This window comes from Salmo trutta, chromosome 32 (assembly GCF_901001165.1).
Source record: "Salmo trutta chromosome 32, fSalTru1.1, whole genome shotgun sequence".
Classification (NCBI taxonomy): domain Eukaryota; kingdom Metazoa; phylum Chordata; class Actinopteri; order Salmoniformes; family Salmonidae; genus Salmo; species Salmo trutta.
Genome location: NC_042988.1, coordinates 1,697,189 through 1,840,762, shown reverse-complemented (window position 1 = coordinate 1,840,762; position 143,574 = coordinate 1,697,189). Strand labels below are relative to the sequence as shown.

Here is a 143,574-nt window from a genome sequence, read left to right as displayed (position 1 = left end):
CCATGTGCTCGCCAGAGGTAGCCTGACTGCCATTAGGTACCGAGATGAGATCCTCAGACCCCTTGTGAGACCATATGCTGGTGCGGTTGGCCCTGGGTTCCTCCTAATGCAAGACAATGCTAGACCTCATGTGGCTGGAGTGTGTCAGCAGTTCCTGCAAGAGGAAGGCATTGATGCTATGGACTGGCCCGCCTGTTCCCCAGACCTGAATCCAATTGAGCCCATCTGGGACATCATGTCTCGCTCCATCCACCAACGCCACGTTGCACCACAGACTGTCCAGGAGTTGGCGGATGCTTTAGTCCAGGTCTCATCAGGAGCATGCCCAGGCGTTGTAGGGAGGTCATACAGGCACGTGGAGGCCACACACACTACTGAGCCTCCTTTTGACTTGTTTTAAGGACATTACATCAAAGTTGGATCAGCCTGTAGTGTGGTTTTCCACTTTAATTTTGAGTGTGACTCCAAATCCAGACCTCCATGGGTTGATAAATTGGATTTCCATTGATTATTTTTGTGTGATTTTGTTGTCAGCACATTCAACTATGTAAAGAAAAAAGTATTTAATAAGATTTCATTCATTCAGATCTAGGATGTGTTATTTTAGTGTTCCCTTAATTTTTTTGAGCAGTGTATTTTTTGCTCCTTTGCACCACAGTATCTCTACTTGCACATTCATCTTCTGCAAATTTCACTCCAGTGTTTATTTGCGAAATTGTAATTATTTCGCCACTATGGCCTATTTATTGCCTTACCTCCCTAATCTTACTTCATTTGCACACACTGTATATAGACTTTTTTTTGTGTTATTGACGGTACGTTTGTTTATTCCATGTGTAACTCTGTGTTGTTGTTTGTGTCACACTGCTTTGCTTTATCTTGGCCAGGTCGCAGTTGTAAATGAGAACTTGTTCTCAACTGGCTTACCTGGTTGAATAAAGGTGAAATAAAAAAAATGTAAAAATACTGTATGTGGGAATGTCTTATGTCCGTCCTACATGTAGTGTTGGTATATGGAATATTCCTCAACTGCATATATCATAAATTGCTATTGCAAATAGATGTATTATGTTCAACAACTGACATTTTCAGATATTATTTTGACATACACACTTTGGTGCTTACAATTCATTCTCTTTTGTCATAGATTTGGTGGGCACTGTCATCTGTGATCTTTGTGACATGATTTTACTCACAAAAGACGTAGGAATTTATTTTCCCAGTTAGAAATAGTAGGCCATGCATCAAATAACTATTTTCATCAGAAAAACAAACCCTTAAATGCAATATTGCATTGTGTAAGTTGTCTGCAGGAGGCTTGTTGTGAATGCACTCAAATATCAAGTCATTATCAGGTTATGTAAACTGCGTTCTAATACGCAACGTAGAAGGATTTGTCTAAATGTACAGTATATGAAAGTGATGCTATGAAAAGGATTCTTTCACTTTATCAAGCTCACTGTGACTGACAAATCACTGCCTATTACTGGTCTTCCTGTCTGGGTTGGCGCCCCCCCTTGGGTTGTGCCATGGCGGAGATTTTTGTGGGCTATACTCGGCCTTGTCTTCGGACGGTAAGTTGGTGGTTGTAGACATCCCTCTAGTGGTGTGGGGGCTGTGCTTTGGCAAAGTGGGTGGGGTTATATCCTGCCTGTTTGGCCCTGTCCGGGGGTATCATCGGATGGGGCCACAGTGTCTTCTGATCCCTCCTGTCTCAGCCTTCAGTATTTATGCTGCAGTAGTTTATGTGTCGGGGGGCTAGGGTCAGTCTGTTACATCTGGAGTATTCTCTTGTCTTATCCGGTGTCCTGTGTGAATTTAAATATGCTCTCTCTAATTCTCTCTTTCTTTCTCTCTTTCTTTCTTTCTTTCTCTCGGAGGACCTGAGCCCTAGGACCATGCCTCGGGACTACCTGGCATGATGACTCCTTGCTGTCCCCAGTCCACCTGGCCATGCTGCTGCTCCAGTTTCAACTGTTCTGCCTGCGGCTACGGAACCCTGACCTGTTCACCGGACGTGCTTGTTGCACCCTCGACAACTACTATGATTATTATTATTTGACCATGCTGGTCATTTATGAACATTTTAACATCTTGACCATGTTCTGTTATAATATCCACCCGGCACAGCCAGAAGAGGACTGGCCACCCCTCATAGCCTGGTTCCTCTCTACGTTTCTTCCTAGGTTTTTGGCCTTTCTAGGGAGTTTTTCCTAGGGAGTTTTTCCTAGCCACCGTGCTTCTTTCACATGCATTGCTTGCTGTTTGGGGTTTTAGGCTGGGTTTCTGTACAGCACTTTGAGATTTCAGCTGATATACGAAGGGCTATATAAATACATTTGATTTGATTAAAAAGAGCATATGAAACATTGTTTTTCATGAGGCCTACCTGTGCGCCTTCCTTTAAGCACCTCTGTTTGAACACCTCTCCTGTCCTTGATCCATACAACATACAGCCATTTGCGGATCTTTTCAGTGTCCATGTGAAAGATAGTTTTGGCGAGGATGGAACATTGTCAGTGGACATTCTGAACCTTGTTTGAGGTCAGTAGGTCACATGACCAAGGAGCTATTGAAATTCTACATTTTGAAAAATTCATGTAAAACCATGTGAGATAAAAATGGACAAACTAAAGGGTGTGCAATGTGTAGGCCCACTGAGTGGACATTCTGAACCTTGTTTGAAGTCACTAGGTCACATGACCAAGGAGCTATTGAAATTCTACATTTTGAAAAATTCATGTAAAACCATGAGATAAAAATGGACAAACTAAAGGGCGTGCAATGTGTAGGCCCACTCAGTGGACATTCTGAACCTTGTTTGAAGTCACTAGGTCACATGACCAAGGAGCTATTGAAATTCTACATTTAGAAAAATTCATTTTAAAACCATGTGAGATCAAAATGGACACACTAAAGGGTGTGCAATGGGTAGGGCCACTGAGGGGACATTCTGAACCTTGTTTGAAGTCACATGACCAAGAAGCTATTGAAATTATACATTTTGAAAAATTAATGTAAAACCATGTGAGATGAAAATGGACATCTAAAGGGTGTGCAATGTGTAGGCCCACTGAATGGACAAACTAAAGGGTGTGCAATATAGAAGGGTTGTCAGTGGACATACTGAACTTTGTTTGAAGTCATTAGGTCACATGACCAAGGAGCTATTGAAATTCTACATTTTGAAAATTCATGTAAAAACGTGAGATGAAAATGGACAAACTGAAGGGTGTGCAATATGTAGGCCCACTCATTGGACATTCTGAACCTTGTTTGAAGTCACTAGGTCACACGACCAAGGAGCTATTGAAACTTTACATTTTGAAAAATTCATGTAAAATCTTGTGAGATGAAAATGGACAAATTAAAGGGTGTGCAATATAGAAGGCTTGTCAGTGGACATTCTGAACCTTGTTTGAAGTCACTAGGTCACATGACCAAGGAGCTATTGAAATTTGAATGTAAAAAAAAAATTGTACTTTGTTTACGCTCCCTAACTAATTCAACTTGGAATACAAAATGCTGCTCACATTTCCACATGTTTATTAGCTTTGGAAAGCGAATTAATGTCCAAATCGTGAAAATAAGACCTGTGCAATGTTGTGCGCAATTCTTCCAACATCATGACACTTATTTGGAGTCTGTGGCTCAAGTGGTTTGAAAGCTATTGAGTTTTGAAAGCGCGAATACCCGTCGAATATCCAACTTGAAACTGACTTTACCTCGGTTCTACATCGATTGTAAAGCGGCTTAATGTGCTTAATTTTAAAAGTTATTTCGACACTTTAGTTGTGATACAAACTTTATCAAAACATACAGGCCTTAGGGCTAGACTACATGAGATGTGCAACTATGATTTCAAAAAGACATGTGCTGTTTCTTGCATTACTGCACACGCTGGGCATCATTCACAAGTGATAGGCTAATATTCTCACCCGTCAGACTATTCTTCATTTAATCTTGTCTTTACATATAATAAATGAGTGAAATTAGTTTTTAATTAGAATGGCCCATTATCATGCACTTGTCTCGGGGCAGTGGGGGAAAAAAATACATGTCATATATGCACTTAATTAGCGAATGGAGGACGCTTTTCAGGTCGCCCAAAAAGTTACATATTGCAGCTTTAATTTAAAATAGAACTTCTAGAAACGTTACATGGTTACATTGCAAGAACATTCTGAGAAAATCGCTGGACTGACACTCATCATATGCTCCAGAAGATGTTTACATTTCTTGTTGGATTTTTTGAAGATGCTTTTATTTTATCATTATTTTATCAGTTAAGTTGACTGAGAACACATTCTCATTTACAGCAACGACCTGGGGAATAGTTTCAGGGGAGAGGAGGGGGATGAATGAGCCAATTGATCACAATGTTCACTCAAATTGTTCTGTATTAATGTAAATTTAAATTCTCAGTCAGCATGTGTTACCATGTAGTACATTATACTGTATTAGGCTTCTGTACACGTTTTCACCCTGTCCTGTTTTTAATTGTAATGTGCTTGTATACCTGAAGCCACAAATAAATATTGTTTGAGAGAAATAAGGTTATTAAAAACAATCCCTGAATGCAATACCTTTTTGTTAACCTGAAAGTCTATACTATATCTGCACCGTCGACAGATTTGTTCAAAAACAATAACCATCACCTAATACAGTATTCACTAATGAAAAACTCACAGATGACAGAGCAACTGAGTTTTCTAACAGGTCAATGAGCTAAGCCAGTAATGGTGGTATAGCTCAGGGGTACACAGAGACATCAAATGAATCATCTGTTATTTGTTTAATTCACAAACTATCATGAAAACAAACTCCAAAGCTAATCATTTCAACAAATGAAATGTACTCAACAATGTTCAGGTTGTTATGAAATTTTATTACACGTCAATATCATAATTGTTAATGTGATCTACCCTGAACACTTCGCAAGATGTTAACCTTGAAGTTGAAACAGCAGTTTGTAAGATTTCCAGTTATTTCATCTAATGAAACACTACACATCGTGGCTTTAAAACAAAACAACTTTTCCATTTGCAAGTTAGTGTGCATTAATTAATTTATCCATTCCCATAGTTTTGCCACATCCCCTCTCCAACTTCACTCATCTTTGGATTTCTGCTCCTTGCGGGCCCGAGAGGCCATGACTTTGAAGAAGAGAGCGGGACACAGGGTGCGAATGTAGACGGCCAGAGTGGGCAGGGGCCCAGCCAATAGGACCTCTTTACTCCTGTGACGGACAGCCTTCAGGACCTCTTGGGCCACATCTTTCGGTTCCCGCCCCAAAGCTGTCGTCTTATCCAGGACTTCACCAGAGTAGAAAGGAGAGAAATAAATAGATGACTAATGTAATTACAGAGAGGGGAAAGGCAGAGAACGAGAGAGAGTGGCCAGTTAATTCCTCTCCATTACCTCCATATTTGGAGCCATCCCACGTGACAGCGTTAAGAGACAGATTGGTTCTGATGTAGCCAGGGCTGACAACTGTCACCTGGATATTGTAGCGCTCCATCTCAGCCCTCAGACAGTCAAAGTAGGCCTGGGTGGCGTGTTTGGAGGCTGCATCTGCTCAAAACACATTGTTTTTATTCCTTTACGAGTACAGATATCACTGACAGAGCTATTTGCAGGTGGAAATAATACCCGTTTCACCTTCCTTTGGAAATGTGCTGTATTACGGTTTGTAGATTTCTGTTGTGTTATACATTTTCCAAAAGATCAAAATATGTTGTGATTTCATGGATAATTATTTAACCTCAGTTATAGGGTTGGCATCACTATCGCTACATTACTCACAAGCTGATCTGTAGGGGATAGCAATCTTCCCCTGGATACTGCTGATGACCACTACGTGTCCACTGCGCCGGCGAACCATGGAGGGCAGTAGGGCTACAGTTGGAGAGAGAGGGATGGAGAGAAAGGGAGAAAACAAAAAAAGTTGAGAGTGTAGAGAAAAATCAAGAGACTACATGAGCTCAAGACATGAATAGCATTTGTCATTTGACCACAGAGAGAGTACATTCGGAAATCGGATGATCATAACCTTTACCTTGAGTTAGAGCTATGGGCCCAAAGTAGTTGGTGTCCATGACGTCCCTCTGTACGGAGATGTGCGTCTCCAGGATGTTGCCGCGGTGACTGATGCCGGCGTTGTTGATGAGGACGTCCACGTGGCCGTAGCAACTCAGGATCTCCTTTGCGGCCATGGCAACCATCTCCGCTGTGTCGGACAGGTCAAAGATCACCATACACGGGGTGTACATCTGCTGGTGATGACATCACAGACATGTCATAAGAATTCAAGGGGTGCATCTCAATAGTCAAATGTTCCTCTCTCCCCCATCTCCTTTCCTTCATCTGACATGATGTAAAAAAGCTGAACTGGTGAAGGCAAATTTCTAGTATCCAACTAATCGCTCTCCCTTATCTTATGTTTTCAGATCAGCCCAGTGGAGGAAGAGGAGATGAGAAGTGAGTAAGTGTGTGTCTCTATACCTGCCGCTGGCTGTCTGCTGCGGTGAGCTCCTGAACTATGTCCTGTAGCCTGGCTCTGTCCCGGCCACACAGAACCAGCCTTGCTTTGGCAGCATGGAACACCCGAGCACACTCTGCAACACAACACACACACTATTTTAAAGGTATAGTTCACTTTGAACTAGTACCTAGAACCTTTGAGTATGTTTATTTTATTTTTGTGATTCTGTCTATGTAGCCTACATTGTGTATGCTGCCAAATTGCCTCATTGAGGACATTAAGTTTTCTAATCCAAAATAACACTCACCTCTCCCCAGGCCAGAGCTGGCTCCAGTAATAACCACTACAGTGTCCTGGATGGTAGCCCCCTGTTGGAGCCTCTGGAGCAGCCGGTAGAGCAGCACCAGCCCCAGCCCACCCAGGACCAGCGGCACCACTCCCCCCATTACACGCTCCATGGCTGGGATGATGTGGTCCGGTCCAAATCAGTTAACCCTGCCTGGACAACACACAACCACTTCTCTTCAGGATTTCCAAGCTGCTTCCCAAATGGCACCCTATTTTCTATATAGTGCACTACTTTTGATAGGAATCTGGTCAAAAGTAGTGAACTGTGTAGAAAATAGCATCATTTCAGAGGCAAGTTAGAGGCTGCCAACTTGTGAGGATCAGCAGAAATCATTGCCCACCAAATTAAAATATCGTAAAAGTTCTCTTTAATAGCGTAGGCGTTTATTTGCTTAAATCACTGAACACAACAGGCGCTAATTTGAGACCGACTTCTATTTGAGCCAGGTGTCTATTTCCTTAATGAACACATCTTTTGCATTGTTTAATTCCAGCATTCACTTCCAGCATTTTAATCAATTTCTAAATGTCCTGCACTAATGTGTTATATACACACTGTGTCATGTTTCTTTTGTCTTGGTACGCTTTAGTTAAAAAAAAAAAAAAAGAAAAAAAAAAAAAATGTTCCTTGACAGAATAATGAAACGCTGTGATAAGGCCGTGACCTCAGAGATTCCCTTCAAAATAAAAGTCCTGCAATGAAGTTGGTAAAGAATTATACAAATGGTCGAAATTCGTAACATTTTATGAGGAAATGAAAGCGGACTTAGAATTTTGTTTAACAATATGAAAAAAGGAATGAAGTTAATCGCCTTTATAGCGCAAATAATATAGCATTGACATTGTTAATAGCATTAAAAGTAATGATTACTTGATAGTTATGGTAACAGTAATAAATGTTATTTTTTATAATACTTCTATTAATAATAATAATAACAATATTAATATTATAATAATCAAATTTAGAAAACACTTGTTAATTATCCCATTGGTATTGCACGATGTTCAGCACATTTTTCATATTGGACATACATATTGTGTCACAGTAAAGGGGGGGGGGGGGTCCCATTGTACTCAGGAGCACCTCTATTTACTAAGAGAGTTTTCATGTGAATTTTTCATAGTGTATTTACCATCACAAACCAATGCTGGCACTAAGACCACACTCAACGAGCTGTATAGGGCCATAAACAAACAAGAAAACGCTCATCCAGGGGTGGTGCTCCTAGTGGCCAGTGATTTTAATTCAGGAAAATTGAAATCTCATTTCTACCAGCATGTCACCTGTGCAACTAGAGGGATAAAAACTCTAGATCACCTTTACTACACACACAGAGACTCATACAAAGCTCTCCATTTGGCAAATCAGACCATAACTCTATCCTCCTGATTCCTGCTTACAAGCAAAAACAAGAAACAAGAAATATCAGTAACGCGCTCAATATGGAAGTGGTCCGATGAAGCGGATGCTAAGCTACAGGACTGTTTTGCGAGCACAGACTGGAATATGTTCCGGGATTAATTCGATTGCATTAAGGAGTTTACCACATCAGTCATCGGCTTCATTGATAAGTGCATCGACAACGTTGTCCCCACAGTGACCATACGTACATATCCCAACAAAAATCCACAGATTACAGACAACATCCATACTGAGCTAAAGGCTAGAATTGCTGCTTTCAAGGAGCAGGACACTAATCCGGACGCTTAAAAGAAATCCCGCTACGCCCTCCGACGAACCACCAAACAGGCAAAGCGTCAATATAGGACTAAGATGTGGCAGGGAGTGCAAACTATCATAGATTACAAAGGGAAACCCAGCCGAGAACTGCCCAGTGTCACAAACCTACCAGACGAGCTAAATTCCTTCTGTGTTCGCTTCAAGGCAAGCAACACTGAACCACACGTGAGAGCACCAGCTGTTCCAGATGACTGTATTATCACGCTCTCCGTAGCTGATGTGAGTAAGACCTTAACATTCACAAGGCCGCAAGGCCAGATGGATTACCAGGACGCGGATTCAGAGCATGGGCTGATCAGCTGGATAGTGTCTTCACTTACATTTTCAACCTCTCTCTGACCCAGTCTGTAATACATACATTACTAGTCAAAAGTTTGGACACACCTACTCATTCCAGGGTTTTTCTTTATTTTTACATTGTAGAATAACCGTGAAGGCAACCATGAAATAACACACATGGAATCATGTAATAACCAAAAAAGTGTTTTATATTTGAGATTCTTCAAAAACAATGCAATGGTGGAATTGCTGCAAATAAACGACTACTGAAGGACACCAATAATAAGAAGAGCCTAGCTTGAGCCAAGAAACACGAGCAATGGATATTAGACTGGTGGAAAACTGTCCTTTGAGATTTTTGGTTCCAACCACTGTGTCTTCGTGAGACGCAGAGTAGGTGAACAGATGATCTCTGCATGTGTGGTTCCTACCGTGAAGCATGGAGGTGGTGGTGTAGGGGTGCTTTGCTGGTGACGCTGTCATTGATTTATTTAAAATGCAAGGCACACTTAACCGGCATGGCTACCACAGCATTCTGCAGCGATACGCCATCCCATATGGTTTGCGCTTAGTGGGACTATCTTTTTTTTTTTCAACAGAATAATGACCCAACACACCTCCAGGCTTTGTAAGGGCTATTTGACCAAGGAGAGTGATGGAGGGCTGTATTAGATGACCTGGCCTCTACAATCCCCCGACCTCAACCCAATTGAGATGGTTTGGGATGAGTTGGCCTGCAGAGTGAATAAAAAGCAATCACAACATTCTTATTGGCAGACTCAACAGCCTTGGTTTCTCAAATGATTGCCTCGCTTGGTTTACCAACTACTTCTCCAATAGAGTTCAGTATGTGAAATCGGAAGGCCTGTTGTCCGGACCTCTGGCAGTCTCTATGGGGGTGCCACAGGGTTCAATTCTCGGGCTGACTCTTCTCTGTATACATCAATGATGTCACTGCTGGTGATTCTTTGATCCACCTCTACGCAGACGACACCATTCTGTATACCTCTGGCCCTTTGTTGGACACTGTGCAAACTAACCTCCAGATGAGCTTCAATGCCATAAAACTCTCCTTCCGTGGCCTCCAACTGCTCTTAAATGCAAGTAAAACTAAATGCATGCTCTTCATCCGATCACTGCCCACACCTGCCTGCCCGTCCAGCATCACCACTCTGGACGGTTCTGACTTAGAATATGTGGACAACTACAAATACCTAGGTGTCTGGTTAGACTGTAAACTATCCTTCCAGACTCACATTAAACATCTCCAATCCAAAATTAAATCTAGAATCGGCTTCCTATTTCGCAACAAAGCATCCTTCACTCATGCTGTCAAACATACCCTCGTAAAACTGACCATCCTACCCAGGGGCGGAAATCCCGGGGGGGGGGGGGGCGCGACCCCCCCATCCCGGGAAAAATATGATTTGTCCCCCCCAATATATCACTGAAACATAACTATGTAATTTAAATAATATTAATAATACGCAATGAAAGCAATTGTGCTGATTATAGACACTTAATAGTGCATTTTTAAGTTTCAAAAGATTGCGACCCCCCCACCCTTTTCCTCACAATGGTTTGATCCACTGGCAAGGTAACAGAGGGATCGTGTCTACTGTCTATATTTAATGGTCTCGTTGCAAAAGCTAAATTGTCGCAAGGGAACTTTTATTTATTTATTTTATTTAACCCGGGTAGCAAAGATTATAGCAAACACCACTGAAACTGAATTGGTGCTCGCTTGCTTTGCAAATTCAGCTATTGTTGGAAGCCAGCCAATATGAAACAAACTATTAAAATTACAAAAGGTTGCAGCATATGTTGTGTAAATGGTGAACTCATACAGCTGTCAACTCTTGTCATTTTAATCCGTTTCACATTTGCTAGCTACCTTTTAGATCGAAGCCCAAATAGAATGATAAAAGATAAGATGATAGAAGCCCATCTCCTACTGTAAATAACCTACACACTGTGTGTGTGTGTAGCCAGCCAGCCAGGTAGAAAAATGGCAGAAAAATAAAAGACGGACATCAGAGTATTTTTCAGTACACCAAAACGCAAAGTACGAACCCTAGTAGCCTAATATCTCAAAGACTAGTTGATAAAATGTTCATAAGAAAGAAATTAAATTCTAATGGAAATGTTTCACAATGATGTCATTAGGCAGAGCAGGCAACAGATGGCACACAGACAGCAGAGTTGGGGACAGATATGCAGGGACAGACTGGCAGAGACGGAGTCTCAGGTAAGTTTGTTGAGTCTTTGTTTGGCAACATTATGAAAGGTTCTCAATTTTTTTGACTTGTAAAATAGGAACATAATTGGAAAATGCCATGGATACCCCCACTCTCAACTTTAACAAATCTTAGTTCAGTCACCAGTTTAAGGCAATGGTATTGCTGTTGTGAGTAGTTGTGTAGTTTTGGGTACCGGTAGTTAGGAGTACGGCAAACACCTTATTTCTTTGGTTCCTCAATATATTTTTACCATATTACAATGTAGGCTATGTGTTACAGCACTACTTTTGGTGTCCCCCTCAGGAATTGCTCTTGAGAAAATGTCATGTAATTGTCCCCTCCAAAGTTGATATCAGATTTTCGCCCCTGATCCTACCGATTCTCGACGATGTAATTTACAAAATAGCCTCCAACACACTACTCAACAAATTGGATGCAGTCTATCACAGTGCCATCCATTTTGTCACCAAAGCCCCATATACTACCCACCACTGCAACCTGTATGATCTCGTTGGCTGGCCCTCGCTTCATACTCATCGCCAAACCCACTGGCTCCAGGTCATCTACAAGTCTCTGCTAGGTAAAGCCCCGCCTTATCTCAGCTCACTGGTCACCATAGCAGCACCCACCCGTAGCACGCGCTCCAGCAGGTATATCTCACTGGTCACCCCCAAAGCCAATTTTTCCTTTGGCCACCTCTCCTTCCAGTTCTCTGCTGCCAATGACTGGAATGAACTGCAAAATTCTCTGAAGCTGGAGACTCTTACCTCCCTCACTAGCTTTAAGCACCAGCTGTCAGAGCAACTCACAGATCACTGCACCTGTACATAACGCATCTGTAAATAGCCCATCCAATCTACCTCAACCCCATACTGTATTTATTTATCTTGCTCCTTTGCACCCCACTATCTCAACTTGCACATTCTTCTTCTGCACATCCTACCATTCCAGTGTTTAATTGCTATATTGTAATTACTTTGCCACCATGGCCTATTTATTGCCTTACCTCTCTTATCCTACCTCATTTGCACATGCTGTATATAGACTTTTTTTACTGTATTATTGATTGCATGTTTGTTTATTCCATGTGTAACTCTGTGTTGTTGTATGTGTCGAACTGCTTTGCTTTATCTTGGCCAGGTCGCAGTTGCAAATGAGAACTTGTACTCAACTAGCCTACCTGGTTAAATAAAGGTGAAATACAAATAAAATGCCAAGGTAACCTGTCTAAATTACTTCCACCCTGTAGCCCTCACATCTGTAGCCATGAAATACTTTGAAAGGCTGGTCATGGCTCACATTAAAACCATCACCCCAAAAACCCTGGACCCACTCTAATTCACATACCGCCTTAACAGATCCACAGATGACACAATCTTCATTGCACTCCAAACTGCCCTTTTCCACCTAGACAAAAGGAACACCTACGTGAGAATGCTGTTCATTGACTACAGCTCAGCGTTCAACACCATAGTGCCCTCCATGCTTATCACTAAGCTAAAGACCCAGGGACTGAACACCTCCCAATGTAATTGAATCCTAGACTTCCTGATGAAGCACCCCCAGGTGGTGAGGGTAGGCAACAACACATTCCCCACGCTGACCCTCAACGGTTTTATTTTTTATTGAACCTTTATTTAACTAGGCAAGTCAGTTAAGAACAAATTCTTATTTACAATGACGGCCTACCCCGGCCAAACCCTAACCCGGGCGATGCTGAGCCAATTGTCTGCCACTCTATGGGACTCTGAATCATGGCCGGTTGTGATACAGCCTGGAATCGAACCAGGGTCTGTAATGACGCCTCTAGCACTGAGATGCAGTGGCTTAGACCGCTGCCCCACTTGGGTGCATGCTCAGTCCCCTCCTGCACTCCCTGTTAACCCATGAGTTTGCGACACGACGATGAGACAGCCTATAGGGGGAGGTCAGAGACTTGGCATTGTGGTGCCAGGACAACAACCTCAACGTGGGCAAGACAAAGGAGATTATTGAGGACTACAGGAAATGGAGGGCCGAACACACCCCCATTCACATTGACGGGGCTGTAGTAGAGCGGGTCGAGAGCGTCAAGTTCCTTGATGTCCACATCACTCAGGAACAATCATGGCCCACACACACCAACACAGTCGTGAAGAGGGCACAACAATGCCTCTTCCCCTCAGCAGGCTGAAACGATTTGGCATTGACCCTCAGAAAATTAAAATGTTATACAGCTGCACCATTGAGAGCATCTTGACAGGCTCCATCACCGCCTGGTATGGCAACTGCACGGCATCCATACGCAAGGTGCTACAGAGGTTAGTGAGTACGGCCCATTACATCATTGGGGCCGAACTTCCTGCCATCCAGGACTTCTATACCAGGTGGTGTCAGAGGAAGGCCCTGAAAATTGTCAGACTCCAGCCACCCAAGTTATAGACTTTTCTCTCTGCTACTGCACGGCAAGCGGTACCGGAGCACCAAGTCTGTGACCAAAAGGCACCTGAACAGCTTCTACCCCCAAGCCATAAGACTTCTGAAAAGTTAATCAAATGGCTACCCGGACAATTTACACTGACTCCCTTGCACTGGCTCTGTTCACACTCACTAGACTCTACCCTCACACACACACTACACTGTCACTCCAACACACACACACACACACACACATTTTACATACGCTGCTGCTACCCTCTTTATTTTCCTGATTGCCTTGTCACTTTTACCCCTACTCACATGTACATACCTCAACTACCCCGTGCTCCTGCACATTGACTCGGTACTGGTACTCCTTGCATATAGCCTTGTTATGGTTTTTATTGTGTTACTATTTCCTTTTTATTTAGAAAATATTTGTCCTACTTTTTAACTCTGCACTGTTGGGAATGAGCTTGTAAATAAGCATTTCACTGTAAAGTCTACAACTTTTGTATTTGGCACATGTGACCAATACAATTTGATTGATTTCCAAATACACACAGAGTTTACACCCCAAGGAGCATCATTGCTCATCTGCAGCCCTTAAAGAGGGGCCAATCAGCTTAAATCCAATAGTTTTTTCATATTGGGGGGGGACAACATTTTCTGTAAAAAGGGGGTCCATTCTATTCAGATGTGCTAATGGGACAATTTGGAGCAGTGGCAGTGAGTGCAGTTTAAGATTAGTTTATTTTTACAGGGACAGCGCACTTCGGTAAAAGTGCTCAGTTTCAACTGCAGTCCCTGGGCAGGTTATTAAAAACAATAACAATACAGACAAATAATGAGCAGTGAGCACCCGCAGAGCAACATAGGACAAGCAAGACGTTGCATGCAGACAGAGCAACGTAGCACAAAAAGCAACAAGACAAAATCCATAAAAGCAACAAAGTGTCATCATGTTTTTTGTGAAAGTGTGATAGGTGATGCAGTTGTGTGTGTCTGATGGCAGTGTATTCCAGACATGGGAAGCTCTCACAGAGAAAGCAGATTGACTAAAGGTGCTTTTCCTTAAGGGAACTATACAGTCACCTCTCATGGCAGACCTTGTGGATCTGCTGCCATATGTTTGGGTTTTCTGTTTAACAAAAGTACTGAGTGGAGGGGGAGCAAGGCCATTTAGGATTTTGAATACAAGACATGCGTCGGTGTATTGCACAAGATTTTTCCAACTCAGGAGCTCATGCTTTCTGAGGATGTAACAGTGATGATGGCTATTGGGCTTCCTATCAAGCCTTTGAGAGCCTGTTTGCAGACATACTGAATGTGTTTTAATGTTGTACAGCAAGCTTGGGCCCAACTAGTCAAGCAGTATGTTAAGTGGGGGAGTATCATCGATTTGAAGTAGTTTTGCTACTTCTGTAGTCAAACAATTTCGTATAAATCGTAAATTAGCTAGGCTGAATATGGTTATTTGAGGGAGGACACTTTTTTTTTTAAAACGAGCATGGCCTTATTTCTATTACAGCATATTGGATGACTGTCATTCATATTCCATTCCCTCAGCTCAATGTAACATTGATAGGTTTAGGCTACTACATGATTGTAAAATTGTCCCTATACCCACCATGAGGTTGCTACAACCTAGCCTATGAATGAAAGTGTACAACGTAGGTTCACAGGTCGAGAGAAATTTAAGTAATCAAGGTGACAGACAGTGACACGTTCAATACCGCCTTGCACTCTTGCCTGCATCTAGCTGATCTAGGGTGTAATCATTAGTCCCAACAGTTGCAAACAAAAGTTTATTGGACAAATTCAGGTATGTTTATCCCCGTTTAAGAAACATTTCAAGCACTACACACAGCCTACATCGTTGTCACCATATTAGCGAACGTCATAGTCAACATAGCTACTAGAACTAACGCGTTAGTAAATCCGCTACAATCATGCAGTACAGTGTACAGTCAGCAAGCAGTTACACCCGTGGGCCCCCTGTGGCAATAAATTAATAAAACCAAAAGATTACCTTGACATTGAAGAGTTCCAGTGTTGGATAGATATAGCCAGCTAGCTAGCTAACATAGCATCCCTCTCTGTTTGAGTTAGCTAAACTAGGTAGCTGCACAAGTGAAAGTGCAATTAATTCAACAAATAGCTAGTTCTCTCTCTTGCTTCTTCATTTTTAAGAAATGAATTTGTTCAACTATTGTCTTTCGCTCTCTTTGCGTCAACTACTCACCACATTGTATGCACTGTAGTGCTAGCTAGCTGTAGCTTGTGTGTTCAGTACTAGATGAATGATCTTATCCTTTGATTGGGTGGACAACATGCCAGTTATGCTGCAAGAGCTCTGATAACTTCTGGAGGACGTCCTCATTCCTGTGTATGTCCATGGAAGGGGGTGAGAACCATTAGCTTCCTATGTTTTGTATTGAAGTCAATGTACCCAGAGGACAGAAACGAGCTGTCCTCCGGCTACACCATGGTGCTACACTAGAGTGCTGTTGAGGCTACTGTAGAACTTCATTGTAAACAGTGCGTTTTAATCAATTATTTGGTTAAATATATTTATTATAGTTTTATCTGAAGATGATAACTTTATTGTTTCACTATTTTTATGAAATTCACTGAGGATGGTCCTCAGAAAATAATTCGGAGTACAATGCATTTCTCATCCCAGGGTTGAGGTTCGTTTTCCGCCGGCTCCGCAATGTCTTATGGCGTTAGGTCCAACATTCGTTCCTGCCTGGGTTCGTATGCGTTACACACATGCTTTATAGCGCGGATCGACACTAATGCAGCTGTAAGTAAGCGGATCTGCTGGCTAAATAAAAAGAAGAACACAACAGTAACAGCTGCTGTTATGTTCTGACCGTATACAACGACACACAGTTTGGTCTTCCAGCTAGTTTACTTTGCTACAAGGCAGAACCCTCACATTAAATACAGAAGAATCAGTCACTAGCTACACTAGTTGCTAAATGATTTTAAATATTCCAAAACCAAGTATTCTTACTAAAATATGAGCCTAGCTAGTACTGCAGCTACTGACAGATGACTAACCAAAGTGCCGCAAATATCTTATGTTGCTATGCCGAATGACTTTACACACCTGTCCGTCTGAATCGTCGTCAACATAAAGGTTTGATGATAATATTTGATAGTAATCTTTGTTTAAATCTTAACACCGACAATAAAGTAACCCGGAAGCAGCCAGGAAAGTTTAATTCCAGCCAATCAGTTGTATGTGACGTTGGAAGGATTTCTGCCAATCACGTGTAGGCTGTCAATCAGTGCGCATTATTGCTAACCCGGGGTATTCCGTTTTTTAACCAGTGGAAACAGGTTGTATTCCTTTAGTTTACAATAGTTTCAACTCAACACATTATATTTATATCTGTCACACCCACGCGTCATCAAAGATTATGGATATACTGACAAGATACATGTCCCTCCGCCTTAACAATGGTAGTCGTTGTCCACGATGCAGAACAGCTAAAGAACACAGCGGGCTGTCTTGCAACCTTCTATCCTTTCTTTGGATTGGTGGATACATCTCATTATTGTAATCCTGTTTTGAATATTCGATTAGGGTTGTTGACGTCAACTGCCTGTATGCTATAGCCTCATGTCATGAATATGCGTAGCCATCTCAGACAACTCTTGAGAAAAACACTTTATATCGGAGTTGCCGGGAAGTCACGTTTCCTACTTATATCTGTACACTCGTAACAACTTAAGCATTACGAAACTTCTATTTCATCAAATAAACGTCACGTAGGAAATAAGCATTTTATTTGCTGACCAAATTCGACACTCATTGACCTCCATAGAAAAACTCATTGCTTGGTATGCAAAACGACGAAAATACGCCACCTGCTGGAGGGAGACAGATTTTCCACCGAATTGGGACTCTTCTCTGGTATCACACTCTCAACTGTCGACTCTCAAATGCATATCAAGATGATCCAAAGATAGAGCTTCAGGTAATAAGCTAGCACAATTACTAGAAAAAAACATTGTACATTTTCTAAGTATTTTAACTGCAGTCCCAACAAAGACTTTCCAGGTTGTTCATGGATGGGCATTGTTTAGTTTGTATAATATATTGCAAAGCAGCAATGTGAAAGAAAACACAGGCAAACAGGGTAAGTTGCCCTGTATTGATGATAGCCAAATACTTGTTTGGCAATCAGGCCACCATCAAGCTGCAAAGCCTTACAATTTCAAATAATACTCCAAATAAAACTAAATACAATTGAAAACCATAATGGTTAAAAACAACACATGAACATTGCTCTCTTTAGTGAGATTTTTTTCTAATATTTTTTAAATGTAACTATGAATGATCATTTTCTTGTAACCTGGCCAAGTCGTGTGTACACGAGGTTGTCATGTTCTATTTTACATAGCAAACAACCTGATTTTTAAAATGAAAAAACACCACAAAAAGACTACTGGCAACATTTGGGACTCAAACTCAGATCCATATACACTGTGTATTCCAAACATTAGGAACACCTTTCTAATACATGCTGACTCCAATGCTTCCCAGTTGGCTGGATGTCCTTTAGGTGGTGGACCATTCTTGATACACGTGGGAAACCCCACCAGCATTGCAGTCTTGATACAAACAGGTGTGCCAGGATCCTACTACCATATCCCATTCAAAGGCACTTAAATATTCTGTCTTGCCCATTCACCAATCAATAGCTCACAATCCATAAATCAATTGTAACAAGGCTAAAACAACATCCTTTAACCTGTCTCCTCCCCTTCATCTACACTGATTGAAGTGGATTTAACAAGTGACAACAATAAGGGATTATAGCTTTCACCTGGTTAGTCTGTCATGGAACGAGCACGAGTTCTTAATGTTTGGTACACTCAGTGTATATGTCCCTTACATACACAACCCACTCCTACACCCAGAAAGTCCCCATTAAGTGTCTAACAATCCCACAAAGAGCTCCATCTGGACAGTTTTTCTACCCATAACTGCATGTGTGTAAAGGACAAAGACAGACCAACACAATGTTGGCGATTCAACATGTAGAATAGTTGGGAAACGAACAGAAAGGCAATAGGACTTGCTGCGCATGGCCGACATTCGTGTTGATCTGTTTTGTCCTTAACTGACTGGTGAGGGATGACCAAACAAGTATGTTTAAAGGTCTTGACTTTGTTCCAATAACTGAGTAAACCTAGAAAGACAAATCTGAAGACAAAGGTAATGCTATTGCCTTTGTGATTCAAGACATGGTGTAAAATTTGTTTAATGAAAAAGAAAATACAGAAAGGAGAGTTTGAAATATCCTAATGTTTAATGAAAGGGTGACATACTGATCAGCAAGAAAGGGGTACAGTAAAACTACAAGGAATAGACATGTTGGTAATACTTAAGCCTGTCCGTTTCAACTGCAACACAATTCAGTCTATTTCTTTTTACTTAGCTACCCTTGTGCCCTAACTTAGTGTATTGAGAGGGGTACAGGGATGGGGAAGAGGCGCAAGGGTACCATATGGATAAGTGCACTGGTGATGTCACTTACAAGAAAATAAGGGAAAAATAATTCCTTCTAGTTTGAACTATATCCCTCTGATCCAGCAAACAGCCCAAAAGTAAGCGCCCGCGCAAGTGGGGTGGGGGGGGGGGGGTTAGGGGCAAACCCTCGACTCGGCGCATGGCTTCCACTTGGCTTACTACTGGGTGGATTCTTTCTTTTCCCGTTATATTTTTTATTTATTTTTTATTTATAATTTTTTTTAACCCTCTTCAGAGTACGCTCATACCACGTAGAGTTCGTAGATCTTCTTGGCGCAGTAGGCCAGGGCGGCCAGCGCTATCGTGTTGTGGAGTCTCTTTCTGTGGATGTCGTCCCTGCGCACCAGCACCACTGGCGTGGAGGAGGTGAGTGTGTGCAGGGGCAGCCGCGAGAGTTTTTGGCTGTCGTACTCCACCTGGTACTTGCAGCAGGGATCGAACTGCCAGGAGATTCCGTAGAGGGCGGAGCAGGCCACGCTGAGGGCACCAGCGGGCAGTGCCACGTAGCGCGAGTACTCAGGTGGCAGCGAGAGCGGCGTCAGGAGGCAGGCGGTGCCCGACAGGACGGCCGTCTTGTGCAGGCAGTTTCCCACGGCGATCCAGCGGGCCGTCTCGTCGCCAATGCGCGTGGGCTCGATCACAATGTACTTGTACTGGGCCTCCAGTGCCTGTTCCAGCTCGTACTCAAACTGGTCCTGTGCATTCTCCCCATTGTAGATCTCGTGAACGATGTAGCAGTCCGTTGCCGCCATCACTCCCCTGTGTACAGAGAGATGAGATAATGAGGGAGAGAGAGGGGATTAGAAATAGTAAGTAGATGGAAAAGGAAGAGAATCACAATATTAAATTACAATTATTTTCCAAGCTTCATAGCAATTGTGCAGCTTCGGGGCCTAAGGCAAGTGGTTGCAGTTTTTAATGATGATGTACAGATGAATACCACTTGTGAAGAAATAAGGGGAACAACTACTTAAAAAAAAGTGTACATATAGTCCATGACCTTGATATCAGATTAGTGCACAACACCTGTTTTTTCAGCCCACTGTATGGTAAAAACAAGACACTTTTGTGGAACTTTGACATGTGTTGCCTGTGCATGTTTGACATAAATAAGAGCTGTTGAATCAAAGGGAAAGTAGGGTATTTTCTCATGATTAGAATTCTCAGAGTTCACCATCTAGTCGTCAGTCACTGTCAAGTTGCCTGTTAGTAATATGCTATGGTGATAACTTTCTTTTATTTAACTCGGCAAGTCAGTTAAGAACAAATTCTTATTTACAATGATGGCCTACCCTGGCGAATTGTGCGCAGCCCTATGGGACTCTCAATCACGGCCGGATGTGATAGTCCCTGGTTCGTATCCAGGCTCTGTTGTGAAACCTGGGAACGTTAACGTAGCTATGGACAATATGCAGGATAAAAAAAATGTAGCTATATCAAGTGGAAATAACTCACGTGTAAAACTCGAATCTCTCACTTTGCAAACATTATGCCCCACGCAAGAGTGCTAGCTAGCTCCCCATCAAGATTAACACGGCATGCTAAATAAGACTGCGTTCGTAAATTCACCCTGGCTGAGCGCACTCTGAGTCAGAAACTCCAGAGCGAATTTACGAACGCACCCGTCAAGTAGCTAACTGTTAGCTAGCTAACGTAAATAAAACTCTGGGTTAGCGAGCATGTTGATCATTCACAACTGTTTCAACAATTCCAGTAACACCTATATTAGCTACGTATAACATGGGAGCTGCTGTGCTGTATTGGACGCAGCTTTGCATAACGTCAGGTCATAACGTTACATTGGTCAGCTCCACGGCTGTTTGGAAGCTAGTTGCTCTGAAAACTAGCTAGTACATCAATTACAAGCGGCGAGTAAAACGTTAGTATTGTGTTATACAACGGATATGTTTGATATGTGCTAGTATATCTACTTTGTAACACTATTTTAGTTGGGATGGCTAACCTATCCAGAACTTGACTTTGAAGCTTTGATGAACAGGCTAGCGAAGTTAGCGGCGATAGCAAACATGCTAATCAAAACATCACATGAGCAATTATGGAGGAAGGAATTCGGGAGTGACAGCTGCATTTTGCTTTTAAAGGCCATATATTGGAATAGTGAACGTGTAGGTATCATAAAATAGACCTTGTACACAAAAATAGTCGTGATATGGCAATGATTGAGTCTAACTGACCTCTCCCTGTTGACTGGGACACCGCGCCTCCTTCCCAACGACGCCATCTTGGAGAACCAATACACGACTGCTGTAGACGCAGTGCAACCTAGGCTGTGTAGTGTATGTTATACTTGCAATACACTGCGAGGACGACTTAATGTACTTTGTCGTACTACATTTCCCATAATTAATTGAATGCATCTAGGAAGTACCACTCACTATTTATACCATGTAAATGTAGAGGTCAGTTTAATTTACTACACTAGTACATTTTGACGTAAACTGTAATCCAAAATGTGCTCAACACAAATGCGGAAAATGCTGCCTACACAAATCATGTTTATGTTTTGTAACAGTTGAGAAATGACCAATCACAAGCAAGGACAACACTATGTGACTTAAGAGTAGGACAAACCATTCTTTAGCCAGGTTGCGCAGCAGGTAAATTGTTCCACTTGCTATTATGGGCTACATTCACACTTCAATGCAACGTACTGTCACACTGAAGTGGGGGTGATATTTACCTGCCTCTGGTTGCTATACTTACCCAGATTGTGTCCTGTCCTATCCAAGCTTCTCTAGTGAGTTGATATCTGGCTTATCGCACACACGGTGTAGAACACTACACTGGGAAGTGTGTTGTAACCCTGTACCAAGCCAGTGCAAACCACGGTAAAGTGCAATTCATTAGCTTGCTCCCTGCCTCCCTCACCAATAGATTAATTGCATAAAGTGCACCTTTAAAATGTTATCACCTTGGTATTCTGCAGCTCAGAGATGAAGTATACTAGGAAACTACTTTAAAATGTATAAGGCACTTCTATATGATTGTAAATCAATGTTTCAATGGTTAGTAAATTAGTCAAATAAGGTATTTAATTTAAAACAAGAGAGACATGGAAAATAATCAGACTGTCTGCAGACCTTATACCCATCCCTGTCAGACAGTAGGCCTACAGAGCCATCCCCTGAAGACTCAGTGTCCTCAGTTTTACTGCCTTCCTGACCAGTATGCATTCAGGCACCTAGCAAATAGTACATCTCACCTAGGTCAAAGCCAGAGAGAATCTCTACTGTAGTTTTAGATGCTCAGCAAATAAAAAAATACAACCTGTTACTTGATATTGGAATTTTGTTTTCTTAAGCCATGCTTGTAAACTGTAGAGAAAATGTCACAAGATTTAAAGTGTAGAACAGCCCGGAATTAGTGCTTTTACAGACAGTAGAAGATTACACCGACTGTCGATGACAGTTCTATGGCAATATCTCATGTCAGATAGCACAGCAGCTTACTGTACAGTAACATTTAAGGTGAAGGGTAGGCCTACTGAAGAGTGGTTGTCCTGATGAACATGGGGACAGATAGTCTTGGGCAGCATAGTAGGAAGCGCCTCACTAGCCCACGACAGGCTGACTGCATGTAGGGGATATAGCTCACAAGTTGATGGTCTAAAGTAAACCAGGTGTGGTCCACCCTCCTGGAGAGCTATTGAATGTGCACACTATTGCTCTAACACACCTGATTCAGCTAATCAAGGTCCTGATGAACAGCTGTTTGTCTTGATGGTTTTGACGAGAAGACAATCATCCTGAAGGATCAGGATTGCATTACACTCCAGAAAGCTGTTCCTTTCCTCCTGCTGTTGTTCACTCATCTTCAAAGGACCAGCCAAGACTGGATAGGTGAAAGCAATACCGGCCGAAGTGTGATGAGACATTGCTTCTTACAGTACAAAAAACAGGAATCCTGCATATAGTCTTGCCACTGTATACACAATAAGACAGCAAGACTCTACAACATTCCTTTTTTTTTTTTACACACACAAACACACGGATGTCCATGCCCATGGAGGACAGGCTACGAGTAGTCAATGGCACTCGGACAGTTCCTTTACCACTGCTCTCCAACAGGGAGTCTTTATGTCCGTAGAGATAGGGATAGCTATAGTATGGTTTCCCTCTCCCTTACCACCCACCCCAAAAAACAGAGCAAAGTCCTCCAAACAGAAAGCATGAGGCCATGCTTTCTAACTCAGTCTCTCTCCCTCTCCACTCCTCTCTGTCATGGGGTCACATGGGGTGGATGTGCTCCAGGTATTGAGGTTGGGGATTCTCTTTGACGTATTTCTGGATGTACCAGCAGGTCAGGTGAGCCTTCAGATCCTCTTCCACCACAAAATCCATGGCTGCCTGCAATCAACAGAACATTGCCATTTAATTTAGGAGTTGTTTTGTAGCTTGAGTTTACAAAGTAATTGTCTTTGTCACTCTGGTTTTATTTTAATACATGCAGTAATCAGGGACTGCAGATGAAAGGTGAGACACTTGCTCTGTTATATTTTATATAAAGATTTTAAAATAGTAACGTTCCGGTCTACACAGATCTTCAAACAAACCATGTTTTAATTTCCTTCTTCCTCTTATCGCTACCATAACTGTTCCCTTGATATTTCTGAGCTGAGCTCATCTGGCAAAGCACTGCCTAGACTGAATAAACAGGCCAATGCTTGGATTTCCAGAATTACAAGCAACATTCATATTGCCATGCAGCTGTTATAAAGAGAACTAGATGGGAAAGAGAGTCCAAACTGTCCAATAAAAGCAGTTCATCGGCTGCCAGCTTAGGAAACTATATTTACTATTTCTTACTACGTTAAAGAGGTACAAAGACTTCTCTCCATACACAGAGTGAGCTGCACAGGTCCAGATTGCAAGAAGGTTCTCCTGCAGAATTGTTGTGATATAGCAAATGATGGGTAACATTATGAGTTGTTTTTGGACAAGGCTATGGGCTCAAATGCCTAACTACTAATACTGAGACCAATGGACTCCCATTGCTTATCTGAAAGGCACAGATAAATGTTAAAAAGATCTAGGGACATAATAGGAGTGAGAGTGTAGTGTCTATTTTGGCATTGGGCAATGGTTCCATTCCATATTGTCACAGTCGAACCTTGGCCAGGTGCTTGGCAATGCCTCTCCCTCTGTAGGCGTCTGGAACCTCTGTATGCTGCAGGTCCACAGTCTTCTTCCCGACATACTCGTACAAGAGGACCGCACGGTCATGAGAGCCTGGAACCAGAGAAAAGGGTTTACTTTTTTTTTTAAGTAAAAAAAATTAGAATCTAACCTTTATTTAACTAGGCAAGTCAGTTAAGAACAAATTCTTATTCACAATGACACCCTACCAGGAAACAGTGGGTTCATAACAACTGCCATGTTCAGGGGCAGACCGAGAGCTTGGAGATTCGATACAGCAACCTTTCGGTTACTGGCCCAACGCTCTAACCACTAGGCTACCTGCCGCTCCGAATTTAAAAGGGTGCAATTATATGCTAAATAAGTAGGGCTACCATGCGCGACTATTAAAAAGGTCTGTACACATCAGTCTGATTCTCCATCAGACCTCAATTAAAGATCTATCAAAGATATGAATGCGGGCAGATAAATGAGGAATTGGGTTTTTAGAGAAAGTTAAGCAGATTCTCTCAAATCAGAAGTATTTTTTTAAGCGAATGTGCATGCAAACTAGCAAACTAACTGAGAAGAACAACATTTTAGATGCGTGACAGCAAGAGCATTCAATTCAACCGCTCAATGCCAGGAAGCTAACAATTATCCCAGTTGGCTAACGCTAAAAAATCTTTGGCTATGCCACTTGAGTTCTATCTAGTAGCTTTTTGTCCGTTTGTTTACAACAACGACCATTAGGAAAAAGTAAGTTCCTTATCTAAATTACAGTTTGACTACGAAGACTCTTTTGCGCTATGAAAAAGTTGGTTAGCTAACTAGCTTAACCGCACTCTTTGGTAAACAGTTGATAAAAGGGAAAACACGTACGATTTCGCGTAGCTAACGTTACATTACCATTTAGTCGTATATTAAACTGTCGCTTCTTTTTATCGTGTTCTACTGTTATCGGAGTGTTGATTTCGGGGACATTCATCTGTGTAGCCTGGGCCATGGTCTTTCGTCGTCCTTTCGCCAAAACGTATTTGATTGAGGTGAAATGGATCTCAAAGCGATTAAATCATAGCCACCTCAAACTCAGAAGACTCAATATCCAGCAAAACACTCCATCATCCTCATAGGAAGTCTACTGTAGATCACATGGTCTGAGCGGACCAATGATTGCTGCGATTCTTGATTTGAGAATGGCCGTGTTCCAGGCCGCCTACATTGTAGTTGAGTTGCGCATAATCAGTTTATCTTGTCATCAATTATCAGTTAATGTATCACATATTCATGGGGTTCATTCGATCAAGGTTAAACACTTGACTTACTTCAACATTTGCAGAGATCCGACAAACACACATGAGAAGCGCTTACCAAGAAAAACTTCAGTAAGGACTAATTCGAGGCTGAAAGGAATTGGAGCAGATATGAAACAGACAATCATAATATAAGTCATAAATATCAAATTCTCTGTTTGTTTCAAAACCAACTTTATAAGAGTTTTTATAAATAGGTTATATTTGACTCCAAATTCCATGATGTACATTAAGGCATTGTTGGCAGAAGAGATGGATGCAGTTCAATGCATTTCTTGCTAGTCCCAAAATATTGCTATCAGGTTGTAAATCACAGCTGGCCTGGTACATTGTTTACTGCCACCACCCATTCGGGATGCACTGTTTCAGTTTCAATGACTCAATATTTTGAACAAAAACGGACAACTGTAACTAAGGCTGGGAGTGTCAATTACAATCAAACTAGCAAGGGCAACGATCACAAGTCAGTCATAATGTGGCTAATAGGCTAGCATACGTGTCAAACACAAGGCCCACCGTCCAAATTAGGCACACATAAGCGAGTATAAATGAGTCAACAGTTGAGTCATCTACTTTATGAAATTACAGCCTTATGCACTTGTATAGTTAATTCAACTTCAACTGCGCTGCTTTCGTGTGTCCTGTTTACAGCGCTGCAGTGGAGGGAAAGTGTACAGACGCATGCCACAGTCCTAGCTAGGCTACTAAAATGTTGCAGCCTGGCTTTGGTTTTTAAAGCTTGACAATGAATAACCAAAAAACAAAACCTGCAACAAAACACCATTCAAAAGAGAAACATGTAGGCCTGTTACAGCAACATTTGAGCAGTAGCCTAGGTTGGCTACTCAACTACAATACATTTTGAGTGCACCATACAGCAACGATGCATTCAACCGCACCAATGATCCATGCAGTGCAAAAAAATGAAAAACATGTTTTAAGTTGAAATGTTACAACAACCTATAGCTACTTTTTAGTTATTTGGAGTTATTAAATACTTTTTATTTGGGTCACAGCACATCATGCACATCTGCAAGCATAGCAGCAAAGGCTGGGCAAATATTATTTATCTATTTTGTTTTAATATGTCAAATTGCTATATACAGCATCCTACATAAGTGGACATTATAAAGGGTCATATTTTTTCTGATAAAACAATGGCCAGTTTGGGTCGCAGTTGCACTCCCTGCTGGGAGGATGTCATGTCATTGGAGGAGTGGATGAGTGGCCGACTTTTCCCCCTCATATCGTTTTTTTGTTGGGTAACAGTTAGAGATGCTGCAGGTGTTATTTGGTTAGCTTGCAAGAAATGTGAATCGCTTTGCTAGCTAGCTATGCTGAACTTAAACGACCGTTATCCACAGTTAACATATCTCTTAGTTGTCAATCAAATGTGGCAATAATTCTAACCAAAAGGAAAGACTATTATTCAAAACAACTTTATTATAAGATTAGCAAAAATGAAGCAATCAACCATCACTAAGAATAGTCAGAGTTCAAAAGCTCAATGAACTGAGCTAACTTTCGCCTTTTATAGAAAGTACATCCTTTTTTCTTTGTGACAGTTAGCAGATGTGCAGAAACAGGCCCTGGGAACAGAGTTGTAAAAAGTAATTTAGCTCATCTGTGTAGACCAAGAAAGCTGATATCGCCACCACTCTCTGTTCCTACCTGCACGTCCCACATAGCTAAATTCCTGCCGATCGAAAACACAGGACTGTAGTCGCACCCAAGCAGGTCATAAATCTGAACGCTCAGATTTATGACTAAGTCTTAAAAGACAAGCCTATATCAGTAAATATACTAACATATAACAATAGACAATTCTCTAAGTAAAAACAGCATAGTATGTCCAATTATACACTATAGAATTGTCATGAATTTCCCTCTCGGGTGAGGATCATAGGCGCCAGATCGGCCAGCCCCCCCTCTTCCACTAGAGTTTTGTGACTTAACAACCGGGTCGTAAATACCTTGCAGGAACTCTCTCTCCCACTCTGCAGAAATGGAAGTTAAAAATCCCTTTGTTACCACAGAGACTTTGCAGTACTGTGACATAAAAACGTTGGACATTTCTAACGTAAATAATGTGGTAAATGGTTCGTGGGGCTCAAAACAATCATGTCAAATAAGTTGTTGTTGTGTGATATCATTAAGGACGGTATAACCAAATAACAGTAACTCTACAAATGTATACATTCCAGTTATCAGATTTACATCTAAATGTTGTGGAACTGATATGATTAAATATTAAACTATTTGTGAGAAAATGAAATGTGACCGTAGCCTTCTAAATGAGAGAACTGTCTTTCATGTAAAGTTTTACCCAGTCAGTAACCACGCACACATGAGCACAGACATTATGACAAAAGGAGGGAATGCTCTTTTTCTCCAAGTGTTTAAAATGACTCGCTGAAGAATTTACATTAGACCAAGTAGGCGGACGGTAAGCCGGACGTCACAAATCGTTAGACAATAGAGACCAGAAAAATGTGGAGCGGTGGCTGCACGTTGAAATGATAGGAATTTAAATCTCTAGAGATCAGACAGCATGAAGCGTTGGCTACACGGCTGAGAAATGATTTAAAACTAAAGACCAGTGTGACCGACAGTGTGAGCTGAAAGGTACGAAATGTTTAGAAACTCTCTCTTGAAGAATACTACATAGGAACATTGTCTACAGCTGTTTAAGTACTTTAGTCTAGTAAACTCGACCGAGGACCACCGTGTGATACTTTGAAGGATCCATTCTAACAAACACTTCCAGAATAAAGATCTGTTCTAACAGATACTCCGAGACTAAGAAGCTACAACTACAAAGCACATGGTGACATCTGGTTGACAACCAGAGACTTTCTGATGAACTACTCTCCACAGACTGATCGAGTGATTTCAACAGAGTGAGACGACAGACATACAAGCGTAAATATGTACATTGCACTTCTAAATCCAAATGAGCGGTTGTTAGGGTGCTAAATATCCATATTTACAATGGTGTATGTACGATAGTTTAATTCCTTTGTCTCTCCTCATCCTGCCCCCCCCCCCCTTCATTGTGTAGCAAGCCGTCATATCGGGTTAGTCCACTAGGGTCTTTTCATTGCATCATGTTAGTAACCAATGTATAATCGATCCTGTGTGTGTGTTTATGTAGTTCTGTGTGATTATTTAGTTAGTAAATAAATAAACCAATTTGTGTATCACTGAGTCATCATGGAGACTAGGGTTCGTGCAGATTTGAAGTCAACAACGTTCAGAATGAGAATGATGAGGTAATAATGATAATTAATGGATGACAGGTATAAATATATATATCTTTAGAGTTAAATCGGGAAACGATAACTCATTAAACAAACTTTTTCCGTTGTGCCCCAAGATTGCCAATGAGTTAATTGTTACATGAGTAATTTAATCGTAATAATTAAACATAGTTAATTGATTTGATAAAATAATCACCATCGCATTAATGGTACCAACGTCACAACATATTGATCTAAGATAGAATAAGGCCTTCATGTTACATTCAGCCTATATGAAATTGAAAAGCAGATTACATTATACACCCAGATTAATATAGACCATTGGAGTTGTAGACAGGACTTGTTGGTTGTGTGTGATGCCATTTGAACAATACATAGAGAGGTTGCCTCCGTGTTGTTTCTCTGACATAGTCAGTGTAGAGTTAAGTACTGAATGCTATGAGCCACTTATTGTAATGGCTGTTGTAGAGAGGGGACCAAAGCGCAGCGTGTTGAGTGCTCATATTTATTAACACAAAAAACACTAAAGGCAAAATAACAAACGGCAAACGATCAGAATACAGTTCTGTCAGGTACAGAGACTAAACAGAAAATAACTGCCCACAAACACAGGAAGAAAAACCCCTACTTAAATATGATCTCCAATTAGAGACAACGAGGACCAGCTGCCTCCAATTGGAGATCAACCCCAAAAAAACAACATAGAAATAGAAACCTAGAATTTAAACATAGAAATAGAAAACCACCTGACCTACTCTACTATAGAAAATGACATCTTACAAGGTTTAGGACGTGACAGTACCCCCCCCCCCCAAAGGTGCAGACTCCGAATGCAACTAAAAAAACAACAAAAGAAACCACAAAACAAAAAGGCAGGGTAGGGAGGGTGACAATTGTCTATGGCGGTTCTAGTGCAGTACCCAGAACCTTACCCTCCAGCAGCGGAGGTGGCTCCGGTTCGGGGCGTAACCCCCGCTCCGCCCAGAGATCCCTCTGCTTCTGTACCACCAGACTGTAGATCGCCGCCGGAGGCTCTGGGCTGCAGGGCGCCGCCGGAGGCTCTGGGCTGCAGGGCGCCGCCGGAGGCTCTGGGCTGCAGGGCGCCGCCGGAGGCTCTGGGCTGCAGGGCGCCGCCGGAGGCTTTGGGCTGCAGGGCGCCGCCGGAGGCTCTGGGCTTCAGGCCGCCGCCGGAGGCTCTGGGCTGCAGGGCGCCTCCGGAGGCTCTGGGCTGCAGGGCGCCGCCGGAGGCTCTGGGCTGCAGGGCGCCGCCGGAGGCTCTGGGCTGCAGGGCGCCGCCGGAGGCTCTGGGCTTCAGGCCGCCGCCGGAGGCTCTGGGCTTCAGGCCGCCGCCGGAGGCTCTAGGCTGCAGGCCATCTCAGGAGGTTCCGTACTAGGGAGCGTCGCTGGAGGCTCCGGACTGGGTATGCGCACTGGAGGTCTGATGCGTGGGACTGGCATAGGTGGCGCCAGACTGGTAACACGCACCTCAGGTCGAGTGCGGAGAGGAGGCACAGGACGTACTGGGCTGTGGGAGCGCACTGGAGGGAGAGTGCGAGGAGCAGGCACAGGACGTACTGGGCTGTGGAGGCGCACCGGAGGTCTGATGCGTGGGACCGGTACAGGTGGCACCGGGCTGATGACACGCACCTCAGGGCGAGTGCGGAGAGGAGGCACAGGACGTACTGGGCTGTGGAGGCGTACCGGAGGTCTGATGCGTGGGACTGGTACAGATGGCACCAGGCTGATGACACGCACCTCAGGGCGAGTGCGAAGAGGAGGCACAGGACGTACCGGGCTGTTGAGACGTACTGGAGGCCTGGTGTGTATAGCCGGTATCACTTGTTCCGGAACTTCCACACACTTCTCAGGACGAGTACGGGGAGCTGACTCAGGTGGCACCAAACTGACGACACGTTCCTTTGGGGAAAAACTTGTGCGTCCTCCACCAACTCAATAACTCTCCCATTTCCCTCTTCTTCCGGATTGGTTCTGGTTTGCTCCTCGGCTCCGCCGACTGCACCATGTGCCCCCCCCCCCCACAAAATTTTCTTTGGGTTTCTGTAGCCTCCCTGGCAGGCTTCTATATCTGTGTATTACTTGGCCCCAAGTCCAGTTTACCCTCTCTAGCCTCTCCTTCAGAGACCAGGTATCCATCTCCTCCCGAGCATGCTGCTTGATCCAGTTGTGGTGGGCAGTTCTGTAACGGCTGTCGAAAGGAGCAGACCAAAGCGCAGCGTGTTGAGTGCTCATATTGATTAACTCAAAAAACACTAAAGACAAAATGGCAAACGATCAGAATACAGTTCTGTCAGGTACAGAGACTAAACAGAAAATAACTGCCCACAAACACAGGAAGAAAAACCCCTACTTAAATATGATCTCCAATTAGAGACAACGAGGACCAGCTGCCTCCAATTGGAGATCAACCCAAAAAACAACATAGAAATAGAAACCTAGAATTTAAACATAGCTATTGAAAACATAGAAAACCACCCAAAACACGCCCTGACCTACATCATACAAGGTTCAGGACGTGACACTTATCATTAACATTGATTAATCAATTAAATTTGCTTTTGCAAGCTCATTGAGTCCAACTCCCACGTCACTGATCCAGTATTGACGGAAGTCCCGCCTTCACGGGAATCCCATGTTTCCCCACAGGATGAAGCCAACCCTCTCCGCCCGCATTGCACAGAACGCCTTAAAAGAACTTGTCAAAACCTTCTGCACCTTTGACCCCGTTCCAGGTCAGCCAAACGACACGGAGAAGTTCCTAGCAAGACATAGAGGACGCCTTGGATGGCTACCCGAACGCTACGTGTTCTGACAGGCTTTACCTGTTGAAGTGAACGTTGAATAGACACGTGACGAGGTTAATTCGTCTACCACAGCAACACGTGCAAAACGACTATGCTAAACTTGCCACAGCTTTGAGGTTAGAATTCAGTGGTTCTGCGACTCGCAAACATAATAGCTCTCTGGCTAACACTGTCAAACAAGCTCGGAATGAACATCCACAAGCTTACTATCATAGGCTTCGTTCAGTTTACTTTGGTCTACTCACTGAAACAGGAATGGAAGAGCTGTTACCATTTAAACAAATGTTTCTGTCGAACATGTATCCCACCTTCATTACCAACTTGGGCCCTACAGCCCACGTTGGCTTGCCTATCTTACAACTCAGAGAGCTTGCAAGCACAGCTTTTGGGGTACCAAAAGCACGCAACGCTAAGAGCCCTGACATCTCTGTTTTGAAGTTTGACCAGGAGCACTCACTCCAGTTAGGGGGTGCATTATAAGGTATTGGAGCGTTGAGAGATGACTTAAAACAACGGTTTATACCACGAAACAAATACCCACCGCAAAATAACTGTAAAGTACGTTGCCATCGAAACAACTACCACTACAATTGACCTGACCGCTACGTTCCTGCACCCAACTCACACAAAGTGTCAGAGCACAAGGGTAACAACGGGTTCAAGGACAATCAAAACGTAGACCAATGTTCTCTAGAAGTTCTACTAAACTCAGCAAAAAAAGAAACGTCCCTTTTTCAGTGCCCTGTCTTTCAGAGATAATTCGTAAAAATCCAAATAACGTCACAGATCTTCATTGTAAAGGGTTTAAACACTGTTTCCCATGCTTGTTCAATGAACCATAAACAATTAATGAACATGCACCTGTGGAACAGTCGTTAAGACACTAACAGCTTACAGACCAGGTCGCAATTGTAAATGAGAACTTGTTCTCAACTTGCCTACCTGGTTAAATAAAGGTGAAATAAATAAAATAAAGACGGTAGGCAATTAAGGTCACAGTTATTAAAACTGAGGACACTAAAGAGACCTTTCTACTGACTCTGCAAAACACCAAAAGAAAGATGCCCAGGGTCCCTGCTCATCTGCGTGAACGTGCCTTAGGCATGCTGCAATGAGGCATGAGGACTGCAGATGTGGCCAGGGAAATAAATAGCAATGTCCGTACTGTGAGACGCCTAAGACAGCGCTACAGGGAGACAGGACGGACAGCTGATCATCCTCACAGTGGCAGACCACGTGTAACACCTGCACAGGATCGGTACATCCGAAAATCACACCTGCGGGACAGGTACAGGATGGCAACAACAACTGCCCGAGTTACACCAGGACCGCACAATCCCTCCATCAGTGCTCAGACTGTCCACAATAGACAGAGAGGCTGGACTGAGGGCTTGTAGGCTTTACAGGAATGTGGACAAACATGCACAGGAAGCCTACTTTTTGAAGTGATTTGTTTGAAAATCAGATTCATTTTTGCGGTAAAGATGTCACGTGGAGCGAAACAGGTGAACCCAAGAGCTGATGAGGTAACCAAGGTATTTATTGAAACACGGGGGGAAGATTAGGCGGGTTGCCAGAAACCAGGTGTGGAGGCTGAGGTGAGAAGTGTTGGGACAGGGTAAGCAGGTCCGGAGGGGAATCCAAGGGAGCATAGAGTGGGGAATCCAGGACAGAGTAGCAGGACTGACGAGAAGTCGGACTGGAGACAGGAACCAGAGTCAGAGCGGGCAGAACTGTAGCGGAGAGGAAAACAGCGTCAGGCAAGGGAAACCAGGAACAACCGGCTAGAAACATGGACTGACTGAGCAGAGATTACGATCTGGCAGTGTGGAAGTGGCAGGACTGAGTATTTGTAGAGGTTTGATTATGGAACAGGTTGCAGTTGGTGGGGATCTGCTCTGACTCCAGCACATCTGTCTCCGCCCACACAATCACAGAGAGAGAGAGAGAGAGAGAGAGAGGGAGAGGGAGAGAGCACTGGGGGGAGTGGCGGCAGGTCAAGGAGACACAGGATGAGCACTAGAGGGCGTGGCAGGAGAAGATGTGACAAAAGAAAAGGCCCCAAAAAAAAAGTGTGCACACGTGCACCCAATAGACAACCCCCGAATGTCAGTGTAATTCACACTCTTGTTATCGTCTAAACACATCACATTTTGGAGTGTAGGCTATAGGCCTATCACCCGTTTGCAAATTTTTCCATGCCTCTGACATGCGGTAATGATAAAAAGTGGTGTAATAGCCTAATGTTTTCTTGACATTTTGTTTTAATTATTACGATAGGCTTTTTTTTAATGGTATGGTGTATCCCCACTATTTCTTTAGCCGTGACGCCGTACCAGACCATAGCGCCTTACTTTACCCCCTGGTATTAAAATATCATGATCATATATTGTTGTGCAGGGGTAGGCAACCCTGGACATCAGAAATAGAGGAAGGACTAAAAACAAACAAAATATAACTATTGTAAAATAGATTGTGTCTGTAAAATGTGTATAAGATGTATAAACTGAAGGTAGAAGCCTAAGTGTTATTGTTTATTAGTTTACTCCAATTGTGGGAAGGGTGGTAGGGTTTGCGGGGAATAATAAAGGTATATTAAAAAAAAAAGTATGTATATCGACAGTGGGGGAAAAAAGTATTTGATCCCCTGCTGATTTTGTACGTTTGCCCACTTACAAAGAAATGATCAGTCTATAATTTTAGTGGTAGGTTTATATGAACAGTGAAAGACAGAATAACAACAAAAAAATCCAGAAAAACGCATGTCAAAAATGTTATAAAATGATTTGCATTTTAATGAGGGAAATAAGTATTTGACCCCTCTGCAAAACATGACTTAGTACTTGGTGGAAAAACCCTTGTTGGCAATCACAGAGGTCAGACGTTTCTTGTAGTTGGCCACCAGGTTTGCACACATCTCAGGAGGGATTTTGTCCCACTCCTCTTTGCAGATCTTCTCCAAGTCGTTAAGGTTTCGAGGCTGACGTTTGGAAACTCGAACCTTGAGCTACCTCCACAGATTTTCTATGGGATTAAGGTCTGGAGACTGGCTAGGCCACTCCAGGACCTTAATGTGCTTCTTCTTGAGCTACTGCTTTGTTGCCTTGGCCATGTGTTTTGGGTCATTGTCATGCTGGAATACCCATCCACGACCCATTTCCAATGCCCTGGCTGAGGGAAGGAGGTTCTCACCCAAGATTTGACAGTACATGGCCCCGTCAAATGATGCGGTGAAGTTGTCCTGTCCCCTTAGCAGAAAAACACCCCCAAAGCATAATGTTTCCACCTCCATGTTTGACGGTGGAGAGGGTGTTCTTGGGGTCATAGGCAGCATTCCTCCTCCTCCAAACACGGCGAGTTGAGTTGATGCCAAAGAGCTCCATTTTGGTCTCATCTAACCATAACACTTTCACCAGTTGTCCTCTGAATCATTCAGATGTTCATTGGCAAACTTCAGACGGGCATGTATATGTATTCTTGAGCAGGGGGACCTTGCAGGCGCTGCAGGATTTCAGTCCTTCACGGCGTAGTGTGTTACCAATTGTTTTCTTGGTGACTATGGTCCCAGCTGCCTTGAGATCATTGACAAGTGTAGTTCTGGGCTGATTCCTCACCGTTCTCATGATCATTGCAACCCCACGAGGTGAGATCTTGCATGGAGCCCCAGGCCGAGGGATATTGACAGTTCTTTTGTGTTTCTTCCATTTGCGAATAATCGCACCAAATGTTGTCACCTTCTCACCAAGCTGCTTGGCGATGGTCTTGTAGCCCATTCCAGCTTTGTGTAGGTCTACAATCTTGTCCCTGACATCCTTGGAGAGCTCTTTGGTCTTGGCCATGGTGGAGAGTTTGGAATCTGATTGATTGATTGCTTCTGTGGACAGGTGTCTTTTATACAGGTAACAAACTGAGATTAGGAGCACTCTCTTTAAGAGTGTGCTCCTAATCTCAGCTCGTTACCTGTATAAAAGACACCTGGGAGCCAGAAATCTTCCTGATTGAGAGGGGGTCAAATACTTATTTCCCTCATTAAAATGCAAATCAATTTACAACATTTTAGACATGCGTTTTTCTGGATTTTATTGTTGTTATTCTCTCACTGTTCAAATAAACCTACCATTAAAATGATAGACTGATCCTTTCTTCATCAGTGGGCAAATGTACAAAATCAGCAGGGGATCAAATACTTTTTCCCCCCACTGTATATAGGTATGTGTATGTATATATGTGTATCTGTATGCATATGTGTATGTATATGGATATATATATATATTTACCCCACAAAAAATATGGGGGATTCGAAATTATGCAGACAATTACATTGATCGAAGCAACAATCTTTCCGCAATATTAAGCTAATCCACCCCTTAAAAAAGTATTAAAAAACCTGTTCCTGTCCCTGGAGTGCTGCAGGTACTGCAGGATTTTGTTCCAAATAGGCCCTAAATAAAATGCACATTTTCTTTGGAAACTTTTTGCAGCAACCATTGCTGGCAACATCACTGCAATACTGCCCCCCCAAATCCAGCCTTAACTCTGAGCCGGATGCTGGATGTAACTCTATGTGAAAAAGTAATTTCCCCCTAAACCTAATAACTGGTTGTGCCACCCTCAGCAGCAACAACTACAATCAAGCATTTGCGATAACTGGCAATGAGTCTTTCACATCGCTGTGGAGGAATTTTGGCCCACTCTTCTTTGCAGAAGGGTGTTCGAGCATGAACCGCCTTTAAGGTCACGCGACAACATCTCAATCGGACTCAAGTCCAGACTTTGACTAGGCCACTCCAAAACCTCCATTTAGTTTTTTTTAAGCCATTCAGAGGTGGACTTGCTGGTGTGTTTTGGATCATTGTCCTGCTGCAGAACCCAAGTGCGCTTCAGCTTGAGGTCACGAACAGATGGCCGGACATTCCCCTTCAGGAGTTTTTGGTAGATAGCAGAATTCATGGTTCCATCAATCACAGCAAGTTGTCCAGGTCCTGAAGCAGCAAAGCAGCCCCAGACCATCACACTACCATCACCATATTTGACTGTTGGTATGATGTTCTTTTTCTGAAATGCTGTGTTACTTTTACACCAGATGTAACGGGACGCACACCTTCCAAAAAGTTCAACTTTTGTTTCGTCAGTCCACAGAATATTTTCCCAAGAGTCTTGGGGATCATCAAGATGTTTTTTTGCCAAAAGTGAGACAAGCCTTTATGTTCTTTTTGGTCAGCGGTGGTTTTCGCCTTGGAACTCTGCCATGGATGCCATTTTTGCCCAGTCTCTTTCTTATGGTTGAGTCATGAACACTGACTTTAACTGAGGCAAGTGAGGCCTGCAGTTCTTTAGATGTTGTTGTGGGTTCTTTTGTGACCTCTTGGATGAGTCGTCGCTGTGCTCTTGGGGTAATTTTGGTAGGCCGGCCACTCCTGGGAAGGTTCACCACTGTTCCAAATTTTCTCAATTTGTGGATAATGGCTCTCACCGTGGTTCGCTGGAGTCCCAAAGCTTTAGAAATTATTTTGTAACCCTTTCCAGACTGATAGATGTCAATTACTTTGTTTCTCATCTGTTCCTGAATTTCATTGGATGTCTTGCTTTTTGAGATCTTTTGGCCTACTTCACTTTGTCAGACCAGACAGGTTCTATTTAAGTGATTTCTTGATTCAACAGGTCTGGCAGTAATCAGGTAAATTCATGATTTAACAAGGGGGGGGGGGGCAATTACTTTGTCACATAGGTCCATGAAGGTTCGGATAATTGTATTTATTAAGGGAAAAAAGCTATCACTTAAACTGCATTTTGTGTTTACTTGGGTTATCTTTGTGTAATATTAAAATGTGTTTGATGATCTGAAACATTTAAGTGTGACAAATGTGCAAAAAAATAAGAAATCAGGAAGGGGGCAAAATACTTTTTTACAGCACTGTAGATGACATCCTACTGGTATGGAACGGTACTGACGCTCTCCTCTCATGTGACCCCAATCTCAAATCCGCAGTAGAGAGAAGTCGAGAAAGTTTTTATCTTACAATCCACAAATATAAAGAAAACAAGTTGGTCTACCATCTTCCAAAAGCCGCAGAGTAGGAATACACTTTTACTCACAGACATTAACCACCTGGTGGGTCAATTCCTAAGACTCTGACGTAACTGTAGTCCAGACAGAGTTTGGAACTCTATTCCACATCAAGTGGAATGTAAACTGTAAAATCAGATATAAAAACAGATAAAACTACATCTTATGGAACAATGTGGACTGTGAAGAAAAGACACCATACACGTAGGTATGATGTATTGTAGCTATGTAGTGGTGTAATAATGTTATGTACGGTTTAATTACATTTTAGTTTTTATCTTAATTTGTTTGGACCCCAGGATGAGTAGCAGTGTCACGTTCGTCGTAAGGATGGGACCAAGGCGCAGCGGGAATGTGAATACTCATCTTCTTTATTTTGAAGAAAACCAAAATAAACACTTAAACAAAACAATGACGAGAAAACAGTCCTGTGAGGCACACAGCTACACTTGGAACAACTACCCACAAAAACCCATAGAAAAACACACCTACTAAATAGGACCTTCAATTAGAGGCAACGAGGAACAGCTGCCTCCAATTGAAGGTCAACCCAATAAACTAAACATAGAAATATACCAACATTAACCCCCAAAAAAACAAAACACATAAAACAAACACCCCCTGCCACGCCCTGACCAAACTACAATAACAAAAAACCCCTTTTACTGGTCAGGACGTGACAATCAGCTAATGGGGATCTTTAACCTTAACAGCCTATTAACTCACCTGTGCGTCAATCGTGGTAACAAAATACAAAAGCTCCATCAAAATCTGTCAGTTTAAGCTAGATATATCAGTAGATTTGCATGGGCCAATTCTCAATCCACCGCATCCACCTATGTCGGCCTTCCGCATCTGCGGTGGGAGGTGACGGAGCTACAGCGGTGTTTGTCAGACCATGAGACATCCCGAAAATCGGTCATCTCACAAACAAGTTTGTAGCATCCTAATGGACCCCACTGTGGAAAGGGGAGACTCTAACTCAATGGTCTTCTTCATTTTGCTCGTCTTAAGGTAACCCATACAAATTAATGGCTCACCTTGGCTCACATTCTTCCCTGCGCTTTGCAGCCTTAGAACATGTAAACTAAAACAAAGAGATGCTTTCTGGCAGTAGTCCTTAGACACTGTGGATCCTCAGGGCTAAACTATGATTTTTCACTGTCCTCGTCTCTATAATGTTGCCTTGATTTTTTGGATCTCTGTGTCTCCGGATTCACAGACACCCAAATATCACCTATGTATATTTTGACATGGCCTATTGATTAACGAGACACATTATCTTATTATTAGTATTATTAGGTGCTACAATTGTCCATTTACCTTGAAACATATTGTCATTATTTTATTACATTGTTGTGTCTCAATGGGCCACTCGGCTATAAATAGGAGTTAAGTGCAACGGTCAGGTCACTGTGAAGAAGACGTCCACTTGACGTCGAAACTTCAGTCGCCTGTTCTCCTCCTGTACAGCAGTGGAGGCTGCTGAGGGGAGGAAGGCTCATAATAATGGCTGAAATGGAGTGTAATGGCGTGAATGGAACAATATCAAACACAAGCCCTCCTCATGATTTTTGTCATTGTTATTGAGCACCCCTCCTTTCCTTTGCTGATGCGCGAAGGCCCACCTGAACTCTTGCATATATATACAAATGTAGATTAGATCATATTAAGTATGTAGACATTGAGTGGATTTGAATGTCAAACCGCTTTTGCATGGAAGCATTGTCTTCATCTGAACAGAAAGTATATAGACTTTCCAACTTCACAAAGTTTGCTGTTGCTAGCTGTTGGGTGGAGGAACATGTCATTAACTAGAATAGCGTGAAAACTGACAGACAGTCTGGTTAAAACTCAAATCATGTTTTAATTCTTGATGTACTTGGTGGCAGTATCAAAATGTAAGCAGTTACAGTATTGTTTAGCACAATAAGGCACATTCTGCAGTCTAAAATTATTTATGACCTGCATACTCACCCATTGAGCATGTTTGGGATGCTCTGGATCGACGTGTACAACAAGGTGTTCCAGTTCCTGACAATATCCAGCAACTTCGCACAGCCATTGAAGAGGAGTGGGACAACATTCCACAGGCCACAATCAACAGCCTGATCAACTCTATGCGAAGGAGATGTGTCGCGCTGCATGAGGTGGTCGCACCAGATACTGACTGGTTTTCTGATCCATCCCCCTACTTATTTTTTAAAGGTATCTGTGACCAACAGATGCATATCTGTATTCCCAGTCATGTGAAATCCACAGATTCAGGCCTAATTAATTTATTTCAATTGACTGATTTCCATATATGAACTTTAACTCAGTCAAATCTTTGAAATTGTTGCATGTTGCATTTATATTTTTATTCAATATACATGCAAAACCACTTAAATTCATAACATACTCATTCAAACTGCAATAACATTTAGTTGGCTATAAACTGAAGCTTAGTGCTATTACCGAGGCAGAAACTAAACCATGGCAAATCAAAAAACAATATACAGTACATGTGATGCAAATATGTCCGAATTTCATAAATTGGTGTATCAAATCCAATTTTCCTGCATAGACTATAGAGTAGACAATCACTGAATGAAATGAAGATCCATATCGCTCTTTTAAAACAAAATTACTTCATAGGACTTCATTGTTATCCAAACTAATGGGTTGACGTTTTTTGTTGTTGCAGATGATCAGATATTCAGGTAGGGCCTAGTGACCATTGAAAATGACACAGGTGTCTATGTCCCCTTTCATACTGTCACACAGGGTGAGGGGGTCTCCACCGAGGGTCTCCGGTGGCCCAATAAGACCTGGTGAGGCAATAGTAGACTTCCCTGTCAGCACATGCTCCTCAGTGAAGTACAGGTACTCTTCATCAGCCAAGCCCCTCCACAGCTTCTCTGTCCCATGCACACTGGACTTTTTTCACATTTTGTTACGTTACAGCCTTATTTTAAAATGGATTAAAAAAAGAAAAATCCTCACAATACACAATACCCCATAATGACAAAGCAAAAATAGGTATTTAGACATTTTAGAATATGTATTTTTTTTTAATACTGAAATATCACATTTACATAAGTATTCAGAACCTTTACTCAGCACTTTGTTGAAGCACCTTTAGCAGCGATTACAGCATCGAGTCTTCTTGGGTATGACGCTACACGCTTGGCACATCTGTATTTGGGGAGTTTTTCCCATTCTTCTCTGCAGATTAAACTACCAACGGGACATTCAAAACTGTAATATCTTATGCTTCATGGGGACGTGGCTGAATGACGACACTATCAACATACAGCTGTCTGGTTATACACTGCACCGGCAGGATAGAACAGCAGCGTCTGGTAAGACAAGGGGAGGCGAACATGTATTTTTGTAAATAACAGCTGGTGCACGACATCTAAGGAAGTCTCGAGCTATTGCTCGCCTGAGGTAGAGTATCTCATGATAAACTGTAGACCACACTACCTACCTAGAGAGTTTTCATTTGTATTTTTCGTAGCTGTTTACATACCACCACAGTCAGAGGCTGGCACTAAGACAGCATTGAATGAGCTGTATTCCGCCATAAGCAAACAAGGAAACACTCACCCAGAGGTAGCGCTCCTAATAGCCGGGGACTTTAATGTAGGGAAATTTAAATATGTTTTTTCAAATCTGGTCTAAATATCCCAATGCAATGCCCACAGGGCACCCGACACCCTTCTTTCAGATGGGGTGTTTTGACCCTCTGTGGTCACTAAAGATCCCATGGCACTTATAGTAGGGGTGTTAACCCTGGAGTCCTGGCTAAATTCCCAATCTGGCCCTCATACCATCGTGGCCACCTAATCCTCCCCAGCTTCCAATTGGCTCATTCTTCCCCCTCCTCTCCCCTGTAACTATTCCCCAGGTCGTTGCTGTAAATGAGAATGTGTTCTCAGTCAAGTTACCTGGTAAAATAAGGGTTAATAAATAAATAATAAAGCCTTGGCACCCATGTTTTGAATCCCATTGTCAAGAACTCCCTTAAAATCTGGTCCCAAATCACTTTAGCCTTAAGCAAGCAAGCGGCTTCGCTCCATTAACATCTAATCATCTCTTCCCAGAGTCACAGATTGACATGGCATTCCAGTTCTGGCATAGGAACGGTCTGGTGTTTTTTTGTGACCTATTTGTTGACAACACATTCGTATCATTCAATACTCTGAGCGTTGACCATAATATTCCCAATACCCACATTTTTAGATATCTACAAACACGCAGCTTTGCTAAAAAACATTTCCCTTCATTTCCACTCGAGACCACGAAGTGTCCAGTCACTCTAATGTACTTGTCCTCTTGCTCAGTTGTGCACCGGGCCTCCCATTCCTCTTTCTATTCTGGTTAGAGCCAGTTTGCACTGTTCTGTAAAGGGAATAGTACACAGCGTTGTACGAGATCTTCAGTTTCTTGGCAATTCTCACATGGTATAGCCTTAATTTCTCAGAACAAGAATAGACTGACAAGTTTCAGAAGAAAGTTCTTTGTTTCTAGCCATTTTGAGCCTGTAATCGAACCCACATGCTGATGCTCCAGATACTGAACTAATTTAAAGAAGGCCAGTTTTATTGCTTCTTTAATCAGAACAACAGTTTTCAGCTGTGCTAACATAAATGCAAAAGGGTTTTCTAATGATCAATTAGCCCTTTAAAATGATAAACTTGGATTAGCTAACACAACGTGACATTGGAACACAGGAGTGATGTTTGCTGATAATGGGCCTCCTTTCCTGAACTTAAAGCAGGAGAATTGGGGTCCATCATCTGAGATTACCATATCTGGCTAACCATAGCGGGCAAACTGAGCCTTGCAGCGTTTGATCATTGTCTCTTCTGAGCGGTCGGGGATGAGGTCAATCTCCCAGAAGTTGGAGTAATGATCGACTAACAGAAGAAAGTCGTTGCCACTGTGCTGGAAGAGATCTAGACTAACTATCTGCCAAACCTGATATAGATATCTAGAACAATGTTTGCTGAAAGGGAAATATTTCTCCCTGTATTTTCTCTGCTGTGTCTGTGTGGGTAGATTAGATGGGTAGACAGAAGTTGACAATGTTTGTTGCGAAATTTCCCTGTATTTGCTCTGCTATAGTATGTCACATAGTATGTTTGTGTGTTTGTGTACATTTACAACGCCTTACAAAAAAGATTGCAGTTTTGAAACTGCAGTAAAAGTGTGTGACAAAGTGAAAAAGTAGAGTTTCCACCAACCTCGCGCACAATGTAGATATCAAAGATCGCGGCAGTTCATGGGTAGAGTAGTGGGTGAAACCATTCACTGCAGGAAAAGGTGTGATATAAATAAAGTTTCCTTTCATTATGTGTTGTTGAATTCATAATAATATTTGCTGCCATTGTAGTAAGGTTGGCAATACGAGAGGTCTTCAGACTTATTTTCTTTGAAAGAACAACTAGTGGGTTTTGAGTGTTTCTCCCCTATTTGCGAAGTTGGTCTGCCTTCTCCTCAGTCAGAGTTATTCTGAGAGCAGGTTTGTGTCTCTTTCCTCTGTATATAAAAAACAGATTAAAACTGTATAACACAATAGTGTCTTTGGAAAACGGGTTCATATGTCCAAAAGTCAATAGTGAATGTGCCGTTAATGTATTTAAGGCCTATTTCGGCAAGTTAACCAAGTTTTGCTGGCTTAGCTAGCCATGTTAATGACGAGCTAACTAGCATCGTCGGTCAGTGCACTACAATGTCACGCTAGCTATTGCTAGCTATTGCTAGCAGGTGATTTATTAATATATTAAGTGAATGTTTATTTTCTTACTACCTTAAAAGGTTCATATAAAAAGGTATTTATTTGTGCTCTGTATTTATGGATTAATATCACTTCACATTGAGGGCATGTCATCATTACTGTTGCTCCTGTTGGATTCTGGATTAAACTTGGAACATTGCTATCCTAGAGACTGGTTTTAAAATCAGAAGTTAATGGTTATCTGTAGGAGCCAGATGGCTTTGGAATGTGCTGAGTGGACGGGAGGAAATCACAGGATTGCTATAGGGGATACGGATGGACATCTGTGGATTAGGCAAATGAGGGGTTAAGGTTAGGTCAGATCGCCTTAAAGGAGGAATTATGGTTTATTACCCTATTACTTTGTCTTCCTGTCAAACCATAATAGATGTAAGGGTTGGAGGGAAGGAGGAGTGCCTAAATTGGAATATATATATATATATATATATATATATATACTTGTGGTGGTGCAAACATGTTTTGTCTAATGCAGCTGTATTGATCCTCTGGGAAGAATTAAACTTGGTTAAGCTTTCATAGTGTACGTTGAGTTATTTACTCTGAAAATTAGAACCTAACAATATATCCCAAAGTCAATAGCGAATGTGACTATGCGTAATACAAAACTGGCAGATGTATACCCCTGTATAGCATTGGAAGACCTGGAGTTAAACAGCAGCTGCTGTGGTCAATGTGATGACAAACAAGATGTTGCACAGAATGTCATTGGAACCACGACTGAACAGGCAGAAAAACGCACATATCCTGATGTGTTGAAAGAAATGGGTCTGACTGATGTTGACATTGCTTCCTGTGAAGTATCAGATGAATGGAAAAACAAGATGGCAGACCTGGATGTGAAATATGACAGCATATTTTCCAGAGGGAAATTGGACTGTGGCAAAGCAAGAGACTCTGTACATAGAATAAGACTGAAAGATGAGAGGCCTTTCAGACTTCCTTACCGCAGAGTGCCACCATGTGACTTCCAAAAACTGAAACAAACCTTGGAGGAAATAGAAGAACGTGACATCCTCAGGAAATTGAAGTGAGTGGGCATCCCCTCTCGTTCTTGTCTGGAAACCAAATGGTGAACTCAGAATCTGTACAGATTTCTGATGGCTCAACACGAGAACTGAGAAGGATGCGTATCCCTTACCAAATCAAGCCGATGCACTGGTGTCATTGGGCGGGAAATGCCTTTTCAGCACAATGGATCTAACATCGGGATTTTACAATATTCCCATACACGAAAAAGATTGTAAATACACAGCCGTTACCACACAAGTTGGCCTTTTCGAATATAACAGAATGGCTCAGGGCCTCTGCAACATCCCAGCTACATTTGCCAGGATGATGATGTCAATCTTTGGGGATCAGAACTCTCTCTCCCTTTTGTGCTATCTAGATGACTTACTAGTCTTTGGTAAAAGTGAACAAGATGCACTTGAATGGTTGGCATTGGTTTTCAGTAGACAACAACTTGAAGCTTGCCCCAAAGAAGTGCCACTTCCTTAGGCATTCTGTGAAATTCTTGGGCCATGTGATATCTCAAAAAGGGATCCAGACTGACAAGGGAAAAGTGACGACCATCAGTGAGATGACATCCACTGATCTCATGGAGATGGATGGGAAAACCCCTGGACTAAAGAGGGTCCAGTCATTTCTCGGAATTATGAACTATTATTCCCACTTTATCGAAGGGTTTTCAAAAATCGCCAAGCCACCGTACTGTTTAACAACGGGACAGAAAACCAAACAAAAATATAAAAATGGCAAGACTCAGAGTAGGCCGTCCCGGAGGCTGACACCTGAAAACTGAATCAGTGAGTGTCAACTTTCCTTTGATGAGTTAAAGCAGCTGTGATAAATGCTGTAGTTTTAGCGCGCCCAGACTTTAGTAAACCCTTCATACTTTCGACTGATGCTTCAATTGATGGCCTAGGCGCTATTCTGAGCCAGATCCCAGAGGACGAGAGTAAAAGTAGACCCATTGCGTTTGTTAGTAAATCCCAAGCAAGATATCCAGCTCATCGTCTAGAGTTTCTTGCATTGAAATGGGCCGTATGTGAACATTTTTGTCACTGGCTAAAAGGTGCCCAGTTTACTGTCCTGACAGATAATAACCCACTCACTCACATACTGACAAAGCTCGATACCTGTGAGCAGAGGTGGGTGGCGGAGCTAGCCCCGTATGACTTTGATCTGAAATACATACCTGGGCCACAGAACGTACCCGCCGACTTACTCAGCCGTGTACCATTCGTCAGGGATGGTACCACGCAACACGTCACAGCAGAGAACGTACAAGAGACGCTCCGGCTGTCTGTGAAAGGCACAGAAAAAACAGGCAAGAGAATATGACAAGAAGGTGAGAGGATGCACTTTGGAGGTTGGTGACCAAGTTCTCTTAGTCAACAAGAAAGAACGTGGCAAACGGAAATAGGCAGAGGTGTGGGAATCTACCGTCTATGTCATCAGCTGGGGCAACCCAGATCTGCACATCTACAGAGTAGTCAACCCTTCCACAGACAAGAACAAGGTTGTACACCGCAACTTCTTACTTCCTGTGAACTTTCTTCCGATTGGAGAGGCTGAAGAGGATACAACCGTTCCCTCCATCCTTTCTGAGGAGAGTTTTGCAGATGCCAGAACTATGAAACCACACCCACTACCGGATGTGGATGGTGGCAGTGATGACCAGAGAACTGCAGTCTGGATCCTCCGCAGTCTAAGTCCAAAAGTAGTTTATGAGGCTATGGACGCCTCCGGGTCCTCGTTGATAGGACAAGAGTGTAATGGAGAAACCAAGTCAATGGGGGATTCTGAAAGCGAGCAGGAATCTAGAACTAGTGAATCTGGTCGCATTGAGCATTCCTAATTTCCGAGCAATAGTGACAGAGACCCAGAAGGAGACCCTTGCCACTCTGAGGATGATAGCTTGCAACCTTTGGCTGATGAGATAGAAAAGTCCTCCAAAAGCAGTATAAGGGTCAGTGACTTTGCCCCAAGTGATCAAATGCAAATCGCCCACCCGGAATAGTACATTTACATTTACATTTGTCATTTAGCAGACGCTTTTATCCAGACCTGATACTATATAGTATCAGGGTCAGTGAAGTTGGCCCAAGTGAGCAGGCCCGAAGCAGCAGACTATCTCCCCTAAAAGACAGCGTTAAGGACAAGTCCCACGATACAGTCAATTCACAAAGCTCTAAGAATCCTTTAGGGGAGGGTAGTGTGACACGTACAAGGTATGGACGGGTTGTTAGATCAGTAAAGAGACTCATTGAAGCCATGAAAATGCTTGTCAGAGAGCCTGACATGTCAGAGACCATAGCAACACTCCTAAATGTCCTTTTGAAAGTCATGTATATCAGTGATACAGAGTATTAAGTAGACTATGTGTATTCAGTGTTGAGTGCAAGTGACAGTTTAGGTTACGGGACAGAAAGGGTGAAGGTGATGTGCAAAGACACGTTATTACTTTGTACGGTCCTATGGATAAGGTTTAGCCTTCAGGTATTTCTTTAACAGGTTTAAAGTGCCCGCCCTTGTAATGTGTCTTTAAGGTCTGTATGGATTGATGGAATTCTGCAGGGGTGAGTGTGACAAAGTGAAAAAGTAGTTTCCCCATCAACTTTGCGCGCAATATAGATATCAAAGAACACCGCAGTTCGTGGATAGAGTAGTGGGTGAAACCATTCACTGCAGGAAAGGTGTGATATAAATAAAGTTTCCTTTCATTATGTGTTGTTTAATTCAGAATATTTGCTGCCATTGTAGTAAGGTTGGCAATACGAGATGTGTGTTGGGTCATTGTCCTGTTGAAAAACAAATGATAGCCCCACTAAGCCCAAACCAGATGGATGGCGTATCGCTGCAATGATAACTACACTGAGCAGCTAGTTGCAGATCTTAGATTCTCAAGTTGGCACTTTGTTTGACTAAAAGCACACATTACAAATAAAAACAAACAAGCCATGTAAAATAGATATTGTAGAGATGCGGTCAGATATTCAGCAGGAGGCAGAAGGTGTGGGTTACCCTGCTGCTACCTTTGCTTTAGCCTGGTACACCCCAACCTGTCTAGCTGTCCCCCCCAGTCAATTTTCCAAAACAAAACTGAATTGCCACCGAAAACAGGGCCATCCTGGTACGTACCATAAATCATCATAACACACAAAACTGGATAATACACACAAATGTAATTATGTAAAAGTACCACATGACATAATATTCAAACATTCAAATATACAAACATTTCATAGCGATCAATCTACGAGACTTCTATACTGTGTATCTTTGGATTTGGACTTGAAAAGCATGCATACATTCTCCATTTTCTGAACCCCAGGAGGGTCTGCTGGGATTACAGAAATCATTTTTGGTAATTTCATAACAGCCAGCAGATGAACATCCATACTGTTGAACACTGGGCTATGTGCATACTACATCACATGTGATGGCTGTTTAATGATATTGTGTAGACTTTGTAACACTTCCACTTTTTATGTTTGTCGGTCATTGAGATACATAACAGATCCTTTTTAAAAAGAAATAAAACCAAATTCATTCCTATATTGTGTTCAGGGGGTCCTGAGCTTACTATAAAATCTATGACAGTACCTCTGACTTCCCGATGGCAAACAGCTGTTTCCTCACACCTTTGGCAATGTACCACTGCTCATACTCATTCCAGATATGAGGATAGGAGTCCCTCAAGAGCACCCTCACACTTGGATACCTTGTTGGTGGCCAGGGTTTCGACGACACATCCATGGGCCTGTGAAGATAATAATAAAGGCTTTATTACTAAAAGTACCTATGTCGGCCTACACATTGCATAACAGTATTAAATGCCTTTAACAAAGAAAAAGTCGGTTATAGTTTACCTCAATGTGTTGCAGGCATCTCTCTTATCCCTCTGTCTCCAACCAGTAGCTGTTCTTCACCTCGGTCACATGCACACTCCTGGGCGAGGATCAAATAAAATACAATTGTATTTGTCACATTCGCCGAATACAACAGGTGTAAGTAGACCTTACTGTGAAATGCTTACTTACAAGCCCTTAACAAACAACGCAGTTTTAATAAAATAGAGTTAAGAAAATATTTACTAAATAAACTAAAGTTTAAAAAAGTAAGCCAATAAAAGAACAATAACGAGCCTATATACAGGGGGTACCGGTACCGACTCAATGTGGTGGGGGTACAGGTTATTTAAGGTAATTGAGGTAATTTGTACATCTGGGTAGGGGTAAAGTGGCTATGCCTACATAATAAACATCAAGTAGCAGCAGTGTAAAAACAAAGGGGAGGGGGGGTCAATGCAAATAGTCTGGGTGGCCATTTGATGAATTGTTCAGAAGTCTTATGGCTTGGGGGTTGAAGCTGTTAATAAGGAGTCTTTTGGACCCAGACTTGGCGCTCCAGTACCGCTTGCTGTGGGGTTGCAGAGAGAACAGTCTATGACTTGGGTAACGGGAGTCTTTAGGTGGGGGGGTGTAGGTCAAACTATGGGTGGAAGGGGAGAGAGGGGCAGAGCTGTTAATTTAAAAGGGGTGGGGTGAGTGAGTGTATCCATCCCACAAATGTACCAGCCATTGCTATGGGTAACATTCCTTCATGGAGGTACTTATATTATTACACGTATTATTCATCAATTGTGGGAATAAATGAATATATGCAAGATTTACATATATATATATATATATATATATATATAGTTGAAGTCGGACGTTTACATACACTTATGTTGAAGTTATTAAAACTCGTTTTTCAACCACTCCACAAATGTCTTGTTAACAAACTATAGTTTTGACAAGTCGGTTAGGACATCTACTTTGTGCATGACACAAGTCATTTTTCCAACAATTGTTTACAGACAGATAATTTCACTTATAATTCACTGTATCACAATTCCAGTGGGTTAGAAGTTTACATACACTAAGTTGACTGTGCCTTTAAACAGCTTGGAAAATTCGAGAAATTATGTCATGGCTTTAGAAGCTTCTGATTGGCTAATTTACATCATTTGAGTCAATTAGAGATGTACCTGTGGATGTACACTGCTCAAAAAAATAAAGGGAACACTTAAACAACACAATGTAACTCCAAGTCAATCACACTTCTGTGAAATCAAACTGTCCACTTAGGAAGCAACACTGATTGACAATAAATTTCACATGATGTTGTGCAAATGGAATAGACAACAGGTGGAAATTATAGGCAATTAGCAAGACACCCCCAATAAAGGAGTGGTTCTGCAGGTGGTGACCACAGACCAATTCTCAGTTCCTATGCTTCCTGGCTGATGTTTTGGTCACTTTTGAATGCTGGCGGTGCTTTCACTCTAGTGGTAGCATGAGACGGAGTCTACAACCCACACAAGTGGCTCAGGTAGTGCAGCTTATCCAGGATGGCACATCAATGCGAGCTGTGGCAAGAAGGTTTGCTGTGTCTGTCAGCGTAGTGTCCAGAGCATGGAGGCGCTACCAGGAGACAGGCCAGTACATCAGGAGACGTGGAGGAGGCCGTAGGAGGGCAACAACCCAGCAGCAGGACCGCTACCTCCGCCTTTGTGCAAGGAGGAGCACTGCCAGAGCCCTGCAAAATGACCTCCAGCAGGCCACAAATGTGCATGTGTCTGCTCAAACGGTCAGAAACAGACTCCATGAGGGTGGTATGAGGGCCCGACGTCCACAGGTGGGGGTTGTGCTTACAGCCCAACACCGTGCATGACGTTTGGCATTTGCCAGAGAACACCAAGATTGGCAAATTCGCCACTGGCGCCCTGTGCTCTTCAAATATGAAAGCAGGTTCACACTGAGCACATGTGACAGCCGTGACAGAGTCTGGAGACGCCGTGGAGAACGTTCTGCTGCCTGCAACATCCTCCAGCATGACCGGTTTGGCGGTGGGTCAGTCATGGTGTGGGGTGGCATTTCTTTGGGGGGCCGCACAGCCCTCCATGTGCTCGCCAGAGGTAGCCTGACTGCCATTAGGTACCGAGATGAGATCCTCAGACCCCTTGTGAGACCATATGCTGGTGCGGTTGGCCCTGGGTTCCTCCTAATGCAAGACAATGCTAGGCCTCATGTGGCTGGAGTGTGTCAGCAGTTCCTGCAAGAGGAAGGCATTGATGCTATGGACTGGCCCGTCCGTTCCCCAGACCTGAATCCAATTGAGCACATCTGGGACATCATGTCTCGCTCCATCCACCAACGCCACGTTGCACCACAGACTGTCCAGGAGTTGGCGGATGCTTTAGTCCAGGTCTGGGAGGAGATCCCTCAAGAGACCATCCGCCACCTCATCAGGAGCATGCCCAGGCGTTGTAGGGAAGTCATACAGGCACGTGGACGCCACACACACTACTGAGCCTCATTTTGACTTGTTTTAAGGACATTACATCAAAGTTGGATCAGCCTGTAGTGTGGTTTTCCACTTCAATTTTGAGTGTGACTCCAAATCCAGGCCTCCATGGGTTGAAAAATTGGATTTCCATTGATTATTTTTGTGTGATTTTGTTGTCAGCACATTCAACTATATAAAGAAAAAAGTATTTAATAAGATTATTTCATTCATTCAGATCTAAGATGAGTTATTTTAGTGTTCCCTTTATTTTTTTGAGCAGTGTATTTCAAGGCCTACCTTCAAATTCAGTGCCTTTTTGCTTGACATCATGGGAAAATCAAAAGAACTCAGACAAGACCTCAGAAAAAAATTGTAGACCTCCACAAGTCTGGTTCATCCTTGGGAGCAATTTCCAAACACCTTAAGGTACCACGTTCATCTGTACAAACAATAGCACGCAAGTATAAACACCGTGGGACCACGCAGTCATCATACTGCTCAGGAAGGAGACGCGTTCTGTCTCCTAGAGATGAACGTACTTCGGTGCGAAAAGTGCAAATCAATCCCAGAACAACAGCAAAGGACCTTGTGAAGATGCTGGAGGAAACAGGTACAAAGGTATCTATATCCACAGTAAACAGAGTCCTATATCGACATAACCTGAAAGGCCTCAGCAAGGAAGAAGCAACTGCTACAAAACCACCATAAAAAAGCCAGACTACGGTTTGCAGCTGCACATGGGGACAAAGATCGTACTTTTTGGAGAAATGTCCTCTGGTCTAATGAAACAAAAATATAACTATTTGGCCATAATGACCATCGTTATGTTTGGAGGAAAAATGGGGAGGCTTGTAAGCCGAAGAACACCATCCCAACCGTGAAGCATGGGGGTGGCAGAATCATGTTGTGGGGGTGCTTTGCTGCAGGAGGGACTGGTGCACTTCACAAAATAGATGGCATCATGAGGTAGGAAAATGATGTCGATATATTGAAGCAACATCTCAAGACATCAGTCAGGAAGTTAAAGCTTGGTCGCAAATGGATCTTCCAAATGAACAATGACCCCAAGCATACTTACAAAGTTGTGATAAAATGGCTTAAGGACAACAAAGTCAAGGTATTGGAGTGGCCATCACAAAGCCCTGACCTCAATCCCATAGAAAATTTGTGGGCAGAACTGAAAAAACATGTGCAAGCAAGGAGGCCTACAAACCGGACTCAGTTACACCAGCTCTGTCAGGAGGAATAAACCAAAATTCACCCAACTTATTGTGGGAAGCTTGTGGAAGGCTAACCGACACATTTCACCAAAGTTAAACAATTTAAAGGCAATGCTACCAAATACTAATTGAGTGTATGTAAACTTCTGAGCCACTGGGAATGTGATGACAGAAATAAAAGCTGAAATAAATAATTCTCTCAACTATTATTCTGACATTTCACATTCTTAAAATAAAAGTGGTGGTCCTAACTGACCTAAGACAGGGAATTTTACTCGGATTAAATGTCAGGAATTGTGAAAAACTGAGTTTAAATGTATTTGGCTAAGGTGTATGTAAACTTCCGACTTCAACTGTAGCCTCGCTATTGTTATCTTACTTCTGCTCTTCAATTATTTGTTACTTTTACTTTCAAATTTTTACTTAACACTTTTTTTTTCTTCTTATAACTGCATTGGTGGTTAAGGGCTTGTAAGTAAGCATTTCACTGTAAGGTTGTATTCGGCGCATGTGACAAATATTATTTGATTTGAATTCCGCAAGGCCGCTGTCTAGGCCCCTTACTTTTTTCAATATTTACTAATGACATGCCACTGGCTTTGAGTAAAGACAGTTTGTCTATATATGCAGATGACTCAACACTATACATGTCAGTTACTACAGCGAGTGAAATCACTGCAACACTTAACAAACAGCTGCAGTTAGTTTCAGAACGGGTGGCAAGGAATAAGTTAGTCCTAAATATTTGAAAAACTAAAAGCATTGTATTTGGGACAAATCATTCACTAAACCCGAAACCTCCTCTAAGCCTTGTAATAAATGTGGAAATTGAGCAAGTTCAGGTGACTAAACTGCTTGGAGTAACCCTGGATCGTAAACTGTCATGGTCAAAACATGTTGATACAACAGTAACTAAGATGGGGAGATGTCTGTCCATAATATAGCGCTGCTCTGTGTTTTTAACAACACTATGAACAAGGCAGGTCCTACAGGCCCTAGTTTTGTCGCACCTGGACTACTGCTCAGTCGTGTGGTTAGGTTCCACAAAGAGGGACCTCGGAAAATTGCAATTGGCTCAGAACAGGGCAGCATGGCTGGCCCATAAATGTACACGGAGCGCTAACATAATAATATGCATGTAAATCTCTCATGGCTCAGAGTGGAGGAGAGATTGACTTCATCACTACTTGTTTTTGTAAGAAGTGTTGACATACTGAATGCACCGAGGTGTCTGTTAAAACTACACTGTTCAAAAAATAAAGGGAACACTAAAATAACACATCCTACATCTGAATGAATGAAAAAATCTTATTAAATACTTTTTTCTTTACATAGATGAATGTGCTGACAACAAAATCACACAAAAATAATCAATGGAAATCCAATTTATCAACCCATGGAGGTCTGGATTTGGAGTCACACTCAAAATTAAAGTGGAAAACCACACTACAGGCTGATCCAACTTTGATGTAATGTCCTTAAAACAAGTCAAAATGAGGCTCAGTAGTGTGTGTGGCCTCCACGTGCCTGTATGACTTCCCTACAACGCCTGGGCATGCTCCTGATGAGGTGGCGGGTGGTCTCCTGAGGGATCTCCTCCCAGACCTGGACTAAAGCATCCACCAACTCCTGGACAGTCTGTGGTGCAACGTGGCGTTGGTGGATGGAGCGAGACATGATGTCCCAGATGTGCTCAATTGGATTCAGGTCTGGGGAACGGGCGGGCCAGTCCATAGCATCAATGCCTTCCTCTTGTAGGAACTGCTGACACACTCCAGCCACATGAGGCCTAGCATTGTCTTGCATTAGGAGGAACCCAGGGCCAACCGCACCAGCATATGGTCTCACAAGGGGTCTGAGGATCTCATCTCGGTACCTAATGGCAGTCAGGCTACCTCTGGGGAGCACATGGAGGGCTGTGCGGCCCCCCAAAGAAATGCCACCCCACACCATGACTGACCCACCACCAAACCGGTCATGCTGGAGGATGTTGCAGGCAGCAGAACGTTCTCCACGGCGTCTCCAGACTCTGTCACGTCTGTCACATGTGCTCAGTGTGAACCTGGTTTCATCTGTGAAGAGCACAGGGCGCCAGTGGCGAATTTGCTAATCTTGGTGTTCTCTGGCAAATGCCAAACGTCCTGCACGGTGTTGGGCTGTAAGCACAACCCCCACCTGTGGACGTCGGGCCCTCATACCACCCTCATGGAGTCTGTTTCTGACCGTTTGAGCAGACACATGCACATTTGTGGCCTGCTGGAGGTCATTTTGCAGGGCTCTGGCAGTGCTCCTCCTGCTCCTCCTTGCACAAAGGCGGAGGTAGCGGTCCTGCTGCTGGGTTGTTGCCCTCCTACGGCCTCCTCCACGTCTCCTGATGTACTGGCCTGTCTCCTGGTAGCGCCTCCATGCTCTGGACACTACGCTGACAGACACAGCAAACCTTCTTGCCACAGCTCGCATTGATGTGCCATCCTGGATAAGCTGCACTACCTGAGCCACTTGTGTGGGTTGTAGACTCCGTCTCATGCTACCACTAGAGTGAAAGCACCGCCAGCATTCAAAAGTGACCAAAACATCAGCCAGGAAGCATAGGAACTGAGAATTGGTCTGTGGTCACCACCTGCAGAACCACTCCTTTATTGGGGGTGTCTTGCTAATTGCCTATAATTTCCACCTGTTGTCTATTCCATTTGCACAACAGCATGTGAAATTTATTGTCAATCAGTGTTGCTTCCTAAGTGGACAGTTTGATTTCACAGAAGTGTGATTGACTTGGAGTTACATTGTGTTGTTTAAGTGTTCCCTTTATTTTTTTTCAGCAGTGTATAAAAAATATAAATAAAATAAATAACAATATGGGGATAAGGTAGTTGGATGGGCTATTTACAGATGGGCTACGTACAGGTGCAATGATCTGTAAGCTGCTCTGATAGCTGATGCTTAAAGATAGTGAGGGAGATATGAGTCTCCAGCTTCAGTGATTTTTGCAATTCGTTCCAGTCATTGGCAGCAGAGAACTGGAAGGAAAGGCGGCCAAAGCAGGAATTGGCTTTGGGAGTGACCAGTGAAATATACCTGCTGGAGCACGTGCTACGGGTGGGTGCTGCTATGGTGACCAGTGAGCTGAGATAAGGCGGGGCTTTACCTAGCAACGACTTATAGATGACCTGGAGCCAGTGGGTTTGGCGACGAATATGAAGCGAGGGCCAGCCAACGAGAGCATACAGGTCGCAGTGGTGGGTAGTATATGGGGCTTTGGTGACGAAGGGCCTAATTGCTTTTAGATTTGATGCGAGTGGTATTAATTTTGGATCTATCACATCCCGCAACTGTCCCAGAGTTTGTTCTTGCACAGAAGGACAAGTTGATCAATGGAATAAGTCAACTTTTGTACTACGGGGGATAGTAGATTGACATAGGCTAGTGCTTTTGCTGTTATGCCTACTCATCTTATGTGGACAGTTCTAACATCTTCAAAATGCTCCTCGGAATTCGATGAAGGACGCACGCTGTTGCATCCCCAATGTGTCTGTATTCACTTGTAGCCTACTTCAGAATCGAGATGCCTGTGAGAAGGAACCGATCACATGAAGGGCATTGGCTAATAAGAATTGAGATATTTGAGAGAGCAATGTGAGTGAGAGGTGCTTCTGAGCAAGGCTGCTGGGAGAAGGGAATTCTAATTATTATATTCAGCCCATGGGCACAACAGCCACTTTGGCTGCAAAAGCCATGGGTTTTATAGGGGGCATTATGGCCACACAAGGGGGTAGCCTCAAGGGAATTCAAGGCCTGTTGAGAATAGTATCAAGTGCTTGTCAAATCATGAATGTTTTTTTCATCATTAGAGGTACATCATGCAGCCTTAGAATGTATTAAATTATGTATCAATATATAGCTCAATGTTTGTATCACAACTAAGTTGCATAAATAATGGTTTCTTATAGCCGGATGTGTGCACTCCTTCGGAATTAATTTGGAGAAAATATACAGTCGTGGCCAAAAGTTGAGAATGACACAAAAATACATTTTCACAGTCTGCTGCCTCAGTTTGTGTGATGGCAATTTGCATATACTCCAGAATGTTATTAAGAGTGATCAGATGAATCGCAATTAATTGCAAAGTCCCTCTTTGCCATGCAAATGAACTAAATCCCCCCAAAAACATTTCCACTGCCTTTCAGCCCTGCCACAAAAGGACCAGCTGATATCATGTCAGTGATTCTCTCGTTAACACAGGTGTGAGTGTTGACGAGGACAAGGCTGGAGATCACTCAGTCATGCTGATTGAGCTCGAATAACAGCTGGGAAGCTTCAAAAGGAGGGTGGTGCTTGGAATCATTGTTCTTCCTCTGTCAATCATGGTTAACTGCAAGGAAACACATGCTGTCATCATTGCTTTGCACAAAAAGTGCTTCACAGGCAAGGATATTGCTGCTAGTAAGATTGCACCTAAATCAACCATTTATCGGATCATCAAGAACTTCAAGGAGAGCGGTTCAATTGTTGTGAAGAAGGCTTCAAGGGCGCCCAAGAAAGTCCAGCAAGCGCCAGGACTGTCTCCTAAAGTTGATTCAGCTGCGGGATCGGGGCACCACCAGTTCAGATCTTGCCCAGGAATGGCAGGAGGCAGATGTGAGTGCATCTGCACGCACAGTGAGGCGAAGACTTTTGGAGGATGGCCTGGTGTCAAGAAAGGCAGCAAAGAAGCCACTTCTCTCCAGGAAAAACATCAGGGACAGACTGATATTCTGCAAAAGGTACAGGGATTGGACTGCTGAGGACTGGGGTAAAGTCATTTTCTCTGATGAATCCCCTTTCCGATTGTTTGAGGCATCCGGAAAAAAGCTTGTCCGGAGAAGACAAGGTGAGCGTTACCATCAGTCCTGTGTCATGCCAACAGTAAAGCATCCTGAGACCATTCATGTGTGGGGTTGCTTCTCAGCCAAGGGAGTGGGCTCACTCACAATTTTGCCTAAGAACACAGTCATGAATAAAGAATGGTACCAACACATGCTCCGAGAGCAACTTCTCCCAACCATCCAGGAACAGTTTGGTGACGAACAATGCCTTTTCCAGCATGATGGATGCTCCTTGCCATAAGGCAAAAGGGATAACTAAGTGGCTCGGGGAACAGAACATTGATATTTTTGGGTCCATGGCCAGGAAACTCCCCAGACCTTAATCCCATTGAGAACTTGTGGTCAATCCTCAAGAGGCGGGTGGACAAACAAAACCCCTCAAATTCTGACAAACTCCAAGCATTGATTATGCAAGAATAGGCTGCCATCAGTCAGGATGTGGCCCAGAAGTTAATTGACAGCATGCCATGGCGGATTGCAGAGGTCTTGAAAAAGAATGGTCAACACTGCAAATATTGACTCTTTGCATCAACTTCATGTAATTGTCAATAAAAGCCTTTGACACTTATGAAATGCTTGTAATTATACTTCAGTATTCCATAGTAACATCTGACAAAAATATCTAAAGACACTGAAGCAGCAAACTTTGTGGAAATTAATATTTGTGTCAATCTCAAAACTTTTGGCCACGACTGTACACCCCAACCCTGAGCACTCCGTTCTGCCACCTCTGGTCTCTTCGTCCTCCCACCCCTACGGGAGGACAGCTCCCACTCAGCCCAGTCCAAGCCCATCTTCCGCAAACATCTGAAACCCTACCTCTTCAAAGAGTATCTTAAATAATCCTACAGGAGCCCCCCTTCTCACCCCCCCAAAAATAATGCCCTTCATGAACACTCACACTTTACTTTTTTCCCCCCTTACTAGCTCTGACTTTGCTGATAGCTACTTTATGGAAAAATGTACTTACCATGACTGTGATGTGGCTGTCCCACAGCTATCTTAAGATGAATGTACTAAGTCGCTCTGGATAAGAGCGTCTGCTAAATGACTAAAATGTAGATGTATTTTATTAATCACGGCATTCAGTTCAATGGTATTCTGCCATGTGAATGAGTTAAATAAACTTGTTTAGGTGAACATTTGAGTCTTGGTGATCTGTCCTGTACAAGAAGTTACTTGGTGCTGGACTGACAGGTCTACTTACGACTACAGCAACTGTAGGCTTTATATTTATATTATATAGCACACAAAAGGTGTTCATGTTTGAGATGTTTTCTGACCACTATGTTCACGTGTACACGCTGTCGTACACATCAATTCAGAGCATCCCAAACATGCTCAACGGGTGACATGCCTGTTGAGTATACAGGCCATGGAAGAACTGGGACATTTTCAGCTTCCAAGAATTGTGTACAGATCCTTTCGACATAGGGCCGTGCATTATCAGGCTGAAACATGAGGTGATGGCAGTGGATGAATGGCACGACAATGGGCCTCAGGATCCAGTCACGGTATCTCTGTGCATTGAAATTGCCATCGATAAAATGCAATTGTGTTCGTTGTCCGTAGTTTATGCCTGCCCATGCCATAACCCCACCATGGGGCACTCTGTTCACATCGTTGGCTTCAGCAAACCACTCGCCCACACGACGCCATACTATCTGCCCGGTACAGTTGAAACCGGGATTTATCCATGAAGAGCACACTTTTCCAGCGTGCCAATGGCCATTGAAGGTGAACATTTACCCACTGAATTTGGTTACGACGCCAAACTGCAGTCGGGTTAAGACCCTGGTGAGGAGGACGAGTGACAAGGGCCATCGAAGGTGAACATTTACCCACTGAATTCGGGTTACGACGCCGAACTGCAGTCAGGTTAAGACCCTGGTGAGGATGACGAGCACACAGATTAGCTTCCCTGAGGCGGTTTCTGACAGTTCATGCAGAAATTCTTGGGTTGTGCAAACCTACAGTTTCATCAGCTGTCCGAGTGGCTGGTCTCAGACTATCCCACAGGTGAAGAACCTGGATGTGGAGGTCCTGGGCTGGCATGGTTACACATGGTCTGTGGTTGTGAGGACGGTTGGACGTACTGCCAAATTCTCTTAAACGAGGTTGGAGGCAGCTTATGATAGAAACATTTACATTAAATTCTCTAGCAACAGCTCTGGTGGGCATTCCTGCAGTCAGCATGACAATTGCACATTTTGGGTGCTCCCGCTTCTCCAGGTCTGACGAAGTTGATGTGGTGGCCTTTGTTGGTGGAAGTTCTCTTTTTGCTCTGATCCTTCGAGGATGTCGCCCAGTTCCCTCAAAACTTGACATCTGTGGCATTGCGTTGTGTGACAAAACTGCACATTTTAGAGTGGCCTTTTATTGCCCCCAGCACAAGGTGCACCTGTGTAATGATCGTGCTACTTGATATGCCACACCTGTCAGGTGGATGGATTATATTGGCAAATTAGAAATTCTCATTAACAGGAGACAATGCTCACAAAATTTAAGAGAAATAAGCTTTTTGTGCATATGGAACATTTCTGTGAACTTTTATTTCAGCTCATGAAACATGGGACCAACACTTTACATGTTGCATTTATATTTTTGTTCAGTATAAATAAGACCTAAGTCAGTGTGTCAAGTCAATGGTCAAAAATCTTTGCCTACTACTCAAACTGCATACTAGTCGTACTATATACTATTTAGAACATTATGTTTAGTAAAAACGAATGCAGTAAGCAACAAAAATCAGCATACTAGGCTCATCTTTTTGGTACAGCGCGTCCCCTCAGCTGATTATCAGCTGTTGTCAAACGCACATGGGTCTCGAAAGACAATTCTCTTCCTCATTAGTGTGCAGCAATTCTACTAGATGAAAAGCCGAAATTAGTATGACATCCTAGCATTTAAAACAAATGTCACATACTTTAGTTGTCCTGAGTTTGCACAGAACTCAGACCAATGAAGACACTCAAGTTTTTTAATCCTGTATCTCTTGACACATTCACAAAATAGTTCTGGCCTCTAAACCTTCCAGCTGTCTACTGGACACTATTCCAACTAAACTACTGAAAGAGCTACTTCCTGTGCTTGGCCAATAATAAATGTTTCCCTATCCTCCGGATGTGTAAAAATCGAAATAGCTGTTTCTCAGCAACTCACTACCTTCCTGACAACAAATAATGTATACAAAGCACTCTAGTCTGGTTATGTACGCCATCATAGTACTGAGACCGCACTCATGAAGGTGGTAAATTACCTTTTAATGACGTCAGACCAAGGCTCTGCATCTGTCCTCCTGCTCCTAGACCTTAGTGCCACTTGACGCCATCGATCGCCATTCTTTTGGAGATGGCAAACCCTAAATTGTTCTAGTTGTTGCCTGGTTTAGATCTGTCAGAAAGATATCAGTTCATCTCTGTGGAGGGTTTATCCACTGACAAATCATTGGTAAGTTTGTGTTTCTCACAGTTTTGTTCTAGGACCACTGTTGTTTTCAATATACAGTATATCCTACCTCTTGGTTATGTCATTCGGAAACACAATGTCAACTTTTACTGCTATTCAGACGACACACAGCTGTACATTTCTATGAAACATGGTGAAGCCCCAAAATTGCCTATCCTGGAAGCCTATGTTCTTCTTTTAAACTCGGACAAAACAGAGATGCTAGCTCTAGGTCCCAAAAAACAAAGATCTGCTGTTAGATCTGACAATTAATCTCGACGATAATACACTTGTCTCAAATAAAAGTGAAGGACCTTGGCATTACTCTGGACCCTGAACTCTTTTGACGACCACATCAAAAATATTTAAAGAGCAGTTTTTTTCCCCATCTTTGTAACATTGTAAATATCAGAAACTGTTTGTCAAAAAAATATGCAGAAAAGCTTTTGTCACTTCAAGATTAGACTACTGCAATGCTCTACTCTTCGGGTTAACCAGATAAGGCACTAAATAAAACTTAAACTAGTGCTAAATAGGGCTGCTAGAATCTTTACTGAAACCTACAAATTTGAACATATTACTCCAGTGCTGGCCTCTCTCCACTGGCTTCCTGTTAAGGGTAGGGCTGATTTCAAGGTTTTACTGCTAACCTACAAAGCATTACATGGCTCCTACCAACAGTATATCTCCGATTTGGTTCTGCCGTACATACCTACACCTACGCTCATGACGCAGTCCTCTTTATTGTTCTTAGAATTTCTAAGCAAACAGCTGGAGGCAGAGCTTTCTACTATGGAGCTCAATTTTTATGGAATGGTCTGCCGATCCATATGAGAGACGCAGACTGTCTCAACCTTTTAAGTCTTTACTGAAGACTCATCTCTTCAGTAGAACCTATGATTGAGTGTAGTCTGGGGTGCGAAGGTGAACAGCAAGGCACTGCAGTGACGAACCACCCTTGCTGTCTCTGCCTGGCCCGCTCCCCTCTCTCCATTGGGATTCTCTGCCTCTGATCCTATTACGAAGGCTGAGTCACTGGCTCGCTCGTGCTCTCCCATGCCGTCTCTAGAAGGGGTGCATCACATCATGCCAGGCTTTTTTCACTATACTCGACTTGAATGGGTTGAGTCACTGGCGTGAACTTCTTGTCCAGTTTTGGGGCTCGTGCGGTGAGGGGAGATCTTCATGGCCTATACTTGGCCATGTCACAGGGTAGTAAGTTAGTGGTCTGTTGATATCCCTTTGGTGGTGTGTGTGCATTGGCAAAGTGGGTGGGGTTATATCCTGCCTGGTTTTCCCTGTCCGGAGGTAATTTCAGACTGGGCCAGTGTCCCCCGACCCCCCCTCTTAGTCTCCAGTAGACCTGTTGCACTCTCTATAACAACTGACCCTGGTGGTCATTTATGAACATCTTGAAGAAAAATCTGGGCTTAAAGTTCATGTACTCTTATAATCTCCAACCAGCATAGCCAGAAGAGGACTGGCAACCCTTCAGAGCCAGATTTCTCTCTAGGTTTCATCCTTTCTATGGAGGTTATCCTAGGCACTGTGCTTCTACTACTGCATTGCTTGCTCTAAGGGTTTTAGGCTGGTTTTCTGTATAAGCACTGACAACTACTGATGTAAAAAGGGCTTTATAAATACATTTGATTTGCTGATTGCTAATATACAACTTTTTTTACATACCCAAAATGCCTACTATTTAGAACGCAAGTACAGGTATTCGGACACAGCGGCAGCCGACTTCAACTGGGTAAACGCAGACACCCTTTCCTCGCACCTCATTTGCCATGATTGCATACTTTTCCATCTTGCGCTGGTATACCTCTTCGCACTTCTACTCGCAGCTTTTTCGCCTTCACTGCCGATATCATGATGTGTGGACGGAGAGTAGTGACAATGTCAGGGGGAAGCTTAGCCGTCTGTCCAGGTCAGCACGCATCTCCCACGTCCTGGCTTGTTCTAGGATGCCATCTTTCTTGGCTCTGCCTGCTCCCAGTTCTCCAAGCCTGACAAAGTTGATGTGGTGGCCTTTGTTGGTGGGAGTCATCTTTTTCCTCCTCTCCTTCGAGGATATCGGCCAGTTACCTCAACTTGGTCATGCCTCAATCTGTTTTTAACCTTTATTTAAGTCAGTTAAGAACAAATTCTTATTTACAATGACGGCCTTCACCGGCCAAACTCAGACGACGCTGGGCCAATTGTGCGCTGCCCTATGGGACTACCAATCACGGCCGGTTGTGATACAGTCTGGATTTGAACCAGGTTGTCTGTAGTGACGCCTCTAGCTGAAATGCAGTGCCTTAGACCACTGCGCCACTTGGGAGCCCTGTAGCGGCCTTGGGAGAGGGTGACAGTACAGGATGTTAATACATGTGCCAGGTTTGTTACAGAGAGGCCTCACTAAAAACCCTATGTATGTTAGTTAGTGGAGGGTGGGAGCATGTCATAGACGGATCTTAACTGGAAGTGGATTCTGGCAGGCTTCATCCTCCACAGCTCACCCCAAGAAAGACTCCTCTCTGTTGTCTCCTACCTTGTCCAGGCTCACTGTGCTCCCAACCATACTGCTTTAGCCCTTTTCTGTTCCTCCCCCATTTTCCTGACTTCCTGCTGCACCAGGTGCCTCCTTTCGGTGATGTTGGCTTTGGCCCAGTATGTGGTTTGTGCTGTTCCAAGGCCCTCTCTTCCTTCGCAGATGTTCCCCACTATGTCACTGTGCTGCAGCCTGCTCTCGGACTGGTTGACGGCACTGGTGGCAGACCATTTCCTTCCTATCATGGCACCTTGTATCTTCAGGTCTTTGGAGTCCCGGAGGGTCATCACAAGCCTGGCCTTTGCTACTTTGAATTTTTCTGCCAGTGATGAGATTGGTAGTTGTAGCTCTCTTGAGAAGCTGGGGCACGCCAAGCCATCTGCCAGGGTGTCGGTGTGCAGCTCTCTCTAGTGTCTCTGCTGTTGATAAGGTGAACTCATACAGGTTATTCAGGAGAGAACAGAGTACTGGTACATCCAGGGTTTGGATTTACCAGGGAGGCTTTCTTTCAACCGGGTCTGTAGGCACTTGATGTTATAGCTGTCCTTCAGGGTCTTGGCGTACCACTTTCCCAGGCACTTGATAGGGTTATTGATGATTGATGGAATTACCTTTTTCTGCATTGTCATGGTGAACCTGTCGGTCACCTTGCCTTTTCTTATTACCAGGCTTCTTGTTTTGCGAGGTTTGAATGTCATCCTGGCCCATCCTGCCGTTTCCTCCAGAGCTGACAAGACTCATCGTGCCTGCACATGGGCGGCGGTAGTGATGGTGAGGTCATCAATAAACCCTATTCTGTGGTTGTCGGATTCTTCCCGGGTCTCGTGACTTTGACAGCATATTTGATGATCAAGTTAATTCCCATCACGAATAGTGTCACTGTGATGGTACATTCTGTGACTATTCTCCTTTCCAGCGCTTGCCATGATGTGACGTTATTGTCTGAGAACCTGAGGTTGATGTTGCTGTAGTAGCTGCTGATCAGCCTTTGGGTGTTTTTGGGAATGTGGTAGAGCTTCAGGTCTTCGAAGATCAGGGAGTGGGGAAGGAAGCCATATGTGTTGGCTAAGTCCAGCCAGATAACCGTGACATCACTGCCATTGATCTTGGCCTCCCTTATCAAATGTTTGATGGCTCTTGCGTGATCAATACACCCATGGAATCCTGGTATGTCTCCCTTCTGGACAGATGAGTCAGTGTAGTTGTTTCTCATTTAGGTGGTGTCTTCTTGCAAGGATGGATAAGATTGTTCTTCCATGCTGAGTATGAATATGGTGTGGAACTGGGTCATGTTGGAAGAGTTATTTTCTTTGGGGACAAAAATTCCTTCAGCCCTCTGCCAGCATGTTGGTATCTCTCCCTTCCTCCAAACATTCTGGTCAGCTTCGATAGCCTGCATAGGAGTTTAGGGCACATTTTGTAGACCTTGTATGGAAATCCATTTGGACCAGGTACCGATCTTGCTCTGGCCTTCTTCACCACGACATCCCTCCATGTTGGAACTCAGGTTGGTTGATTGGTGAAATTCTCAAGCACGGTCCAAAAAGGTTAGTTCCTTCCCTGGTCGGAGTGTGTTTCTTTGAGGTAGGTACCCTTCTATCTCCACCTTAGTTGCCTGAAGATTGCCAGATCTCTCCCCTTCCAGTGTAAATTAAATTGAGTGGAAGGGGTTGGAGATAAACTTGGCCCTCTCCTTTGCTGTCTCCCGTCTCCTTGTTCTTGCCCTTTCCGCATTCTGGAGTGACTTCAGGGTTACTCTGTGTCCTGCAGTTCCTGTAGCGCTTTGAAGCACTTCATGAGTGACTGCAGTTCTTTGCGAAGCCTTAAAACCACGTTCTGTCTGTTGGGTTGATTGTTGCCTGTTGCTCTCTTGGCCTCTTCATTGTCAAATATTTCACTGCTCACCGCGGGCACAAGCTTTTTTCTTTTCCACATTTCCCACCAGTGTTGTTTCTAGGATGTTGTCCATGTCATCATCCAGCTGTTGCCAGGCTGCTTTGTTGTTAATCTGTGGCCACTTGACATTCCTTGCTCTGGGTTCCACATCCTCTGGGGGTCTCTGACTTTCTCCTCCTTTAAAGGCGTGGCAGCCTCCAAGTTTTTCAGTTGCGGAGAGGCCTTCAGCACAGTGGTGCGTTTCCTGGCTGGAAACCTCCTGCGTCTCACCAGATACCAAGTCTGTACGCTGCTGCTTTGTTGGCTCAGGTCGGCACTTCGCCTTCGTTTGGTGGATTTGTAGTCTTAATGTTCCTACAGTTTTATGCAGTGGCATCTTGTTCCACTTTCTGCAAGCCTTGTCGTTAGTGTTACCCGTCCAAGTAAACACCTCTCGGAAGGCCCTGGGGGTATGGTTCCTTTTGGTTTGCTTGGGGTTGCCCCCTTGCAGAGGACTGTGGTGGGGTGCTAGTCCAACTCACCCCGCACTAGACTTTCCTATTACTCATCGGTCTCTCCAGCATCACCATTCTCCTCTAAAATTGATTGAATTGTTTTTTTCCTCTCTCAATCTACACACAACACCCCATAACAACAAGGAAAAAACAGGTTTTTAGAAATATTTGCACATTTTTTACAAATAAACTGAAATATCACATTTACTTAAGTATTCAGACCCTTTACGCAGCACTTTGTTGAATCAATTTTGGCAGCGATTACAGCCTTGAGTCTTCTTGGGTATGACACTACAAGCATGGCACACCTGTATTTGGGGAGTTTCTCCCATTCTTCTCTGCAGATCCTCTCAAACTCTGTCAAGTTGGATGGGGAGCGTCGCTGCACAGCTATTTTCAGGTCTCTCCAGAGATGTTCGATTGGGTTCAAGTCCGGGCCACTCAAGGACATACAGACATTTGACCTGTTGGAAGGTGAACCTTCTCCCCAGTCTGAGGTCCTGAGCGCTCTGGAGCAGGTTTTCATCAAGGATCTCTGTTCTTTGCTCCGTTCATCTATCCCTCGATTCTGACTAGTCTCCCAGTCCCTGCTGCTGAAAAACATCCCCACAGCATGATGCTGCCACCACCATGATTCACCGTAGGGATGGTGCAAGGTTTCCTCCAGAACGTGACGCTTGGCATTCAGGCCAAAGAGTTCAATCTTGGTTTCACAGACCAGAGAATTTTGTTTCTCATGGACTGAGAGTCCTTTTGGAAGGTTCTCCCATCTCCACAGAGGAACTCTGGAGCTCTGTTAGAGTGACCATCGGGTTCTTGGTCACCTCTCTGTGCCTTGACACAATCCTGTCTCGGAGCTCTACGGACAATTCCTTTGACCTCATGGCTTGGTTTTTGCTCTGACATGCATTGTCAACTGTGGGACCTTGTATAGACAGGTGTGTGCCTTTCCAAATCATTTCCAATCAATTGAATTTAGCACAACTGGACTCCAGTCTAGTTGTAGAAACAGGATGCACCTGAGCTAAATTGAGTCTCAAAAATGTCTAAAAACCTGTTTTTGCTTTGTCATTATTGGGTATTGTGTGTAGATTGATGCGCAAAAAAAACAATGTAATACATTTTTGAATAAGGCTGTAATGTAACAAAATGCGGAAAAGGGGAAGGGGTCTGAATACTTTCCGAATGCACTGTACATGTAGAATGTCTCACCCATGTGGAAGCTAGGTGAATTGCAATACTTAGGCTGAATATAAACAACTTTTAGCATTTTAGCAACTAGATAATGTCAGGGCGATTTCTGCCATTGATGATTCTGCTTGTGAAATATCCACGCCTCTGAGTGACGCTGATGGAATAGAAAAGAGCGGGAGGCCTCATCTGTTGACCTTCAGATGCACAGCCTTTGGAACGAAAAAAAAAAAACAGTTGGGAGAGTATAAGTCTCCCATTCAAATGTGTTCCGTTTCAAGTTGTGGGAACAAAGACATATGAATGCCACCAGAGGAAAGTCAAACAAAAGCCAAAGAGAAATATGCTGCTGAAATTAGCAAGAAGGCAGTCAGTTCAAAGACAGATCTTTGTCATTTATACCATGTACCTTTACATTTCATTTTAATAAATGTTGAAGTACTAACTAACAATGGAATGTTCCTCAGTCCCATCTTCAATTTTATTGACTGTCTTTAAAAACGAGTGTCCCAACTCTGGTCACTAAAGATCCTATGGCACTTATTGCAAGAGTATGTCATGATATCAAACTATTCTAATCATGTAATACATTTAAAAAAAGTACGATGTACATTTGTCATTTAGCAGACGCTCTTATCCAGAGCGAGTGCATACATTTCATACTGTATGTAATACTGTATGAACAATGTATAAAACAATAATCAGACAGCATGGTGAAGAAGGAGCAACAGCACCTCAAACAACCTCAGGAAGCTGAAGAAATTTGGCTTGTCACCTAAAACACACTCAAACTTCTACAGGTGCACAATCGAGAGCATCCTGTCGGGCTGTATCACTGCCTGGTATGGCAACTGCACCGTCCTCAACCGCAAGGCTCTCCAGAGGGAAGTGCGGTCTGCACAACGCATCACCGGGGGAAAACTACCTGCCCTCCAGGACATCTACAGCACCCGATGTCACAGGAAGGCCAAAAAGATCATCAAGGACAACAACCACCCGAGCCACTGCCTGTTCACCCAGCTATCATCCAGAAGGCGAGGTCAGTACAGGTGCATCAAAGCTGGGACCGAGACTGAAAAACAGCTTCTATCTCAAGGCCATCACACAGCCATCACTAACAGAAAGGCTGCTGCCAACACTCAAATCTCTGGCCACTTTAATAAATGGATCACTAGTCACTTCAAATAACGGCACTTTAAATGTTTACATATCCCACATTACTCATCTCATATGTATATACTGTATTCTATACCATCTACTGCATCTTGCTTATGCCGCACAGCCATCACTCATCCATATATTTATATGTACATATTCTTATTCATCCCTTTACATTTTGGAGTATAAGGTAGGCATTGTGAATTTGTTAGATTACTTGTTAGATATTACTGCACTGTCGGAACTAGAAGCATAAGCATTTTGCTACACTCGCATTAACACACGTGACCAATACACATACATGTTTATGTGACCAATAAGATTTGATATCTAAAAACAGTTAAAACGAATTAACTTTTGTCCTCTGAGGAGCCTGGATGGGCTAATAATTACTATTAATTTTTTAATTGAGTATGTAATTGAGTATGTAATTGCACATTTCGATACAGCACTTACCCCAGTGTTTCACCCAAAAGGCTCAGATTTTTCTGTTTTCAACTATGCAGATCGGCCTCTGTCTCACTGGGCCATGGCTCTGGCGGACCTGCTCTCACTTAGGGCCAAAGCCAGGCCACTTGTACTTTTCAGATTCACATAACAATAGCTAACTGAACTAAACACCTTCTCATGAAGCAACTGTTTTGATTATGCAGAGGTTGTTGATTCTGGTCTTCACTATCAGCTCTAGCTACGTGAATACAATTTCCCTCGTATAACATAAGGTTGTATATACTAGTGAAGACCTGAGCTCCGCCGTACACCTTACACTGTAAAGAGCTTTGGGTGTCTAGAAAAGCGGCATGTAAGTCCAATTATAATAGTGTTTTGCCATATTCCATGCCTTTGTACAAATGGAAACTGGTACATAATACCAAAAGCTACGTTAAGTTAAATAAATGACTCGGTGTAAAATAAAGTAAGAGGGTTGAAGTTTATCTTAAATCAATAATGAATATATATTTGTGATTGTGAAACTGTACATTTTACTTGTGGCTAAAATAAATCTAAAATCAAGATGTGTCAATCTGTTTGTCTGCATGCCATTTTAAAAATACAGATATTGAAGTAAACCTATTTTGGGTTAAGAAAAGTAACTATGAGTAAGGGAAAACATGATAAGCTTGCAAGCTGACTTTGATTAAGACATCCGATTACCCTTTTGCATTTAGAACAGTCGGTTTTATTATAGCTAATAAAAAAACAGAATCATTGATGGAACACTAGATAGAAGAAACGCATGGCTCTCGTCTCCCCAGCAAGCCGGTTGGCATACACACCCCACCTCATCTGATTGGTCATTGCCCGCGAACCATAAACCGGAATACGCACAATATCACACTAACTCTGACTTTGTGGCTAAAGTAACTAATGACAACCAATTTTGTATGGGCCCAATTTTTTATTATTAAACACTCTCCAATATTACTGCTGATATATTATGGTATTTTTCTGAAATTACAATGCAAAAATATTACATAGCTCATTTTAAAACAAACATTTTTTTTCCTCAACCTGTTTACAATAAATAGTCCAAATAAGAATAATTTACAGTATTATGTTACAAAAGCGCAGTGAATACTGGAATTGCTATAGATTAAAGTTACACACAAAGAGAAAGGACTCCATGCCCCAATTTAAAAGACACCTGCTATAGAAGTCTTTAGACATAATCCACATTTGTAGCTTGAACATTTCTTTTAGTGTGTTAAAAAATAAAATAAAAATCTGACATTTAGTATTTGAACATTGTGTCAATGTGATTACTCATCAAAATCCTTAGCTGACATCTAGGCATTGGGTGTGTCTGAATTGGCAACCTATTCCCTACATAGCGTACTCCTTTTGACCTGGGCCCTATAGGCTCTGGTCAAAAGCAGTGCACTATATAGGAAATAGGGTGCCATTTTGGACACAGTCCTGGAAACAAGCTTCATCATTTCTGGCATTTGCTGCAATGTAGTCAGGCAGGAACTCGAGCGTAGTAATCTGATGCCGGACTGCATAGTTGATGATACAAACATTGGTTGATGCAATGCAACATCTTCAATTTAGCCATCCTGGAGCATGACCCTATTTCTGTGTCTAAAACCCCTCATAATATGATTGATCCTTTAGTCAGCTGGGAACCTCTAAAATACGCCCCTCGACTGACAATCAACCAGGCATCATAGGATAGAGTGCCGTGTGGTGTTAAACAAAAGCACACAAGGGTTGCATTCAGTTGGGCGCAACGTTACAAAACATTTTGCTACAGAAATGAGCTTTTGGTTGAGAAGAAAAAACAGAGACTAACACAGATATGTTGCTGGGTGAGTTGGAGTAGATGTTCAAGTGAAGTGTCAAACTTTTTTGCATTGATATGGAGGGAGGGGGACACGTATGCTTGGCCTGGGATACAAATTCATATCAGTTCCACTCATATGGCTTGTTCAGTTTCAACAGATTAAATTATTAAGAGGTGTTAGTTCACGTGGACGTATTAAACTGACAAGACAGAGAAGGACACGCTACCAGCAGTTCAGAAGTTCGTCAGTAGTTATTTTCAAGTTTGTCTGACATTTACATTTTGCATTCAAGTGTCTTCGGTTTGATATTTCTCAGAGGGAAGAGGGAGACAAGAGGACAAGGACAGACCCAGTCTTTTGTTCATATATGGCATTGTTTTTTTCTTTACATGAGGTTGAGTTTTGTAAACGGGATTCATATTTTAAGTGTTAAAAAAAAAAGAAGAAAAAAAAAGGATGGCTTGCTTGGCAGAACAGACAGAATGGTCCAAACAAACAAGCCAGCTGGAACCCATAAGAACCAGTTTAAATCAGTCAGAACTATCTGAAACTGTTTTCGAACCCATCAGAATCAGTTGAAAACAGTTCCAAACTAATCAGAACCAGTTAAAACCGGTCCACAGGTCTTCAGAACCAGAGGAAACCATTTGAGAACCCATTAGAAACAATCAGAAAGAGTTTAAAACTGTTCCAGTTGGACTGTGCTAAGATAGATTTGAGTGCTTCTTCTGTTCAGGCTAATGGCCTTGGTTATTGCACTTTCTTTCACAAACTATATAGGTGACGGAGTGTCTCTCCACCCCCTACATCCTTGCACTTCTGAAGGAGTGGGAGGGGCAACTGTGACAGACAGATCCTAAACCCTGCCCCAGATTATTTCAAATTTATGAGGGTGTGAGGTGCGGCTCTGTGACAGCCAGCTCCTGTGCCAAATCGTTGAAGCGGGCGATGTAATCCACGCTGCTCTCACTCATCATGCAGGCCAGCTGGGTGTCTACCTGCAGGGATGAAGATAACCACATATTAGATTGTCACGGAATGACTAAAGAACATGCTTCCAGAGTATTGACAAGGGAGTGACTTGTTTTTGATAAATATGCCAAAAAATAATGAATTTGTTGTTGCGCAAAAAAACAAACAATACTACAATATAATGGATTCAAACTCTAAACAAGCTGCCCAGTGACACAAGCCTACCAGACAAGCTAAGTGACTTGCGCGCTTCGAGGCAAGTAACACTGAAGCATGCATGAGAGCACCAGCTGTTCCGGACGACTGATCACACTCGCCGTAGCCGATGCGAGTAAGACCTTTAAACAAGTCAACATTCACAAGGCCGCAAGGCCAGACGGATTGCCAGGACATGTACTCCGAGCATGCGCTGACCAACTGGCAAGTGTCTTCACTGACATTTTCAACCTGTCCCTGGCTGAGTCTGTAATACCTACATGTTTCAAGCATAGTCCCTGTGCCCAAGAACACCAAGGTAACCTACCTAAATTACTACTGACCCATAGCACTCATGTCGGCAGCCATGAAGTGCTATGAAAGGCTGGTCTTGGCTCACAACACCATCATACCAAAAACCCTAGACCCACTCCAATTTGCAAACCGCTACAACAGATCCACAGATGGCGCAAACTCTATTGCACTTAATACTGCCCTTTCACACCTGGACAAAAGGAACACTTACTTGAGAACGCTGTTCATTGACTACAGCTCAGCGTTCAACACAATGGTGCCCTCAAAACTCATCACTAAGCTAAGGACCCTGGGACTAAACACCTCCCTCTGGAACTGGATCCTGGAGTTCCTGAAGGGCCATGGTAAGGGTAGGCAACAACATCTGCCATGCCGATCCTTAACATGTGGGCCCCTAAGGGGTGGTGCTTAGCCCCCTCCTGCACTCCCTGTTCACCCATGACTGTGTGGCCAAGCACAACTCCAACAACATCATTAAGTTTGCCTGATCACTGACAACGAAACAGCCTATAGGGAGGTGGTCAGAGACCTGGAAGTGTGGCAAAAACCCTCTCCCTCAAAGTGATCAAGACAAAAGGAGATGATCATGGACTACAGGAAAAGGAGGTTGAGCATGCACCCATTCTCATCAATGGGACTGTAGTGGAGCAGGTTGAGAACTTCTGTCCACATCACCAACAAAACAATCATGGTCCAAACTAGGGCTGGATGGTATACCGTATTTTTCTTTATGCCGTTATTGATGCACGGACCGGTTTGGGTTTTTACTTTACCTTCTATAATGGTATTTGAATGTTTGGTTTGTTAAATGTGATACGGCGTGTGTAATTACCATTTGTATAGTTCACAACGCTACTTGAGTCATCTCTCTCCATGCCGCTTTCCACACAGACCTAGTCCCAACCCATCACTCAAAGAGCGCATTTGTTGTCGCTTGACCACGAGACACTTTCATTCAGTCTGCATGGTCAATGCAGCACATGTAACAATGTTGTTTCCAATTTGATCTTAATATAAATCCACAAGTGTTCTATAATTACAATATTAGTTTGTGTTAGCCACTAATGCTAATCACTAGTTAGCGGGCTACATACACACACTCATATAATATGAGAGTGTGTGTGTGGGTCCATACTTATTAAATCCAAAATATAAAATACCGTCAAATTTGAAAAATGCCATATACGATACTATATTTTGACCATATCACCCAGCCCTAGTCCAAACACAACAAGACAGTTGTGAAGAGAGCACGGCAATGTCTATTCCCCCTCAGGAGACTTCAAAGATTTGAAATGGGTCTTCAGATCCTCAAAAAGTTATTCAGCTGCACCATTGAGAGCATCCTGACTGGTTGCATCCCCGCCTGGTATGGTAACTGCTCGGCTTCTGACCGCAAGGCGCTACAAAGGGTAGTACGTACGGCCCAATACATCTCTGGGGCAAAGCTTCCTGCCATCTAGGACCTCTATACCAGGCAGTGTCAGAGGACAGCCCTAAAAATGGCCAGACTCCAGCCACCCTAGACAGACTGTTCTCTCTGCTCCTGCATGGCAAGCGGTACCGGAGAACCAAGTCTAGGTCCAAAAAGCTCCTTAACAGCTTCTACCCCCAAGCCATAAGACTACTGAACAGCTACTCAAGTGGTTTCCTGGACAATTTGCATTGACCCCACTTTTTTTTACGTTGCCACTACTCTATATTTATGATCTATTACCTTGTCACTTTACCCCTACCTATATGTACAGTATCAGGTTTGGACACACCTACTCATTCCAGGGTTCTTCTTTATTTTTTACTATTTTCTACATTGTAGAATAATAGTGAAGACATCAAAACTATGACACATATGGAATCATGTAATAACCCAAAGTGTTAACAAATCAAAACACATTTTATATTTGAGATTCTTCAAAACAGCCACCCTTTGTGTGATGACAGCGTTGCACACTCTTGGCATTCTCTCAATCAGCTTCATGAGGTAGTCACCTGGAATGCATTTCAATTAACAGATGCGCCTTGTTAAAAGTTAATTTGTGGAATTTCTTTCCTTAATGTGTTTGAGCCAATCAGTTGTGTTGTGACAAGGTAGCGGTGGTGTACAGAAGATCGGCATATTTGGTAAAAGATCAAGTCCATATTACGGCAAGAACAGCTCAAATAAGCAAAGCGAAATGACAGTCCATCATTACTTTAAGACATAAAGGTCAGTCAATGTGGAAAACTTCAGGAACTTTGAAAGTTTCTTCAAGTGCAGAAGCAAAAACCATCATGCGCTATGAAGAAACTGGCTCTCATGAGGACCGCCACAGTAAAGGAACAGGATAAGTTCATTAGAGAGTTACCAGCCTCAGAAATTGCAGTCCAAATAAATATTAATAAATGTAAGACATCAACTATTCAGAGGAGAACACATTAAACAGGCCTTCATGGTTAATTTCCCGCAAAGAAACCACTACTGTTACAATAAGAAGAAGAGACTTGCTTGGGCCAAGAAACACAATGGACATTAGACCATTGGAAATCTGTCCTTTGGTCTGAGGAGTCCAAATTTGAGATTGTTGGTTCCAACCACCGTGTCTTTGTTAGACGCAGAGTAGGTGAACGGATGATCTCCGCATGTGCGGTTCCCACTGTGAAGCATGGAGGTGGTGGTGTGATGGTGCTTTGCTGGTGACACCATCGGTCATTTATTTAGAATTCAAGGCACACTTAACCAGCATGGCTACCACAGCATTCTGCAGCGATACGCCATCCCAACTGGTTTGTGCTTAGTGGGACTATCATTTGTTTTTCAACAGGACACTGACGCAAAACGCCTCCAGGCTGTGTAAGGACTATTTAAGCAAGGAGAGCGATGGAGTGCTGCATCAGATGACCTGGCCACCACAATCACCCGATCGCAACGCAATTGAGATGATTTGGGATGAGTTGGAACACAGAGTGAAGGAAAAGCAGCCAACAAGTGCTCAGCATGTGGGAACTCCTTCAAGACTGTTGGAAAAGTATTCCTGGTGAAGCTGGTTGAGAGAATGCCAAGAGAGTTCTAAGCTGTCATCAAGGCAAAGAGTGGCTATTTCAAGAATCTGAAATATATTTTGATTTGTTTAATACTTTTTTGGTTTCTACATGATTCCATATGTGTTATATCATAGTTTTGATGTCTTCACAATTATTCTACAATGTAGAAAAAAGTAAAAATAAAGAAAAACCCTGGAATGAGTAGGTGTTGTCCAAACTTTTGACTGGTACTGTACACATTACCTCGACTAACCTGTATCCCTGCACATTGACTTTAGTTTATTTAGTAAATATTTTTCTTAAAACTGCAGTGTTGGTTAAGGGCTTGTAAGTAAGCATTTCACGGTAAGGTCTACACCTGTTGTATTTGGCGCATGTGACAAATACATTTGATTTAAACTGTAAAGAAAAAAAAAAGGTGAAAATCGTGCAAGGGAGGGATGTAGTAATATGCTTCCTACTGGGGTGGTCTTACCTCCGCTACGTCTGGCAGGCCACGGGACTGAAAGGAATCATGGGAGTTGCAGTCCAGAAATCTGGGTCCGAGGAGGGCTGTTCCACTGGAGGGGCCGGAGGAGGTCAGGGAGCTTCGTCTGCCCTTATCAGGGGACACCAGGCTCGCTGTTGGGGGGGGGGGGGGGGGGGGGGGGGAGTGCGTTAAAATTGCTTTAAATTGAAAGAACAACTCAAAACCATCTCAGATGAGCTAATGCTTCTGGGCTCAGAGTAATCCTGCTTCAATTGGCTTCATTAGGTTCAGTTCATTAGAAAATCATCATTGCCAGAGACTGGTGATAGTGGCTGCGTGTGCGTATATACTGTACGTGTGTGTGCATACATACAGTTGAAGTCGGAAGTTTACATACACCTTAGCCAAATACATTTAAACTCAGTTTTTCACAATTCCTGACATTTAATCCTAGTAAAAATTCCCCGTCTTTGGTCAGTTAGGATCACCACTTTATTTTAAGAATGTGAAATGTCATAATAATAGTCGAGAGAATGATTTATTTCAGCTTTTATTTCTTTCATCACATTCCCAGTAGGTCAGAAGTTTACATAAACTCAATTAGTATTTCCTTACAATCAAATGCTGACTGCATTATCTACCAAGAGAATTCTCTTCGATTATATTAGCAGACACCTCAACGGCCCTGAAAGAACATCATTGGACTATGTAAACTGGAAACCACATATCCTGAGGCCGCATTTATTGTAGCTGGGGATTTTAACAAGGATAATCTGAAAACAAGGCTCCCTAAATTTTAATCAGCACACCGAATACGTGACCCGGGCTGGGAAAATTCTGGATCATTGTTACTCTAACTTCTGCGACTCTACAAAGCCATCCCTCGCCCTCCTTTCGGCAAATCTGACCACGACTCCATTTTGTTGCTCCCAGCCTATAGACAGACACTAAAACAGGAAACGCCCATGCTCAGGTCTGTTCAACGCTGGTCCGACCAATCTGATTCCACGCTTCAAGATTGCTTCGATCATGTGGACTGGGATATGTTCCGGATAGCGTCGAACAACATTGATGTATACGCTGATTCGGTGAGCGAGTTTACTAGCAAGTGCATCGGTGATGTAGTACCAACAGCGACTATTAAAACCTTCCCCAACCAGAAACCGTGGATTGATGGCAGCATTCGCGCAAAACTGAAAGAGCGAACCACTGCTTTTAATCAGGGCAAGATGACCGGAAACATGACTGAATACAAACAGTGTAGCTATTCCATCCGCAAGGCAATCAAACAAGCTAAGCGTCAGTATAGAGACAATGTAGAGTCGCAATTCAACGGCTCAGACAAGAGGAATGTGGCAGGGTCTACAGTCAATCACGGACTACAAAAAGAAAACCAGCCCCCCGTCGCGGACCCCGATGTCTTGCTCACAGACAAACTAAACAACTTCTTCGCTCACTTTAAGGACAATACAGCCCCACCGACACGGCCCACTACCAAAACCTGCGGATTCTTTTTCACCGCAGCCAACTTGAGTAAAACATTTAAACGTGTTAACCCTCGCAGGGCTGCCAGCCCAGACGGCATCCCTAGCAGCGTCCTCAGAGCATGCGCAGACCAGCTGGCTGGTGTGTTAACGGACATATTCAATCAACCCCTATCCCAGTCTGCTGTTCCCACATGCTTCAAGAGGGCCACCATTGTTCCTGTTCCCAAGAAAGCTAAGGTAACTGAGCTAAACATCTATCGCCCCGTAGCACTCACTTCCGTCATCATGAAGTGCTTTGAGAGACAAGTCAAGGACCATATCACCTCCACCCTACCTGACACCCTAGACCCACTCCAATTTACTTACCGCCCCAATAGGTCCAGACGACGCAATCGCACTGCCCTAACCCATCTGGACAAGAGGAATACCCATGTAAGAATGCTGTTCATCGACTACAGCTCAGCATTTAGTACCCTCCAAACTTGTCATTATGCTCGAGACCCTGGGTCTCAACCCCGCCCTCTGCAACTGGGTCCTGGACTTTGACGGGCCACCCCCAGGTGGTGAGGGTAGGAAACAACATCTCCCCCTGCTGATCCTCAACACTGGGGCCCCAAAAGGGTGTGTTCTCAGCTCTCTCCTGTACTCCCTGTTCACCCATGACTGCGTGGCCATGCACGCCTCCAACTCAATCATCAAGTTTGCAGACGACACTACAGTGGTAGGATTGATTACCAACAGCGAAGACAGTCTACAGGGAGGAGGTGAGGGCCCTCGGAGTGTGGTGTCAGGAAAACAACCACACACTCAATGTCAACAAAACAAATGAGATGATCGTGGACTTCAGGAAACAGCAGAGGGAGCACCCCCCTATCCACATCGACGGGACAGTAGTGGAGAAGGTGGAAAGTTAACCTCTTATGGCTAGGGGGCAGTATTTTCACGGCTGGATAAAAAACGTACCCGATTTAAGACACGTTCTGTCTCCTAGAGATGAATGTACTTTGGTGCGAAAAGTGCAGACCAACAGCAAAGGACCTTGTGAAGATGCTGGAGGAAACGCTGTTGCGCCACCTTCACCACACTGTCTGTGTGGGTGGACCATTTCAGTTTGTCCGTGATGTGTACGCCGAGGAACTTAAAATCAATTTGTATGCTATTTTTCTCGTAAAAAAGCGATAATATTCCGACCGGGAAACCCTGTTTTAGTTCAAAGACAGAGAAAATAAAAACATGGGGTCGCCTCGTGCACGCGCCTCCAGTCTCTGTTCGACCACTATCAAAATGCGCTAGTGTTTTTCAGCCAGGGCCTGCAAAGCCACCATTCAGCTTTTTGCCGCCTTCTGAGAGCCTATGGGAGCCGTAGGAAGTGTCATGTTACAGCAGAGATCCCCTGTTTTGGATAGAGATGATCAAGAATGCCAAGAAATGGTCAGACAGGGTACTTCCTGTACAGAATCTTCTCAGGTTTTGGCCTGCCAAATGAGTTCTGTTATACTCACAGACACCATTCAAACAGTTTTAGAAACTTTGGAGTGTTTTCTATCCAAAGCTAATAATTATATGCATATTCTAGTTTCTGGGCAGGAGTAATAATCAGATTAAATCGGGTACGTTTTTTATCCGGCCGTGAAAATACTGCCCCCTATCCATAACAGGTTAACAAGAAATTTGTGGAGTGGTGGAACAATGAGTTTTAATAACTCCAACCTAAGTGTATGTAAACTTCGACTTCAACTGTGCATACATATAAAAGTGTGTGTGTGTGTGTGTGTGTGTGTGTGTCTTACATAGCAGGCAGCCAAATGAAGAGTCAGTGGAGTCGTTGGGGTACCACTGAGGGTCGTGGCTGGGGGAAGGGATCCAGCCTCTGGAGGGGCTGACTGAGGTACAGGGTAGGAGCTTAGAGCACTCACTACCATTCAGCTTGGCAGGAGAGAGGGATGCCTCATCACCTGAGAGAGAGAGCGAAAGACAGAGACAGCACGGGAGAGAGATGTAAACAGATTCAGGCTACACTACAAAAGCAGTACAAAATCCTATTTTTGGAAGCACACGCACCTCTAACAATGCCCCCTTCACTTACCGTAGTGTGCCGAGTTGATGGCCAGCTCAATGATTGAGTCACTGATGTGGGTTTGTGGCCCTCCAGGAGCCATGGCTTCCTCTGGGGGTCCCGGGAGAGAGATGTCCAGCAAAGAGGCCACGCTGGGCGGGGAGAGGAGCGAGTCACCTGCTACTCCTGGAGACGGAAGGGGGAGGCCGTTCTGCAGCGAAACCTGCTGGAGGGTTAGTGAAAGAATGATACAGGGTTAGAATTAATGTATAAAAATATGAAAATCTGTGCTCTTATTGGACAAGTTCCTGTAGCACCTCCCTCGTTTAAAACAGTGTCCGGCCTTTTGAACACGACCCAGGTAGAGATAGGGTCCATTGTCTTTTAGATCTCTCCATATCACCGTTTCTCTTTCCCTTCTTTCAGTGTTTCACTCACCTCAGAGGAGGCCTGCTGGAGGAGCAGTGGCTGGGGAGGACCAGGACCAGCATACACCACTCCAGGGTGAGAGGTCAAGAGGGGCCTTCCGTCTGGTCTGGGGGCCTCCAGCTCTCGACAGGGGCTGCCTGGAATGATGCCTGCTGACTTGGCTGCCAAGTCAATGGCACCTGGATGGAAAAACATAGAATCCTCCCACATTAAATTGTCAAGAGTCCGAGTGCGCTAATTTCCAGCCTAGGTGGGCCTTAAAATAGAAGATGGTCTAAAAAGGTGAAAGAGGAGAGAAAAACAAAACATGACCAGGGCCTAAACTGAACACCCACCACCTGCCAAATTAGAGTACATTTTGGCATTGGCGGGTAAGAGGTCTATTTCATCAGCCATGTTGGTGGGTGGACAGGGTTCCACAGTGCGAGAATTTCTCACATTTGTTAATGAAATAACCAAGTATGATCACATTTATTGCAATATACTCTACATGACCAAGGTATGTGAACACCTGTTCGTCAAACATATCATTCCCAAATCATGGGCATTAATATGGAGTTGGTCCCCCCTTTGCGACTATAACCTCCACTCTTCTGGGAAGGCTTTCCACTATATGTTGGAACATTGCTGAGGGGACTTTCTTCCACAAGAGCATTTGTGAGGTTGTAGCGGTATTGTTAGAGACGGGTAAAGATAATGATTTTGTTCGGGCGCCAGGCAGGTATTAATCCTGCCAAAAGGAAAAGGACAGAGAGAGTACCACTACCAGACCCACACACAATCGGCAGAAGAGACTGCCTAGTGTGTAGCCTGTTTTCCAGATATCTTTACTCTTCACTGGCTAAGACACACCATAGAAAACCCATGTCACAGCACAGGGGTAACCCCACCAATAATACCTCATACAATAATAACAATGGCAGAGCAATTGAACGGCAACTTCATAGAAACAATTCACAAGAAAGAACCCAGTCATCAACATTTGAGGATTTGCAATAATCTGTATTACCTCAAAGTGCAGAGGGTATGAATGTGGGTGTGTTCACAGACAAAACAAAGGCCTTAAAATGTCCAAAATCTTCTCAGCCACATGTTATTAGTAACACACCACTTCAATACAGTTCAAATAACACCACACAGACTTGCAAGCAACCTCCCTTTTAACTAAAAATGTCAACCCAAATACTTCTGGCAAGGCAATAATAGTCCAGTGACAATGAACATCAACGGGAAGCGCATGGGAAAAAATAGAACGTCTGCTGCAGTGTAAAGCACTGGAACGATAGAGGGGAGGGAAAGAGAGAGAGCAAAAGATCTTAGCTGTTGACTTCAGACTTGCAGTTGTACTGTCTGTCTGATGATTCGTATGTCAAAGCTTAGCAACAATGTTGCTACTAATCCATAACCGGTGCGGTTCCAAACGATAACAACCACGACCTAGAGCGGTCACAACGATGATTGAGTTAAAGACTTTACAAACTAAACACGCTGAAAATAAACAAGACTTCTGCAGCATTGCACACACAATCAAACTGCAGCGCCAACCAAGAGCTACCTCCCAGAGAGCCGGAAGAGCTGTCTTTATTTCCTCCTTCCTTACTGCTGATGTGCTCTTAAAGTGACAGTGCACGGTGAAGGCTCCATGCAGGATTTCATCACAATGTTGGGAACTGATGTTGGGCTGTAAGGCCTGGCTCGGAGTCGGCGTTCCAATTCATCCCAAAGGTGTTCGATGGGGTTGAGGTCAGGGCTCTGTGCAGGCCAGTCAAGTTCTTTCACGCCGATCTCGACAAACCATTTCTGTAATGACCTCGCTTTTTGCATGGGAGCATTGTCATGGTGAAACAGGAAACGGTCTTCCCCAAATTGTAGCCACAAAGTTGGAAGCACAGAATCGTCTAGAATGTCATTGTATGCTGTAGCGTTAATATTTCCCTTCACTGGAACTAAGGCGCCTTCCTAGAACCATGAAAAACAGCCCCAGACCCTTATTCCTCCTCCACCAAACTACAGTTGGCACTATGCATTTGGGCAGGTAGTGTTCTCCTGGCATCATCCCTGATTCACCACTGCAGAGAACGCATTTCCACTGCGCCAGAGTTCAATGGCAACAAGCTTTACACCGCTCCAGCCGACGCATGGCATTGCACATGGTAATTTTAGGCTTGTGTGCGGCTGATTGGCCTTGGAAACCCATTTCATGAAGCTCCAAACAAACAGTTCTTGTGCGGTTGTTGCTTCCAGAGGCAGTTTGGAACTCGGAGTGAGTGTTTCAACCGAGGATAGACAATTTTTACGCACTACGCGCTTCAGCACTTGGCAGTCCCATTCTGTATGCTTGTGTGGCCTACCACTTCGCGGCTGAGCCGTTTTGCCATTTGACATTCCCACTTCACAATAACAGCACTTAGTTGACCAGGGTAGCTCTAGCAGGGCAGAAAATTGATGAACTGTCTAGTTGGAAAAGGTAGCATCCTATGACGGTGCCACGTTGAAAGTCACTGAACTCTGCAGTAAAGCCATTCTACTGCCAATGTTTGTCTATGGAGATTTTTGATTGCATACACCTGTCAGCAATGGGTGTGGCTGAAATAGCCGAATCCATTAAATAGCAGGGGTATCCACAGACATTTTTGTGTATGTATGCATGTACAGTTGAAGTCGGAAGTTTACATACACTTAGGTTAGAGTAATTAAAACTCGTTTTCCAACCACTCCACAAATGTCTTGTTAACAAACTATAGTTTTGGCAAGTCGGTTAGGACATCTACTTCGTGCATGACACAAGTCATTTTTTCAACAATTGTTTACAGACAGATTATTTCACTTGTAATTCACTGTATCACAATTCCAGTTGTTTACAGACAGCTTATTTCACTTATAATTCACTGTATCACAATTCCAGTGGGTCAGAAGCTTACATACACTAAGTTGATTGTGCCTTTAAACAGCTTGGGAAATTCCAGAAAATGTCATGGCTTTATAAACTTCTGATAACTCAAATGATGTCAATTAGCCTAATTGGAGGTGTACCTGTGGGTGTATTTCAATGCCTACCTTCATGCCTCTTTGCTTGACATCACGGGAATACCAAAAGATAATCAGCCAAGACCTCAAAAAAGAATTGCCCTCCACAAGTCTGGTTCATCCTTGGAAGCAATGTCCAAATGCCTGAAGGTACCACACGTTCATCTGTACATACAATGGTATGCAAGTATAAACACCATGGGACCACACAGCCGTCATACCGCTCAGGAAAGAGACGTGTTCTGTCTCCTAGAGATGAACGTACTTTGGTGTGAAAGTGCAAATCAATCCCAGAACAGCAGCAAAGGACCTTGTGAAGATGCTGGAGGAAACGGGTACAAAAATATCTATATCCACAGTAAAACGAGTCCTATATCGACATAACCTGAAAGGCCTCTCAGCAAGGAAGAAGCCACTGCTCCAAAACCACCATAAAAAAGCCAGACTACGGTTTGCAACTGCACATGGGGACAAAGACCATACTTTTTGGAGAAATGTCCTCTGGTCTGGCCATAATGACCATCGTTATGTTTGGAGGAAAAAGGGGGAGGCTTGCAAGCCGATGAACATCATCCCAGCCGTGAAGCACGGGGGTGGCAGCATCATGTTGTGGGGGTGCTGTGCTGCAGGAGGGGATGGTGCACTTCACAAAATAGATGACATCATGAGGGAGGAAAATTATGTGGATATATTAAAGCAACATCTCAAGACATCAGTCAGGAAGTTAAAGCTTGGTTGCAAATGGGTCTTCCAAATGGACAATGACCCCAAGCATACTTCCAAAGTTGTGGCAAAATGGCTTAAGGACAACAAAGTCAAGGTATTGGAGTGGCCATCACAAAGCCCTGACCTCAATCCCATAGAAAATCTGTGGGCAGAACTGAAAAAGTGTGTGCGAGCAAGGAGGCCTACAAACCGGACTCAGTTACACCAGGACTGTCAAGGAGGAATGTGCCAAAATTCACCCAACTTATTGTGGGAAGCTTGTGGATGGCCACCTTAAACATTTCACCCAAATTAAACAATTGAAAGGCAATGCTACCAAATACTAATTGAGTGCATGTAAACTTCTGACTCACTGGGAATGTGATGAAAGAAATAAAAGCTGAAATAAATAATTATCTACTATTATGCTGACAATTCACATTCTTAAAATAAAGTGGTGATCCTAACTGACCTAAGACAGGGAATTGTTACTAGGATTAAATGTCAGGAATTGTGAAAAACTGAGTTTAAATGTATTTGGCTAAGGTGCATGTATACATGTATGTAAATGCTGCAGTAGCTGGTTTCAAAGTATTTCTGACGTTTTGTTTCTTAGCTGGTAAATGAGTCACACAAAGTCAAAGAACTACGAATCCTGTATAGCGCAGCAGCACTGCTGCGCACAGGCATAAAAGTTGGTGTAAAGTCTACTCAAGTGAGACCTCGTCCTCGTGATTCTTGGCTATTAATACCGATACCCTAATATAAAAATGGGCCACATCTCAGGTCATTTAACCTATTTCTTTAGGTTGTTTTTACACATTTTGATATTGCCTATAGGGCGCAAAATTACTGGGACCATTACTGGCAAATAAGCGCGTCACATACGCCTAAAATAACATTGTAGGACTGCGGTTGGGTTTGGGACCAGTTCTTCTGGTAGCATGTGGGAGTTGGACAGAAAGCCAGGGGGTGCAGTATGAAAAGCAGGTGGGATGAATTACAAGACTACTAGTCTGAATCTCTTAATCTCACAGGCACAAACATTAGTCGCGTTAACACGGTAACTTTCACCTCTTAAAACAGGGAAGGTGACATTTTTGGTCTCATCTCTGATATTTTGGTTAAAAGACCCCGGTAACAAACAATGAAACGAAATTAAGCAATATACCACATTACTTCTTAATAGTAATACATTTATTTTAGAAACATCAAAGCATGCTCATCGGTTTAATTTGATAATTTGTGTAATTTTGGAAAGAAATCTGAGTAGCTGGTAGATTTTGTAAATCTACCTGCCACGGTGGCTGATGGACCAAAAAGTTAGTTTCAGGCCCTGAACAGGTAGACAGAAGCGGTACGTACTGGAGAGCTGACTGGACATCCCAGAGCCAGAGGTAATGGGCGGAGTTCTGGGGAGGAGGGGACGGGTGGAGGGAGAGAGACGGGGCTGGATTGGCCGGAAGGAGCCTGTTCCTGAGGGGGGGACAGTAAGAAGAAAAAGTCAGTCAAGTCCAAACTACGGAGGTGAGTGTGGTTGAGTATTTCTAACCCTGTTCAGATAGTTGGATAAAACATTTTTGGACCCGAACACAGAATATTACTGCTCCCCAGCGCTTTTTATTCCTGCAGCATAATTACTAGAAAAATATGTTTTTCCGATACTTCAAACATTCCTACTTCCCTCCTGTGATTAGATAAGTAAAAGCATGTTTTCTAATGAATTTATAATTTTTTAACTAGGTGTATGGGTTATGTTGACAGGTGGCATACCTGTGGCAGATGAGTTAGAGAGGATGGAGAAGGAGCAGACGTGTTGAGGAGTGTCTCCAGTGGTGCGGGGGAGCAGTGTTCTCTGAGGAGGAGCAAAAACAACAATTTCACATTAAAACATTCTGTTCAGATTTCAAGATGTCCTAAGAATAACTGTCAATTCAATAGCTGCACCAAACAATGGCCTAGATGAGACTTACCTGGACCACGAGGGGCTTTCGAAGTGGCCGGCTTCTGTTTTTCCTTTGTTTCGGCAGGAAAATGTCTGACTGCATCTGTAAGAGGCAGAGATGCAAATTGGTGATGGCCCAAAAAGCTGAAAAAAATAATAATTCTGAACTGCAAGAAAAATGGGCCTTTTTCAGAATGAGGTTGTCGCAACACCAACATTTACTAACGATATGATACCAGGCCAAGTATCACGATAGCGAGTAGATTCATGACTGTAGAAAATAGCTGATTTACGCATATCCAAAGGCCTACCTGTGATTGGGCAGGAGGAATGTAGTAAGGAATATAAAATGTATAATGATCTGCATTTTCATTGTGGCAGTAAGGGTTACACTCAGGTTAGGCCTATATGAAACCATTTTTAGCTTACAACTTTACACACATAGCCTACACTCTCTCACAATCACACCACACACACCTCCCAACAGTTAGGCACAAAAAAGACCAAGGAACACCAGAAAAAAAAGATTGATTAGGCATATGCATCTTAACTTTGAAGCATCTCTTTGAGTAGGCTCTTTTCCATTTTTCCTGTACCATCCAACCATGTGCATAGCCAAGGTACCATGTTGATATCTAACTAGCCAGGTAACATTACTAAACAAGGCAATTTGTTATCAAACCAAACACTTGCGGCCCACAAGTAGTTTAAAAAAGGCCCGCGACATGGTTTATAAAATGATGTAACATGTGCACAAATTCGCGGTAGAAAAGGGTTTAGGCTAGAAACTTGTGGTATTAACTGTTGTAAAGACACAAGCATGATGGTCACTGTACTCAGTTTTTCCCTCTATGCAGTGGCACTCAGAGGCTGCGTGACAGCAAAGTTGTTCTTACAGGCAAAATCCAGGTCCATAAATACTTGGACATTGACCAAGTTATTATTTTAGCTGTCTACCACAGCATATTTGAGTTAAAATTAAATTATGAATATGAGCTGAAAGTGCAGACTTACAGCTTTACTTTGACGGTATTTACATCCAAATCGGGTGAATGGTGTAGGAATTACAGCACTTTTTATATGTGGTCATCACCTTTTTAAGGGACCAAAAGTAATTGGACAATTGGCTGCTCAGCTGTTCCATGGCCAGGTGTGTGTTATTCCCTCATTAGTTAAATTTACAAGTAAGCAGATAACAGGTCTAGAGTTGATTTAAAGTGTGGCATTTGCATTTAGAATCTGTTGCTGTTAATATTGAGATATGAAGTCCAAAGAGCATGCACTGCCAGTGAAGCAAGCCATCATTAGGCAAAAATGTTTTTTTTTTAAAGATTGCAAAATCATTAGGTGTGGCCAAAATGATTTGGTACATTCTTAAAAAGAAAGAACACACTGGTGAGCTCAGGAACACCAAAAGGCCAGGAAGGCCACGGAAAACAACTGTGGTGGATGACAGAAGAATTCTTTCCCTGGTGAAGAAAAACCACTTCACAGGTGGCCAGATCAAGAACACCCTCTAGGGAGGTAGGCGTATCTGTGTCAAAGTCAACAACCAAGACTTCACCAGAGTAAATACAGAGGGTTTACCACAATATGTAAACCATTGCTACGCCTCAAAAACACAAAGACCAGATTAGAGTTTGCCAAGATAAAAAAAAAAAAAAACACACCTGATCTATGAAACATGGCATAGGCATGTATGGTTGCCAATGGAACTGGTTCCCTTGTATTTATTGATGAAGTGACTGCTGACAAAAGCACAGGATGAATTCTGAAGTGTTTAGGGTTATATTATCTATTCAGATTCAGCCAAATGCTTCAACACTCATTGGACGGTGCTTCACAGTGCAGATGGACAATGACCTGAAGCATACTGCGAAAGCAACCCAATACCTTTTTAAGGCAAAGAAATGGAATGTCCTGCAATGGCTAAGTCAATCACCTGACCTGAATCCAATTGAGCATGCATTTCACTTGCTTAAGGTAAAACACCTCAAGAACAAGCAGGAACTGAAGACAGCTGTAGTAAAGGCCTGGCAAAGCATCACCAGGGAAGAAACCCAGCATCTGGTGATGTCTATGGGTTCCAGACCTCAGGCAGTCATTGACTGCAAAGGATTTACAACCAAGTATTAATACACACAATTTAAACGTTTGATCATGTTAATTGTCCAATTACTTTTGAGCCCCTATAATTGGTGGGCTACGTAAACAAATGGTTGTAATTCCGACAGTAAAAAAAAAAACGTTTTACAAAACCCTTAAATTAAAGATGAAAGTCTACACTTAAAGCACATCTTGATTGTTTTCTTTCAAATCCATTTTTGGGGGTGTACAGAGCCAAAATGGTAGAAATTGTGTCACTGTCCAAATACTTATGGATCTGACTGTACGTATGCACTTCACTCATGCAGCGAGCTGCTCCAATGATTAAACAAATGTAACATAAATACCATCACTGTTTGCTCTCCATCACAGTAAATAACATTTGAAAACTGATAGAGATGCGCCAAAAGAACGAATAGAGAGAAGCAGCTGAGTAAGCTAATGGCTGGTTAGGGGATGTGGCTGGCTGCTCACAGCTGTCACGCGTGATATTGGATGAACAGTGGGAGAATCTCTGTTGCACACTCCGCGTATCCTCTCCTTCTCAAAACCCATTGGATGAGATAGCCAGATGTCTCTCCTAGGGCTGGGCGGTATACGGTATTTTACTATATTCCGGTATTGATGCACGGATCGGTTTGAGTTTTGACTTTACCTTCTATAACGGTATTTGAATGTTTAGTTTGTTAAATGTGATATGCTGTGTGAAACATCCATTTTATAGCTTACACCGCTTCTTGCGTCATCCCTCTCCACATGCCGCTTTCCACACAGACCTAGCCCTGCCCTGTCACTTAAGGAGCGCATTTGTTGTTGCATGACCACGAGGCTCTGTCAGGTTGGATGGGGAGCGTCGCTGCATAGATATTTTTAAGTCTCTCCAGAGATGTTCGATCGGGCTCAAGTCCGGGCACTGGCTGGGCCACTGAAGGACATTCAGAAACTTGTCCCGAAGCCACTCCTACAGTGAGGGAAGAAAGTATTTGAACCCCTGCTGATTTTGTACGTTTGCCCACTTACAAAGAAATGATCAGTCTATAATTTTAATGGTAGGTTTATTTGAACATTGAGAGACAGAATAACAAATAAATCCAGAAAAACATGTCAAAAATGTAAAATTGATTAGCATTTTAATGAGGGAAATAAGTATTTGACCCCTCTGCAAAACATGACTTAGTACTTGGTGGCAAAACCCTTCTTGGCAATCACAGAGGTCAGACGTTTCTTGTAGTTGGCCACCAGGTTTACGCACATCTCAGGAGGGATTTTGTCCCACTCCTCTTTGCAGATCTTCTCCAAGTCATTAAGGTTTCGAGGCTGACGTTTGGCAACTCGAACCTTCAGCTCCCTCCACAGATTTTCTATGGGATTAAGGTCTGGAGACTGGCTAGGCCACTCCAGGACCTTAATGTGCTTCTTCTTGAGCCACTCCTTTGTTGCCTTGGCCATGTGTTTTGGGTCATTGTCATGCTGGAATACCCATCCACGACCCATTTCCAATGCCCTGGCTGAGGGAAGGAGGTTCTCACTCAAGATTTGATGCGGTGAAGTTGTCCTGTCCCCTTAGCAGAAAAACACCCCCAAAGCATAATGTTTCCACCTCCATGTTTGACGGTGGGGAGGGTGTTCTTGGGGTCATAGGCAGCATTCCTCCTCCAAACACGGCGAGTTGAGTTGATGCCAAAGAGCTACATTTTGGTCTAATCTGACCACAACGCTTTCACCCAGTTGTCCTCTGAATCATTCAGATGTTCATTGGCAAACTTCAGACGGGCATGTATATGTGCTTTCTTGAGCAGGGGACCTTGCGGGCGCTGCAGGATTTCAGTCCTTCACGGCGTAGTGTGTTACCAATTGTTTTCTTGGTGACTATGGTCCCAGCTGCCTTGAGATCATTGACAAGATCCTCCCGTGTAGTTCTGGGCTGATTCCTCACCGTTCTCATGATCATTGCAACTCCACGAGGTGAGATCTTGCATGGAGCCCCAGGCCAAGGGAGATTGACAGTTCTTTTGTGTCTTCCATTTGCGAATAATCACACCAACTGTTGTCACCTTCTCACCAAACTGCTTGGCGATGGTCTTGTAGCCCATTCCAGCCTTGTGTAGGTCTACAATCTTGTCCCTGACATCCTTTGGTCTTGGCCATGTTGGAGAGTTTGGAATCTGATTGATTGATTGCTTCTGTGGACAGGTGTCTTTTATACAGGTAACAAGGTGAGATTAGGAGCTCTCTCTTTAAGAGTGTGCTCCTAATCTCAGCTCGTTACCTGTATAAAAGACACCTGGGAGCCAGACATCTTTCTGATTGAGAGGGGGTCAAATACTCATTTCCCTCATTAAAATGCAAATCAATTTATAACATTTTTGACATACATTTTTCTGGATTTTTTTCAAATAAACCTACCATTAAAATTATAGACTGATCATTTCTTTGTCAGTGGGCAAATGTACAAAATCAGCATGTCTGCCCCTTGTTTTTTCCCTCACTGTACGTTGTCTTGGCTGTGTGCTTAGGGTCATTGTCCTGTTGGAAAGTGAACTTTCGCCCCAGTCTTCGGGACATTCAATGCAGCAGACATTTTTTAGTACCATTCCTGACAATCCTGTCTCGGAACTCTACGGACAATTCCTTCGATCTCGTGACTAGGTTTTTGCTCTAACATGCACTGTCAACTGTTGGACCTTATATATAGACAAGTGTGTTCCTTTCCAAATCATGTCCAATCAATTGAATTTACCACAGGTCGACTCCAATCAAGTTCTAGAAACATCAAGGAAACAGGACGCACCTGAGCTCAAATAGCAAGCTGTCTGAATTCTTTATTTTACCTTTATTTAACTAGGCAAGTCAGTTAAGAAAAAATTCTTATTTTCAATGACGGCCTAGTGGGTTAACTGCCTTGTTCAGGGGCAGAACGACAGATTTGTACCTTGTCAGCTAGGGGATTCGAACTTGCAACCTTTCGGTTACTAGTCCAACGCTCTAACCACTAGCCTACGCTGCCGCCCCAAGGATTAAGGTATTTCTGGTTTTTATTTTTTAATACATTTGCAAGAATTTCCAAAAGCCTGTTTTTGCTTTGTCATTATGGGTTATTGCGTGTTGATTGATGATTAAAAAAATATTTTTTTATGTATTCCATTTTAGAATAAGGCTGTAACATAATTTGGAAAAAGGTCAAGGGGTCTGAATACTTTCCGAATGCACTGTATATCGAAAAAAATCACCAAAAAGTGACGAGTTTGCATCCCTGAAGAGGGAAAATAAAATGATTGGAAGGGATGAAGAGATATTGATAGAGTCCAGCTAGTTTATTTTTCTGAGACAGACAAAATATGGAGAGTATGCAAAATGTCCTTACGCTGATGGAGTCAAGCTGTTGTCGGAAGGCGAGCTCGGCCTCCTTGTTGGGAGAGAACATGCGGGAGTGTCGGGAGCTGTTGGGGGGCAGGGTGGTGGGAACGGCAAACACCCCACCATCTGAGTCCCCCCCGGGCACTAGCAGAGACCGCGGGAGGTTACGACCTGAGGGGTTCAAAGCCAAGGTTACAGTTAATTAGTATTGCTGTACATGAGATGTCATAGAAAGATAGAGGTAAAAGACAAACACTACTTCAAGAATTGGTCCTCTGACCTAAAACTTTGGAGTTACTGGAGAAAATTCGATAAGTGTGTGTTGTGTGTGTGCGCGCACGCATTTGCTTGTGAGAGGAGTTTGGTAAGCTACCGGAGGATCCAGTGTTTGGTAACATCAGCTTTGTCGCTCGGACCCCCAGGGGCTGCGGTCGTCCACAGTTGGGGCTTCGTACCCCCACAGCCGGGGCCTTGCCTGGGGGGGTGAGGGACTGTTCCTCCTGGGATGGCTTTACCGGAGACGTGGCTGTGGAGCACAGCTCTGGGGCCTGAAGGAGAGGAAAGGAGAGGGGAGAGAGCATTAGAAGAAAACAAAATGACTTAAGGCTATTAAATCGCATAATCTGTTTACAAAGTCTCCTACAAAGTGTCTGCATTCCGATTCTCTACCCTTCTCCAGAAGTGTGCACTCGTTCCCTCCCCCTCATGCATTTAAATGTTTGGTGTAAGCACGGCTAGAGGGTGGTTCCACCATAATCCTCACACCAAAGACTTGGATGTCGATTATGGCAGCCCCCCATACCCCTCTGATTCAGATGGGTTGGGTTAAATGCGAAAGACACATTTCAGTTGAATGCATTCAGTTGTACAACTGACTAGGTATCCCCTTTTCCCTTTCCAGTCGATTACTTTTAAATCCATGAGGGAGAGTGCAGGAGTGCACACTTCGGACGAAGTGTAGAGAATTCCAATGTGGCCAGTGGCTATGAAGAATTTGCCTCACTAGGCGGTGTTGACTCACAGGTTTGGGGTTGACCTCTGATGACACCAGCCGGAGCAGACAGCGCAGGACGCGGTGGGTGGAGGGTGGGGGCAGGGGGCGTGGTGACTGTAGTTGTGGGCATGTCTGCCCTGGTCCCTGTAGCCCCTCGTCCCCCAGCTCCGGGACTGCAACAGCAGCCGGCTGCCACTCGTACTCCAGCTGCAGTTTCCCAGGTTTCCCCAGCATCAGGTACAGCTCTGCCAGAGTGACGTTGCTGTCTGACCCCCGCGAGCTCCAGCCCTCATGACAGATCTGCTGGGCCGACCGACCACAGGACACCGGGGTTGGTGTGCTGCCGCCTCCACCACCAACCCCACCAGACTCTTCCTTTCCTGGGGCTGCTGCGCTCCCCTGCCCCTGGTCTGGAGGGAAGTCCTCCTCCTGTCGCGGTGCCGGTGGAGGTGTGGTGGGAACCAGTGGGTCCAACAGGGGGAGGGAGTTCCTCTCTGGAGAGGCACTGTTACTGCCGTTAACCCCTGTGGTCCACTCTTCAAACCTGTACGGAACAGTTGCAGAGCAAGAACTGCCCCCCTGGTCCTGAGAATTGGAGTCCCCATCTCCTCCCTTGGCCCCCAAGGCCTCCCCTACCCCTGGTCCTCCCCCCAGCCCCTTCTCCCGTTCCACCTGCCCTGCGGCTACACCACCCTCCTGTTTCTGAGTCATAGACAACAGCAGCAAAGACGAAGGAGGAGGAAGTGGAGGTACAGGAGGAGATGTTATCTGGTTCAGATTCTTGTGCTCTGGCCCTGCTCCTCCTCCTGACGTTCCTCCTTCAGGTGTGGATATGGGGGTCTCTACCCCTACACGTCGAGCATCCCCACCACTACGTCCAGGTTTGGCCACGCCCCCCCGGGGTTGGAGGAGGAGCGGGGCCCCCTGGATGCCCAGAATCTGGGCGGTGGGGATCAGCTCCTTGGGGCCGGGCCGGGGCTTGCCACTCTCCTGCCAGTGGACAGTGCAGGAGGCCTTGGAGTGGACTACACGGGCTACACTGGGCAGGGGGGTCAAGGTGCTAGTCTCAGCTGGGTATAGGAACAGGTCCTCCTTGTCTGCTCTACAGGGGAGAGCAGGGCTGCCGCTACCACTGTGCTGCTGGGTTCCCCCTAATGCCTCGCGCTCCTGCAGGCTCTTCAGCTGAACACAGTACGGTCAAGGAGGGTCAGCAGAGATGTCAAACAAAAACAAGAATTGAGCATCAACTTGGCTAAATATTATCTGTTGATCTCTTGAAGTACTATGGATCAGCTCATTTGAGACTTTTTACCAGCTAGTTGTCTGGTGCTAATTTCATGTGATTCTATACTCGACCAGATAAAAAAAAAAAATCAGTTAGGTTGTGGTCTAAGTGCTATAAGATGGCCATTACATAACTGTTGTGATGTGGAAGGATACGATGCGCTGGTCCTGGACGGCCCACTTCTGTTTCAGGAACTCAATCAGGCTGGACACCTTCCGATGCAGCTCCACCACCATCCTACATCACCACACAGAACAACAATGTTAGAAAATACTTAATTTCTCAGCAAAGACAGCTCCTGTAGACAACACACACCTCAAAACACTGACAGGGCATGTTCAGCAGGACACAACCTAGCAAAACTCAATATGATAATGACAATATGCTTCATGTAATGGCTGCTATGTTTAGGGATCCAAACAATCAGGGTTGGGTGTCCCAGAATCATAAAGACTTATGCCCATCTTGATTTTTTTTAAATCTATTATTTATTCAAGGAAAACCCATTGAGACCAGGCTCTCATTCTCAAGGGTGCCCTGATCACAGTAATACAACAATCAAATAGGAAAAAGCAATCAATACAAATGTAAAATAAAAATAGCACAACACAAAATTTGGGAAAAAGATACATTTAGCGCTGTCACGGTAACTGTATTACCGCCACACCAGCGGTCACGGGTCAAGACCGCAGTCAAATTCCATGTGACCGTTTAGTCACGGTAATTAGGCTTCTCCAGGCTCTGATGCTGCATTAGTAGCCTACCAAACTTGCTAACTGCCTGGCATTCAGCACAGTTGTCCCTCTAATCACTCTGACATCAATGCAAAATCTTATTGAAAATTTTAGCAAATCACTTAGAGTCTATGCTCATGTTGAGCAATATTTCTATAGGCTATGCAATTGCGAGAGAAAACAGAGTTTTGATAGCCTCTTAAAAAGAGGATACCATAAACTTTCTATAGGCTAGGCCTACTATATTTATTCATTGTCCTAAATAGTAAGCACATTACTTCTCTTTACAACAGGAGTATAGCCTACCTCACTGGCATGAAAATGAACCACGGGAAAAGCGTCCTCCATTCACTATTTAAGTGCATAGAAGACATGTATTTCCCCCCCCCCGCCCCTGTTCCAAGACAGGTGCATGATAATAGCCCATTCTAAATCAAAACAAATTTCACACATATTTTTAGTATATGTAAAGACAAGATTAAATTAAGAATAGTCTGATGGGTGGCAATATTATCACTTGTGAATGAAGCTTGTGCGCAGTAAAGCAAGAAACAGCATGCTTTAAAAATTAAATACTTTTTCAACTCCTAATCGCACACATCATGTAGCCTAGCCCATTAGGCATATATGTTTTGATAAGGTTTGTGTTAGAGGTCGACTGATTAATCGGAATGGCCGATTAATTAGGGCCGATATCAAGTTTTCATAACAATCGGAAATCGGTATTTTTGGACGCCGATTAAAAAAAAATATATATATTTTTTTTTAATAAATACTTTTTAACTAGGAAAGTCAGTTAAGAACGCGTTCTTATTTTCAATGACGGCCTAGGAACGGTGGGTTAACTGCCTTGTTCAGGGGCAGAACGACAGATTTTTACCTTGTCAGCTCGGGGATTCAATCTTGCAACCTTACGGTTAACTAGTCCAACGCTCTAACCACCTGCTTTACATTGCACTCCACGAGGAGCCTGCCTGTTACGCGAATGCAGTAAGAAGCCAAGGTAAGTTGCTAGCTAGCATTAAACATATCTTATAAAAAGCAATCAATCAATCATAATCACTAGTTAACTACACATGGTTGATGATATTACTAGTTTATCTAGCCTGTCCTGCGTTGCATATAATCGCTTAGGTACACGTTGCTCCAACGTGTACCTAACCATAAACATCAATGCCTTTCTTAAAATCAATACACAAGTATATATTTTTAAATCTGCATATTTAGTTAATATTGCCTACTAACATTAATTTATTTTAACTAGGGAAAGTGTGTCACTTCTCTTGCAATAGAGTCAGGGTATATGCAGCAGTTTGGGCAAATTAGTTCGTTGCGAACTGTGAAGACTATTTCTTCCTAACAAAGACAGCCGACTTCGCCAAACAGGGGATGATTTAACTAAATCACATTTGCAAAAAAAGCACAATCGTTGCACGAATGTACCTAACCATAAACACCAATGCCTCTCTTAAAATCAATACACAAAAGTATATATATTTTAAACCTGCATATTTAGCTAAAAGAAATCCAGGTTAGCAGGCAATATTAACCAGGTGAAATTGTGTCACTTCTCTTGCGTTCATTGCACGCAGAGTTAGGGTATATGCAACAGTTTGGGCAGCCTGGCTCGTTGTGAACTAATTTGCCAGAATTTTACGTAATTATGACATAACATTGAAGGTTGTGCAATGTAACAGGAATATTTAGACTTATGGATGCCACCCGTTAGATAAAATACGGAACGGATCCGTATTTCACTGAAAGAATAAACGTGATAGTTTCCGGATTCTACCATATTAATGACCTAAGGCTCGCATTTCTGTGTGTTGTTATAATTAAGTCTATGATTTGATAGAGCAGTCTGACTGAGCGATGGTAGGCACCAGCAGGCTCGTAAGCATTCATTCAAACAGCACTTTTGTGCGTTTTGCCAGCAGCTCTTAGCAATGCTTCAAGCATTGCGCTGTTTATGACTTCAAGCCTATCAACTCCCGAGATTAGGCTGGTGTAACCCATGTGAAATGGCTAGCTAGTTAGCGGGTGCGCGCTAATAGCGTTTCAAACGTCACTTGCTCTGCATGGGTAACGCTGCTTCGAGGGTGGCTGTTGTCGATGTGTTCCTGGTTCGAGCCCAGGTAGGAGCGAGGAGAGGGACGGAAGCTATACTGTTACACTGGCAATACTAAAGTGCCTATAAGAACATCCAATAGTCAAAAGGTATATGAAATACAAATCGTATAGAGAGAAATAGTCCTATAATTCCTATAATAACTACAACCTAAAACTTCTTACCTGGGAATATTGAAGACTCATGTTAAAAGGAACCACCAGCTTTCATATGTTCTCATGTTCTGAGCAAGGAACTTAAACGTTAGCTTTCTTACATGGCACATATTGCACTTTTACTTTCTTCTCCAACACTTTGTGTTTGCATTATTTAAACCGAATTGAACCTGTTTCATTATTTATTTGAGGCTAAATTGATTTTATTGATGTATTATATTAAGTTAAAATAAGTGTTCATTCAGTATTGGTGTAATTGTCATTATTACAAATAAATAAAAACAAATCGGCATCGGCTTTTTTGGTCCTCCAATAATCGGTATCGGTGTTGAAAAATCATAATCGGTCGACCTCTAGTTTGTGTCACAATCTAAGTGGACAAAACTTAAAATTAAGAATATTAATCCGCTTCACAACAGGTGTTTAGCCTAACTGGCATACATACACGCAGCACGTGAGTTTCAAGTTTGGGGAAGATAATATATATTTTTTTAAATCACCTTTATGCATGTAATGCTTTTATTATAATGGCATTTGTGGTGATTTTTGAGAATGCCGTTTTCCTGCTAATTGATTGCATTTTGGAACATTCACGCTTATAGCCTACTGCCACGTGCACATTGCTGCACTTATGTCAAGAAATAGCCTAATAGTTTATCAACATTTTAAGCTAATGTTCTGATCTGTTGCGTCAGCCTCATTGCTTTTTTGAAGCTAGTGGTTGTATTAACTTGGGATCTATCGCATCCCACAACTGTCCCAGATTATGTTTGAAATATTTACTTATCGCACAGAATAGGTAAACTTTTGTACTATGGGGGATAGTAGATTGACATAGGCTAGTCCTTTTGCTGTTCATTAGGCCTACTCATGTTGGCTGACGAAAAGTAATGTGGACAGTTCAACATCTTCAATATGCGCTTCAGAATTCGATAAGGACACGCGCAGTTGCGTCCCCGACGTGTCGGTCTTCACTTGTAGCCTGTGAGAAGGACCCGATCACGTGACTGGCATTGGCTAATAAGAATTTAGATATCTGAGAGGTGCTTCGGAAGCAACGAAGCCGGGAGAATGGAATTATAATAATTATTTTCAGGCCAAGGGCACAAAGACCACCGGCCAAAAAAGGTATGTATTTTTTTTTAGGGGGCATTACGGCCACAAAAAGGGGATGCCGCTGGGAAATTTGAGTCATTATCAAGTGCTTGTCAAATTGTGAATGAGACTGATCAAGCGTATTCAGCTGGCGCAAAAAAACAATGCAGAGATCATGCCTTTCATGCTATTCTTTTCCCCAAATCATTAGTGGCATCATGCAGCCTTAGAATGTATTAAAAATCAGAACATATAGCAGGACTTGTTTCTTTGTTAACAGCTCAACACAATAGCTGCATGTACACACCCTCATATCGTTTGGAGAAAATATCCTTTTGATTTATTTAGCTACGTTAAACTGTACTCTTCATACTATAAAACAAAACAACGTCATGGATTTCATCAGTATGTTTCTTCAACGTTAAGTGTTTATCAATCCAAATGTCCAGACATTTATAGGCGGAAACCCGATCTATGGGAGAAACACTCAATGAATAAATATGTAGTCCATCTGAAAGAATTAGAGAACATGCATTTAGTCTAGCCCGCATAAGTTCTAAACCAACCAGTGCTTGTTGTAAGGCAACAAAGTCAGATTGCAGCTCAACACAACATCTACAGTTGGGGCAACAGCATGCATAACAGTATCGTCTGCATACAAATTAATATCACACGTTTCAACAGTTTTATTTATATAAATATTAAAGAGAACTGGTCCCAATACTGACCCTGCGGTACACCTTTCGTATACAGGAAGATAGACAAAAAAAAACTTCAGAAATGATAGTCTTTATAGTCAGTTGACACTGACCTGAGGCGGGGATTATGGGCAAGACTCTGGACACGGGCCCAGGAGTGGTTGCTACGCGGCTGCAGCTCCACGGCAACCTTCAGAGGTAGACGCACAGGCTTCTGGTCTTCTTCATCACTCACTCCTAGAGAGAGAGTGAGTGAGGGAGGTGTAAAGGAAAGAGGGATAACATTTGTTCTCTCCAGTCCTAAGATGATCAACATCATCACCACCACCACTTACTCTCCCCTACTCATACCGCCCCCTTCCCGAGTATTGCCATGGAAATCCATCCCCTCCTACATGACTCAACGTCCCCATTCATACACTTCCTCCCTCTTCCTGCTGTGTGAGTGTCTGTTAATGTGTGTTTGTGCGTGTGTCCACTCACCATCTGGGTCACATAGCCTCTTGAGCGCACGGCACATGGGAGCTTTGATGCGCAGGTTCCTGCCTTTAGAACGCACCGTGGTGGCCCTGGAAGAATAGAGCAGAAACATGAGATAATCGCAAAAAACAAACTACACCAAAAAATGACAATTGCACAATATCAACTATCTACACTGAACAAAAACTCAAAATGTGAAGTGTTGATAATCCAGCCACCTGACAGGTGTGAAATATCAAGAAGCTGATAAAACAGCATGATCATTACACAGGTGCACCTTGTGCTGGGGAAAATAAAAGGCCACTAAAATGTCCAGTTTAGTCACAACAAAATGCCACAGATGTCTCAAGTTTTGAGGGAGTGTTCAGTTGGCATGCTGACTGCAGGAATGTCCACCAGAGTGGTTGCCAGAAACATGAATGTTCATTTCTTTACCATAAGAAGCCTCCATCATTTTAGAGAATTTGACAGTAAGGAAGTCAGTTAATTTAAAGAAATAAACGAGGCCCTAATCTATAGATTTCACATGACTGGGCATGGGCGCAACCATTGGTGGGCATGGGATGGCATAGGCCCACCCACTTGGGAGCCAGGCCCAGCCAATCAGAATTCGTATTTTTTTCTTTTCACAAAAGGCCTTTATTACAGACAGAAATACTCCTCAATTTCATCAGCTGTCCTGTTGGCAGGTCTCAGACGATCACGCAAGTGAAGAAGCCGCATGTAGAGGTTCTGGGCTGTCCTGATTACATGTAGTCTGCAGTTGTGAGGCCGGTTGGACATACTGCCAAATTCAATAAAAATAAGTTGGAGGTGGCTTATGGTAGAGAAATGAACATTCATTTCTCTGCCAACAGCTCTAATGAACATTCCTGCAGTTAGCATGCCAATTGCAAGCTCCCTCAACTTCCGACAGTGAGTCACGTTGCCGTGGTTTGCTATATAAAGCAGGCAGACAGGCATCAAGTTACTGTTTGAACATTAGAATGGGCAAAGCGAGTGACATAAGCGATTGAGCGTGGTATGATCGTCTGTGCCAGGCACGCCGGATCCACTATCTCAGAAACGTCAGCCCTCAATGGCTTTTCATGAACGACAGTTTCCAGGGTTTCCTGAGAATGGTGCAACAAAAAACATTGACAGTGCCAGTCCCGATTCACGATTATTGTTGCGTCATGCTGATGGCACAGTAAGGATTGGGCGTAAGCAGCACGAGTCCATGGACCCATCCTTCCTGGTGTCAACAATACAGACTGGTGGCGGCAATGTACCGCCGTCCAATTTGTCGCAACTGCGTGATGACATCGCGTGGAAACGGACCAACATCCCTGTGGAAAATGTCCGACTTGTAGAACCCATGCCCCGAAGAATTCAGGCTATTCTAGAGGCAAAGGGGGTACCGACCAGGTACTAGATGGGTGTACATAATAAACGGGTGTATATAATGGTTTATTTCAAATGTATAAACAAATCAACTACTTATAACCCTAAAGTCTTGGAGAAAAGAGGTGGTATATTTCAAAAAGCTGTGGTTACATTGATATCATTTTTGGTCTCAGTCTTACCCCTGTTGGATGAGCTCGTTAAGCTTGGCCACGTTCTTATCGTCCATCACTATGAACAACAACAGAGTTAGAAAAGCTAGAGTGCATACCTCCTTGCTCTTGGTTTGTGAAGACAACACAAACATTAACATATCTGCAATGTCCTCCAACAGGAGGTAGAAAAGCTATCTATCTTTGGATACAAGATTAACACAGACATAGTAACATTAATAACATAACATCCTTCATGACCTTCGCCACACTTAACTGTCCCTCATGACCCCAGCGCAACACTTAAATCAGCCCCAGAAACAGCCAGACTGAGGCCAGTGTCACAAACACACCATCCAAGACACAGACAGATACAGCCCCCCGACCCCCTGCTTGACTTACATCCTCCAACCTTCTTCCTGAGTTCAGCGTAGCAGATGAGACCATACAGCTCCTGAGAAGACTTCTTCAGCACACGGGAGTACACTGTGGGACAGGAGGAACTGGGCATGTTATGGGATAAAAGTGAATAGAAAACAACTGCAGCACACCAGTGATCTTGGGTGCTCCACAACCAATTTAAAGACAAGTCTCACACTGATGGTAAGATCAAAAGACAGTTTCTCTCTTGCACATTTAATGAGTCGCTTGCAGGTGTGTGTGTGTGTGTGTGTGTCAAACATAACAGGATTCAAAAGAAGAAATGAACGCAGATTGCAACCAAACTGATTTTTATGAAGACCAGTTGGCATTCGCAAGTGAAACTTTGCATACAGGTCGCAGGCAAAGTTTCACACTGATTTTGAAGGTCAATGTTTTAGTCAACAAACCGAAACACGGGCATAAAAAAAAAGCAAACGAGACTAAACAAGCAAGAGGTGAGTAGAGATTTCTATGAGAAATAACGAAAGAGAGCGAAACAGAGAGACCGAGACAAGCTAGCTTACCATTGGCGAAGTCGATGTGCTTGGAGATCTTGTGCCAGGTGCGGTAGTAGAAGTGTCGGACTTGCTCTTTGTTCTTCACCATGCTGGCTGGCTTCCCCTTCTTCTTATGCTTCAAAGCTATGTTCGTCTGGATCGCCTCAAAGTCTTTCCCATGCTACAGAGAGCGAGAGAGAGAGAAACCATTAGAGATATGGAAGTTGTGTTGGAGTAGGGGGCACTCTTCCCTCTGGTCTACGGGAGAACCCAGGATGTAGAGTGCAGTCTCGGTGGTCATTAAAAACCCTATGGCACTTACTGTAAGAGCAGGGGTGTTAACCCTGGTGTCCTGACTAAATTCCCAACCTGGCCCCTTTCAAAATCATGGCCACCTAATCATCCACTTAATTTCCAATTGGCATGCAACACTCCTAACCTTTCCACCATAATAACTGATTTGTGGTGAGTGTTCTGGCACAAAATGGTTGCAGTGCTACATGAGTGGTGGAAGAGGTGTTTTCCCCCCTTACAATGTAAAGCACTGAGCACCCACTGTAGGTGGAAAGTTGCTTTATAAATGCAATCGATTATTATTAGTGGGGCTTGCGAAGAAAAGAGTCTCCACTTTAAATTTCCAACAAACTTCGACTTAAGACTTGCGACAGCAGCCACACTAGATATTGTAAGAATTATTTTGGACTTATTAGTTATATTTTTTTTTTTACAAAGCTACTCCTCTTACACTGTTTAAGCTAGAAAGGCTGTTCAAACTTTAAAATGTGTAGACTGGTCGAATAGTTTTTGAGCATTAAAAAAAACTATTAAACTGCCATTCTTTTGTCCTCCATCCACGTACGGGAATTTCTCTGCATTCTGAAGGTTCCATTGTGATTGTCACTCCAAACATTGCTTACAGTGAATAGAATGCAATGTAACTCGACACAAAAATCAGCTACTTTGACCACTTTCCCAACAACTAAGACAAAAAGCTTCCTCTCCTCTGCTGTTCAAATCTTAAAATCAGAACAGAATTACCTGCTACCGATCAAACTTAACAGCTGTTTAAAGGGAAACTTCGGGATTTTGGCAATGAGGCCCTCATTCTACTTCTCCAGAGTCGGATGAACTTGTGGATACCATTTGTATGTCTCTGCGTGCAGTTTGACTTTAGCGTTTGCATTTAGCCTGCATGTCATGGAACTTCTGAAAGCACAGACACATCCTGCAAAGAGCACCGAACACTGAAAGGCGGTTTCTATACATCTCCCACTCTTTGCCCTGCATCCACTCCGGATGCACACCCTCACAACTGGCCTTCAAACGAGTTACAACTCTGTCCACACGCACTGGTACGACACTCTTGGCTCCCCTCTTCCCGCCACATCAAAGTGAATCCACAAACTGCATTTTGAATGCCTTCAGGGACCAGCACCTGCGAGATTAGCATAGAAAAATCCCCATAAAAATCTGTAGGTTTAAGGTAGAGGCATCGGATTCTTTTTGCATTGGATGTCTCAAATCCTCCGCATCCGTCGATGTCTCACTTCCGCATCTGCGGTGAAAGGTAAGAGCGGTGTTCATCAGACCATGAGACATCCCAAAAACTGGTCTTCTCACAAAATAGTCTGCAGCGTCCAAACGGTTATGACCCCTCTACGGAAAGACGATACTCCCAAACACATAAATGTCGGTTGTTTTGCTCTAGGAAGCCCACAGGCCTCACAAGAAACGAATGAAGGTCCACCGGTACAAATGAAAAAAATAATAATAATAATTAAATGAAGTACAGTACGAGTCAAAAGTTTGGACACACCTACTCATTCAAGGGTTTTTATTTGTACCATTTTCTACAATATAGAATAATAGTGAAGAAATCAAAACCATAAAATAACATGGAATCAGGTAATAACCAAAAAATAATAATATTCCAAATCAATTTTTTGTTAAAAGTCAATTTGTGGAATTTATTTCCTTCTTAATGTGTTTGAGTCAATCAGTTGTGGTTGTGACATGGTAGGTGTGGTACATAGAACATAGCCCTATTTAGTAAAAGACCAAGGCCATATTATGGCAAGAACAGCTCAAATAAGCAAAGAGAAACGAAAGTCCATCATTGCTTTGAAAGTTCCTTCAAGTGCAGTCGCAAAAACCATCAAGTTCCATGATGAAACTGGCACTCATGAGGACTGCCACAGGAAAGGAAGACCCAGAGGTACCTCTGCTGTAGATAAGTTCAATAGAGTTAACTGGACCTCAGATTGCAGCCCAAATAAATGCTTCACAGAGTTCAAGTAACAGGCATCTCAACATCAATAGTTCAGAGGAGACTGAGTGAATCAGGACTTCATGGTCGAACTGCTGTAAAGAAACCACTATGTAATAACACCACCAATAAGAAGTGACTCGGGCCAAGAAACATGAGCAATGGACATTAGATTGATGGAAATATGGAGTGCTGCATCAGATGACCTGGCCTCCACAATAAGGCTCGGGCGATATGGCAAATACATGTAATTTTTATTTTTTAATTTTATTTTTTTAAATAATACATAGTGATAATTTTTCATTCGATAACGATAATTCTCATGATATTAATCAAATAATGTTTACAAGGGTAATTTCTGCTTCAGAATAAGAATGCCTGAACAAACCAAAGGCTTCAATGTTTCTTATTTTATTTCACATTTATTTAACCAGGTAGGCCAGTTGATAACAAGTTCTCATTTACAACTGCAACCTGGCCAAGATAAAGCATAGCAGTGCGCCAAAAACAACAGTTAAACAAACAAATGTACAGTTTTAATAACACAATAGAAAAATAGAAAGACCTACGTAGAGTGTGTGCAAATGTAGAAGAGCAGGGAGTTAGGCAATAAATTGGCCACAGAGGTGAAAATAATTACAATTTAGCATTAACACTGGAGTGATAGATGTGCAAGTAGAGATACAGGGGTGCAAAAAGAGCAAGAGTGCAAGTAATAATATGGGGATGAGGTAGTTGGGTGTGCTATTTACAGATTGTACCTGTACACAGCCAGTGACCGGTAAGCTGCTCTGACAGCTGATGCTTAAAGTAAGTGAGGGAGATATGACTCTCCAACTTCAGTGATTTTTGCAAATAGTTCCTGTCATTGGCAGCAGAGAACTGGAAGAAAAGGCAGCCAAGGGAAGTGTTGGCTTTGGGGATGACCAGTGCAATATACCTGCTGGAGCGTGTGCTACGGGTGGGTGTTTCTATGGTGACCAGTGAGCTGAAAAGTCTTTGCTAGGTAAAGCCCCGCCTTATAGATGACCTGGAGCCAGTGGATTTGGCGACGAATATGAAGTGAGGGCCAGCAAACGAGAGCATACAGGTCGCAGTGGTGGGTAGTATATCGGGCTTTGGTGGCAAAACAGATGGAACTGTGATCGACTGCATCCAATTTGCTGAATAGAGTGTTGGAGACTATTTTGTAAATGACATCGCCGAAGTCGAGGCTCGGTAGGATAGTCAGTTTTACGAGGGTATGTTTAGCAGGGTGAGTGAAGGAGGCTTTGTTGCGAAATAGGAAGCCGATTCTAGATTTAATTTTGGTTTGGAGAAGCTTGATGTGAGTCTGGAAGGAGAGTTTACAGTCTAGCCAGACACCCAGGTATTTGTAGTTGTCCACATACACTGCTCAAAAAAATAAAGAGAACACTAAAATAACACATCCTAGATCTGAATGAAATAAATAATCTTATTAAATACTTTTTTCTTTACATAGTTGTATGTGCTGACAACAAAAATCACACAAAAATAATCAATGGAAATCCAATTTATCAACCCATGGAGGTCTGGATTTGGAGTCACACTCAAAATTAAAGTGGAAAACCACACTACAGGCTGATCCAACTTTGATGTAATGTCCTTAAAACAAGTCAAAATGAGGCTCAGTAGTGTGTGTGGCCTCCACGTGCCTGTGTGGCCTCCACGTGCCTGTATGACCTCCCTACAACGCCTGGGCATGCTCCTGATGAGGTGGCGGATGGTCTCCTGTGGGATCTCCTCCCAGACCTGGACTAAAGCATCCGCCAACTCCTGGACCGTCTGTGGTGCAACGTGGCGTTGTTGGATGGAGCGAGACATGATGTCCCAGATGTGCTCAATTGGAGTCAGGTCTGGGGAACGGGCGGGCCAGTCCATAGCATCAATGCCTTCCTCTTGCAGGAACTGCTGACACACTCCAGCCACATGAGGTCTAGCATTGTCTTGCATTAGGAGGAACCCAGGGCCAACCGAACCAGCATATGGTCTCACAAGGGGTCTGAGGATCTCATCTCGGTACCCAATGGCAGTCAGGCTACCTCTGGCGAGCACATGGAGGGCTGTGCGGCCCCCCAAAGAAATGCCACCCCACACCATGACTGACCCACCGCCAAACCGGTCATGCTGGAGGATGTTGCAGGCAGCAGAACGTTCTCCACGGCGTCTCCAGACTCTGTCACGTCTGTCACATGTGCTCAGTGTGAACCTGCTTTCATCTGTGAAGAGCACAGGGCGCCAGTGACGAATTTGCCAATCTTGGTGTTCTCTGGCAAATGCCAAACGTCCTGCACGGTGTTGGGCTGTAAGCACAACCCCCCCCTGTGGACGTCGGGCCCTCATGGAGTCTGTTTCTGACCGTTTGAGCAGACACATGCACATTTGTGGCCTGCTGGAGGTCATTTTGCAGGGCTCTGACAGTGCTCCTCCTGCTTCTCCTTGCACAAAGGCGGAGGTAGCGGTCCTGCTGCTGGGTTGTTGCCCTCCTACACGTCTCCTGATGTACTGGCCTGTCTCCTGGTAGCGCCTCAATGCTCTGGACACTACGCTGACAGACACAGCAAACCTTCTTGCCACAGCTCGCATTGATGTGCCATCCTGGATGAGCTGCACTACCTGAACCACTTGTGTGGGTTGTAGACTCCGTCTCATGCTACCACTAGAGTGAAAGCACCGCCAGCATTCAAAAGTGACCAAAACATCAGCAAGGAAGCATAGGAACTGGTCTGTGGTCACCATCTGCAGAACCACTCCTTTATTGGGGGTGTCTTGCTAATTGCCTATAATTTCCACCTGTTGTCTATTCCATTTGCACAACAGCATGTGACATTTATTGTCAATCAGTGTTGCTTCCTAAGTGGACAGTTTGATTTCACAGAAGTGTGATTGACTTGGAGTTACATTGTGTTGTTTAAGTGTTCCCTTTATTTTTTTGAGCAGTGTATTTTAAGTCAGAACCGTCCAGAGTAGTGATGCTAGTCGGGCGGGAGAGTGCGGGCAGCAAATCGGTTGAAGAGCATGCACTTCGTTTTACTAGCATTTAAAAGCAGTTGGAGGCCACGGAAAGAGTGTTGTATGGCGTTGAAGATCGTTTGGAGGTTTGTTAACCTGTTAGGGCTAGGGGGCAGTATTTACACCGCCGGATAAAAAAAACGTACCCGATTTAATCTGGTTACCACTCCTACCCAGTAACTAGAATATGCATATACTTATTAGATATGGATAGAAAACAACATAAAGTTTCTAAAACTGTTTGAATGGTGTCTGAGTATAACAGAACTCATATGGCAGGCAAAAACCTTTGAGATTCCATTTACAGGAAGTGGCCTGTCCGACCATTTATTGGCTTTCTTTGACATCTCTTTCCAAAATTAAGGATCTCTGCGGTAACGTGACACTTCCCACGGCTTCCATAGGCTCTCAGAGCCCGGGAAAAAACAGAATGTCGTCATTGCAGCCCCAGGCTGAAGCACATTATCGCCTTTGTCAAGTGGCCGATCAGTAGACAAAGGGCTTAGGCTCGTGCACTGGCCGCCCCCGCCTTTCTGTTTTTCCCTCTATTTACCGAAACGCAGATTCCCGGTCGGAATATTATCGCTTTTGTACGAGAAATTGCAGAAAAATTGATTTTAAACAGCGGTTGACATGCTTCGAAGTACGGTAATGGAATATTTAGAATTTTTTTGTCACGAAACGCGCCATGCTCGTAACCCTGATTTACCATTTCGGATAGTGTCTAGAACACACGAACAAAACGCCGCTGTTTGGATATAACGATGGATTATTTGGGACCAAACCAACATTTGTTATTGAAGTAGAAGTCCTGGGAGTGCATTCTGACGAAGAACAGGAAAGGTAATAACATTTTTGTTTTAGTAAATCTGATTTTGGTGAAGGCTAAACTTCCTGGGTGTCTAAATAGCTAGCCCGTGATGGCTGGGCTATGTACTTAGAATATTGCAAAATGTGCTTTCACCAAAAAGCTATTTTAAAATCGGACATAGAGTGCATAGAGGAGTTCTGTATCTATAATTCTTAAAATAATTGTTATGCTTTTTGTGAACGTTTATCGTGAGTAATTTAGTAAATTGTCAGTAAATTCCCCGGAAGTTTGCGGGGGGTATGCTAGTTCTGAACGTCACATGCTAATGTAAAAAGCTGTTTTTTGATATAAATATGAACTTGATTGAACAAAACATGCATGTATTGTATAACAATGTCCTAGGTGTGTCATCTGATGAAGATCATCAAAGGTTAGTGCTGCATTTAGCTGCCTTCTGGGTTTATGTGACATTATATGCTAGCTTGAAAAATGGGTGCCTGATTATTTCTGGCTGGGTACTCTGCTGACATAATCTAATGTTTTGCTTTCGTTGTAAAGCCTTTTTGAAATCGGACAGGGTGGTTAGATTAACGAGAGTCTTGTCTTTAAATAGCTGTAAAGTAGTCATATGTTTGAGAAATTGAAGTAATAGCATTTCTAAGCTATTTGAAAATCGCGCCACAGGATTCAACTGGCTGTTACGTAGGTGGGACGATTTGGTGCCACCTAGCCCAGAGAGGTTAACACACTGTCCAAAGAAGGGCCAGAAGTATAGAGAATGGTATTGTCTGCATAGAGGTGGATCAGAGAATCACCAGCAGCAAGAACGACATCATTGATATATACAGAGAAAAGAGTCGGCCCGAGAATTACACCCTGTGGCACCCCCATAGAGACCGCCCGAGGTCCGGACAACAGGCCGTCCGATTTCACACACTGAACTATCTGAGAAGTAGTTAGTGAACCAGAAGAGGCAGTCATTTGAGAAGCCAAGGTTATTGAGTCTGTCGATGAGAATGCGGTGATCAACAAAGTCGAAAGCCTTGGCCAGGTTGATGAAGACGGCTGCACAGTACTGTCTCTTATCGATGGCAATTATGATATTGTTTAGGACATTGAGCGTGGCCAAGGTGCACCCATGACCAGCTCGAAATCCAGATTACATAGTGGAGAAGGAACGGTGGGATTCGAAATGGTCGGTGATCTGTTTATTAACTTGGCTTTCAAAGATTTTAAACAGGCAGGGCAGGATGGATATACAGTTCAAGTCGGAAGTTTACATACACTTAGGTTGGAGTAATTAAAACTAATTTTTCAACCAACCCATAAATTCCTTGTTAACAAATTACAGTTTTGACGAGTTGGTTAGGACATCTACTTTTTGATTCACACAAGTCATTTTTCCAACAATTGTTTACAGAAAGATTACTTCACTTATAATTCACAGCATCACAATTCCAGAAATGGGAAATTCCAGAAAATGTCATGGCTTTAGAAACTTCTGATAACTTAAATGATGTCAATTAGCCTAATTGGAGGTGTACCTGTGGGTGTATTTCAAGGCCTACCTTCAAACTCAGTGCGTCTTTGCTTGACATCATGGGAAAAATCAAAAGAAATCAGCCAAGACCTCAGAAAAAAATAAATAATTGTAGACCTCCACAAGTCTGCTTCATCATTGGAAGCAATTTCCAAACGCCTGAAGGTACCACGTTCATCTGTACAAACAATAGTACGCAAATATAAACACCATGGGACCACGCAGCCGTCATACCGCTCAGGAAACAGACACGTTCTGTCTCCTAGAGATGAACGTACTTAGTGCGAAAAATGCAAATCAATCCCAGAACAGCAAAGGACCTTGAAGACGCTGGAGAAAACAGGTACAAAAGTATCTATATCCACAGTAAAACGAGTCCTATATCGACATAACCTGAAAGGCCGTTCAGCAAGGAAGAAGCCATGCTCCAAAACCGCCATAAAAAAAGCCAGACTACGGTTTGCAACTGCACATGGGGACAAAGACATCAGTCAGGAAGTTAAAGCTTGGTCGCAAATGGGTCTTCCAAATGGACAATGACCCCAAACATAGTTCCAAAGTTGTGGCAAAATGGCTTAAGGACAACAAAGTCAAGGTATTGGAGTGGCCATCACAAAGCCCTGACCTCAATCCTATAGAACATTTGTGGGCAGAACTGAAAAAGTGTGCGCGAGCAAGGAGGCCTACAAACCTGACTCAGTTACACCAGCTCTGTCAGGAGGAATGGGCCAAAATTCACCCAACTTATTGTGGGAAGCTTGTGGAAGGCTACCCAAAACGTTTACCCAAATTAAACAATTGAAAGGAAATGCTACCAAATACTAATTGAGTGCGTGTAAACTTCTGACCCGCTGGGAATGTGAAGAAAGAAGTAAAAACTGAAATAAAATCCCTGTACCATTATTCTGACATTTCACATTCTTAAAATAAAGTAGTGATCCTAACTGACCTAAAAACAGGGAATTTTTAGGAATTGAGGAATTGAGAAAAACTTAGTTTAAATGTATTTGGCTAAGGTGAAAGTAAACTTGCGACTTCAACTGTAGGTCTATAACAGTTTGGGTCTAAGGTGTCTCCCCCTTTGAAGAGGGGGATGACCGCGGCAGCTTTCCAATCTTTAGGGATCTCAGACAATACGAAAGAGTCTGAACAGGTTAGTACTAGGGGTTGCGGCTGATAATTTTATAAAGATAGTGTCCAGATTGTCTAGCCCAGCTGATTTGTAGGGATCCAGATTTTACAGCTCTTTCAGAACATCAGCTGTTTGGATTTGGGTGAAGGAGAAGCGGGGGGGGGGGGGGGGGGAATTATCGTATATTTTAAAATAGGTAGTGACAATGTTTTCTATCCTCAGTGCAGTGGGCAGCTGGGAGGAGGTGCTCTTATTCTCCATGGACTTTAGTGTCCCAAAACCTTTTGGAATTTGTGCTACAGGAAGCAAAATTCTGTTTGAAAAAGCTAGCTTTTGCTTTCCTAACTGACTGAGTATATTGGTTCCTTACTTCTCTGAAGACTTGCATATCGCAGGGGCTATTCGATGCTAATGCAGAACGCCACAGGATGTTTTTGTGCTGGTCAAGGGAAGTCAGGTCTGGAGTGAACCAAGGGCTATATCTGTTCTTAGTTCTACATTTTTTTTAACGGGGCATGCTTATTTAAGATGGAGAGGAAAGCACTTTTGAAGAGCAACCAAGCATTCTCTACTGACGGGATGAGGTCAATATCCTTCCAGGATAACCGGGCCAGGTCGGTAAGAAAGGCCTGCTCGCTGAAGTGTTTTAGGGAGCGTTTGACAGTAATGAGGGGTGGTCGTTTGACCGTGGACCCATTACGCACCCAGGCAATGAGGCAGTGATCGCTGAGATCCTGGTTGAAGACAGCAGAGGTGTATTTAGAGGGCAAGGGGGTCAGGATGATATGAGGTTGCCCATGGTTACGGATTTAGGGTTGTACCTGGTAGGTTCCTTGATAATTTGTGTGAGATTGAAGGCATCTAGCTTAGATTATAGTACGGCCGAGGTGTTAAGCATGTCCCAGTTTAGGTCACCGAACAGTACGAACTCTGAAGATGGATAGGGGGCGATCAATTCACATATGATGTCCAGGGCAGAGCTGGGGGCTGAAGGGGGTCAAAAACGGAAAGGTGGATTTTTAAAAGTAGAAGCTCGAATTGTTTGGGCACAGACGTGGATAGTATGACAGAAGTCTGCAGGCTCTCTCTGCAGTAGATTGCAACTCCGCCCCCTTTAGCAGTTCTATCTTGTCGGAAAATGTTATAGTTAGAAATATCAGGATTTTTGGTGGTCTTCCTAAGCTAGGATTCAGACACGGCTAGGACATCCGGGTTGGCGGAGTCTGCTAAAGCAGTGAATAAAACAAACTTAGGGAGGAGGCTTCTAATGTTAACATGCATGAAACCAATGCTTTTACGGTTACAGAAGTAAACAAATGAGAGCGCCTGGGGACACAAAGGGCTGGGTTAACCTCTACATCACCAGAGGAACAGAGGACGAGTAGGATAAGAGTATGGCTAAAGGCTAAAAGAACTGGTCGTCTAGTGCGTTCGGAACAGAGAGTAAAGGGGGCAGGTATCTGGGCACAGAAGGATAGATTCAAGGCATAATGTACAGACATGGGTATGGTAGGATGTGAGTACAGTGGAGGTAAGCCTAGGCATTGAGTGACGAGAGGTTGTGTCTCTAGAAGCACCATTAACGCCAGGTGCGGTCACCGCATGTGTGGGGGATGGAACAGGGCTAGCTAAGGCATATTGAGCAGGGCTGGAGGCTCTACAGTGAAATAAGACAAAGATTACTAACCAAAACAGTAATAGACAAGGGATATTGACATTAGGGAGAGGCATGTGTAGCCGAGTAATCATAGGGTGATTCAGACCGCTAGCAGGCCGGGGCTGGCAGATGGGCCTCAGGGGGACGTCGCAACCAGCAGTTTGGGCAGTAATTAAACAAACAAACAAAGGCCGAAATTAATTTGCCAGAATTGTACATAATTATGACATAACATTGAAGGTTGTGCAATGTAAAAAGAATATTTAGACTTATGGATGCCACCCGTTAGATAAAATATGGAACGGTTCCGTATTTCACTAAAATAATAAAATGTTTCGTTTTCGAAATGATAGTTTCCGGATTTGACCATATTAATGACCAAAGGCTCGTATTTCTGCGTGCTATTGTGTTAAAATTAAGTCTATGATTTGATATTTGATAGAGCAGTCTGACAGAACGATGGTAGGCAGCAGCAGGCTCGTAAGCATTCATTCAAACATTCATTCAAACGTGCATTTTGCCAGCAGCTCTTCGCAATTCTACAAGCATTGCGCTGTTTATGACTTCAAGCCTATCAACTCCCGAGATTAGGCTGGTGTAACCCATGTGAAATGGCTAGCTAGTTAGCGGGTGCGCGCTAATAGCGTTTCAAACGTCACTCGCTCTGAGACTTGGGAGTGGTTGTTCCCCTTGCTCTACATGGATAACACTGCTTTGAGGGTGGCTGTTGTCGATGTGTTCCTGGTTCGAGCCCAGGTAGGAGCGAGGAGAGGGACGGAAGCTATACTGTTAAACTGGCAATACTAAAGTGCCTATAAGAACATCCAATAGTCAAAAGGTATATGAAATACAAATCGTATAGGGAGAAATAGTCCTATAATAACTACAACCTAAAACTACTTACTTGGGAATATTTTTACTTTCTTCTCCAACACTTTGTTTTGCATTATTTAAACCAAATTGAACATGTTTCATTATTTATTTGAGGCTAAATTGATAGTATTTATGTATTAAGTTAAAATAAGTGTTCATTGAGTATTGTTGTAATTGTCATCATTACAAATAAATAAATGTAAAAAAATATATACATTTTTTTAACGGCCGATTAAATCGGTCTCGGCTTTTTTTGGGGGGGTCCTCCAATAATCGGTATCGGCGTTAATAAATAAAATCGGTCGACCTCTAGTCTGAGCACTGATGGAGGGATTGTGCTTTCCGGCATAACTCGGGCAGTTGTTGTTGCCATCCTGTACCTGTCTCGCAGGTGTGATGTTCGGATGTACTGATCCTGTGCAGGTGTTGTTACACGTGGTCTGCCACTGCGAGGACGATCAGCTGTCCGTCCTGTCTCCTTGTAGTGCTCTCTTAGGCGTCTCACAGTACAGACATTGCTATTTATTGCCCTAACCACATCTGCAGTCCTCATGCCTCCTTGCAGCATGCCTAAGGCACGTTCACGCAGATGAGCAGGGACCCTGGGCATCTTTCTTTTGGTGTTTTTCAGAGTCAGTAGAAAGGCCTCTGTAGTGTCCTCAGTTTTAATAACTGAATTTAAATGCTGAGTTTATTTATATTTCGTACTACTCAAAGTTCACTTACCTCGTAGAGCCCTTCGAAGAAGCTGTTCTTGTCCTCTGCACTCCAGGACTCCCACTGTCGCCGGGGTCTCTTTTGGCTGCCCACCAGCTCCTCCTTGACCCCGGGCCCTTGGCCTCTAGGGGCCGCCTTACCCGAGGGCCCCATTGAGCCTGACGTGGAGCCGGACTGACCAGCCGACACTTGGTGAGAGGGACCATTCTCTGACCCTGTGTGAAAAAGGGAAAGAAGGTGAGGAAAAGTACAATTAACAAAAATACAAATGTAACCAATCACATGTGCCGAATACAACAGATGTAGACCTTACCGTGAAATGCTGACTTATAAGCCCTTAACCAACAATGCAGTTAAGAAAAATAAGAGCTAAGAAAAGATTTACTAAATTAAAAAAAATTTAAAATAACATGCAGTTCATAAGGAAATCAGTCAATTTAAATAAATTCCTTAGGCCCTAAAAAAAAAAAATATTAAAAAAAAAAAATATTAAATCGATGGATTTCACATGACTGGGAATAAAGATGTGTGTGTCTGTTAGTCACAAATACCTTCAAAAAAGGTAGGGGGGTGGATAAGAAAACCAGTCAGTATCTGGTGTGACCACTATTGCCTCATGCAGTGTGACATCTCCTTCGCATAGAGTTGATCAGGCTGTTGATTGTGGCCTGTGGAATGTTGTCCCATGTCTGGTGGGTGACATGTCTGGTGAGAATGTAGGCCATGGAAGAACTGGGCCATTTTCAGCTTCCAGGAATTGTGTACAGATCCTTGCGTCATGGGGCCTTGCATTATCAAGCTGAAACATTAGGTGATGTCAGCGGGTGAAAGGCACTACAACGGGCCTCAAGATCTCGCCACGGTATCTCTGTATTCAAATTGCCATCAATAAAATGCAATTGTGTTCGTTGTCTGTAGCTTACGCCTGCCCATATCATAACCCCACCATGGGGCACTCTGTTCACAGCGTTGACATCAGCAAACCGCTCACCCACATGACGCCATCCACACTGTCTGCCATCTGCCAGGTAGTTCAAACAGGGATTTATCCATGAAGAGCACACTTCTCCAGCATGCCAGTGGCCATCGAAATGGGAGCATTTGCCCCCTGAAGTCAGTTACGACGCCGAACTTCGGTCAAGTCTAGACCCTGGTGAGAACAACGAGCATGCAAGACAAGCTTCCCTGAGATGGTTTGTGACAGTTTATGCGTGCTCAGTCCCCTCCTGTACTCTCTGTTCACTCATGACTGCATGGCCAGGCACAACTCCAACACCATCATCAAGTTTGCAGATGACACAACAGTGGTAGGCATGATCACCGACAACGATCAGACAGCCTATAGGGAGGTCAGAGACCTGGCCGTGTGGAGCAAGGACAACAACCTCTCCCTCAACGTGATCAAGACAAGGAGATGATTTTGGACAACAGGAAAAGGAGGACCAAGCACACCCCCATTCTCATCGACGGGGCTGTAGTGGAACAGGTTGAGCGCTTCAAGTTCCTTGGTGTCCACATCAACAAACTATCATGGTCCAAACACACCAATACAGTCATGAAGACGGCACAACAAAGCCTATTACCCTCAGGAGACTGAAAAGATTTGGCATGGGTCCTCAGATCCTCAAAAGGTTCTACAGCTGCACCACCAAGAGCATCCTGACTGGTTGCATTACCGCCTGGTATGGAAACTGCTGGGCCTCCGACAGCAAGGCACTACAGAGGGTAGTGCATACGGCCCAGTACATCACTGGGGCCAAGCATCCTGCAATCTAGGACCTCTATACCAGGCCGTGTGCAGTGTCAGAGGAAGGCCCTAAAAACTGCTAAAGACTCCAGCCACGTTAGTCATAGATTGTTCTCTCTACTACCGCATGGCAAGTGGTACCCGAGTGCCAAGTATAAGTCCTGAAGGCTTCTTAACAGCTTCTACCCCCAAACCATAAGACTACTGAACAGCTAATCAAAGGGCTACCCAGACCCCTCTTTTACACTGCTGCTACTCTGTTTATTATCTATGCATAGTCACTAACACTACCAACATGTACATGTTACCTCAATTACCTGATGCCCCAGCACATTGACTCTGTACCGGTACCCCATGTATATAGCCTCGCTTGTTATTTTATTGCTGCTGTTTAATTATTTGTGACTTAAGTATTACATTTTTTTTTTTTTTAAATGCATATTAAAAATTCTTAAAGCATTGTTGGTTAAGGGCTAGTACGTAAGCATTTCACTCTAAGGTCTACACCTGTTGTATTCGGCGCATGTGACATAAAATTTGATATAGAGACCAATAGCTTTATAAAAAAAATATATATAAAAAAAAAAAGTTAGAATGCCCGTTTTAGCACAAACAGTCAGACTGAGGCCAGTGTGTCACATACAACATCATCGTCCTCCAAAAACACACCACCGAGACCCTCCCCTCCTGTGGCTCAAGTGCTGGCAAAGTGAGGCAGCAGGAAAACAAGTCTGTTCCATTTGCCAGGCCTGCAACAAGGAGTGGAGCGAAGTTCCAAAAACAACAGTCAAGGCTGGCTTGGAGCAACACTGGCCTTCACCTCACAATGTGCAGGTCAGGAAGGACACAGACCTCAACAGAGTGAGCACAGCTTCTAAAAAATATGTTGAGTCATAATTAGTATTGAGTTGAGTACTATTCCAACATCGCAAAATGAGCATTTAATAAAATATTTATTAAAATGCTGACTACTCAGAGTTATCCTATATCAGCTCCCTCTCATAAGCAATAATATGGGATGGCCTCGCAACTTGAATGCAGTTAATGGTGGTTTCCAGGCTCCTGCCTAGAAACAATTAAAGTCTCCGTTTTGTATAGATAGTGCCAGCATTAACGCAATATCCTGCATTCAAAACACTGACCATCATCAATGGATTAGCAAAAGTAGCTAAATCCACTACCAACGGGGAGTAGAGGGATGGGGTACTCCTGTAACACAGACACACAGGTGACCCCCAGGCACAAACACTTTCACGGCATACCTTTCGATTTTGCCCCGCTGTGACCATTGATAGTTGGGGCGATGGAATCCTTCCGGATTCGTTTGCTCGGGGGTCGAACGCTGGATCTCAAAAAATGATGCTGGTCGTGACTCGGTGGGGTGGGTGTTGTCGAAGACGGGGGCTGTTGGCTCGAGCAAGGTCCAGATGGGTTCGATACGGAGGTGGTAATAACCGGTGCTGAACTGGAGCAGCCCGTAGTTGAAGGATTAAGAATTTCCACTTCGTCTCTCTTTGTACTACGCTCCTCGCTCCCCTGATCTCCGCTCTCCTCCTCGTCACAACCTTCAAGCTTTCTGCCCGAATTATTCGGGCTATCGACACCGATGCCGTCTCTCAGCCCAACTGTCATCCTGGCAAAACACAATCAACACACATGTTTGAAATTTAAAAGACATCACAACGTAAATCAACTTAAAAAAGACGACGTTCTCTTTCTCTCAACATGGCCGCCGCTGTTTGTTTCAAATCCCCTCTCACCGTCCCATCGAAACACGAAAATTGGGTCTATGTTTTCATTTACATTTTGAAAGCCAAAATATTAATATACATTGCTCGTGTGTTTTTGTTAGTTATCTTAAACTTCTAACAGTTTACATGGTTTTATTTTTATCCGAAATTCAAATACGAGCGCCCCTGAGTTTAGCGCCCGCTGAAACGACAACGTAAAACCTTTCGATACATTCGACCTCTATTTAAAGTGCTTCTTTATCAGACAAGGTTACCCATTTTCATGCTCTTCGACAGCAGATGATGTCTTCTTTCTTCTCACCATCGACCCGACGGTTTTGGTATGCAACAGTATATAAAATTGGGCATATTCAAAGCACGAACAGGGTCTAGCCGCGACTGTCTTCACCTAGCTCAAGCTTCGACTGAATTGAACTCTCTGCGCAGCTCAACTGTTCACTGAGTACCACAATATTACTCAATAATTTATTGCCTTAAACAAGGTGAATATTATCGGTATAGGCTGAAATATTTGACAAAAAATGTAACTATATAACATACTTTAAACCCTCAAAGTAATCTGAATAATAAGCTAGCTGGTTTTAGTTTTTACTACAGCCACAAAAGAGCAGAGAACGCTCGCAGTCTCAACTTTGCTTACCACTACGTCATCATCGCCAGAATTGTTTTCATCATTAAGATGTTCGACGACATTATGTTAACTGCATCAAAAAGTTGTTTCTGATATTAACTCACCTTCAGAAAGCAACAACGGTTACCTTATACATCATATTAAATAAAGTACACTTGGAGAAACTAACCACAAGCATTCGAATCAATAGAATATTAGGAGTCTTCAACTACAAGAATGTCATACCATACATATATAGATCAAACACTGCATTTAACGTCTCTATAATTTGCAAGTAACATATCACTTCTAACATAATGACACGCACGGATACAGGTGTTTCATCCTTTTATGATTCACCCATCTCCAAATATTTTGAGGGCAGAAACATTACTACTGTGCCTACAACTTCAAAACAACTGGCACGTCTCACACACAATAATAAGCACCCTTAATTTTTGAAATACATTCACATGAAGGGAAACAAGACACAAACAATAATGTCGTATTACTGTGTCAGATGTATGTGTTCTCTAATCATGATTGTCCAAACTAGTGTGAGCAAACTCTTATCAAACAAAAAAAATTCCTGCAGAAGTATAGCAGTAGCTAATTGATTGATCGACTGTTTGATTGATTGCTTTATTCTGTGGTTGCTATCCTCACCTCCTGAGATGATAAATCAGTAGACAGAATCAGCTGTTATCTTTCCTCTTGTAACCCGTGTCATTCCGATAGGTACATTTTAGGAGGAGCGGGTTACACACTCCAAAAAGCAGCTGCACGGGTGCTAGCTACTTGCTAACGTTAGATAGCTAAGTTTTTTTGGCCACTTTTGCTAGCGATGTGCGGCCAAAACCCAGTCAACTAACGTTACTTGCTAGCAAACAAATAGTCTCAAGCACAAATTCACACGACATTATGCACAGTATTGAATTCAGTTGTAGTGAGATATAGAATTTAAGCAATTCATAAATTACCTTTTCTTGACTTTAGTGTTCACGTCTTCATGAGAAAACGTTGCAAGCTAAACTAACTTCGATTGACAGTCCCTCTCTTGGACAAGCACGCCCACTCAACTCAAAAACAAACCTCCTGATTGGTCAGTTGAGGGAGAAAGACATATGATTGACATCCAAGAACTCAAATTGTTGATGAGAAGGATGACGCAAATGAACCAATTGGATATCACAATCTACATACGTTGTTGAGTGAGCAGGGAGTTATTTTACATTCGCCCGGGTTAAACCGGGCCAAAACCTGTGACGTCATCGGGCGAAAGCAGGGAGGAGTGCCCTTCTCAAATCGAACAGTAATCTGCGCCACTCGGTCATTTTGACAACAAGGTCCATCGTCAAAATCCTAAAATAAACGTTTGAATTTTCTCGCTAGTTTTCATTGGGAAGGCAGATTAAACGTTTTTATCAAAAGCAATCACTTTCGCATTGGAACGCCCAGAATCCGTGGTTGCCATGGAGCCGCGAGGTTGCCTTGGCAGGAAGCTCTAAATATTGTACATATTTTAATCGTTTTAGGTGTTTTTTGACGGAATCTTTTTAAATCAACTTTTATTTTGCTAGCTATGTTTTCATTGATTGATCCACAACAGTGCAAGACTGTCAAGTCAGTTATTTTACCAACTGTCCTGGCTTCTGACTTGTTTCCCCCCTGGGTCTGACCATCGTTTCCCCCCTGCTCAACCGTTCATCTGGGCCTCAGTCAGAAGAGACGTGGACCCAGTGGGTGAGGATGGTGAGAATGGATTGGACACAGTGACCTGTTGGACTTCCACCTGCCTCTGCTCTGTGGATGACCGTGGAAGATCTTCCAGACAAAAATGTCAATGGGCTCACTGAAATAGTAGAAAGAGGAGGAAGGGAAGCGCTACTAAGGTACTCAATAGTAAATGTTGGTAGACAGAAGGTGCTCTTTGGTAAAAGGGGTGAATTGGTCATCAAAAAGAAAGGAGGACCAAGGCACTCTTCATATAATTAATTAAAATGCCTTTATTTGTATGGCATGTTCAACAGAAACAAGGTTTAAAAAATCCGACGCGTTTCGGCTGCATGGCCTTCGTCAGGGAGTACAAAAAAAATACAAAATAAAAATGGGAAACATATGTTTACATTGCCAAAGCAAGTGAAAGACACAAAATAAACAAAAGTTAGATGAGCACTACATACCTGGAACCGTTTCAACTTGTAATGTTGGTTCGTTTTCCAGTTATGGAAATTCCGCTCAAAGACCGGGCCATTACAGGCGAGTAAAACCGCGTGCACCCAATTTGACAGACAGGCGGAAAGCCAAATCACAATGGAAAGAGGGCGTTATATCCTTAGTAATTTAACCAATGAAATTAGTCATACCTTTCGACTGATAACGTTTTTGACCATTGAGGCTCTTCCCATTGCTGGCTCATCCTATCGAGTGGGAGGGGGCTTTGCCCGGTTTCTGAAAGGCACCACGCACCCAACAAAACTTTTTTTTTTTTAAATTGAGCTAGCTACGACATCAATCTCCCCCACACGAAGACAGCCATCACAATGACTTCGACGAACATGTTTTCAGGACTCGATAATGGCGCAAAGCCAAGTTCAAGGTAACATGGAATTGCACCCACAGGTTTTATTTGCAGCAGGCAAAATTCAAGCAACTAGCTAACGTTAGCTATGATGTTTTTGAAAACTACCGTATGTTCATTGGCCGCGAGCCCGCAAGCAATGTAGCTTGCTAGATGACACTGATGATAGTAACGTTAACTAGTTATAAGACAAGTTAGTGATGAAATATTCATTTTTGTCAGTAGTTAACTTTTAGTTTGGTACAGGTAGTTAGCTTCTATGGGCTTTGGGCCCGACATAGCAGGGCGGGGTTTTTTTGGGGCTGCGGAAATGGAAGCTCGTGGAATCTTTTTGTTGTTGCATCGTCGCCAGCTAATTAATATGACGCTCATTGTTCTCTGTTGCTTGCATTTTCAAAATGGGTACAGTCACCCACACCCCGTTTACAACATCCTATTTCTAGTTTTTTTTTTTTGGTCTTTCAACTATGGTTGTTTAGCCCCCCCTTCGAACTTTTCAAGAACAGCCAGATAGCTGACTAAATATGTGTTCTGTGACTGAGTTGTGTGATCAGCTACACAGCTAAATGTGACTTTTAAACAGTTTACTTAAGTCAATAGGCCTATGTAGCTTGCAGTCATACTGTGGTACAATTAGTAGATAACTAGATAATTTGTTTTTTTAGGCACACCTAATGTGGCCACAGACACCGTTTGTGGCAAGTCTTAACCCTCCTGTTGTGTTCCGGTCAAATTGGACCGATTTACAAGTTCTCTCTGAAAAATGTAGTTAATTTAATCTGATTAACATAAGGTTCCATGGCGTTGTCCACACGGTGCATCTGAACACACAAAATACATTTAGATGATTATCATTACATTTTTGGTGTTTCATTAAACTTTTGTACACCTGTGGTGTTCCTGGTCAAAAATGAATAGGTTAGACTACAATTCGTGTATAAAATTGAGTTCAGGCACATGCCCATTCATCAGATGGACACACTTCCTCTCCCAGACTCCAACATGCATGTGGGTTTGAGCACACACACACCTCACTCCCCACGGGAACCTTACCCGAATAGAATCTTTACCCCACTGGAACCACACCTGTTGGTTTTCTCACATACAATCGGAACATTGTTTCAATATTATAACTTTTCTTGCAGCTCTGATTATATAAAGCTTTTTTGAGGCCTTGCTCACAATTCATTCTGTGGCAGCACAATGACCAAACGATATACTGTATTTGAGGCTCTTGATCATATCTTTGATCATGACACTGGTGAGGAGGAGAGTGGTTGTTAAACTTTGACACAAAGTAGTCTGTGATAAACAGCACAATATGTTTCATCTGAGTATTTGTTATAGTCAAAATGATCCATACATTATGCTTTTTTTACTCAAAAACGAGTCATATGAGCTCAGGTCAATGAGGCCTAAAGGCCATACATAGCAAATAGAAGTTCAAAACTTTTAATGTTCACAAGAACTTAAGTTGATAAAAGTTTAACACAACATTAGGTGATAATGTATGTATTTTTATGGCTTTATGATCAGCTATAATGGGGCAGTCATTTTGGACTGGGGACACAGAATTATTTAACATGAAACTAACACAGAGGGTTAAATAAGAAGTTGTGCATGCAGCATATTCGAGTCCTAGATTTTGCTATATGCACCTTTTCGTTATGGTACATTCTCTTATTTTTTGTTATTTAATTTTATTTATTGAATATTCTAAACATACAATATACTTGCAGTGAAGCCACTCAATAACTATATCATACCAGCCATCCAACAGATTCCCATTCAGAGTGATACACAGAAGCATCCAGGGTCAATGCCCTGCTCAAGGGCATGTTGACCGATCTACCACCAGGCCAAAAAACGTGAACCCGAACCCTCCAAGATCCCCCCCACAGTTCCCCAATAGCTGTCCCTCAACCATTCGAGGCCCCTCCCACAGTCCCCCCCAGGAAGAAAAAATAAATAAAATACAATTAATTCCATTCCCCACCCGCCAAGAACCCCCCCCAATGCACCAAGAGAATGAACTGAAGGAAAAGACAGAAAACGGCAAACAACAATGAAAAAAATATATATTTTAATTTAAAAGAAAGGACATTAAGGACAACTAAAATCATAACAGCAATGCCAACTGTATATGTTTGTGTGCATGTCTGGCGCTATTACATATGCGTGTTCTTGCACGGCATCAGCCTCAGGCAAACCGGCATTAGTTGTAAAAACACTGCCACTTAGTGTCATTCAAATGCACTTTTTATTATGTTTTATTATTTTTGTGCTTTTATCTTTGACCATCATTCTATCTCTCACACAGCAACTCCACTCCCTCTTGTCTACAATTCCACATACCAACCCTCAGCTTCCCTCAGCCCATCCCATCTATCTCTGCTGGCAGCCCACTTTGGGTTTCTACGCAACACATGTCTTTCACTATGCTGTGATGTTTAACGTACAATCTATCTAATAGAATAGAATGCACAGATTGCGAGTTAAAAATAAGTACTTTTACTAAGAGTATTAGTAATTGACTGACCCAGTCTCTCCAGATCTCCTAACAGTACTATTTCTAGAGTCAATTTTAGATCAATGCTATGCATTTTCAGCCATTCCTGAACCTGAGACCAGAAACAGGCTACCTGAGGGCAATACCAAAATAAATTATATTTTGACTCTGTATCCTCACAACAAAATCTGCAGAGCTTCGATGATTTTATGCCCCAAATATTCAACATTTTGTTGGTGGCAAGAATCCTATATAATAATTTTAGCTGAAAAGCATGAAGTCTTGAATCTTGTATTTTATATATCAACTCATACACCATGTACCATAGAATCGGTACATCAACAATCTCTTCCCAACTATTTTGCAATCTGTATGGCACAGTTGTCAACATCCTGGTCCTCAAATGAAACTGGAATACTTTCCTATTTATGCTATTTTTATTCCTCTGCAAGTTTTGATCCTTTATATTGGGCAGACAGACCAGTTCCCTACCTCCTCCTCGCTGCGACCTGCCTCCATTTTTGGGGCAATGCTGTAATCAATTCGTTGTACTCTTGGATTGAGCAGACCTTTCTGTACAATTCTGATAACTCCATGAAGGACATAACTCTACCATTCCAGTTTACAATATCATTTAAGAACAAAATACCCTTTTCAAACATCTTTCCCATAAATACAGGTATTTTATCAACCAGCACATTTGAGTTCAGCCATAATATTTGTTCTATCTTTTCAGGGGGATGAAATTGAAATTGTAGCCAGCTCTCCAATGCTTGTTTGAAAAAGAGAGGCTTTGAAAAAAGTATAATTTTCAATTAATCGCAAATGAGACATGGCAATCTGCACAAAGGCAAAAAGGCAATTTTTAAACAATGGATGAGCTTTTCTTAGTAATCTACTTGAGAACCATTTAAGGTTCAAATAAAACTTTGGAATGAGTGAAACTTTTAGAGAGCGGTTTAGTGCTTTTATATTTAATAATCTCAACCTACCCTATTCATTATATAGATGGGCACATTTTATTTTGTCTGGTTTAGCGTCCCAGATAAAGCTAAATATTTTTTGCTCATATGATTTGAAAAACGAATCATCAGGAGTAGGCAGCGCCATAAGTAAGTGCTATAAGTAAACTGAGATATCACTAAGGAGTTAATCAGGGCAATATTTCCATAAATAGACAGGTATTTACCTCTCCATGGTAGCAGGATCTTGTCTATTTTACAAGTTTTCTATTGAAATTCATTGTGGAGAGCTTATTTATATATTTTGTGATATGAATACCGAGTATGTCTACTTCACCATCAGCCCATTTTATAGGTAAACTGCAGGGTAATGTGAGAAGTTGTATTTTTTTAAGGATCCAATACATAATATTGTACACATCATAATTAGGTTTTAGTCCAGAGAGTACAGAAAAGTTATCTAGATCTTTAATGAGACATTGCAGGGATCTAGCTTTCGGACTTAATATAAAACTTGAGTCATCAGCATACATGGACACCTTTGTTTTTAAGCCTTGGATTTCTAATCCTCCAATGTTATCGGATCTGATTTTAATAGCTAGCATTTCGATGGCCGTAACGAATAGATATGGTGATAGCGGACACCCTTATTTAACTCCTCTTGACAATTCAAAACACTGAGAAGTAGCTGTTATTTACTATTTTATTTACTATACATTATTTTTTACCCTTTTTATAAGGGAATTACCAAAATTGAAAAAATCCAGTCATTTATAAATACAATCCAGTCTTACTTTATCAAATGCCTTTTCAAAATCCGCTATAAATACCATTCCTGGCTTATGTTTCATGATGTTCTATTATTTCTTGTAGTTGTCATATTATCTCCAATGTATCGTCCATGTAAAAAACCTGTGATCAGGATGAACAATACCTGGTAAAACCCTTTTAATTCTGAGTGCTATGCATTTTGCTAGTATTTTTGCATCCCAACATTGAAGTGTAAGGGGCCTCCAGTTTTTTAGATATACTGGGTCTTTATATTTGCCATCTGGGTGTTGTTTTAATAATAGAGAAATCAGAACTTCCTGCTGAGTAGCTGACAGACTACCTTTTCTATAGGAGTAGTTAAAACAATCTAACAATGGAGCTTTTAGTATATCAAAAAAGACTTGGTATACCTCTACCGGTATGCCATCAAGCCCTGGGGTTTTTCCAGACTGAAAGGATTTAATAGCCTCAAAGTTCTTCCTCTGTAATTTGGCCTTCGCACTGATCTTTCTGTACATTTGTTAATTTTCCATTTTTTATATTATTTGGAAAGAATTCCTTACCATAATCTTCTTTCAGTGGGAAAGGATGAGACAGAAAAGAGAACATCTGCCTAAAATAATTAGCTTCCTCTTTTAAAATATAATTCGGAGAATCATAGATGACTCCGTCTTCAGTAACGAGTTTCTGCAAATTCTTTTTGTTAGCGTTCCTGTATTGGATTCAGGAATAATTTTGTGCATTTTTCTCCATATTCCATCCAGTTTGCTTTATTTTTGTAATAGATTACATTAGATAGTTCTTGAATAAGTTCCTCAAGTTCTTGTTTTTCCTCTTATTTTGTATCTGTAGTATCGTTTTTATTGCTATCTACCTGTGCTATTAGTTCATGGATTTCCCTTGTTAGTCTTGTCTCTTTAGCCAGAAACTGTTTCAATATTATTCAATTGAATGACCCCTGAAGGTATGTTTTAAAAGGTATCCTAAACAATAAGGGGATTTGCTCAACGTATATTATACTGGAAAAATTATAAATGTAATTTGTTTTACACGGAACCCAAACCGGCTGCGTGCGTGCGCTATCGTGCATACATTTATTTATTCCCCCTACACCAAACGCGATCACGACGCACAGGTTAAAATATCAAAACAAACTCTGAACCAATTACATTAATTTGGGGACAGGTCGAAAAGCATTAAACATGTGGCAATTTAGCTAGTTAGCTTGCACTTGCTAGCCAATTTGTCCTATTTAGCTAGCTTGCTGTTGCTAGCTAATTTGTCATGGGATATAAACATTGAGTTGTTATTTTACCTGAAATGCACAAGGTCCTCTACTTTGACAATTAATCCACACATAAAACGGTCAACCAAATCGTTTCTAGTCACCTCTTCTCCTTCCAGGCTTTTTCATCTTGGAACTTATGTGGTGATTGGCATCTACACTTTCATAGTATTACCACGACAACCGGCAAAACAGTTCGTCTTTCAATCACCCACGTAGGTATAACCAATGAGGAGATGGCATGTGGGTACCTGCTTCTATAAACCAAGGAGGAGATGGGAGAGGCAGGACTTGCAGTGTGATCCGTGTCAGAAATAGGACTGACATCTATTTTATATGCAGACGCTCGTTGGTGTGCGCAATAATTGAATAACATGGATTTCTACATTTATTTTCCAACGCTCGCGCACATGACATGTCCGGTCAGCATGTTGGGTAAAAATAAACTTTGATTAAATTTCCAATATCCCCGTCCACGTGGAAAATCTGAGTTATGTGAATGCCAATTAGATGATCTGATCGCATTCTGTCTCCTATTAAAACGTAACCTTTGATGCAAGAGAGAGACAAAAGTAGTCAAGACAACTAGCTTGATTAAGTCTCTTCTGTATATCTCACTAGGTCGCGGTTTTTTAGTCTCCAAATATCCACTATTTCTAATGTGTCCATAATATTTGAGATTTCCTTAAGGGCACGTGATAGTTTGTAGAGTGATAACCTTTACGGTCCATTGAGGTACTTAACACTGTTATAGTCTCCTACCATAATGATTAGATCATTTGTTACCTGTAAGTTCAATAAATTGGTATAAATGTTTTCGAAGAAGTGTGGATCATCCTGATTTGGACCATATAGATTAATGAGCCAAATCTCTTTTTCGTCCACTTTCATATTCAAAAGGATCCACCTTCCTTGCGACTCAATCCTGACTATTTGCACATTCAGATAGACATTTTTGTTAATTAATATCATCACACCCTTTGAGTTCCTTTGTCCATGACAGAAAATTATTTCACCACCCCATTCCTTTTTCCACGCAACTTCATCTAAGGATGTAGTGAGTTTCCTGTAAACAGTATGTTATATTCCTTTTCTTTTAGCCATGTAAAGACTGATCTTTTCTTTTTATCTGCTAAACCATTACAATTATAACTGGCTATAGCTATTTCACCCCTTACCATAACTAGATACTTTTCTGTCTAAATTTACCATAATTAGTGCTTGTAAAGTTACTGCCATCAGAGGTATTATGAAGGTCAAAACTAGAGCTTTCAAATGTCTGATATTTTTAGAATTCAAGAAATAGGTTCTAGCAATATTTGTTTTATTCCCTTGTCTGTTTGCCTGTGAGCCAATGCCACAGATGTTAGAAAATTGAGACAAGATACTATGTGTGTAGCAAATCTGAGTAGGTTGATGTGTATGATATTGAATGTGAAATAGTGAGTGTGTACGATGTCTGTATAAGAGTAAGACTCATGTGATGTCCAAATAAATAATAACTTTGCCAATTTGTATGGTTGCGTGTCCTATGTGTGTAACATGTAGTGCGTATGGCCTTAATATTCATGATGATAATGGTAATCCATATAGTATCGCCATCATAGTTGCCTCATAATTACCTTTAACATGATTGGAAAAACACATCCCAGCATTTCCATAGCAATTGACGTTTCACATGATCATGAAAGAGACCTTGCATTACTCTAGAGACTGCTTCACTGCAATACAAATGTATTCCATACAATGTTATTCCCCAATGCCCCTATTCTGAAATCTTCCCATTGCTTGTTGTGAACATATAAACTTGTAGACAAATACATAAAGAGACAAACAATAAACACATTCAATTATAAAAGTTCTTGACAATAGGGAGAGAGAAGAGGGCGAGATCAGGTGTATGTATAAGTCCGTATATGTAAGCAAGCATGTAATTGAGTACGTGTGTTCATATCCTCTTCATAATGTTCAGATATTTTTACAGTTCCCATACCTTTTTTTTCGTAACCTGAAGTCCCTGTCGAATTTAGTACAGCCACGGTGTTATGGAGCTGTCTCGGAATAGCTGTCCATCTACAAAGAGTTTGTCCACAATGATAAAGGCACGACTACCATCCTTCCTTTGTTGTCTTTGTACCGGATACAGTCTCTTACGACGTTCGTTTATCTCCCTTGGAAATTGGTCATTAAGACCGAATTTGGTCCCTTACTCAGCTTTTGATCAGCTCCTTTTGTTGGTAGTGTTCAAATTTTGCGATGATCGGTCGGGGACCCTTGGTCTTGTAGCTCCAGTCTGTGTACTCGGTGGAAAGCCTTCTTGTTTACGGTCTCGATAGGAAGTTTCAAGGCGGATTGCATGAATTCTCTGATCGCACCCTCTGGATTATTGGATGCGTCCTCAGGAATCCCAGAAAAAAATTGATTTTCACACATGCTACAACTTTGTGTCTAGTAGCGACTCCTTCATCACCCTGTTTTCCCTGAGTAGACAATCCATGTTGGAATCGTGAATTTTTACGTTGGCTGTGAGTGTCTTGGTTTCTCTTTGGACCGTGAGAATTTCACTCTGGCTGAACTCCCTGCTACCTCCTCATACAAATTTGTCAGTGTTGCATGGATTCCAGCCAGAGCACTAGCCTCTACGTCAATGGTAAGTAAATCGTCCGTATCTGTAAATTAATCTGTTTTGAATTTTTTTTTAATTGTTGGGTTAAAGTTATTTTGTGAGGTGGTCGGATCTTTCTATGATGGAGTACGTTGTTCCTCCATAGTGTAAAGCTGTTGGTACTCGTCGATTTCCCTCAGGATCTCCTTAGTGTCCAGATTGGCTCTTTACTGCAACCAGTTGTTTTACGAAAAGAGAACAATGAGTCTTTCCCACGACGACGACAGGTGTCTGTAGTACAGCCAGCTAGCACTCACGGGAAACCACACAAAAAAATGAACAGCCGTAAAGGCAGTCCCAGCCGTAAAGGCTAACCACGTCGTGGAATCCTAAGCAATAAAACTTTAGTTCGGAATAAAATCGAATTTAATGTAAACAACAAACCGAGTGTAGACAGTGGAGGTCGACCGATTTTATGATTTTTCAACACCAATACCGATTATTGGAAGACCCCCCCCCCCCCCCCCCAAAAAAAAAGCCGATACCGATGTAATCGGGCATTTTTTGTTGTTGTAATGACAATTACAACAATACTGAATGAACACTTATTTTAACTTAATATAATACATCAATAAAATCAATTTAGCCTCAAATAAATAATCAAACATGTTTGGTTTAAGTAATGCAAAAACAGAGTTGGAGAAGAATGTAAAAGTGCAATATGTGCCATGTAAGAAAGCTGACATTTAAGTTCCTTGCTCAGAACTTGGGAACATATGAAAGCTGGTGGTTCCTTTTAACATGAGTCTTCAATATTCCCAGGTAAGAAGTTTTAGGTTGTAGTTATTATAGGAATTATAGGACTATTTCTCTCTCTACGATTTGTATTTCATATACCTTTGACTATTGGATGTTCTTATAGGCACTTTAGTATTGCCAGTGTAACAGTATAGCTTCCGTCCCTCTCCTCGCTCCTACCTGGGCTCGAACCAGGAACACATCGACAACAGCCACCCTCGAAGCAGCGTTACCCATGCAGAGCAAGTGACGTTTGAAACGCTATTAGCGCGCACCCCACTAACTAGCTAGCCATTTCACATGGGTTACACCAGCCTAATCTGGGGAGTTGATAGGCTTTGTCATAAACAGCGCAATGCTTGAAGAATTGCGAAGAGCTGCTGGCAAATGCACGAAGGTGCTGTTTGAATGAATGCTTACAAGCCTGCTGGTGCCTACCATCGCTTAGTCAGACTGCTATATCAAATCATAGACTTAATTATAACATAACACACAGAAAAACGAGCCTTTGGTCATTAATATGGTAGAATCCGGAAATTATCACGTTTATTCTTTCAGTGAAATACGGAACCGTTCCGTATTTTATCTAATGGATGGCATCCCTAAGTCTAAATATTGCTGTTACATTGTACAACCTTCAATGTTATGTCATAATTAATTACAGCCTTCGTTAGGAATAAATTGACTTCACACAGTTCGCAATGAGCCAGGCGGCCCAAACTGCTGCATATACCCTGACTGCTTGCACGGAACGCAAGAGAAGTGACACAATTTCCCTAGTTATAAGAAATTCATGTTAGCCGGCAATATTAACTAAATATGCAGGTAAAAAAAATATATACGTATTTATTTTAAAGAAAGGCATTGTTTATGGTTAGGTACATTGGTGCAACGACAGTGCTGTTTTCGCAAATGCACTTGTTAAATCATCACCCGTTTGTCAAAGTAGGCTGTGATTCAATGAGAAATGAACAGGCACCGCATCGATTATATGCAACGCAGGACACGCTAGATAAACTAGTAATAAACCATTTGTAGTTAACTAGTGATTATGTTAAGATTTATTTTTTTATAAGATACGTTTAATGCTAGCTAGCAACTTACCTTGGCTTCTTGCTGCCCTTGCGTAACAGGTAGTCAGCCTGCCAGGCTGGCTCCTCGTGGAGTGCAATGTAAGGCAGGTGGTTAGAGCGTTGGACTAGTAACCGGAAGGTTGTAAAAACGAATCCCTGAGCTGACAAGGTAAAAATCTGTCGTTCTGCCCCTGAACAAGGCAGTTAACCCACCGTTCCTAGGCCGTCATTGAAAATAAGAATGTGTTCTTAACTGACTTGCCTAGCTAAATAAACATTTTTTTAAATCGGCAAATCGGTGTCCACAAATACCGATTGTAATGAAACCGTGAAATCGGCCCTAATTAATCGGCCATTCCGATTAATCGGTCGACCTCTAGTAGACAGTACATTGTCCTGTTGTGCGCTCTGATGTATGATGACGTGTCTGGATCTGAAACGTCTATTAATTTTATAAACACCAGGCACTGACTTCGTTTGTGTATGATGAATGCTGACTGTGGAGTTTGGCCTTCAGGCTGTATAGTTTACATCAGTGGTTCCCAACCAGGGGTACAAGGAAGCCCTCCTGTATTTGGCCTATCCACAGGGGTTTCTTGCGGAGACTCATGAGACCATAGGCCTACTGGTAAAGCACATGAGGGGGTAATCCGGGCAGAGCAAAATCCATTAGGTGGTACAGTAACCAAAAATGGTTGGGAACCACTACTCTACGTGAACCAACATGATTCTGATGTTTTCTTTTCAGAGTCCTGCGTCCCCCCGGAGGTGGCTCCAGCGACCTGTTCGGTGGCTACGAGGAAGAAGCAGCTGCGTCAAGACGGCCCCACAAGATGGCCTCCAACCTTTTCGCCCCACCAGAGCCCCAGGGTGTCATCAGACGAACCAACCCTCCAGGTGAGAAATAGAAGGCCCCTTACTGTGCATACAAATTCCCTTTTCATACTACTGGGGTGAATTGATCCAAGCTGCTTTGCATTTGCCTGGTTATGCTTCCAAACAATGGGTGGCAGTCTGTTCTTTTAGTTCTTAATACAAAATAAAGTTTACACATCCACCATAGATGCTGGAACCATGATAGAAAGGACTATGTGAAAGGAAAATATCAGAGCCAGGAAAGTACAGTTCATGTCAGCACAATAGAGTGGAAAGAGAAGATTCTTCCTTCAAGTTGAGAGGGCCCCTGACTGGGTTCCCTGGTCCTGGAGCTGTCAGAGCTTTTTCAGGTCTATGTGGTGTGAAAACTGCCACTAAGGTGCTACGTTAGCCTTTTTTAGGTTCAGAAAAGGAGACATTGATGAGTGTGAACTTACTCACAATCTCTAACCCCAAAACCTGTTTGGATTGCATTGATGTGTGTGTGTGTGTGTGTGTGTGTGTGTGTGTGTGTGTGTTGAGAAGGGCAACAGGTCATTTCTTATCTGGTCACTTCAGTGTCACAAGACTCAACCAGCCAAATCAAATTGTATTTGTCACATACACATGTTTTCCAGATGTTATTGCGGGTGTAGCAAAATGCTTGTGTTTCTAGCTCCAACAGTGCAGTAATATCTAACCATTCACAACAATGCACACAACCTAAAAGTAAAATACTGGAATTAACCTCTGGGGTATGTGGGACACAATCGCCAACAGCCAGTGAAATAGCAGGGCGCCAAATTCAAAACAACAAATCTCATAATTCAAATTTCTCAAACATACAACTATTATATCCCATTTTAAAGATGCACTTCTCGTTAGTCCAACCACACTGTCCGATTTCAAAAAGGCTTTACGGCGAAAGCATAACATTAGATTATGTTATGACAGCGCCTAGACAAGAAAAACCACAGCCATTTTCCAAGCAAGGAGAGGCGTCACAAAAACCAGAAATACAGCTAAAATTAATCACAAACCTTTGATCTTCATCAGATGGCACTCAGGACTTCATGTTACACAATACATGCATGTTTTGCTCGATAAAGTTCATATTTATATCCAAAAACCCCATTTTACATTGGCGTGTAAACATCAGAAATGTTTTGCCTCCCAAAACTTCCGGGGAATGAGCACATCAATTTACAGAAATACTCATCATAAACGTTGATAAAATATACAACTGTTATTCAAAGAATTATAGATACACTTCTCCTTAACCTCTCTCGGGGAGGTGGGATGCTAGCGTCCCACCCACGGTTAACACTATTCAACAGCCAGTGAAATCAGAGCGCCATATTCAAAACCACAAAATGTCATAATTCAAAGTTCTCAAACAAAGGACTATTTTACACCATTTTAAAGGTACACGTCTCCTTAATGTAACCGCTTTGTCCGATTTCAAAAAGGCTTAATGGCGAAAGCATAAAGTTAGATTATGTTAGGACAGTTCCAACACAAGAAAAAGCACACAGCCATTTTCCTAGCAAGGACAGGCGTCACAAAAACCAGAAAACCAGCTAAAATTATGCACTAACCTTTCACGATCTTCATCAGATGACACTCCTAGGACATCATGTTACACAATACATGCATTTTTTTGTTTGATCAAGTTCATATTTATCCATAAACCCCGTTTTACATTGGCGCATGACGTTCAAAAAATATTTAGCCTCCAATACTGCCGGTGAATCAGGACAACAATTTACAAAAATACTCATCATAAACGTTGATAAAATATTAAACTGTCATTCAAAGAATTATAGATGAACATCTACTTTATGCGAACGCTGTGACAGATTTCAAAAGCTTCAAGAGGAAAGCACACTTTGCAAGAATCTGAGTACTGCGCTCAGAAAAATACACTAGGCAATACAGATACCTGCCATTTTGGAGTCATCTAAAATATTAAATAGCATTAGCAATATATTCCCTTTGATCATCTTCATCAGAAGGCACTTCCAGGAATCCCAGGTCCACAATAAATGTTGCTTTGTTTGATAAAGTCCATTTATGTCCAAATAGCTCCTTGTTGTTAGCGCGTTCAGTTAGCTACTCCAAGTGTTTGAAGCGCGCGGAAAATCTCATGAAAGTATAAAAAAAGTTATATTTATGTTCGTTCAAACATGTCAAATGTTGTAAAGCATCAATATTTAGGGCCTTTATCACTTAGAACTTAAATAATATTCCAACCGGACGATTCCATCGTCTTGAAAAATGTTTTGGAACACGGCTACCACTCACGTGAATGCGCGCCAATGAACTGATGTCCTTACCTGGGTCACCTCCTTCCCTGGGTCACCAACTTCCCCACCTTGTTCGCTCTCTGTTCATCATAGACGCCTCAAACAACTTTCTAAAGACTGTTGACATCTAATGGAAGCCTTAGGAAGTACAAAATGAACCCTAAGTCACTGTTTGATAGGCAATGACTTGAAAGGACTACAAGCACCAGAATTCTCACTTCCTGGTTAGATTTTTCTCAGGTTTTTGCCTGCCATATCTGTTATACAGACATGTTCTGTTATACACAGACATCATTCAAACAGTTTTAGAAACTTTAGTGTTTTCTATCCAAATCTACTAATGATATGCATATTCTAGTTCCTGGTCCCGAGTAGTAGGCAGTTTAATTTGGGTACGTTTTTCATCCGGCCGTGAAAATACTGCCCCCTACCCGAGAGGTTAATGCAACCGCTGTGTCAGATTTCAAAAAAGCTTTACGGCGAAAGCAAATTTGCAATAATCTGAGTACATCGCTCAGACACCAAAAGAAGCCATACAGATACCCGCCATTTTGGAGTCAACAGAAGTCACAAATAGCATTATAAATATTCACTTACCTTTGATCTTCATCGGAATGCACTCCCAGGGATCCCAGTTCCAGAATAAATGTTTGTTTTGTTCGATAAAGTTAATATTTTTCCAAATACTTCCATTTTGTTTGCGTGTTCAGTGGAGTAATCCAAATGCGTAGTTAGTTCAGACAAAGTCAAAAAAAGTTTTATTACAGTTTGTAGAAACGTGTCAAACAATGTATTAGAATCAATCTTTAGGATGATTTTATCATATCTTCCGTAATTTTCCAACCGGACGATTCCTTTATCTTCAGAAATGAAAAGGAACACACCTAACTCTCACGGGAGCACGCGAGATTGAGCTCATGTCATTTTCTCAGTCATCTGACTCCATATGCTCTTATTCTCTCCCCATTCACAGAAGCATGAAACAACATTCTAAAGACTGACATCTAGTGGAAGCCTTAGGAAGTGCAAAATGACCCCATTGACACTGTATTAGATAGGCTTTCATTTGAAAAACTACAACCCTCATTTCCCCACTTCCTGGTTGGATTTTTTTCTCAGGTTTTTGCCTGCCATGAGTTCTGTTATACTCACAGACCTCATTCAAACAGTTTTAGAAACTTCAGAGTGTTTTCTATCCAAATCTACTAATACTATGCATATCCTAGCTTCTGGGCCTGTAACGGGCAGTTTACTTTGGGCACGCATATCCTACTACGGGCACTCTTTTCATCCGGACGTCAACATACTGCCCCCTACCCCGATGAAGTTAAGGAATATATAAATATTAGGATGAGCAATGTCAGTGGCATAGACCAATACAGAGCAATAGAATACAGTATATACATATGAGATGAATAAAGCAAAAATATGTAAATATTATTCAAGTGTCGAGTTTCACATCATTAATTATGGGCCGTCCCACCTGGCCAACATCCGGTGAAATTGCAGAGCCCGAAATTCAAACTACAGAATTATAAATATTTAACTTTCATAAAATCACAAGTGTAATACATCAAAATAAAGTGTAACTTCTTGTTAATCCAGCTGCTGTGTCAGATTTCAAAAAGGCTTTATGGCGAAAGCACACCATGCGATTATCTGAGGACAGCGCCCCGCTTACAAAAGCATTAAAAAAAAAAAAACATTTCAACCAGGCAGGTGCGCCACGAAAGTCAGAAATAGCGCTATAAAAAATGCCTTACCTTTGATCTTCTGTTGGCACTCCAAAAGGTCCCAGATATATCACAAATGATCCTTTTGTTCGATAATTTCCTTTATATCCATAAAAACTCAGTTTAGCTGGCGCGCTTCAGTCAATAATCAAAATGCATACAAAAGGATCCCAAACGTTACTAAACTTTTTCAAACAACGTTTATAATCAAACCTTAGGTACCCTAATGCGTAAATAAACTATACAATTTAAAAGACGGAGAATTGTTATCTTTACTGGAGAAAAATACCAAAGAACGCGCTCTCTACCACGCGCTTGGAAACACTACAGCCAAAATGGGAGCCACCTAGAAAAACTACAATTTCTGCCTCATTTTTCCAAAAACCAGCATGAAACTCTTTCTAAAGACGTCTTTCTAAAGACGCCCTAGGAAATGCAATCTGGGAGGATTTTGCCTTATAATAAAGTGACAGCCATTGAAAAGTGGTAGGCTGAATTTCTTTTTTGGGGGGGGGGGGTTGGTTTGTCCTCGGGGTTTCGCCTGCCATATCAGTTCTGTTATACTCACAGACATAGTTTTAGAAAACTCAAGTTTCTATCCAAATCTACCAATTATATGCATATCCTAGCTTCTGGGCCTGTAACAGGCAGTTTACTTTGGGCACGCTTTTCATCCGGATGTGAAAATACTGCCCCCTACCCAAGAGAGGTTAAAGTAGCCAGTGATTTCAAGTCTATGTATATGGGGCAGCAGCCTCTAATTTGCAGGGTTATGTAACCGGGTGGAAGCTGCCTTGTGATGGTTATTTAAGTCTGATGGCCTTGAGATGGAAGCTGTTTTTCAGTCTCTCGGTCCAAGCTTTGATGCACCTGTACTGACCTCGCCTTCTGGATGATAGCGGGCTGAACAGGCAGTGGCTCGGGTGGTTGTTAACAGTCCTTGATCTTTTTGGCTTTCATGTGACATCAGGTGGTGTAGGTGTCCTGGAGGGCAGGTAGTTCGCCCCCGGTGATGTGTTGGGCAGACCGCTCCACCCTCTGGAGAGCCCTGCGGTTGTGGGTGGTGCAGTTGCTGTACCAGGCTGTGATACAGCCCCACAGAATGCTCTCAATTGTGCATCTGGATAAATTTGAGAGGGTTTTAGGTACCAATCTAAATTTCTTCAGCCTCCTGAGGTTGAAGAGGCACCTTTTTCACCACACTGTTTGTGTGGGTGGACCATTTCAGATTGTCAGTGACGTGTACGCCGAGGAACTTTTCTAGCCTAGTATCAATCAGTGTTAGGCCATTGTCGTTCCATGCGGTGAAATAACTGAGTGCTTAAGAGCCACAGCCCAGCCTATTCGTTGTTGAGTACAGTGTAGGATTACACCCTGGCCAGGGTTTCCGTTAGCCAGTAAATGCTGTCTTTTGGCAAAAAATAAATAAGTGAAAAGCCAATAAATTAAATGGTTGCCAGCCAAATTGTCAGAATAAAAAAAAAATAATCCATTGCAAAACAATATTGATTATCCCTGTTTCTAGTGTTCACACCGAGAGGGGATTCTTTCTCCAAAAGAGAGTATAGATGGCCTCAAGATCACACCTTCTTGAGGACAAAGTAACGATGCTGATGCACATCGCAAGCTGCTCCAAGGAGTTGGACAGTTTTGACTTCCCAACAGCGTCGGCTGACTTTGATCAGGCTAAGTTCCGCCGCAAATGCAAGTAAATTAGATTCAAATGTTGTATTTCAGGCCCGGTCTTAGCAGTTCTGCTGCTGCCCTAGGCAAGATCAACATATAATACATATGCTGTCATATAGTATAAAGATTTGGAATGGATTGATAGACTAGAGTAATGATGTGTATCATGCACAGTTGGCGCATTTAAATGTAGCTTATTCAGTAGCACTTGGAAGCGAAACATCGTTACAGGCTAATTTCTATTCTGTTAAGATGAATTACAATAATCTAAATGTGATTTTGAGTACAGTGGGTGGACGCCCTATTGCGGCACACACTGGATGCATATGGATGTCCTGTAAATTAAAATCACTGCTTCAAAAATATTCCTAACGGAAACCGTGACCGAGATTTTCATTAGTTAAATGACGTTTGGGCCACATGTAATCTAATGACATCACATGACTGGATCAATATGTCTATATTGAGGCCAAGGTTCAGAGATGGTTAAATTAAAATGTTATCATGAGTTTCTATTGTCTCTGCACATTGAGCTTTCAGCCTTTCTGCCTCTGGTAGAATGTTCTAGAAATAATTATGACGGCACTCACCCAGATATTCAAATGTTACTGTGAAATGTATTGCCTCATGTCAGTCCAGGCTGTGCAACAAGCTCTTCACAATAACCATAGCTGTAGCATAGTGAGGGTAGGACTGAGCTTTGTGTGTGTGTGTGGAGGTTTGTGGCCTGGTTAAATTTGGCTGGAGGGGGTATAGTCGTCATGTTGCAAGTAATGGGTCAGATAAGAGGTTTGAGTATTGAAAATTCAATAGAGATGTTAATCACAAAAAAAAGTGGTTGGAGTGTAGAGATTTGACTTGTCCGTCTTTTCCTCAATGCCTTCAATAATGTTCACTTTTTAATGTAAGGTGTAGACAGAGTCATTGCACCAGGTAAAATTCCTGGTGAATGTAAAAAATAATATTTGACTTACTGTCCTTAATGCAGGAGGTAAAAGCAGTGGGATATTTGGTTCTCCAGATGCCCCAGCTGAGCAACGGAGAACCGTACCCTCAGGCTGCAACACCAGCAACATATTCGGGGGGTTAGAGAGCGCCCCTCTCTTGGTCAAAGCCCATTCCAACAAGCCAAAGGTAATCCAGACCACCCTTGTCTCTCCCATTCCAAATTACTAATGGTTATGGATTGCTAATTTACACTACGTGTAGGCTATATTGACATGTTGTCCCTATTATTCCCAGGACAACATTTCTGTGGGTGAAAGTTCCATGCCTATACCCGAGCCCCCAGGTGAGTTTGACACCGATAATGGGTTATGGCTAACACTTTACAGCCCGCTGTCAACCAGGCAGTTACTAGAAATTACTTGTTGACCGAGCTAATAATAATGACCTAATAATTGCAGAGTAATTAATTACACATCGGTTTCTTTAAGATACATTGACACCAAGTCTAATGTACCAGGTAAATCTCACTCGATTTCTCATCTTTTTCTCTCTTATCCCTCTTTCCCTTTTGCCCTCTTTGCTCTCAGCTCCTCTGCCAAAGGAGAGCCTGGCCAAGGAGGTGAAGGAAGAGAACGTTGCCTCCCCTCCCCCCACACCCACCAAAGTTGCAGTGGAGCCTGCACCTGCTCCCTTGGCCAAGAAGCCAGAGCCAGAGGCCTCCCTTAGTGAGCTCTCACTGAAGGACCACGAGCCCCACCTCGGCCCCCGCCCCCGCTCCCACAACAAGGTCCTTAACCCCCCAGGAGGGAAGTCTAGCGTGGTCTTCTACTGAACCAGCTCCTCCATCCCATGTCTATTCATGTATGCATCCCAAAAGGCACTCTATTCCCTATATAAGTAAGTAACCCTTGTCCAAGCCAGAACGGATCTCTTGTTTCTGTAGGGTGAGGCTGCTTGATGTACAAGTACATCCCCTCGACAGGACGCTAGTTTATGGGCCCTGGTCAAAATGTGTGGACTGTATAGGAACAGGGTGCCATTTGGGGCACAACCCATGCCCACTATTATTCTCTTATGTTAATTTTCCCTATTCACTCTGTCCTTCCCTCCCTGTTCATTTTATGTGGCTCTCAAACTGGAAGAAAATTCTCAACAATCATTTTTACAGGCTAAATTCCTGTCCAATCATTCAAAATGGTTAAATTTCCGTTTCATTTCAAGGGTTCTATTTCTTGCTGTAAATGTTTTTTTATTACATGGTTTTGAATGTTGACTACAAAGGCAGGGTGAGTTCATTTAGTCAGTTATACCAAAAACAGAATCACTAGCATCAAGGGTCCAGATGGAAATTCTAAATTCCATTTAGAATTCAGTGTATGACTCAGCAGTGTATTTGTGTCGGCATTGAGACCTCTGTTTGTTGCCCATGCACACGGTTGTCATAGTAAGCCCATAAGTGATCACAATCACTCTTTACTGTCACTTTGTTGACAATAAACGTATCCCTATATCATGTTCCTTCTGTCCTCCATTTCATCCCACGCCTTTTCTCTCTCTAATAATCAAACCTATCTTGAGTCTCTGTCTGGAGCCAGAAACAAACTCTTGTTCATGGCGAAAAAAAAGCAATAAATCGACTAACTAGTGAGTGCAAAGCAAAGAGCTACAGGCAGTACCCATTATGTATTGCCCACCCCTGAAGTTCTTGTTGTTCTTCGGATTAATTCCATTATGATTTTATATATCGCCCATGCAAATGGCCGAATGTATTGTATGTTGTCGTTGTTTCCTGCTCTGTTACCATTGCTTGCTGTTATCAGAGGATGGTGTCCACTCGGAGGCCTCTATGTTTTAAATTAAAACGGCTGCTGTACACAAGTGAACTCTGGAATAGTACATGACTGGGCAAAATACGGGTTGGGACTTGGAGACCCTAAGTCATCCCTAGCCACCCACACACCGCACCACGTTCCAGGCTGCCTACGTAGCAGTTGCGCACCATATCTTACAACGCCTGGATAAGCGTTTTAATGTAAGTAACCAGTATGACTAGTTTCTCGTCAACGTACACACCTTTTTAATTAGGACTTTGGTTCAGCATATATTTAGAGGGTGTTTGCTTCTGGCATAGCTGCATAAACAATATTTGCATTTTCCCACGATGTTTCTATCAAATTGACTTGTTGTGGATAAGACTGTGCGTGATGTCGTACTGCACAACTTATTTTTTATTCAGTAAATGCAAAATAAATGTTTAAGTAGGACCTACTTTACTCGCATAAAAAGGTTGGATGGAAACCTGGTTAGTAACTGCATCAACCGACTAGATGGCGCGGTATTAAATTGATCATTGATTTGTGTAGTGTGGCCAGTTTGCAGGCAGTCTGGAACGCAAATGGTCTCCTGGTGCCATCTTAACCCCTGAGTGTTGGAGTGCCTGGCAGGAAAAGTTCACAGCAGAGGAAAAGCAAAAAGAACCTGTGTATTGCAATAAAACTTATTTTCTGACTGATGTCTTTTGTCTATTTTGCTGTTTTCAGGGCTTAGGTATTGGCTGTGTCAATATATTGATTAAGTCATGGAATTGTGAATCATCACAATTTGCAATTTCAGCATAGTGTTAGTGTACACTAGCAAAGGTTTTGCAGCGAAAAACAAGTTATTGGATAAGTTCAGGTAGTCCCTCTGCATTTTGGCCCATTTTTCTTTCTGGTGTTTAGTGAATACAACCCAGACGACTACGTTGGGAGGGTTCATCCTCTTAGCTTTTTGAAATAGGATATCGGACGCACCCCTTATTGCAGGCGTTGTCAATACTCAATGCAAGAAATGTCATGATTTGAAATTCCATTCACTTGTTCTTTAGTTGATATGTTCAATCAACCTTTAACAACTATAAAATTAAAGTGCTTTATCAATTTACATGTGATCATTTTTTATGCTGTGTTTATGGCTGCTGTATGCTAATTTCCCCCTTTGGTGGTTGCTAAAGTCTAATTTACCCTTGTGTGTAGTGTCAGGGCATGCTTTAATATTCTAAACACAAACTAGGCCTTTATCACTAATATAAACACATGCATTTTTGCACCACACTTAGTGATGCCTTTTGTGTGGCTCTGCTCATGGCCATTGACTTCTGTTGGAGTGAGACGGTTCCTCTCACATGACACAAATGTCTCATGGAGCTACGCCGGCCACCCTCGTGAATAGAGGTAGTCTAATACATCTGCCTAGCCTTAGGAATTTGGGCTGCTTTCTAGATCAATTGAGAGTTTACATCTTATTTCCGTTTACTGTCAGTACCATTGTACGTTTGGCATTATAGCATGACAAGGTGTTGCATGATGGCACAAACAGACAGGTATCCAGGCTAGCCACAAGGAGGATAGTTCCAACTTGGGCCACCAGAGGGTGCTGCTTTCCTTAACTACACTGCTTTTATAAAACCAGGACTTAACGAATGTGGCTGCACAAGTGGAGGAGGAAGGTGAGGACCATCCTTAGTGAATTTAATAAGTGAAACATTAAGTTATCCTTTTTTAAATAAAACTACTAAATATATTCACATGGCACCAAATTATTAAAACACAATTTTTGCAATGGTCTACAATAGCACTCTGCAGGGTAGCTCCATGGCGTAGCTGGAGGACAGCTAGCTTCTGTCCGCTGGGTACATTGACTTCAATACAAAACCTAGGACGCTCTTGGTTCTCGCCCTCTTCCAAAGAAGGACGTCCTCCAACCGATCAGAGCTCTTGCAGTATGAACTGACATGTTGTGGACCCAATCAAAATATAATATAATGAATCTAGTACTAAGCATAATATACAGCTAGTAGTAAGCATAATATACAGATAGCTAGCACTGCAGTGAATAACGTGGTGAGTAGTTGACTCAGAGAAAGAAGAGTTGAACGGTGTAATTTCTTCCAAAATTGAGGAGAGGGAGAGCTAGCTATATATTAAAATTACTTTCACTTAGCCATTGCCAGGTGTTTGAGTATGCTAAACTAGCTATCTAATACTGGAACTCCAAGTCAAGGTAAGCTTTTGGTTCTATTAGTTTATTACCACCGGGGTCCGCAGGTGTAATTGCTAAACTGCTTGCTGATTTGTAGTGGCCTTACTAACACGTTAGTTCTAGTAGCTATGATGACTATGAGGGGAAAATTATGTTGGTTGTGTGTAGCAGTATATTAAGGTTTAGCTTGGAATGGTTTTTTTGGTCTGGTCACAGACAGTCGCATGGTTGAGGTCACCGATAAGGGTGGAAAGCTGTGGATTAGTGAGCAGTGGGGGCTGAGGTCAGGTCACATGAAGGGAGAAGGAACAGTTTATTACCCACATCACCTAACTTCCTGCCTAGCAACAAAGATGTAATGTTTAGCGAAAAGGAGACCACTTAAAGGGGGGTATAAATACTTGTGCTTGTGGGGACATGTCTTTGTCTTATGCAGCTCTGTGACCCAGTGTGTGAATAAACTTGGTTTGAACTTTACTAGTCATGCGTGAGTTTTTACTCTGTTTATTCACTCTAGACCCAAACTGTTAGACCGATATCCCTCCTGCCCTGCCTTTCTAGAGACTTCGAAAGCCAAGTTAACAGATCACCGACCATTTCGAATCCCACTGTACCTTCTCCGCTATGTAATCTGGTTTCCGAGCTGGTCATGGGTGCACCTCAGCCACGCTCAAGGTATTAAACGATATAACCGCCATCTATAAAAGACAGTACTGTGCAGCCGTCTTCATCGACCTGGCCAAGGCTTTCGACTTTGTCAATCACCACATTCTTATCGGCAGACTCAACAGCCTTGGTTTCTCTAATGACTGTCTTGCCTGGTTCACCAACTACTTCTAAGATAGAGATCAGTGTGTCATATCGGAGGGCCTGTTATCTGGACCTCTGGCAGTCTATGGGGGTGCCACAGGGTTCAATTCTCGGGCCAACTCGTTTCTCTGTATATATCAATCATGTCGCTCTTGCTGCTGGTGATTCTCCGATCCACCTCTACGCAGACAACACTATTCTGTATATTTCTGGCCCTTCTTTGGACACTGTGTTAACTAACCTCCAGATGAGCTTCAATGCCATACAACACTCCTTCTGTGGCCTCCAACTGCTCTTAAACGCTAGTAAAACTAAATGCATGCTCTTCAACCGTTCGCTGCCCACGCCCGCCCAGCATCACTACTCTGGGCGGTTCGGAATTAGAATATGTGGACAACTACAAATACCTAGGTGTCTGATTGGACTGTAAACTCTCCTTCTAGACTCACATTAAGCATCTCCAATCCAAAATTAAATCTAGACTTGGCTTCCTATTTCGCAACAAAGCCTCCTTCACTCAGGCTGCTAAACATACCCTTGTAAAACTGACTATCCTACCGATCCTTGAATTCGGCGATGTAATTTACAAAATAGCCTCCAACACTCTGCTCAGCAAATTGGATGCAGTCTATCACAGTTCCATCCCTTTTGCCAACAAAGCCCCATATACTACCCACAACTGCGACCTGTATGCTCTCGTTGGCTGGCCCTCGCTTCATATTCGTCACCAAACCCACTGGCTCCAGGTCATCTATAAGTTATTCCTAGGTAAGGCCCCACCTTATCTCAGCTCACTGGTCACCATCGCAACACCAACCCGTAGCACGTGCTCCAGCAGGTGCAGTTGAAGTCAGAAGTTTATATACACTTAGGTTGGAGTAATTAAAACTCGTTTTTCAACCACTCCACAAATGTCTTGTTCACAAGCTATAGTTTTGGCAAGTCCATTAGAACATCTACTTTGCATGACCGAAGTAATTTTTTCAACAACTGTTTACAGACAGTGAAATAATCTATCACAATTCCAGTGGGTCAGAAGTTTACATACACTAAATTGACTGCCTTTAAACAGCTTGGAAATTTCCAGAAAATGTCATGGCTTTAGAAACTTCTGATAGGCTAATTGACATCATTTGAGTCAATTGGAGGTGTACCTGTGGATGTATTTCAAGGCCTACCTTCAAACTCAGCACCTCTGCTTGACATCATGGGGAAATCAAAATAAATCAGCCAAGACCTCAAAAAAATTGTAGACTTCCACAAGTCTGGTTCATCCTTGGGAGCAATTTCCAAACGCCTGAAGGTACCACGTTCATCTGTACAAACAATAGTACGCAAGTATAAACACCATGCAGCCTTCATACCGCTCAGGAACAAGACGCGTTCTGTCTCCTAGAGATGAACGTACTTTGGTGCAAAAAGTGAAAATCAATCCCAGAACAACAGCAAAGGACCTTGTGATGATGCTGGAGGAAACAGGTACAAAAGTATCTATATCCACAGTAAAACGAGTCCTATATCAACAAAACCTGAAAGGACGCTCAGCAAGGAAGAAGCCACTGCTCCAAAACCGCCATAAAAAAGCCAGACTACGGTTTGCAACTGCACATGGGGACAAAGATTATACTTTTTGGAGAAATGTCCTCTGGTCTGATGAAACAAAAATAGAACTGTTTGGCCATAATGACCATCGTTATGTTTGGAGGAAAAAGGGGGAGGCTTGAAAGCCAAAGAACACCATCCCAACTGAGAAGCACAGGGGTTGCAGCATCATGTTGTGGGGGTGCTTTGCTGCAGGAGGGACTGGTGCACTTCACAAAATAGATGGCATCATGAGAAGGAAAATGATGTGGATATCTTGAAGCAACATCAAGACATCAGTCAGGAAGTTAAAGCTTGGTCGCAAATGGGTCTTCCAAATGGACAATGACCCCAAGCATACTTCCAAAGTTGTGGCAAAATGGCTTAACCTGTTGGGGCTAGGGGGCAGTATTTGCACGGCCGGATAAAAAAACGTACCCGATTTAAACTGGTTACTACTCTTGCCCAGAAACGAGAATATGCATATAATTAGTAGATTTGGATAGAAAACACAAGTTTCTAAAACTGTTTGAATGGTGTCTGTGTATAACAGAACTCATATGGCAGGCCAAAACCTGAGAAGATTCCATACAGGAACTGCCCTGTCTGACAATTTGTTATCCTTCTGTTGCATCTCTATTGAAAATACAGCATCTCTGCTGTAACGTGACATTTTCTAAGGCTTCCATTGGCTCTCAGAAGGAGCCAGAAAGTGGAATGAGATGTCTGCAGTCTCTGGGCGAAGTATAGCAGCTCTGTTTGTTACTGGTCAGGCTGGGGACAGTGACACTGGAGATGCGCGTTCATGAGAATCCGAAAATTTTTTCTTTCAGCCTTTGAATGAATACAACGTCGCCCGGTTGGAATATTACCGCTATTTTACAAGAAAAAACATAAAAAATGATTTTAAACAGCGTTTGACATGCTTCGAAGTAATGGAATATTTAGACTTTTTGT

At 42.8% G+C, this 143,574-nt stretch overlaps 5 protein-coding genes across 14 annotated transcripts; 1 reads left to right on the top strand and 4 right to left on the bottom strand.

Moving 5' to 3' along the window:
- Nucleotides 1-4,867: 4,867 nt before the first annotated feature.
- Nucleotides 4,868-17,023, bottom strand: dhrs7b (dehydrogenase/reductase (SDR family) member 7B). Of its 5 annotated transcripts, none has more exons than XM_029727015.1 (7): nucleotides 16,935-17,023; nucleotides 6,792-6,983; nucleotides 6,505-6,617; nucleotides 6,059-6,275; nucleotides 5,806-5,898; nucleotides 5,422-5,574; nucleotides 4,868-5,315 (listed from the first exon to the last, which is right to left on the bottom strand). In XM_029727015.1, exons 2-7 carry the CDS (start codon nucleotides 6,940-6,942, stop codon nucleotides 5,110-5,112), a joined length of 933 nt encoding a protein of 310 aa, XP_029582875.1. In that variant the 5' UTR covers nucleotides 6,943-6,983; nucleotides 16,935-17,023; the 3' UTR covers nucleotides 4,868-5,109. The 5 variants fall into 5 exon arrangements, with proteins under 5 accessions (XP_029582875.1, XP_029582874.1, XP_029582878.1 ...); XM_029727014.1 differs by lacking the exon at nucleotides 16,935-17,023 and adding an exon at nucleotides 16,608-16,747; XM_029727018.1 differs by lacking the exon at nucleotides 16,935-17,023 and adding an exon at nucleotides 16,608-16,747 and having other exon boundaries at nucleotides 6,059-6,272.
- A 250-nt stretch (nucleotides 17,024-17,273) lies between these two features.
- On the bottom strand, nucleotides 17,274-21,975 carry tmem11 (transmembrane protein 11). Of its 3 annotated transcripts, none has more exons than XM_029727021.1 (2): nucleotides 21,765-21,975; nucleotides 17,274-19,799 (listed from the first exon to the last, which is right to left on the bottom strand). In XM_029727021.1, the coding sequence occupies exon 2, from the start codon at nucleotides 19,790-19,792 to the stop codon at nucleotides 19,283-19,285; it is 510 nt and encodes a 169-aa protein (XP_029582881.1). In that variant the 5' UTR covers nucleotides 19,793-19,799; nucleotides 21,765-21,975; the 3' UTR covers nucleotides 17,274-19,282. The 3 variants fall into 3 exon arrangements, with proteins under 3 accessions (XP_029582881.1, XP_029582879.1, XP_029582880.1); XM_029727019.1 differs by lacking the exon at nucleotides 21,765-21,975 and adding an exon at nucleotides 21,236-21,348; XM_029727020.1 differs by lacking the exon at nucleotides 21,765-21,975 and adding an exon at nucleotides 20,333-20,767.
- A 359-nt stretch (nucleotides 21,976-22,334) lies between these two features.
- Nucleotides 22,335-25,337, bottom strand: natd1 (protein NATD1). Its single transcript, XM_029727022.1, has 3 exons — nucleotides 25,085-25,337; nucleotides 24,171-24,289; nucleotides 22,335-23,407 (listed from the first exon to the last, which is right to left on the bottom strand). The coding sequence occupies exons 1-3, from the start codon at nucleotides 25,179-25,181 to the stop codon at nucleotides 23,288-23,290; spliced, it is 336 nt and encodes a 111-aa protein (XP_029582882.1). The 5' UTR covers nucleotides 25,182-25,337; the 3' UTR covers nucleotides 22,335-23,287.
- Nucleotides 25,338-68,721: 43,384 nt separating this feature from the next.
- cramp1 (cramped chromatin regulator homolog 1) lies at nucleotides 68,722-118,364 on the bottom strand. 4 transcript variants are annotated; one of them, XM_029727012.1, is made up of 20 exons: nucleotides 118,278-118,364; nucleotides 114,996-115,366; nucleotides 111,996-112,201; nucleotides 99,985-100,138; nucleotides 99,440-99,523; nucleotides 99,068-99,116; nucleotides 97,506-97,591; nucleotides 97,136-97,259; nucleotides 92,368-92,449; nucleotides 90,955-92,109; nucleotides 90,307-90,481; nucleotides 89,941-90,104; nucleotides 84,499-84,573; nucleotides 84,299-84,380; nucleotides 83,891-84,001; nucleotides 78,803-78,972; nucleotides 78,395-78,590; nucleotides 78,099-78,263; nucleotides 74,828-74,973; nucleotides 68,722-70,847 (listed from the first exon to the last, which is right to left on the bottom strand). In XM_029727012.1, exons 2-20 carry the CDS (start codon nucleotides 115,363-115,365, stop codon nucleotides 70,734-70,736), a joined length of 3,708 nt encoding a protein of 1,235 aa, XP_029582872.1. In that variant the 5' UTR covers nucleotide 115,366; nucleotides 118,278-118,364; the 3' UTR covers nucleotides 68,722-70,733. The 4 variants fall into 4 exon arrangements, with proteins under 4 accessions (XP_029582872.1, XP_029582870.1, XP_029582869.1 ...); XM_029727010.1 differs by lacking the exon at nucleotides 118,278-118,364 and adding an exon at nucleotides 117,075-117,208; XM_029727009.1 differs by lacking the exon at nucleotides 118,278-118,364 and adding an exon at nucleotides 115,739-116,049 and having other exon boundaries at nucleotides 78,395-78,587.
- A 164-nt stretch (nucleotides 118,365-118,528) lies between these two features.
- Nucleotides 118,529-140,703, top strand: jpt2 (Jupiter microtubule associated homolog 2). The gene is made up of 5 exons (XM_029727013.1): nucleotides 118,529-118,693; nucleotides 129,427-129,575; nucleotides 136,247-136,392; nucleotides 136,501-136,549; nucleotides 136,794-140,703. Exons 1-5 carry the CDS (start codon nucleotides 118,638-118,640, stop codon nucleotides 137,036-137,038), a joined length of 645 nt encoding a protein of 214 aa, XP_029582873.1. The 5' UTR covers nucleotides 118,529-118,637; the 3' UTR covers nucleotides 137,039-140,703.
- Nucleotides 140,704-143,574: the final 2,871 nt, after the last annotated feature.

Coding starts and splice junctions, on each gene's coding strand:
- natd1 (XM_029727022.1), bottom strand. CDS start 25,181: ATGGCCCAGGCTACACAGATGAATGTCCCCGAAATCAACACTCCGATA. Junction 24,290..25,084: donor GTTTAATATACGACTAAATG/GTAATGTAACGT, acceptor CTCTGGTTCCAG/GCTCTCATGACCGTGCGGTC. Junction 23,408..24,170: donor TTGCCAAGCACCTGGCCAAG/GTTCGACTGTGA, acceptor TGTTGATTGCAG/GCAGCCATGGATTTTGTGGT.
- tmem11 (XM_029727019.1), bottom strand. CDS start 21,282: ATGGCGTCGTTGGGAAGGAGGCGCGGTGTCCCAGTCAACAGGGAGAG. Junction 19,800..21,235: donor GTCCCAGTCAACAGGGAGAG/GTCAGTTAGACT, acceptor CTCTGTACACAG/GGGAGTGATGGCGGCAACGG.
- cramp1 (XM_029727008.1), bottom strand. CDS start 115,788: ATGGTGAGAAGAAAGAAGACATCATCTGCTGTCGAAGAGCATGAAAAT. Junction 99,117..99,439: donor CAGGAAGAAGGTTGGAGGAT/GTAAGTCAAGCA, acceptor TGTTGTTCATAG/TGATGGACGATAAGAACGTG. Junction 84,574..89,940: donor AACAGCTTGACTCCATCAGC/GTAAGGACATTT, acceptor TGCCTCTTACAG/ATGCAGTCAGACATTTTCCT.
- jpt2 (XM_029727013.1), top strand. CDS start 118,638: ATGACTTCGACGAACATGTTTTCAGGACTCGATAATGGCGCAAAGCCA. Junction 118,694..129,426: donor GGCGCAAAGCCAAGTTCAAG/GTAACATGGAAT, acceptor TTTTCTTTTCAG/AGTCCTGCGTCCCCCCGGAG. Junction 136,393..136,500: donor CCCATTCCAACAAGCCAAAG/GTAATCCAGACC, acceptor TATTATTCCCAG/GACAACATTTCTGTGGGTGA.
- dhrs7b (XM_029727015.1), bottom strand. CDS start 6,942: ATGGAGCGTGTAATGGGGGGAGTGGTGCCGCTGGTCCTGGGTGGGCTG. Junction 6,618..6,791: donor CAGCTCTGGCCTGGGGAGAG/GTGAGTGTTATT, acceptor GTTGTGTTGCAG/AGTGTGCTCGGGTGTTCCAT. Junction 5,575..5,805: donor TATCCCCTACAGATCAGCTT/GTGAGTAATGTA, acceptor TGTTTTGAGCAG/ATGCAGCCTCCAAACACGCC.